The sequence below is a fragment of the Hylobates moloch genome, unplaced genomic scaffold (genome assembly GCF_009828535.3).
Source record: "Hylobates moloch isolate HMO894 unplaced genomic scaffold, HMol_V3 SCAFFOLD_18, whole genome shotgun sequence".
Lineage (NCBI taxonomy): Eukaryota > Metazoa > Chordata > Mammalia > Primates > Hylobatidae > Hylobates > Hylobates moloch.
Window position 1 is genome coordinate 47,928,997 of NW_026652293.1, and position 125,366 is coordinate 48,054,362.

At 42.0% G+C, this 125,366-nt stretch overlaps 1 protein-coding gene and 1 long non-coding RNA gene across 2 annotated transcripts; one reads left to right on the top strand and one right to left on the bottom strand.

The window, feature by feature from the left end:
- Nucleotides 1-44,782: 44,782 nt before the first annotated feature.
- Nucleotides 44,783-62,920, bottom strand: LOC131381816 (uncharacterized). The gene is made up of 4 exons (XR_009210765.1): nt 62,774-62,920; nt 55,224-55,468; nt 47,058-47,097; nt 44,783-45,080 (listed from the first exon to the last, which is right to left on the bottom strand). It is a non-coding gene; the product is annotated as an uncharacterized LOC131381816 (long non-coding RNA).
- A 125-nt stretch (nt 62,921-63,045) lies between these two features.
- SMYD2 (SET and MYND domain containing 2) lies at nt 63,046-121,470 on the top strand. Its single transcript, XM_032136420.2, has 12 exons — nt 63,046-63,562; nt 87,232-87,295; nt 96,809-96,919; nt 100,430-100,490; nt 101,210-101,334; nt 107,305-107,372; nt 110,276-110,378; nt 112,811-112,921; nt 113,604-113,724; nt 114,776-114,950; nt 116,952-117,060; nt 119,467-121,470. Exons 1-12 carry the CDS (start codon nt 63,390-63,392, stop codon nt 119,545-119,547), a joined length of 1,302 nt encoding a protein of 433 aa, XP_031992311.1. The 5' UTR covers nt 63,046-63,389; the 3' UTR covers nt 119,548-121,470.
- The last annotated feature ends 3,896 nt before the right edge of the window (nt 121,471-125,366 follow it).

Sequence of the window (125,366 nt, forward strand, 5' to 3'; positions counted from 1 at the left end):
AACCCAGGGAGAAAATAATGGGAAACCCATCCTTAGCTGTCTCTTTAGACATTAAAAAATATTTTAAAACAGAGCCTGCTGTTCATTTGCAGAAAAGCCTGCCCAGCTCCCAAAATTCTTCAGAAACACTTCTGTTCAGTTCCATCCGCATGTCTTACTTATTACTAATCTAAAATTAAGTGCAGTGTTTTGGAGGTGAGAATGACATTTTTGTTCATTTTTTAAAGAAGATATTTGAGTATACCTCTTCTCTATAACCATAAACCTTTCAAATATAAATCTTGAGTTAAAAGATAAACTATACCTAAAAAGCATTCCAAAGGATTTCCACTTAAATTCAACAATTTTTTCACTTAACCTTCATTCCTTTGGATTTTCCCAAGAGGTTTGCACATCTTTTCCGGCCCTACCCTCAGCCCCGACTCTCCCAGCCATCAGTATATGCCTTAGCAGGCAGTTCTTTCTAAAGGCAGGTCAAGCAGGAAACACTTCCATCAACTCAGCAGGAAACTGGTGGATATGTCTCCTCCTTCCTTCTTTGACCACTATTCCCTACCCCCACAACCCACCCCAGCCACGGAAAATCCAGCCTCATTGTGGCAAGAGATAGACAGTGATTAGTTGGCTATGGAGGAATAATTCAGGGAAAAGTTATGGGAAGATTGGGAGCACTCGTATTAACAGGTAGTCATTCTGAAATCTGGCTGGACTGAACCCTCAGATGGAATGAGGGGCCACCAGCAGAGCCAGTCACTCAGCACTCTGAGCATCTTGTGCCTTTGTTGAGAAATATGACAAATACAGTCATAAATTTAAATCCTAAAACTTCAACTTTGCAAGAAGCTTATCTCAATTCTGTTGAGTTTTACAATTGTTGAGCACCAAGTGCCCAGTGCTATTGCTAAATAATGTAAAGATAAATTTTTTAAATATATATATATATATAATTTTTTTCCCCTGTGGGAACTAAGAAATCCCAGCCCATTGTTCTAAGAAACATTCTCCCTCAGAGGATAACATCAGGGAAACAATTTCGAAAATTTCCCATATTGAGTTTCCTTGAGTTTTCCAGATGAAGAGCCCATAGGGTGCTCAGAACAGTGGAAGAAAATAAAACAACATGAAATGCATCCTGGTAAAATTTCAGAACACTGGGGACTAAGAGAAGATCCTTAACTTTTCTAGGGGTGGGGGAAAGCATGTCCCTTTAAAAGCATCAGGAATCAGTTTAGCATCGTAGGACATGTTGTAATCCATTGAAATACTGAGGAGAAAAATATTTCCAACACAGAATTCTCCACCCAGCAAAACTATCAAAGACACATGAAGGTAAAGATATATTTAGACATTCGAAGTTCCAAAATATTCATTTTCTGCACCTGTCTCAGGAAATTTCTAGATCAAGGAAAAGGAAGAAAATGGATCCATGAAAAGGAGGATCTAATTCAAGAGGGTCACAAAGGGAATCCCCAAAATGTTGAAGAAAAAAGAATCCAGGATGACCATTCTGTTGCAGCCCAGAATGGAGCAGGTCAGGAGGCTCTCGGAGAGCTGTCTCCCAGGAGAAGAAATGGACAGAATTCCTGCTGTGTGTGAGGGAGATTTGGACAATGGGAAGAGGGGTTGGAGGATGAATTAGTGATGAGTACATAGAAAAGCTAAGCAAAGCAAAGCATGAGATAATTACTAACTCCAGGAAAACAAACAGTTGCACAAGAAAAGAGACATAATCATGATGTACTACATGGCTCACATGCGATTAGCATTCATATAGGCAAAATCATGTAAATGCTGGGTTCAGAGCTAAGCGAAAGTATGATTTAACCACACTGTGAGGATGCAGGTGGGTGGGCAGAAAGCAACATGTGTGTTACAGTGGAGGTGGACAGTTAAAGAGAGATAAACCTTTGTCTTCCATGGTGAGAATTCATTGGATAATCCCTAAAACTGAAAAATTAAGAAATGAGAGCAGAAAAGCCAGATTAGTTGGAAATGTTTGTTGCTAGGGAATGGCAAATGGAGATATAAGTAGGCAAGGCATTGGTGGTTTTTGTAATAAGCCTTGCAGAACCACTTGACTTTTAAACTATGTGCATATATATGCTTGTTAAATTTTTTTAATGTAAAGACCCATCATCTTCTAAGAAATTTCCATCTTTCATGGCCTGGAACCACTGTTATGTTTTTAGAAAGACCATACAAAGTAGCAGTTAAAGCATGAGCTTTGAGTCAGACATATCTGGGCTCAAATCCTGGAGCTGCCATCCACTAATTATGACCTTAGGAAAGTTACTTAATATTTCTGAGCCACAATTTCTTCATCTGTAAAATGAGGATAGTAGTAATAATAGCACCTATCTTATCTGGTATGATCAAGATAAAATTATAACAAGCATATAAAAAGCAATGAATGTTAGGTATTATTATTGTCATCAACAGGTAAGTATGTAAATCAATAGAAGAGATCAGGTTAAGAGAAACAGATATAGCCCAAGCTGTGAATTTGTCTGCCTGTTACCCTTCGTAATTCAGCAGCTAGCATGTTGCCTGATACATAGAAAGGGCTCACTTTTAAATACTTGTAGAATGAATGAATGCATGCTCCAAGCTTCTCTGGATATTCTAGAACTAGTTCAACCATAGGAAGAGGAAACCCAATGAACCCTGAACTCAAAGACTTAGTAACTGGGGCAGAGGCTTTCATACTAAGAATGAAAGTGTGTCTTTCATTCCTTAGTATTTGAATTCCAGGTTTTAGCTGGGCACGTGGCTACCACACGGAGACTGCATTTCCCTCCTGGTTGTACTTCTGGCCATACTTTTTTTTTTTTTTTTTTTTGTGAGACAGAGTCTCACTCTGTCACCCAGGCTGGAGTTCAGTGGCACCATTTCAGCTCACTGCAACCTCCGCCTCCCAGGTTCAAGTGATTCTCCTGCCCCAGCCTCCCAAGTAGCTGGGACTACAGGCACCCGCCACCACGCCTGGCTAATTTTTAGTATTTTTAGTAGAGATGGGGTTTCACCGTGTTAGCCAGGATGGTCTCAATCTACTGACCTCGCACCCGCCTCGGCCTCCCAAAGTGCTGGGATTACAGGCGTGAGCCACCACGCTTGGCCTCATACTTCTTATCTACTGCTATTAGGATTTCCTCCAGTACTGCTTCTCCCCTAGCCACTTAATCTGCTTTTCCTGGCCCATCAAAGGTAAACTCATCTCACCACTGAGCAAGCCTGTTCTGACACACCATCTCTGGCTGTCAGAGCCAGTTGTGATGCAGTCAACATATTGGGAAGATGAGCAATTCCAGGGAAAGTGGGCATCAGACTGGTGCCACTTGAGGGACTTCCGGATGAGCCAAGGGCTGATACCTACCCCAAAAGATGTTAAACAAATGTCCTTTGGATGTTTTGGGCTGAATCAAATAATCCAGGGGCTTTTCCCCAAAGTATAACTAAATGATTTGATTCCTTGAATCTTGTACTAATTTATGTATCTATTGAAACATCTCCTCACACCTGTAATCCCTGCACTTTGAGAGGCCAAAGTGGGCAGATCACTTGAGGCTGGGAGTTCAAGACCAGCTTGGCCAACATGGCAAAACCCTGTCTCTACTAAAAATACAAAAATTAGCCAGGTGTGGTGGCGCACACCTGTAATCCCAGCTACTCAGGAGGCTGAGGCAGGAGAATCACTTGAACCTGGGAGGCAGAGGTTGTGGTGAGCTGAGATCATGCCCTTGCACTCCAGCCTGGGCAACGAGAGCAAAACTCTGTCTCAAAAAAAAAAAAGGATATAAATATTCCTTAGCAAAGGACTTCAACACATTAATTGGGAAAGAGATACAATTCCATAACACCTGTTTTTTCCCCACACAACTGAGACAAGCAACATATGAAGAAGGAAAGTCATTTCACTCCCAGGAAGCAGGGAGAAAACTTTAAGCATTATTGTGTGAAAATTTGGAGTCTGTGTAACAAATGGCAAGAAGTACCATGCCCAGTGGTTTGTAACCAGATCCTGGAAGATGAGGAATTGCAAAGTGAGTTTGTAGACCAGAAGTGGCAAGCTCAAATGTTGATGAGGTGCAGGCAGGCACTGTAAATGCAAAAGCTGGAAGGGTACTGTAGGTGCACATGTAGACATTGAGGATGTGATGGAGACACTGACAGGATGCTCAGCAAATGGAAAGGCAATGCCCTTTCTAAAGGGGGAAAGAGCTACTCAGCTCCAGACAGGCCAAATGTTGCCCATTATTACCAAATCTTGATATGCTTCCAAAGAAGCCAAAATCTAGACTTGTATGTAACCCTCGGATATTTAAACAATAGATTTTTAAAATTTTTAAATACTATCTAAGTCCATTAAAACTCATTTACTGACCAAGTTCGAATCACAAACCGTGATTTTTAATCTTGCTCCAGGTGTTTCTAGGCTAGAAAGTAACATGAGGGATGGCAACAAATATTCATATGGATTGATCATGCATACCCTGCCCTGTGTTAGGAACTGAACATATGTGTTTAAAATGCATTTATACCTAGTGTTCTATTATTGGAGTGCTAAGCATGTGGGAGTTATTGATATCCTACTGCTCAAGGTCATTGCCAAGGTCTGATTGCAAAAATTCAAAAAAGTGCAACCTCAGTCATAAACGGGCTAAGCCTCACGATCCGAAGAGGGAGGCAGTATTATCCCCTGTTCTTATGGATGAGAAAACTGAGGCTCATATAGTGGAGTGCACACCCAAGGTTACTTGGCCAGTCAAGGGCAGAGCCGGATTCAAACCAGGGTGAATCTGCTGCCACCACCATTCCACCCTCCTTCCACCCTCCATATCAGCTGTTCTCAACCCTGACTTACACATGTAAGTCACCTGGAGGGCTTGGAGAACTCTCGCACCCAGAGTTAAAGATCAGAATCTTTGGAGTGGGACACTGACTTCAGTTTAGTTTTTGTTTTTGTTTTTAAGACAAGGTCTCTCTCTGTCACTCAGGAGTGCAGTGGCACAATCACGGCTCACTGCTGCCTTGACCTCCCAGGCTCAATCAATCCTCCTGCCTCAATATCTTGAGTATGTGGGTCTACAGGTGTGCGTCATCATTCCAGGCTAATTTTCTTATTTTTTTGTAGACATAGGGTCTCACTACTTTGCCCAGGCTGGTCTCAAACTCTTAGGCTCAAGCGATCCTCCCACCTCTGCTTCCCAAAGTGCTGGGATTACCGGTGTGAGCCACCACATCGGGCAGCCATCATCAGTATTTTTAAACCTCCCCAGGAGATTCAAGGGGAACCAAGAACCATGATCCAAGAAGCACTGACATCACCTGGGAGCTTGTTAGAAATGGAGGGCTGGGCACCGTAGCTCATGCCTGTAATCCCAGCACTTTGGGAGGCTGAGGTGGGTGGATCACTTGAGGTCAGAAGTTCAAGATCAGCCCGACCAATATGGTGAACCTGTCTCTACTAAAAATATAAAAATTAGCCCAGTGTGATGGTGGGCATCTGTAATCCCAGCTACTCAGGAGGCTGAGGCAGGAGGATCACTTGATCCCAGGAGGCAGAGGCTGCAGTGGGCCCAGATTGCGCCACTGCACTCCAGCCTGGGCAACAAACAAGACTCCATCTCAAAAAAAAAAAAAAAAAAGAAAGAAACAAAAAGAGAAAAAGAAAGAAATGTAGAATCTAGGGCCCCATCCCAGACCTACTGCATCAAACTCCGCATTTAACAAGATCTCTGTGAGATCTGAATGCACATCAAAATTTGGAAAGCATTGGTCTAAGAGGGAAGTAATGAAGGCCTAACCACGGCTTCAGAAGTGTGGATTCTTCCAATTTTGCATTTACTAATTATCCCCCCAGCCGCCCACAAAGAAAAAAAAAAAAGGAGGAAAGAGAGAAACGGAATTTACAGTACCCTGATGAGTAAAACATGCCCTTAGATGTGAATGTTACGCTTTCACTTCTAGGGATTTGTGGGTTTTAGTTAATTTGCTTTTGCTTTCTCTTTAGATTATTAAAAGATAACTGGTGCTGTCTTCCCAGCTTCAGACTGTCTCAAGAATAAGGAAGCAGAGAAGTTACCATCAGCCAAGTCTCAACTAAACATGGACCTAACTTCGTACAAGCAAATGGCATTCCACATTCACCAATCACCCTCCTTGGGCCAGGCACTGCATCATATGGGAGGTGAGAGAAAGCGACAGCGGCTTGACCCAAGCAGGCCACGTGGCGCAATGCTGCAGGCTCTTCCCTTCCTCCATCCTTCCTGGTTTCCCACACTGATAGGGAGCAAAATTCGTCTCTCTAGTTCTCCCGTTTCTTCCTCCCTCCTCCTCACCCTCCTCGTTAGTTAGGAGCTGCTACACCTGGCTCTGGCGAGGCGCTGGCACTGTTTTACAGCTCTTTAATTCTGCCTTATTCTCCTCTGTTCCTACAACCAAGGTCTTTGACTGCTGCTTTCATTGTGTTGTCAGGTTTCTCTTTGATGCCTAAATTAATGCTAATGGGAAGCCCTCTCAGCTGTTTGCTTACTTTTCTTTCTGCTCAGTTTCTCCCAGTTGAATATTCCCCACTCTGTGCTGTGCACTGATCTGTCAGCCCTTTCTTGGATCCACTTTAACAGAAGCCTTGAGTATCTTACACACGGTTTGCCACTCCAGAGTGGGGTAATTCAGACGGTGAGTGGGGAAGCAGATTGTATGGAAATCTGCCTGTTTTCCCATCCGGTCGCCACCCACTTGAAACTGCAGAGCATTGGCTCAGCCTCTTCGTCACTTGAGCGGAATGATTCTGCCCCACACACTTGCTAGTGTTTCTTATTCGACAATTTTTCTAGGGGCCAATCCCTGCCATTTGAGGGGCTCATGAAAGTCTCTCCTGCCCCCACTTGCTTTCATGGCCTGTTAATATCTAATATTTCACCACTTCAGAAGTTGTTCCTACAGGTTTTTTCAGGGTTGAGCCAAAGGAAGAATCACAAACAACTTTGAGAGGTTTTGCATACTAAAGCAATGATTATTAGTACCCATTTGAACTGGGGACCCTGTGGATGGATAGCTGACAGCAAGACTGAGACAGAGAGTTCCGAGGCTGGGGTGGGTGGGTGAGGAACCACATACCTCTTCCCAACTTTGCCTAGGAGCTGCTGTGATTTTAAGGAAAAAAAATGTTAGCCACCTTCCCCTCCCAAGATCATTTATCCTGGTTTCTTTCCCACCCTAAGTAGCCAATATTCAACAAATATTTATCAAGAGCATAGGCCAGGTGGGGTGGCTTACGCCCGTAATCCCAGCACTTTGGGAGGCCGAGGTGGGCAGATCACCTGAGGTCGGGAGTTCGAGACCAGCCTGACCAACATGGAGAAACCCCGTCTCTATTAAAAATACAAAATTAGCTGGGTGTGGTGGCGCATGCCTGTAATCCCAGCTACTCAGGAGGCTGAGGCAGGAGAATCGCTTGAACCCAGGAGGCAGAAGTTGCAGTGAGCCAAGATGGTGCCATTGCACTCCAGCCTGGGCAACAAGAGTGAAACTCCGTCTAAACAAACAAAAACAAAACAAAACAAAAAAGGCTAAAGTTCTGGCCAGAGTACAAAGAGAAAGAAGTAGAACATAAAGATAAAAGTAAATTAGTCACCAATCTTAAATACCTTCAGGTTCAGAATACAAGCCACCACAGAGACCTACGAAGAACACAAACATACAGGTCTTGTCTTTAAAAACGTATAGTTTAGGGCCAGGCATGTTGACTCACACCTGTAGTCCCAGTACTTTGGGAAGCTAAGGTAGGAGGATTGCTTGAGCCCAGGAGTTCAAGACCAGCCTGGGCAACATAGTGAGATCCGGTCTCTACCAAAAATTAAAACATTAGCTGTGCATAGTTGCATGTACCTGCAGTCCCAACTACTCAGGAGGCTGAGGCAGGAAGATTTCTTGAGCCTAGAAGTTCAAGGCTACAGTGAGCCATGACTATACCACTACACTCTAGCCTGGGTGACAGAGTGAGACCCTATCTCTCAAAAAAAACACATAAAACAAAACAAAACAAAACTTACAATCTAAGGTACAAAGAGACACACACACAATTGGGGGGGCGGGATTTGCAAGCAATACCTTCATACGTGTAAACATATACAGCCATATATAGCAATACAAATTTTATATCTCTATTCTCCCCATATGTGTCTCTTCAACCCTTAGACTGTATAAACTTATACATATACATACACATAATGCTCAATTCATAGAAACAAGTAAAGCTGCTCCTCAACTTACAATGCGGTTACATCCTGATAAACCCAACATAGGTTGAAAATATCATAAGTCAAAAGTGCTTTTTCGATTTATATTTTCAATTTACAATGGATTTATCCAGACGTAACCCCATCATTAAGCCAAGATTGCATATGGCTTTTGAACCACTGCAAAGTTGAAAAATTGTAAGTTGAACCATGGTAAGTCAAGGACCATATGTACAAATTAATAACCTCTCATTGCTGAACAGGTAAAGTCTGAATCCCATGGGCTAGAGAAGCTAACTACCCCATTCCCCTCTTAGTTTTCTTTAATAGCCTCAACTCAGGAAATTTTTCTCCTTTTCTTTGTTTTGTTATTGCTTCTTCTCCATCTCTTCCATTGTTTCCTCTTATACTTCTCACAGTCTCATGTTAGCCATCCAGGATTTATTCACTAATGCTTTTTTCTTTTCTCCACTATTTTCTTCTCTTTTGTTGGTTGGTTGACTTTTTCTTTTTCCTTTAAGATTATTTTTTTCTACTTGGTCTTCCAAATATTAACTTGAATTTCTCAAATCATAGTCTTTAATTGCAAAGTCTTCTTTGAACTATCCTTGAATTCCCTTAAGTCATCTTATTTTCCTTAATTGAAGTTGACAAATATCTCCCAGGCTGCTCCACTTTATTCAGATTGGTATCTTTGATCTTCACTTATTTGACTGAAGGGTGTCCTTGTATGTGTTGTTATTGCTGCTTGCCTGCTCTTAGGGGCCTCACCCAGTTGTTGGGTCATGGAGTGCAAGTTTTTAATTGCTCTGAGCTGCCTGCCAGCCCCCCAGCTGCTGGGCTCAGGACAGACAACAAGTTTAGAGCTGGGAATGGAGGGGGAGTGGGATGGAGTCAGGTTGCCATCTGCCCCAAATCCCTGAGAAACCTTTGGGAATTGAGCATTTAAATCACACTCCACTGTATTTTCAAGAATCCCACATTTAGAGTCAATGACCTGGATTCCAGTGTGGTGTCTTATTCACCATCTGAGTGATCTTGAGCACTTATAATGTGAGGTTCCTCTTCCTCAAGCAAAAATTGAGGATTCGCCATATTGCCCTCCATGCCTCCCCAGGATTTGTTGTGAGGATCGAGTAAAACCATACCTCAGTGCCAAACACTGGTGTGTTTATGGTGGCTATGGTTCCTAATCCTAGCTTCTATTCTTTCTTTGGCTAAAGTAATAGAAATGGAAAAAGAATCTACACGAAAAAGAAATTGTGAAATATATACAGTTGCTAGAGCCCAACAGAGAAATGCCTACAAACAGAACGATTCTAGAAGATTTTCAAGAAAACTATACATTTATTGTTTAACCCAGACTATAGATAGGGAGAAGGAAGAAGGGCCACTGCAAACACACACCAGTGCCTGCTCCCTGGCTACCAAGCAGGAGTGGAGAGAGCAAGAGAGGAAGAGGAGTTAGGGGAGAGGAGAGGAAGTGATTAAGCACAGCAGTTTGAGATCAGAGAGAGAGAGAGAGAGACATGCTGGAGACCTCCCTCACCAGTCTCCAATGATAAAATGAAAACTTCAGTCAAAATTAATTTAACAAAGTGTATTTGTTAAGTTTTATTTGATCAAAGAGCGATTCATGAAGAGGCAGCACTCAGGACCAGAAGAGGTGCAGAGAACTCTACTCCAAACTGTGGGCATTGAGTACTCACAGGTGGGAAAAGGCTGAATAGAGCAGAAACAAAGACACCAAGTGGATCTGTCATTTCAAAGTTACTTTCCTGATAAGGGTTAAAGCAGAGGGACTTACTTATCATGCCTGCTAAAACTGACCTCTTTGGATATTTGGCTATTATCTCTTTCTCCTGATTTCTCGGAAGGTTAGATTAACCACTTAGGTGATATGGAACTTTAGCAGAAGTGATTCCATTTTGGTTTGGTTTATTGGAGCCTAGTGCATGGGGCTTAGCCAAATCAGTAGCCTCCTACAAATTGTATTTAACACCATTTATGTAACCTTGAGAAAGCCTTTTTATCTCTCTGAACCCATCCCCTCATCTGTAAAATGGGGAAATAATATAAGAGCTTTGCCAGGGAGTTTCTGTCAAGATAAAGTGGGATAATAACATATTATACACAAAATTCCTGACACATAAGAAGTTCTCAATAAAAGGGAGTGAATTGTATATGTATTTCCCTTTTCAGACTACTCACACTACATTTGTTTGACTTTACAGACAGACCTTTTTTCAATTTTCTAATTTAGACCCCCAACCCATTACTTGCAGTTCAAGGGAAAGAAAATCCCTTTCTTTAATTATAAAATAACAGCCCTTCTGTGATAGGCTTGAATGATGTTTCTCTTCTGCCAAGAATAAAAATAAAGTGAAATTAACATTCTCATCAGCTGAACACAGGCCTCAGAGAGACTGGCAACTGTCACTACGTCATTGTGGAGACACATTGACAAGCAGGAACACAGAGTGCCTGGTGGAACACTGTATGTCTAATTATAGAATATTTAATTCGCTGGCCTATTTTGGCAGGGATGGCCCCAGCACAGATTCATGAAGACAAATAAAGCTTCTGCATCTTAGCACTTGGCTTGACAGCCAACAAGCACTTACAAACACCTGCTCAGTGCTAAGCACCAAGCATTAGGGGGAATCAAAAGAAATTAAAGAGGTGGTCCCTGCCCTTGAAGAGCTTATGGTCTATGCTTACGGTCCACACGATCAAGTTGTTTCTACATTCTTGCTTTAAAATAGGTACATATATAACCACACAGTTGGGATTTGCAGAACCTTATTTTAAACACAGTTAATATTATGTTATTTAACTCCCTTTGTTTCATAGTTTAGTTAACTGTGAGGCCTGCAGAGTTTGTGTGACTTATTCGTACAAAAATGATATCACTTAAAGAGAAAGAGTATGTGAAAGGTGGTTTCCAAATACGGATCTAATGAAGTTCTTGAAACTCAGATAAAATTCCTGTGAGTGTATCAGGCAAGCTGCACGGTGTGTGTGACCCAGTTTGTTTTTTTTTTTTTATCGCATCTTTTTCTTCCTTTTCAGCAACACACAGATACATAAGAAAACTGGCTTAAATGAAAAAACGGACCACTCCAAGGGGGGAAAAGGATGGAGGTGAGAGTGTGTAAGTTGGCAGCCAGCCCTGGTGGCGGGGGTGATGCACAGACCAGGGGGTCTCAATCAGCAGCAACCTAGTGTCCATCTCCTTCACCTCTCACAACACAGGAGCCTCCAGGAGTGGCTTCACCTTTGACTCTGAAGGATCATCCCCGAAAGAGCCGGCAGAGGGGAAGCTCCCAGAATCGGGGCCTATCTTAGGAACTTTTCCGGCTGAGGAGTTTGAAAAAGATAATTTTCCTGCAGAAACTCATCCAAAGCATTCAAAACATTTTGTTTAATGTAATCCAAATGCCCATACCAACATTGACTTCTACCCCTCAGAACACTCCACACCACCTCTCACTCCAGTTAGACATAAATATAAGATGCAATGAATGATTCCTGCAGTTGGGTGGATGCAAATTCCCATCCAGGCTCCCACACGAACTGGTTCTGTAAATTAGACGTACAATTGACCCACTGCAAGCCAAAGTTTTCCTGTCTGCAAAGTTGGGATCAAGCATCCTCCTTGGGGGATGTGTGGGAGAAAAGGGCCAGGCACCCGGAGGCATTCAGGGAATGGCAGCTCCCCTCATCTTTCCACCTCATCTGCTTTTCCCAGGTGACCTTATCTGTGTGACCTCCTTTCAGCAAAGGGTCTGTTCTGAGCTCCTTAATGGAAATGTGCAGAGAAGCTCCAAAAAACGCCTGGAGAGAAAGGGCTACGGAAGCTACATGAGTAAAACCTTTCACTCTCATAGCTCCGGGTGAGCCTTCGCAATCAGCCGAACTTTTCCAGATGTAGAAACTTGGGCAGGTTGTGAACTCAACAATGCGTTAGTTTTCAAACGGGGATAATACTACTAAGCCTACCTGAGGAGACAATTATGAGAGTTTAAAAGAATTAAAACGTATGCAGTGTTTAGGACCGTGCCATGGCGTACTGTATGCACACAATGCAAGTGTTTGTTCTTAGTGCAAACTCAGTTTCTCAGGGTTCACCAAGGTAGCTGGTGGCAGAGCTATGGCTAAACCCACTCTCCAGACTCCTCACCTAGTGCTCTTTCCCAGATCCTGTGTCTTTACTTTCCTAAGCTGCATATTCCTAGCTTTTCCTCCTAACTTGGAGCAGAATTGGATTTATATTTACTGTTTCATGTACCAAGGTAACATTTCAGGTATACATTTCCCATTGTCCACAAATCTATGGAGAAATGTTAGCCTTGATTACTCTGAATTAGAATGTGATCCAATTACATAATTTTTTTTTCAAGACATGGTGCTTTAGAACATACATGTAGTAACAAGAATTAAAACAGTATACTGTGGAAGGAAGTGTGCTAGGATAAGCCTGGATTTTCTCTCAGTTTAACACCAGTACCTAATTCTTACTTCCTTTCTGCCCAACCCAGTGGAAGAGATATTCTCTTTCCCCTCAAGGACAAGCTCTCAATCCTTGCTTAAGATCCCTCAGCTACTCCCCTTTACCTTCTGGTGAAAATCCATACTGTTCAGCAGGGCACACAGGTTAGGAAGGCACCATGTGGCCCTATCCTGCCTCTCCAGCCTCTCCTTTTTTGAACATCATAACCACTCTGGGCTCCTGCCGTCCTGAACCACTGGAGTTCCCTAGACATACCAGGCCTTATCAAGCCACTGTAGCTTCGCACACACTGTTTCCTTTATCAGACGTGGTCTTTGCCCTGCTCCTTCTCCTAATTAATGTACTCGGGCATCAAAACTCCTATCAGGTACCTCCTCCTCCAGGAAGCCTTCCCATACCACCCCAGCCTGCCTCCTATGTGCTCTCATTGTACCTTAAGACCGTCTTCATCTCAGCATGCATAGTAATGCATCATCATGGTCTGTGTTTGGCTGACTCCTCTTCCACACCAAGAGCAAGCTCAATACCTAGCAGGATGCTTGCCAAGAGTAAAAACTCTGAAACTGTTTCACAGATAAATCCAGTCCCACAACTTACTGTGTGACCTTGAGCAATTCATTTGACTGGTTCAGGTCTCAGTTTCCTCTTTTAAGACAAGAAGTGTTAGATCAGATCATCTCTAAGAATTGTGTTAGGTCTATATATTATAACGTGCCGTGGTTCTTTCATTTTAAAAAAATAACAGCTTTTCCCACTCCAGTTATTGATAAAATGAGATTAGTAATTTGAAAGTACTTAAAAATGAATTTTTTAAGGGCCACAAATTCACATTATTTTATGTAATTGTAAAAATAAAAAATAAAAATGTTTTTGGTACTACCTAGCACATATTGGTAGATAATATACATCCATTAAGTGTTCCTTGAGAGCTAGATTCATTTTGTCACAGTCACAACTACTGCAAGAAGCAGAGATGTTGGCCGGGCACAGTGGCTCACGCCTGTAATCCCAGCACTTTAGGAGGACGAGGCAGTCAGATCATGAGGTCAGGAGAATGGAGACCATCCTACCTAACACAGTGAAACCCCATCTCTACTAAAAATACAAAAAATTAGCTGAGCATGGTGGCACGCACCTGTAATCCCAGCTACTCGAGAGGCTGAGGCAGAAGAATCGCTTGAACCTGGGAGGCAGAGGTTGCAATGAGCCGAGATCGTGCCATTGCACTCCAGCCTGGGTGACAGAGCGAGACTCCGTCTCAAAAAAAAAGTAGAGATGTTAATTTTTCAGCAGAGGTAGTTAAGCAAGTCACACAGGTAACTTGTCAAGTGACTAGCTGAGATGTAATTCCAATATCCATATTCCTTCCACTGCTTTCATTTTAAGTAAGCTTTTAAAAAAATCACCATGTATTACATTTTTCCCAATAATAAAAACAAAACCTCCCCTATTTCACCTCGTCAAATTGATCACAAACCATGAAATAGTGTACTTTTATTTAAAATAAACCTTTGACATACTTCAGATTTTATGCAAGTAGCCAGAAGGGAATAATAATATCAGAAAAGTACAATCAAGTTAATGCCCTGATGCCTTAAAACAGATTGGCTGATAACCACGAGCACCACACTCCCCAGGTCTTAAAGAAAAGATGATTGGGTTCAGCCGAAGTTCTTACACACCAAATGATGGGCGTAAATGCTTTTGCTTCTGCTTTGATTTGCAAGGACTTTGGCTGCCTGGCCCTGGGAGCCCCCATTTCACTGCATGAGGACATTGGTCCTCTCTACCACTTGTTTTGGCAGAAGGGAATTAGCAGTTCTTTAATTTCTGTTTTCCATACATAAAATTCCAAATAACTACTTGCTCTCAGCCACGTGTAACTACCATTTTTCTTTCCCTTTTTTTTCCCATCAGTGTAAGAAATCTACAAACTTTTTTTTGCATAATCATAAGATGTTATCAGAGACCTTGTTATGGACTGAATTGTGTCTCCCCAGAATTTATATATTATATTTGGAGATAATTGAGGAGGTAATTAAGGTTAAGGGAGGTCATAAGGGTACAGTCCTAATCCAATAGGATTTATGTCTTCATAATAGGACTTGTGTCTTCATAACAAAAGGAAGGGATACCAGGATCACAGGCACACAGAAGAAAGGCTATGTGACGACATAGCAAGAAGGTGGCCTTCTGCAAGCCAAGAAGAGAGCCCTCACCAGAAATCAACCCTGCCAGCACCTTGATCTTAGCCTTTTAGGCTCTAGGATTGTGAGAAAAGAAATTTCAGTTGTTTAAGCCACCCAGTATGTGGCATTCTGTTATGGCATCCCCAGCAGATTCATACAGACCCCTACCATGACCTGAACTCCCTCCTCATCTCTGTTGTTGAAAGTGAAAACATGAACATACATATCTATGGAACATGGAGGGGAAGCCATGAAAACAATTAATACTTCCAGCAAAACGGAAAGTGTTTAAAATCATTCACATTAGCAAAAAGGGAAAAAGGTACTGCAGGGTCTTCCAATTTTTGCGTAAAGAAAAAATAAGTCCTACTGAGTTTATCAGCATTTATTTTTTAAATTACTTAAAATAACAAGTGAAAAAGTTTATCTTGTCATTCCGTGGCAAAAAAAAATAAATTTTTGCATTATAGTTCCTGTTGTATTTTTAGTTAGGAGGTAAAATCTTGGGAATGATGTTTTGATTTTTCCAAGTGTTCATTTAATTTAAAGCAAATTAGTCAGAGAATCACAACCGGTATAAATCCATCATCGCAAGTGGCCCTGATCTCAGAACACTACTGTGCTGAATCCTGAGATAAATCTTTATGTCAGAAATCCTATTATTCAGAAGTACAATAAAAATAACAATCGGAGATGACATCAGAACAGGTGGAACATTGCATTTTTCTTCTTTGTGTGTCAGAAGAAATTAACTTCCGCTCATCACCAGCTGAAATGATCGTACTGGATCCTGCAAAATATCTGGGTAGCTCCAACATAAATAATCTTCTGTCCTCTGGGGAAAATTCTTTTTTCACTCTATGGCTTCAGAAAAACTGTTGGCATAGGTACCCAAACACCTTCTGGAGATGGCATGGAAATATCATTCAGTGAGTTGAGAAGAGATAAGGATGTGTTTTTACACTTGTGGATAAGTAGACATTGCTTGGAGAATTACGATCACTCTTGTCAACACGTCTTTTCTCAACTCTTAGTCTGTGACTTATTTAAAGACACTAAAGGGAGTATTGGTTAGTGTGTGGGGGGGTGCAGTTAGGTAGAAGAAATTGGCAAGAGTGCAATACAGATAAAATTGAAGAGATGAGGCAAGGCAAGAGGAAACATCTGGAGCACCTGGCAGGGGTCATTTTAGGCTTCTCGCCTGAAGTGGCTCATTATTGACTCTTCTTCATTGTTAGCCTATAATCTGGTTTTTACTGCCATTGCAGATTTCTCTAGAAACTAATAGGATAAAAGCAAACATTACCATTTGCTTTTAAGGTTCACAAGATGTCCTCTCAACTCTCACATGCAGATCCTATTTCAATAATTTCACAACTAATTGGAGTTTTTGCCATGACTGCTCCTCAAAACACCACTTAACTTGAAGAACACATCATAGAGAAACTACAGTCAGAATCTGCCTGAGTCACTCGTGCCTGATCACAAGTCGAAGAGAAAGCCCCGCAACTGTGTTTCTTGGGTCTGACTAGGTCGGTTTCCTTTTACTTTCATGAGACAGTACATTAACCAAGAATGTTCAGAGAAAATAGTTTGTTTTTTTAAAAAAATATATTGTTTTATTGTGGTAAGAACACTTACCATGAGATTTACCCTGTTAACAAATTAGGTGTATATAACACAGTCTTGTTGACTATAGGGACAATGTTGTACAGCAGATCTCTAGAATGTGTTCATTTTGCTTAACTGCATTTCTAAGCCCATTGATTAGTAACTCCCCATTTCCTCCTCTGCCCGGCCCTTGACAACCACCATTCCTCTCTTTGATTCTACGAGTCTATTTTAGATATATCATCTAAGTAGAATCATGCAATATTTACTCATCTGTGACTGTTGTTTCACTAAGCATGATGTCCTCAAGGTCCCTCTATGTGACTTGGAATATGGATGTTTAAAGCAATAGGATCAAGTAGGAGCCATTTGATCCTGAAGCCCTCTGAACTGAGGCAGCCCTCTTCATCCTCACCTAGAAAATGGTCCTGAGTCTTGCAGAGTGATGGGGCTCTGATGCTAACCCTCAGTTACTGTGGTGCACTTCTGAAGAAGCAGGAAGTTCAGCTGACATCCAATAGACATTACTTTGGGGAACAAATTTCAGATATCTTTTACTTTCTCAATTTTTTACTTTCTCAAAAATGAAAACTCTAGATACTTTTGTGACCCTTATTTTTTCCCTCTAATTCGGCTACAGATTTCTGTGGACATTTCAATCCTAACTTGTCCAAGTGTTAGCTCTTTGGTGACTAAGCAGCCTCTTTATTGATAGCAAGAATAAGAGAAAGAAGTTCATAGGGATTTTTATTTAAAATTATATTTCATTTACTTCATTATACATGGAGCCAAGATGAAATTTATATCTACACATTCTTTCCCATTATGTTTTCAGAGCATTTTTCTACAAAATACCCTACCCCATAAACAATTGCTATTCACAAATTATTCAGATCAAATCAAGTCTCAGCAAATTCCCAACTCTGCAATGTCATTGCAGTGTTACATATAAAAGAGATGCTGAAATAAGTAAGCTATTATCATATATTTAAAAATTTGGCCAGGCATGATAGCATGTGCCTGTTATCCCAGCTACTCAGGATGGGGAGGCTGAAGTGAGAGGACAACTTGAGCCCAGGAGTTGAAATCCAGCCTGGGCAATATAGAAAGTCCCTGTTTCAAAAAACTAATGATAATAAATCCAAGAATATCTGTTTTGGATATCAGAGATACTAACTTTAGTAATATTTGTTGTGATAGCTCCTCACTGCCTTTTTCCTTTGGACAAATACCATTTTTGTAGAATAGATCATTCTGTAAAAATAGATTTTATTTTTTAACAAAAATTTAATGATGTGAATAAAATACATAAATGTTCCTCTTTAATAGATCAAAATGCACAGAAATTATAAAAGTATTCAGTAACTATTACTTTATTTTCTTTCTCTGTCAGTCACATTCATTTTAGAAATACAGTTTTACTAATATACTTTACTCAGAAATGGAGGGAAACAGGCTGGGTGGGACCTCATTAGGATTGATGATATAATACTGCCTGGGTACAGACAATCCCTGCGCCCTTACCTATTCTGCTGGTGGGCTAAAATTTCTCAGTTAGATATACGACACATATTAATAACAGCTACTTCTTATTGAGGGCTTACCTGGAACTAAGCTATGGTATTTATACACATTATTTCATTGAATGAAGAGACATTACTATACACATCTTAAGATGAGGAAACTGAATCCTAGTGAGATTATGCAACTTGGCTAATTAGTAAGTGACAGAGCCAGAATTTGAACCTAAATTATAGCAGAGGTTCTCATTATAGAAATGGACATCTCCGAGGCCAAAACTATTTTTTTTTTTTTTTTTGAAACGGAGTCTTGCTCTGTCCCCCAGGCTGGAGTGCAGTGGTGCGATCTCGGCTCACTGCAAGCTCCGCCTCCCGGGTTCACGCCATTCTTCTGCCTCAGCCTCCCGAGTAGCTGGGACTACAGGCACCGCCACCACGCCCAGGTAATTTTTTGTATTTTTAGTAGAGACGGGGTTTCACCGTGTTAGCCAGGATGGTCTCGATCTCCTGACCTCGTGATCTGCCCGCCTCGGGCTCCCAAAGTGCTGGGATTACAGGCTTGAGCCACCGTGCCCGGCCAAAACTATTTTTATAATACTGAGTCATTTGCCTTTTTTCACTTTTGTTTTTTCATGAACGTACCCTTGAATTTTCCAGAAGCTACGTGATGTGGGCTGACAGCAACACTCTGACAGCTAATAGAAGGTGGGCTTATGTATTCTCATATTTTAAAAATTTATCAATTTTCATTTCCATCATGGTAAATATTTCTAGAAATTACCCACATATCGTCCGCCCACTTTTTAATGGGGTGGTTTTTGCTTATACATTTGTTTAAGTTCCTTGTAGATTCTGGATATTAGACCTTTGTCAGATGCATAGTTTGCAAATATTTTCTCCCATTCTGTAGGTTGTCTGTTTACTATATTGATAGTTTCTTTTGCTGTGCAGAAGCTCTTCAGTTTAGTTATTATAGGTCCCGTTTGTCAATTTTTGCTTTTGTTGCAATTGCTTTCGGTGTTTTCATCATGAAATCTTTGCCAGTTTCTATGACCAAAACGGTATTTCCTAGCTGATTTTCCAGGACTTTTATAGTTTTAAGTCTTACATTTAGGTCTTTAATCCATTTTGAGTTGATTTTGTATATTGTGTAAGGAAGGGGTCCAGTTTTCAGTCTGGGGAAAACATACATGTGACCAACAAGCATATGAAAAAATGCTCAATATCACTAATCATTAAAGAAATGCAAATGAAAACCACAATTAGATACTATCTCACAACAGTCGGAATGGCCATTATTAAAAAGTCAAAAAATAACAGATGCCAGCAAGGTTGCAGAGAAAAGGGAACGCTTATTCACTACTGGTGGGAGTGCAAATTAGTTCAACCATTGTGGAAATCAGTGTGACAATTCTTCAAAGAACTAAAAACAACTACCATTTGACCCAGCAATCCCACTACTGGGTATATACCCAAAGGAATATAAATGATTCTACCATAAAGATACATGCCTGTGTATGTTTATTGCAGCACTATTCACAATAGCAAAGACATGGAATCAACCTAAATGCCCATCAATGGTAGACTGGATAAAGAAAATGTGGTACGTATACACCACAGAATACTATGCAGTCATAAAAAAGAATGAGATCATGTTCTTTGCAGGAACATGGATGGAGCTGGAGGCCATTATCCTTAGCAAACTAATGCATGAAGAGAAAACCAAATACTGCATGTTCTCACTTATAAGTGGGAGCTAAATGATGAGAACACATGGACAGAAAGAGGGGAACAAAAGGCACTGGGGCCTACTTGAGGGTGGAGGGTGGGAGAATGGAGAAGTTCAGAAAAAAAAAAAAAAAAGAAAACCTATCGGGTACTATGTTTTAGTACCTGGGTGATGAAATAACTGTACACCAGACCCTCGAGTTACAAGTTTACTGTATAACAAACCTGCACTTGTACTCCTGAACCTAAAATAAAAGTTAAAATATATTTTGTTAAGTTTACCATCACACTGATTTTTTTAAAAAGATGTGCAGCATGTATACCTATGTAACAAACCTGCATGTTCTACACATGTATCCTAGAACTTAAAAAAAATGTGCAAAATAAAATTGCATTGAGGAAAAAAAGAGTCTATGGAAAATGTCTTCTTTTCCTTAAAATATATCTAAATTATCCAGGTCTCTATGAAGAAGATAAAAATAGGGTCATGCACTGGGTCACACCACTGGGTCATGCTGTGCTTCCTCACATCTGTGTTCTGTTGCTTTATCAATGTGTAAGAAAATAAGCTCTAGTTTATTAAATTTTTTAAATGGAAAAACGGGGAAAAAAGATAACCCACATAAACAAATGTTTTGTCTTGTTTTTTGAAGTCCTCAATAACTTTTTGTTGTTGTTTTGAGATAGGATCTCACTCCATCACTCAGGCTGGAGTCCAGTGGTGCAATGTTAATTCACTGCTACCTCTGCCTCCCGAGTTCAAGCGATTCTCCCACTACAGTTTCCCAAGTAGCTGGAACTACAGGCACGCTCCACCACACCCGTCTAATTTTGGTATTTTTTTGTAGAGACGGGGTTTCACCATGTTGGCCAGGCTGGTCTCGAACTCCTGGAGAATGATACATTTATGTTGATATTTTGCCTTTTAAATCTACTTGTAATTCTTGTTCTCCTGACCTCAAGTGATCCCCCGCCTCAGTCTCCCAAAGTGCTGGGATTACAGGTATGAGCCACCACGCCCAGCCAGTCCTCAATAATTTTTAAGAGTGTGTAATGCAGACCTGAGACCAGAGTTTGAGGAACACAGCATTACATTATCCTGGAGAACAATGCTACTCCAACCTCAGATTTCTAGTAGCCCAGTAAAATACATTTATCAAACAAAGAAAACCAGCTGGGCGCGGTGACTCATTCTTGTAATCCCAGCACTTTGGGAGGCCGAGGCAGGCGGATCACAAGGTCAGTTCGAGACCAGCCGGGCCAATGTGGTGAAACCCTATCTCTATTAAAAATACAAAAATTAGCCGGGCATGGTGGCGGGTGCCTGTAGTCCCAGCTACTCGGGAGGCTGAGGCAGGAGAATTGCTTGAACCCAGGAGGTAGAGGTTGCAGTGAGCCAAGATCGCAACACTGCACTCAGCCTGGGCAACAAGAGCGAGACTCCGTCTCACAAAAAAAGAAAGAAAACCTTGTTGATAAAGCATAAAACAAAGCAAGGGTTTTTGTTGTATTTTATGAGGTGGGAATTCTTTATTTCAAGGTTGGAGAGAAATGATAGGTTGATTCCCAGACCCAGTTTTAAGGGAGATTTCGTGTGAATCCTGGAGAAGTCCATCTGAACTGTCCACATGAGCACTCCCACCTGCAACATTCTCTTGAGGTTCAGTAGAAATATCCCTCCTTTATGGGATATAGTAGAAAGCTTACAAGCCTGGTTAAGGATTCAGAGTCAGACTGGTTTCAAATCCTAGCCTCCCAGCTATGAAACCATAGGCAAATTATACTTATCTTCTCTGAACCTAATAATAATGCAACTAATAACAATTATATTATAGGGTTATTGGGAAGATCAAACGAGATAATACCTCTCAAAAGTGAATGAAATAAAAATCATTTTGAATGCTTAGCACACAACCCTTGGGACATAGTCAACACTCAACACATTTTAACTGTTATTTAATGGTAACTAGACCCCTTGATGTGGTCTCATTTTTTTCCCCCTAAACTCCATTCAGATTTCAGGGAACAGTTGATTTTTTCTTTGGCAAGGAATTAATTCTTCCTCTTCTACCACATTTTTAGCCACAAAGTGACTTAAAATAATCAGGAAAAAATTCAAGAGGCAGCTCGGCTGGTTGCTTCTCCCTTTTGAGGAACCATCTGTCAAAGATGACAATTCTGGAGAAGATATAAATTGTGGACCTCACTCTTAGACCTGTCTCTCTTGAGAACTATGGGTGTGACCTAGAGCAGATCATGTCCCTTGAGGCTTGTTTTTCCCTCATGAGAAGGGAAAGGCTATCACCTTATAAAGATCTTTGTAGCCGTGTCATCCTATGACTATATATTTTTAGATATAAGCATTATTTTCTCCCTGAAAAAGCAACAAAATACCCAACATGTCCATGGCATTATTCTATGATATGATATTTAAATAAAATTGAGTAAATTTTGCAAACAAGAATTGCAAGTAGATTTAAATGGCAAAATATCAACATAAATGTATCATTCTTCATATTTTCCAGGTAAAACATAGATTTTAATGTGTGCATAGTGTTTTACCCATTTTCTTGAATATTTCTAATTTATTATAGCAACATAATCTAATCCTAGACTGATTTCCCTAAGGGATTAGTCAACATTTATTTTAATGCCTTTTAAATCTTTGAGTTCATAAAATCTTACATGTCTCAATTTAAATCAAATCTTGATTTCCTGGAAATCCTGGTTAATGTCAACAATCCCTGGAATCCTTAAAGGATAGCTGATAACTCATGGAAATATTTGAAGCAGATTAATTTTCAGTGATCACAGCTTTCCCACATGGAGAGCAATATATTTTTAACTTTGTTGATTCACACATTTTAATGAGGAAAACAAAACCAAACTTTTCAGTCAGTCATCATAATGAGCACTTTTTGTTTTATGATGCTACAATATTAATAGCTAATTTATTCATTTTGGTTAATCTCTCAAATCTAAATGGTGTTAATCATTCTTTTGTTTTTTCCTCCACATCATTGTTAAAGATTGCATTTATGCTCATTCATTCATAAATGCTCTTCAGCATTTCTGTATTCTAGTTTTCTATCATGCTGTCCAAAAATGCAAGGGCAAATAAGGATTAAAATATATATGTATTAAAGTATATATATTTAGTATACACATTGAATTATAGTATATATTTTATATATGAATATACATCGATTTAAATATGTGTGTATTATACATTCATATGTATGTACCTGCTTACCAGTTGTATTATAAGCCTAAAATCAGCAAGGACTATATTGTCTTACATTATTGAATCACTTCCTCTCTCCCGTCTCCAATAAAATAATGTTCTGCACATTAGGAAAGGAATAGCCAATGATGACTCATTGCTACCATTTCAGGTAGTAGAGTAGCAGTGCTAAAGAACTAAATCCAACCTATAACATTTAAAGAGAAGTTCCTGTGGCATTAGCTAAGGCACAATGAAGTAGTTAACATTTACCGCCATCACCATCATCGTCATCAACATTTTCATCAATCACCTATAATAATCTGGGAACTCCTGGGTGGACTGTTCCAAGGTGACCTTCATGTCTGTCTCACTCATTTGTGTTCCTCTATTCAGGGAGAACATGGGAGGAGAAGATCATGGGGAAGAAGATGGCTCCACAGGCTTTTCTCCATGGATTTTAGAAACACCCTCTAAAGCTCCTCCTTTGAGAACTGTCAGAAGCCTGGAAGATGAGGGAAAGGTAAGAAAACATATAAAGACATAGAAAAAAATTTGCAAATCAGAATGCAGTCCATTTGAACAAGAGAATCCTAAGAAAGAACCAAGTGGGGACTGCAAAGAAGAAAAGAGGAAAGGTCTAGAAGGGAACTTGGGACAGAGCCTGCCCTGGAGAGACTGATCAGCAGCTTCCTCAGGGGGACATGTGGTGACATAAGTAACACAGGTAAGCTTGCAGGCTTTCCTATAGTCTGTGAGTCCCCGTGTTGATTCATTTATTCAAAATGAGAATTCTGTGGCATGATGATAACACCACACCTTTAGAAATCTTATTTTAGACCTGTAACACTCCCATACAGACTTTTTTTTTTTTTTTGTGAGACGGAGTCTCGCTCTGTCACCCAGGCTGGAGTGCAGTGGCGCAATCTCGGCTCACTGCAAGCTCCGCCTCCCGGGTTCACGCCATTCTCCTGCCTCAGCCTCTCCGAGTAGCTGGGACTACAGGCGCCCGCCACCACGCCCGGCTAATTTTTTGTATTTTTAGTAGAGACGGGGTTTCACCGTGGTCTCGATCTCCTGACCTTGTGATCCGCCCGCCTCGGCCTCCCAAAGTGCTGGGATTACAAGCGTGAGCCACCGCGCCCGGCCCCATACAGACTTTTAAATAATTTTAAATAGAAGCTGGACCTAAAATTGTATAAGAAAATATCTGGAGATTTTGATTTGCTGCTCATAAAAGTGAAGTCACAGTTATGAAAAGCCCATTTAGTTAGGAATTGTTGATATGGCTAACCAGTTCAATCAGGCCGTATACCTCTGGTAGAGCTTGAATCTGTGTCCCCACCCAAATCTCATGCTGAAATGCAATCCCCAGTGCTAGAGGTAAGACTTGGTGGGAGGTGATTGGATCAGGGGAGCAGATTTCCCCCTTGGTGCTGTTTTCATGATAGTGAATGAGTTCTTGTGAGATCTGATCGTTTAAAAGTGTGTGGCTCCTCCCCCACCTTCTTCCTCCTGCTCTTGCTGTGTAAGACACCTGCTCCTGCTTTGCCTTCCGCCATGAGTGAAAGCTCCCTGAGGCCCCCCCCAGAAGCAGATGCTGCCACGTTTCCTGTACAGCCTGCAGAACCATGAGCCAATTAAATCTGTTTTCTTTATAAATTACCCAGTCTCAGAAATTCCTTTACATTAGTGCAAGAACAAACTAATACAACCTCCCAGCCTAAGTCAGATGACTGCACAGAGCAGTACAGACAAACTGTCAGGATGCAGACTTTCCTGAAGTTAACATTAGTCTTATTCACCCACAAGGAGTCAGGATGCCTTTGACCTTGAGACACTGCCAACCCTTGCCCCACCACCACCACCTCACAGATCAAGTTAACTGTGGTTTTCCAGAGGACAACACCATTGACGTCAAGGGCCAGCCAGTTTAAAGGCAGCACCAGAAGACGTCATGGTTCTTGGCTGATAAACTACACTTGCTCATTGGAAATAGAGGTATCAAAGCATTCTTGTTGCCTTCTCTAAAACACTAGATCACAAAATGTAGTGTGCATCGGAATTTCCCAGGCTGCTTGTTGATATTTAAAATTTTGTTTGGAATTCCCACCCTCTCATCTCCCCTTCCCCCCCAGCTACTGATTCCTCGGGTCTGGTGTAGGTCCAGGAATCTGCACTTTAATCAGTCCTTCCAGGTGATTTTAATGCAGGTGGTCTAAGCACTAGCAGAAATACTGCTGAGATAGACCCAGTGGTTTCTGTTTTGTTTTGTTTTGTTTTGTTTCTGAGATGGAGTCTCCCTCTGTCGTCCAGGCTGGAGTACAGTGGTGCAATCTCGACTGACTGCAACCTCTGCCTCCAGGGTTCAAGCGATTCTCCTGCCTCAGCCTCCCAGGTAGCTGGTGTGTGCTACCTCACCTAGCTAATTTTTGTATTTTTAGTAGAGACGGGGTTTTACCATGTTGGCCAGGCTGCTCTCGAACTCCTGACATCAAGTGATCCCTCCCTCAAGCCTCCCGAAGAGCTGGGATTACAGGCCCAGTGTATTTTTTTTAATGTCATGCTATCTCTTTAATGTTTGCCACATTTAAGTTTTCCAAGTATTAACCCTAGGAAATAGGAATCTTTACCATCAACACTAATGCCTCATATCAATTTCAAGGAAAGTGTGTGTGTGTGTGTGTGTGTGTGTGTGTAGACATTGGTATAGAGGATAACTATTCAGAAGGCCTTGAACTTGGGCCCTCTGTGACCACATAATTTGACTGGTCTCTGTCTACCCTGGTGTTACTGGATGAGAAGTACACTTGCAGAAGTGATGGCTCTGTATGAGGGAAATTAAAGTACTGCTGGGGCATGAAACTAGTTGATAGTTCAAAGTGACATCATGGCTATTTCTATTTCTATTTCCTGAAGGTGAACAAGTTGATAGTCATTTAAAAGGATGAGTTTTTCTGAGGACAGCCAGAAAAAAGAAAGGTATCTATAAAATCAACTTGTTGGTATTCTTTAAATGCATTCAGATTCACTCCTGTACGCTTTCAGGAATAGTGCAGGGAGGAGTCTGCACATAGCAGACTGCATTTCCTTGGGCTTCAGCTCCTTGATGCTCTGTGGTCAAGATTGAGGGCTTACCTTTGAGAAGCAGCTGCGGTTGCTAACCAGGTGAACCAAGAACGAGGGATTGGGTCCGTTGCTGTCTCCCAGAAGCTCAGACATGCCTAGAGCACAGTAGGTTCTTAATCAGCATTTGTTGAATGAATGAATGTCCCGATACATTGACTGTTAATGTTCTTTTAACATAAAGTATTTAAGCTTTTTAAATCTTTGCACAGAAAAAGAAAATGCGACTTTTTTTTTGAGATGGAGTCTCGCTCTGTCGCCAGGCCAGAATGCAGTGGAGAGATCTCGGCTCGCTTCAACCTCCGCCTTCTGAGTTCAAGCGATTCCCCTGCCTCAGCCGCCCAAGTAGCTGGGACTACAGGAGTGCACAACCACGTCCAGCTAATTTTTTATATTTTAGTAAAGACGGGGTTTCACCATGTTGGCCAGGACGGTCTCCATCTCCTGACCTCGTGATCCGCCCCCATCGGCCTCCCGAAGTACTGGGCTTCAAGGCTTGAGCCACCGTGACCAGCCGAAAATTTGACTTTTTAAATAGTATTCTAAATGTTCTCCTTATCTTTGTTGGCAAAGACATGGATGTTTTCATATTGTTATAATCGAACTCAAAAATCGTTTCATGAATCTGAATTTGTTCTCCAAAAATGTTCTCCGTGAGCTCCAGGCAACCCTTCATTTCTGTCTCCGCTCTGTGCTGCCTCTCCGTGCCGCCTCTCCCACCTCCAGCACTGCAAAACATTACTCTCCTTCAGACCTCCAACCGGCTCCTGCCCTCCTGCCCACAGTCGGGCTTTCCCAAGGCTTCTCAATTAAAACCACAGCTCCAGGGAATGAAGAGGAAAGAGATTATTCCAGTTGCTTTAGATCTGTCTGAATGAGAATTTTTCTGGGGTAAATTTAGCTAAAATGATTTTGTAGCCCTGTCCTCTTCCTTTGAAGATACTTGGGTTTTAAGAAAGACTGATAACTCGCACTCCTCAACTCACCTCCTGCCCCTCAAACACACACACACACACACATACGCATACACACACACACACCCCCTACCGTTATCTAAGACAAAGTCCAATTAATCGTCTGTGGGCGTGTCCCCAAATCTTTTCTTCTCAGAAACATTCTTACCCGACTTTGTCATCAGAGACATGAAAAGTAAGTTTCCTATCTTCTTGGCTACGGCTCTTTCTAGTCTTTTTTTTAATTTAATGTGTGTTTATTTGTTTTTTGTTTTCTGAGACACAGCCTCACTCTGTTTCCCAGGCTGGAGGGCAGTGGTGCGATCTCATGTCACTGCAACCTCTGCCTCCCGGATTCAAGCGATTCTCATGCCTCAGCCTCCAGAGTAGATGGTGTGTGCTACCATGCCTGGCTGATTTTTGTATTTTTAGTAGAGACAGGGTTTCACCATTTTGGCCAGGCTGGTCTCGAACTCCTGACCTCAAGTGATCTGCCCGCCTCGGCCTCCCAAAGTGCTGGGAGTACAGGCGTGAGACACTGCACCTGGCCTAATGTGGTTTTAAATTCAAAATGATCTACGCAATATTTCTTAAAAATGAGAAGAAAAACCAGCAGAGAAATATTTTTAGCCTGTATTTTTTAAATCTTCATTAATAGTTCTTCCATCTCAGGGGGCTTTAGCTCTTGTTTTGAATCTTGCCCCAGAGCTATCCTAACTGCCCAGAAGGTTCAGCAGTGTCCCTTTGCTGAAAACAATCTAATGTGGCTCCAAATTTGCCTATTTAAGAAGGACAGAAGTCACCATCTGATTATGAGCCCATGGCAAGAAAGCATCTGGGTAAATGGAGCTCATATAGGTAAGTGAGAAAACTAGGACTTTCCACATTTCGATTAGGTAGTTGACTAACAATGTGAACATCCCATAATAACCAGAAGGGTCAAGCATGCTGCCTCCTATTGTTCTTTGCTCTCTGTGCTTTTATTCTCTCTGTCCTCTCCTCTCCAACCTGTCAGTGTGGGTCTCTGGAGACACATACATAATGGGAGGGAAATTATTGTGGAATAAACACACAAGATAATGAGATGAAGTGGTTGACAACATGCTACACAAACACAAGAGGCTACAACAATAGTCATGGCTTTCTTCTAGAAAGTGTAAAAAACAGTATTATAAATAAAGCATTGTATTAGTCAGGGTTCCCTAGAGAGACAGAACTAATAGGAGATAGATAGATATACAGATATATAGATAATATATATTTCATTAAGTATTAACTTACACAATCACAAGTTCCCACAATAGGTCATCTGCAAGCTTGAGGAGCAAGGAGAGCCAGTCCGAGTCTCAAAACTGAAGAACTTGGAGTCCGATGTTCGAGGGCAGGAAGCATCCAGCACAGGAGAAAGATGTAGGCTGGGAGGCCTTTCTCCCAGAAAGATGTAGGCTGGGAGGCCATTCTCTCCTTTTCACATTTTTCTGCCTGCTTTATATTTGCTGGCAGCTGATTAGATTATGCCCACCAGATTAAGGGTGGGTCTGCCTTCCCCAGCCTACTGACTCAGATGTTAATCTCCTTTGGCAACACCTTCACAGACACAACCAGGATCAATACTTTGCATCCTTCGATCCAATTAAGTTGACACTCAGTATTAAACACCACAAGCATGCTTTTCTTCCCTTTTTCTTTTTTTTCTTTTTCTCTTTCTTTTTCTTTTCCCTTATGTGATAATTTCAAGATGTATCATCTTCATTTCTAATAGACAAAGGCCTGAATCAAAACTATCCCCCTTTCTTTATCTGTCAAGGAGTTAATGAGAAACAAACACTTAAAAAGCGTTATAGAACCTTCTCTATTTCAGAGAATCTTAAAGGAGAAAGGGACTTCAGAGCTTATCTATTGCACTGGTTCTTAAATGTGGTTTTATTGGATCCACAGCTAGAGATTCTGACTGTGTAGGCTGGGATGGAATCCGGGAATGTGTTCATTTAAGGAGCCCCAGAGTTGTCCTGCTATCCAATGTGGTCAAATCTAGTCCAAACATCTTGTTTTTTACAGGAGAAACTAGAGGACACAGAGACTAAGAAAATTATTAAAGAGTCACTTAAGTCTTTTTCGAAATAAAAATAATTTTTTTATTATTCAGCAATCTCTATCACATGCCTACTATGTGCTGTAATCTATATTAGGCAATAATAGTATAAAGATAAATAAGACAAAGAGCTTGTCCCCAATTATCTTATCTAGTCAAGGCAAATAATCATCAAATTATTAAATGAGTTACTGCATATTAAAGCACTTGCAAACCATAAAATGTTAGTTTTATATTATGTGTAATTATTGCTTCTTACATTTAAAACCTGGAATTTTATGTGAAGTAAATACTTCTGCATTTTTTTTTTCTTTTCAGGAAATAGTGGTAAATGTTTTGATATATGATGGAGCAACTCAAGGATTCCACATCATTAATTTGGGAAGACTGAAAAATAACTTCGGTGTTATTTTAGCTGAACTAACCAACCGGAAACCCCCATGGCCCTAGCTCAACTGACCCATGCACATATACACATGTATTCTCATGTATATCTACACAATCATCAATATGAGAAGAGAGCAAAGTAAGAGCCTCTGGACTTTTCCAGATTGTTCTGCTGCCCCTTTGCAGAAGACATAAGATGACAACAATTATTTTGGGGGTATTGAGATTCTGAACATCTATTTCATTTCCAAAAAGTCAATGTCTTTGCTGAGTGCTGTTCTCTCGATGGCCTCACTTCTACTAACCCTTGTGTCTGCTGTGATGCAGGCACCCCTCTGCAAACCCCACAGTGAAAACATATGGCACTGTGGGTATTGAGCTGGACAGGACTTAATTCCTTTTCCATTCCCTTAGCTAGTGCCGGTGCATTTACTCCCTGATAGAGTGCTCTAGAAGATTAGCAAGGGCATTCATTTTCCGCTAACTGCACACAAACACCGTGAGCCGACTCAGGGGCTTACTGATGCCTCAGACAATTCTGTTTTCCAAGTTTGCTTTTCATTCTTCTATGTCTTTTCTTGTGCCATTTGGCCCAGTGTTTCAACTCCATAGAAAACTAACTTTGGGATTCTTTTCATTTATATTCAGATTCTCTTGTCTCCCATTTTGGGTAGAATCTTACTAATAAATGCTTAAACAGCAACTCCATAATTATGAGTAGTTTTTCATTACCAGAATAAACACCAAGTAACTAGTTATATAAGTAGGTCCTTGACTGGCTTAGTAAAAATGTATTTTACTGTTAAGAACAAATAATAGAAGGGAAATTCTTTGTGGACAGAGCCATAATGCCAATAAGAAAGGATTAGGATATTATATTTTTGAGTGCATCAGTAACTTTTTGAGAACAGCATCCTAAAGGATGATGATCATCTCTTCTGCAAATTATCCTTCTGTCCTATTTTCTGGAAAAATTCCTGAGATGGATGGATCATAAGTCTCACTTCAAATGGCCTCTGATGTGATTGTTTTTAAGAAAAGAACACAGATACGTATATAGGCTTGATGTCCCCAAAGGAGAATTACTCATGGGTTTATAACGTTAGTTATCCTACAGTTGGCCTTACTCATTTCTTTATTCTCATCTATATCCAGGATGAATTAAATGAAATTACCCTAGACTAGAATGTGCTGGAGACTTTAGTCTCATGAAAAGGAATCCCTTCGTGGCACTTCAATCATACATTTCCTCTTGGAGTCTAATTCTGGAGGGAGATGATCCCCCCGGGTGACAAAGCCTCCAACCCACCACTTTCTCAGAGCCAAGTCTTATCTCAGGTTTGTTCTCAAACACTATGTATCATGCATCCGTGGCCATCTTTCAAGCTCTTTTCCTGTTGATTGCCTTAAAACTGGGAAATGGTTCACTGAACAAAGGCAGTCCCCCAAGGCCAAGCAGTGTGCAACACGCTAATAAATATTCAAGCCAATGTCTTTCAAATGTTATTGTGAATCATCTTTCCCTCCTTCCTTCCCATGGTTCAGTCATCTTGCTGGCTCCGAATTTTCACCTTTTGTCTCAGGCCTCAGCTGCCTCCAGTTTACTGCATATGACTGCAATTGTCTTTGTCTCCTTTATCCGCTTCACTGTGTCTCATTTTCCTAAAGTATCTGGCACCCACTTTTCCACAACATTGTTCCTTTGTTCCAGGAAAAAAAAAAAAATTGGAGGCAGCAGAAACACAGTTCCAAAGGCCACAGGGTGACATCCTCTCTCACCTGATCTTTATTCATATCTGGCTTTTAATTGCATTTTTTTCCCATTTCTCAAGCACCATACACCTCCCTTCCTCCCTGACAGGAAGGAGCATTTTATTTCTCATTCAAAACGCTTTCCTACTGATCTCTATTCTTCAGAAGCTCCAGAGGTCCCTTGTTACCTGTTGGTTTTTCTCATGTTGGTTGATCTGTTGGCCTTGCTGTAGTTTATTGCCTTTTCAACCTTTTTTTTTCCTCCTCTTTCCGAACTTAGACCAGAACTTACAACCTGCTGTCTTTTCTCATCTTCACTATCATTATCTTCAGACTGAATCTTCCCAAAATGGAATTTTTTACCAACCTCGTCCTCTTTAAAGAAACAAAGAGGAGAATTATGTGATGGTTTCCACTGTCGGAGCGTCTGTGGCTTTGTTTGAGCGAGAGCTTCAAATCCAAAGCTAAACCTTGACTTAACACACAAACTCAATTGACGAGAGGAGTATCCATGTTCAAGCCCACCAATTGGCCGAGGACACAATCAGAGGGTTATTGGCAGGTATCTTCTTATCTCCCTGGTGCACTGAAAAAACTCAATTCATTAAAATAATAAAAAAAAGATCTTGGTCCCTCATGTGAGCGGCATGTGATTTTCCATGAACGTTCGGCTCAGAAGGCATCGTGCCTATTATACATTCCATTTATAAATCAAACACCCCTCGTCCTGCGGCTGCACGCTGACATGTCAGCGAGGTTTGGGTCAGCCGCACACACTTCCACGTGAACAGCAGATGAAGGCAAAGAGACAGGGAAGCGGCTCTTTTTTCCCCCCCTTTTCCACCAGTAATAGGCAGCTTGAACGTTAAAATTGGGCTGAGACTCCAAAACCAAAGTCCCATGAACCATAGAAGCAAAGAGACTTGAGATAAAAGACAGGATCTGTCTGTTCTCTTGGATCCTTCACCTTTCTTTCTCTCCCCTTCATCATGTTCATTGGAAAGTAAAGTATGTGCATGTGTGTGTGAATTAAAGAATATATCTAGGAAAAGATGGGATAAAATCTAGCCCAAGAAAGACTTTGGTTTCTAAAACCTGTGAAGGTGGTGTGGGCCTGGGACTCTAGGGCTTTGTCCATGCCCAGAAGTGAAAACAGAGAGAGGACTTTCAGGTTCCCAATCAGAAGGCCATGGAGGGTCCCGCTGAGTAGCTCCACCATGAAGGCAACAGGTACCAAGTCAGCCCAGCCACATTTTAAAGGCACACTGCAGCTCCTTGCTGCATGTGGAACTAGTTTGATCTTGTAGCCTCCTATCCGTGTCAAAACATGCAATTTGCCAAGCTCTACTGAGAAGAAGATTTCATTAAGGAAATTAATTTTCTACAGAACAAGGTATGTCAAAATTTTCCAATCTTTGCTCCATTGCCCCCACTCCCATCACTCATAATCCTATTATCTAGTCATGAATAATAGGAAACAAAATTGAGGTGGGGTGGAGTGGGCAAAGGAGAACTCTGCCTGTAACTTGTATTTCCTTTGGACTTTTCTTTACCTACTGTACTAGATAAGAGCCAGAGAGGAAATGAGTTGAGGGGATCGAGAAAGATAAGAACCTACCAACAATGAGAGGTTCTGAAATTATACATTATCAGAAAATGGTCACGTGTCATGGGTATTGATCCTATATACAAACAAGGGAAAACTGAAGGGGGAAAGGAGATATTGAAAAGTGGTGGTAACATAATTTTGTACCTGCTTTTTTCATATGCCACGTCCTAAGACTTACAGGTCTCCCTGCTCCCCAGGCTTTGAGAAATATGGAATAAATAATTTAGTAAAACCTTATAAAAGGAAAAAAAGTAAAGACAAGGCAGAATACAACTAATTATTTCCATTCAGGCAATAAAATATTGTCAAAACAAATAGGCCATAACATGGTAAGCTAAGAGGACTTATCACTAACATTTCCCACCCAAAGTTCAAATCTAAAGTTATGGTCTAGAATTCAAATGAATTGTGGGAGAAATGGATTGTGTCAGATACGTCTGTCTCATTGAAGGGTTAATTGTCATACAGAACAATCTTTTTCAACCTTTGGTTGATATTTGAATTGGCATTTACTGTAGTTTTTCCAAAAAAAATAGATTATAGATAGATTGAGCAAAATATTGAGGGTCTAAGCACTTGAATTTGAAAAAAATAAAAATCTTCAGATAGTTCTAGTATGTATCACAAGTTGGAAACCATTGAAATAGTGGCTTGGCCCATATTTAAGGGCTTTAAATAACAAGTAATAAGTGATTATTTGAACAAAGACTTGTCATTCTATATTCCCTCTTCTAGTAACAAGAATGAATCTATGCTGTTTACTTGGCTCCCCTTTATGGCATGGCATTTGCCAGAGGGGGTAGAACTGAGAAAGAAAAGCTAATTGTCTTCGAACTGTAGGCCAACACTCCCCTAGCAGCAGAAAGACCATACTGCCTGTACTTACCAGTCACAAAATGAGCACACTGCAGCCTGCCTGGGTTTGGCATAATTATTATTATTAGAGGCAGTGTTTGTTTATTACTGTTTTCATTAAGTACCATAACTAAATTGAAGATATTTTTTCTTAGATGTACATAATGTATACCTATCGAGCATTTTTATGTTAGAGTCTGACATTTTTTAGGATAGTTTCTAATTCTTTAATGAACTGAGTACAGATGACTTACGTCTTCAATGTAGATATTCATCTGATTTTGCAAAGTCAGCTTCTGCCTTGGTTGGCAACATCACAGGATGCATAAAACAAGAAATGATAGTTGCAGCAGCATAAAATATAATGGATTAATATTTAAGGTAGTTAATTTGCTTAGAAGCAACATTTAGAAAATATATGCCCCATTTCCTTACAAATGTGCTGCAACCAGTTAAGGAGCATTTATCCCTAGAATATCATGCTATACATAAGTTACTAGCATAGAATGCAACATTAATAATGTTTCTTAAACTTAAGAAATTGTTTGTGCTCTACCCAGATTTTTTTTTTTGCCCAGTAACTTAAGTCTATGTAGTTTCTTCTGTTATTTGTCAACCTATTGCACATACCAATATCCAGAGCTTTATCAAAAAGTCGCAATAAATTTACACTGTGATGTAATCTAGTAATAAAGCATTTAAATAAATGCATATGCTTTCATACAATATTGTAACTGTAAATGCCTTAGAGAGCTCTTATACTAAACCTATCATTAACAAGTAAGAAAACTAAGGCACAAAGAGGTGAGATACAGATGGCCCAGCTGGGATAAAAATCAAGTTTCCTGACTCATGGTCCAGTACTTTTCTCCTTAAATCATGCTGCCCTGGTAGTCACTAATGAGCAGGGTTCAGATTAATTAAACAACAGGAGATACTGATTCTTGACAAAGAAATCTGACCCACCAGCTTACAACCAACCTAAGATGTGAGCAGAGGAAAGAGAAGCCACAAAAATGTAATAAATTGCAAGGGAAGCAGGTTTGTCTGTACACTATATAGAGGAGTGTGGGGGCTCCTTCTTTGGGGCTGGTTAGAAGCCCAGCCAGTCATGAGTACTAACATGCAAAAACATAAGAATTATTTTAGCTATAAATGCCTTCATTAATAAGATACTCAAAGAGAGAACTTTTTTGTTTCTATATATCTCAGGTAAGATTAAATCTGAACCAAAACACAAAAATTTACCTTCAGTAACAACGCAGGAGCTATCTTGCTCAGTTCAATATAACTCCATAAGAGCAAGAGATCTATAATGCCACACTTAGATCACATTTTGTGTATTATGTTTGCTATAAGAAAATTATTTCAGAAATGTTTTGAATGTCAACTAAGACTAGTAAATTTCAATATAGCTTACTAGGAACAGAAAATTATGCTAGCAATCTTTGTATTGCCACTGCTTTATTTTAAATTTAAATACTGTATTTATCCATGTTATATACGAATAGTCTATAGTTTCAACTAATTCAAAGACTTATAAGTCTCTGACCCCAAAAATACTGTCCAGAGACAATCTCTCTTAATTATTTTAGCTATTTAATTTGTTAATATTATCTTTCAATAACATGATTACTTGTATAAGTATTCAAAATTAGGCATGAACAATGGACTTCCTCACCTTAGAAATTAAAGATTTAGCTTTTCTTCACCACCACTGTACTCATCATCATCATATATGCATACGATTTTTGCATATAACTGGCCCTCTGCATCTGCAGATTCAACCAACCATGGATTGAAAATATTCAGAAAAAAAAAACTAAAAAATAACAAAACAAGAATAAAAATTACACAAATTTTTAAAAATACAATATAACAACTATTTACATAGCATTTACATTGCATTAGGGATTATAAGTAATTTAGAGATTATTTAAATTGTACAGGAGGATGTGGCTCGGTTATATGCAAATACTACATCATTTTATATAAGGGACTTCGTGGATTTTGGTATTCACAGGAATCCTGGAACCAATCCCCTGCAGACACCGAGACTATGTGTGTGTATAATCATACATATACTTGCTGAACTCATCACTATCATATATATGTATATTTTCTTTCCCTCTATCCTCTCAATATAATTACATCTTAACTTTTGGTTCATATTCAGTGTTTATAGTATTATTACTATGTCTATCCTAATAATAGATGAGCAACTTTATTAAGTTGATTCTAAGATTCTTTTTTCCCGCTATATTATATCAACTCTGAAAACTGGGTGTGTGGGTGTGTCTTTCAAACTGCTTTTGGCCAAAGATTCATTGTAATATAGTTGTCATTGCATATGCAAAAGTTTGGTCAAAGCTACTGATAATGTCATCACTTCAGGTGAGTTTGTGCACAGTTGGCATTACACATCAACTGAGTTTAACTACCACATAAAATATCTTCAAGAAGAATTGGCATTAAAACAAAAAGTTATTGTGTACATGGAAAGACAACAAAAAGAATAATAGAGCATAAATTTACTAGTAGTAAATGTTTTATATTGGAGGAATGACAGTAGCTCAATATTTTCTTGCAAAGCATAATCTAGTACTTTAAAAAATCTAAAACAAAAAGATATCCACGAATAGATGAAACTATATTATGTTAGTTAATGACAATATGAAAAGATTCCCTATCATAGCAAATGCAACTAAAGACAGGAAAATACACCAAAACCCTCAGTATAGATGCAATAAATTTCAAAGCCGCAGAGACAGATGTGACTGATTAATATGTTACACAGAACTAACATTGTCATTCTGTCATTATTTGATTGCAGAGATTTTTCTTTCTTAGTAATACATGAAACATTGGTGCATATATAATTGATGGCATCTTAGAGTCAACAAAATATGGAATATAACACAATTGATCTTAGCCAAAAGGCTGAGAAGCCATGGAATATAATATACTATGATTATTGTTTCAGACATTTTGTTTTCCTAGAGCTATTATTTTATATTTTTCATTTGTGGTGTTTTCTAAATGCTTATCAAACTCATCCACAAATTTTTCTCTAAAAGTATAAATATCTTCTGAAAGAAGGCAAGATCAGGAATATTCCCCCTTTTATCTCATTAGTTCCAATCTGCACTGGGAGCTCTGTAGTTCTACTGTGCAACTGATGTCCTAGGTTCCTCCTTCACTAGTATCCCAGGATACTTTTTTCTCCCAATCATATGCATCCGAGATACCATGTTATTCATCTTGACTTGTTTCCTTGTTTGCTATACCATATTCCTTAGTTGGTTCTGGGAAAAGGAGCCACAGATGTCTTATTTTTTGAGAACTTGCATGTCAGAAAATACATTTACTCTGAATAATACTTTTGAAGGATATAAAATTCCAAGTTGGAAGTCATTTACCTTCAGAATTTTTAAGCCATTATTCCATTGTCTTCTAACTTCCAGTGTTGCTGTGGCTAACTCAAATGCCATTCTGATATTCTATGTATGTGACTTAGTACCCACTCCCCTGCTCCCTCTGGAAACTTCATGATTTTCTCTTTCTCTCCAGTGTGCTAAAATTCTATGGTGATATCTTGTAATGTGTATCTATTTTCATCCATTATGCTAGGCTCTTGGTGGGCTCATTCAATAAGTAATGAGAAATTTTATAAATTGTTTCTCTGATTATTTCCACCTCTTCTGTTGGTCTATTTTCTTTCTCAGAAACTCCTATCATTTAAATATGGGAAATCCTGGACTGATCCTCTAAGATTTTTAATCTTTTCTATCTTCTATCCTTGTCAAATTGTTCTACTTTATTGGAAATTTCCACCATTTCTTCTTCCTCCTTTATGTTTTCATTTCTGCGATCATATATATTTTTTGAGATGGGGGTCTCACTCTGTTGCCCAGGCTGGAGTCCAGTGGCTCAATCACAGCTCACTGCAGCCTTGACCCCCCAGGCTCAAGCGATCCTCCTATCTCAGCCTCCCAAATAACTGGGTCTACAGGTGCATGCCACCATGCTCAGCTAATTTTTTAATTTTTTTGTAGAGATGGGGTCTTACTATGTTACCCAGTCTGGGGCAATCATAGTTTTAATTTCAAGGGTTCTTTAATATTCTCTGACTGTTCTTTTTTTTATAGCATCATGTTCTTGTTTCATAGATATAATGACTTCTCTTATATTTCTCAGGCTAGTTTTTCCCTCACAGTTTTCTCTCCACATGGTGTCTACTTTCTCCAAATTTCATTTTCTGTTGTTTGGTCTGTCTTTCCTGATAGAGGCTTCCCTCAAATGTATGGTAATCTGCTCTTATTTTATTTTATTGAGATGGAGTCTCGCTCTGTTGCCCAGGCTGGAGTGCAGTGGTGTGATCTCAGCTCACTGCAACCTCCACCTCCCAGGTTCAAGTGATTCTCTTACCTCAGCCTCCCGAGTAGCAGGAACTACAGGAACGTGCCACCACTCCTGGCTAATTTTTTTGTATTTTTAGTAGAGACAAGGTTTCACCACGTTAGCCAGGATGGTATCGATCTCCTGACCTCATGATCTGCCTGCTTTGTCCTCCCAAAGTGCCGCGATTACAGGCATGAGCCACTGCACCCAGCCCTGTTCATATTTTAAAATGGAGAACTAAAGAGCTGATTGGAAGTTGCAAGGGACTGAGTCTTCATGAGTTATGGACTTCACTCTAAGGTGATTTTGTTTGGTCTTTTCTTTCTTTTTTTTTTTTTTTTTTGAGATGGAGTCTCACACTGTCACCTGGGCTGGAGTGCAATGGCACGATCTCAGCTCACTGCAACCTCCGCCTCCGGGGTTCAAGCGATTCTCCTGCCTCAGCTTCCCTAGTAGCTGGGATTACAGGTGCCGGTCACCATGCCCAGCTAATTTTTTGTATTTTTAGTAGAGACGAGGTTTCATTATGTTGGCCAGGCTGGTCTTGAACTCATGACCTCAGTTGATCTACCAGCCTCGGCCTCCCAAAGTGCTGGGATTACAGGCATGAGCCCCCGCACCCAGCCTTGCTTGGTCTTTTCATTACTGGATCTTTGGCTTTCAATACTTTTAGGTCTATGCTCTTGGGTTAATTGGATTCCTCAAAGAAGGGACTTTCAATCTTCTGCATGGCTCCTGGAATTTTGGGAGTCTGGAGAGGCAATGAAATTGGCCTTCACCCCTCTTATTGTATAGAGTTCCACCTGATTACCCAATTATATCCTCAACCCTCAGCTGTGCTGGTGTCCCCCCGTCCAGAGATCCTCTGGTTCACCTCTCCAGAAAATAGATCTCCTCTCTTTATATTATGGAGTGGAGGAACGAGAAGGGGAGCAATTGCCCACCTTCACAGCAGCAGAAGAATACCGATGTGGGGCTTAACTGATTCTTTAACAATCTCATCAACAATTCTGTTTCCACCCTGTCTACACCTTCGTTTTCAAAGTTACCTCATATGGCCAGTTCCTGAGCCTTTGGTGGTTTAGAGGCTCAAATTGGAATTCTTCTGTACTTTTTCCACTGTAAGCTTTCAGTTTTCATGATCTGGAATTTGTCCATTGCCTTTCAACTTCCAACATTTTGTTGTTGTTGTCTCCCCTCACATTCTCTTTGTCCTTGAGAATGTGTGCCTTTAAAAACACCTTTACTTTCATTTTAGTAGGGTGTCAGTGAGGCAGCTGTGGTAATCATATATGTTCAATTCATCAACTTTAGTTGAAAAGCCCCCATTAAACTGTGACATAAATATAATGTCTCTCTTAGAGTCATCCATATGATGGAATTTGAAAGTGTTGGAAATAAGCTTCTATCATAAAAATTCATTCAAACAACATCAGTGGCAAGTGTTCAAATAAAAATGATATTTATGTATATGTTGTTCTATATCTGCTCTAAGTAACAGGAAAAAAAAGATATTCTCTATAGATGTAAAAAGGCGTTTGTTTATATTGACTAGTAGCTAAGGAAAAAGTGAAGGATCTTCCTCTTGTCCATGTCTACTGAGTTTTAGTTCAGATTTTTTCATAACTAGATAGTTGGTTTTCTATCACTACCAAATGGAGAAAGCCCCTGAGAGAGAGAAATATCAACTAAAGTTAGGAACCTGATTCTCCACACTAAATCCAAGGGTAATATTAATTGAGCTTGGATTATGTGGGTGATTAGGCCACATGGAGTGCCATGATGCTCATCTCCCCAACAGCCATGCCCCCCGACCCCTGCTGCACAGCAGCCTGTGCTTCAAAGGGTGTTGGCCCCACGACGTCTCCAAAAACGCAAGTCAAGGGAATCCCTTTGAGCTTGTCACAGGGCTCAGGTGACTGAGGCCATAAGACTGCCAACACATGGCATTCTACTAGCCACAAGAATTGGCACTAAACTCAGATCACTTGCCTGATAAATTGAAGAAGGGCATTTCTTCTCCTTGGACATTTTCAAGAAAGCAAATAGCCCAGCTTATTTTTGGCAGCCTCTCTAGACCTGCGAAGAAAGCCAGCTTTGGGTGGAAGACAACAATTTGGATGGCAGAGCAGAGAAGCAAGATAAAAACAAAGAAATAAATAAAACAACTAGATTATTGATCAAAAATACAGAGGCCTGGTCCACCTCTGTATTTTTCAACATGAATCAATAAGCTCCCGTGTTTCCAAAGTTAGATGACATTGGGTTTTTCCTCTACTGATAAACCTCATCACATGTCTGTATTATCTAGCTTATCTACTACCATTATACAGTTTATTGTGGTGGAAAAATATGTTCTGATGCTTGCCTACATTTACCCAGTTAACCAGTTATAACAGTTATCCAGTTATAAGAGTGTTAAATTGGGTCTGACACTAAAATTCAAAACTTACTAATACATTCACCACAAGGACTTATTTGCAGTTGAGTAAACTCCTCATTTTCAACAGTTATTTTTATTTTATGAAAATAACAAATATGTGTGTGTGTGTGTGTGTGTGTGTGTGTGTGTGTGTATTCCCCCCCACACCCCCCAGAGACAGCATTTCCTTTCTTCTGTCCTTGCTAATAGTAGCTATGCTTGGGCATAACCTTTAAAAGCCATTTACTATCACCAAAATGAGGACTGTCAAGTCATAAGCATCAGAAAAGAGGAAAGAATTCCCATATTCCAACAAAGCACACTTAACTTAAGAAAATAAACACAGATGCAGACTATTCCTCCACCCAGAGAATTGCTTGAAAGCATTTTTGAACTTTACTGTCCTAAAGATGAGTATGTTATTGATTAAATAACACTAGCAGCTCAAAATGTAGATGTCACAGTATCTGAATAATGCAGACATTTGTAGAAAATCAAACCAGATAATTAAGGAAAATTAATATACTTTGCAAATTTAATTATTTGATTGACTATCTTCAGTAATTTAAATAATTGTCAATTCTCCTTTTTATTTTACACAGCGTAATAATTTTCTAAACAAAATGAGAAACACAACGAGTATAAATGAACAATAAAACAGGATAATTCAAGGGCACATTCCTTAATACTCTTCTCTTCTCTATCCACACTCACTGTCTTGGTCATCCTATCCAGGCTCATGGCTATGAATACCATCAGTACACAATTTGTGATCAGTTTTAAATCTCTAGCCCCGATCTCTCTGCAATCTCAAAACTTCCATATCCAACTACCTTTATGACATCTCCATCTGGATGTCTGATAGACAGCTCTAACTCAGCATGTCCAAAGCTGACCTCTTAATCTTCTCCCTCAAAATCTGCTCTACTAGTCTTCCCTATCTGTGGGAATGACAGCTTCATTTTTCCAGTTGCTCCAGACAAAAATATCTAGTCACCCTTGTCTTTGTCTCTCAAACATCACATCTAATTTATCAGCAAATCCTTCCTGTTGGCTCTACCAACAAAATATCCAGAATCTGATCACATCTCTCCACCACCAATTCTACCAGCCTGTGCTGAGTCACTCTCCTCTCTTGCTTGGATGTTGCAATAGGCTCCTAACGGGAGATGTTGCTTCCACCTTTGTCCCCCTACGAGATTGATCCTTTTAAGTGTTAAGTCAGATCACCTCACTCCTCTGCTCAAAATCATCCAGTGGCTTCCTATTTTACTCAGCATGAAAACCAAAGCCTTCATGGTGACCTCTGTGAACTCATCCTCTATTTCCTCTCTGACTTCATATCCTTCTCCTCTTTCCCCCTTGCTCACTCAGCTCCAGCCATACTCTGGGCATGCTGTCACCTTAGGGTTGTTCTTCTCTGTTCTCTTCTACTTTCCTTCCAGGTGCCATGAGGTCATATTTGATGAAACCTACCCTGGGGATCCTCTTTAAAACCGAAACCCTCTTCTCTGCAACTGCCTGTCCCAATTTCCCACTATGCCGCTCTATTTTTCTGCTTTTCTTTGGCAATAATCACTTTCTAACATTCTCTGCAGTTTACTGAGCTATAATGTTTGTCTCTCTGTCCCATCAGAAGGCGAGTACCATGAGTTCAGAGATCTTGGTTTGCTCACTGGTGTATCCCCAGCACTAAATCGGTACCTGGAACACAGTGCTGAATAAATAGAGCAGGCACTCTCCTACAAATGCCTTATTTGTTGATGATAAAAACAGAATAATCCCAAGACTACAATTGGACCTTATTTAGTTTCATACAAGGCTTTATAATTTGCACTATTTATTTTCTATTGGATGGAAACGATCTTTTTTGAAAATACATAATGATGCATGTAATTCCTAGTACTAATGGAAAAACATGAATAAATAAGATGTAATATCTCATACACTTTCATATAACATATGTCTACAGATTTCAAAGCTTGCCTGTGGATTCCCAACTAACACACTTTGCTTATTTGTACCACTTGGGGTGGCCAGGCAGATACCTTGGGTGTAGTCATGGCTACCTCTTATTTTGAAATAAGTAATTATTTTGCCTCTACTTTTTATGATAAAAATGTCAAACCTAGAAAAAAGTTTTAAAAATAGCATAATGAACACCATATACCCTTTACCTAGTTTCCTAATTATTTTACATTTTGCCACATTTGCTTTCTCTTTCTTTCTCAGGTATATTTTTTTCCTGAATTGTTTGATAGTAATTTGCTGATATCATGATATTTTACCCCTAAATAGTTCAAGTATCACTTAAGAATAAGGACATACTGCTATATAACAATAATAAGAGATCATACTCAAGAAATGCAACATTAATATGATTATCCAAAATATAGCCCATATTCATATTTTCCTAATTTCCCAATAATATTGTTTATAGCTTTGTCTCTTTATATCCAGGGTCTAACCATGGACAATGAATTATATTTAGTTGTCATAGCTCTAAAATACTTCCCCCCTTCATCCTCCTCCTTCTTCTTCTTTATTTATTATGTCATTGACATTTTTAAAGGGTCCAGGCCAATTGTTTCCTCATTACAATATTAAGGTTAAAGATTTTTAACAAAACCTTTACCTAAAAATTGGACTTGCAATACATGCCTTGATAGCTATAAAAGAGGCTGTACGGTAAAGCGATTATAAGCCAAGTTCATGGAGCCAGAACTATCTGGGTTCAAAGCCAGTTCTACCACCCATGAACTGTGAGAAATACTTAGCAGTCCCTTGCCTCAGTTCCCCTATTTATAAGATAGAGATGCTCATACCACCCACCTCATTAAATAGGTCATCATATGCGAGGCGCTTAGAATAGTACCTGGCATGTGGCAAATGCTTTGTAAGTGTTAGCTCTATTTATAGTTTTAAAACAACCTTGATTCATTTCTCTTTGATGGTTGAGATGTAGGGGTTGAAAAACACAGGACTGAAGTGTTACATCTTCCCCAATATAAACAGCAACTCTCAATGGCTTAGCTTGGAATTCTAATTAAGTCTTATGATTGTTTTGGAAGCTCAGAGAGGTTTTGCCCCAACTCTTTTGACAAATGGTATTTAGTGGAGATTCAAAAGGGAGACAAAGGGTGGACTGGCGGTGCAATCCGCCGGTAAGGCTCAGAGATGAGCAGCCTTGGCCTGACACGCCTCTAGAGGGCAGCAGAGGCACGAGCGGCTCTCTGGCTCCCTTGCAAGTGAACCCGCCTGAGTCACTCCTGTCCACAATCCCGTAACCAGGAAAGGAGGTCAGCTTGACTCAATGGGCTAAACAGGTGTGGGACTGTTCACTTGAGCTGAACCAAATAACCAGGAGTAATACCAGCATACACTATCTTTTTGGTAATAAAGCTGATCTTAAATTTAACTGTTTCTGAAGACTGAATATATCACACTAACGTGCTCTCCACAAACAAGCCATGGTAACATGAGGCTCACCAGATCTGGTTCCAGCAATTTAATTCTTAGCAAGCAGCTGAGTATGGAGGGTGACTTAGTGATGTAATCGCTGCCAGTGCCAGCTCCCCAGGGCAGGGAGTACCATCAGCTCTGCACAGAACAGAGAGCTCATCTGCCTGGCTGCCACCTCTTCTCTAGAATTTCCAAACACATATAAGGGTTTTCGACTTCATATCAACTTTCAGACCATTTTGTAAATGTTTCTTACTATCAGAACTCAAGTTTTCTCCTATAGTTTAGTTATTACCAAGGGTTAGATACAGGCATCTTAAAAAAATTGGAGAGCAGTCAGAAATAAATGACAAATGATTATTAGCAATGTTATCAGCACTTTCTCCATATTCCAGATGGGTAGTACAGGGTAACGGGTAAGGGTATGAATCTGAAAGCAGACACCAGAGCTTGAATCCCAGCTCCACAACTGACTATTATAGCTGTGTGATCTTGGTCAAGTTATTTAATCTCTCTGTGTCTCAATTTCCTTTTCTGTAAAATGGAGATGATAATAATAGCACCTACCTCATAGGGTCATTAGAATCGAATCAAAGGAGTTACAACAGTTTCTTGCACTTAGTAAACACTGTAGAACGGTTAGCTTTAATTATATAGGCTCTCAAAATCTTTTGTAAGCATTCAAACCTTTCCCTCTCTTCTTCCCTCCTCCACAACAAACGATCCTGATCCACGGCAGAGATTAGGGCTAAATGCACCCACACAGCATCACCCTCCACAGGTATGCGCAAAAAAGGGGCCTTTCCCCCTTCACTATGTTCCTTCACATAGGAAGAAAACTGGAAAACTTCAACATTTCCTAAGCCTTTCATAAAAGTGTTCTCACTCTTCTTTGCGCCATCTTCTCTACACCAGCAAGGTTCTACTGAATTTTCTTCATGCAGGTTGGGTTACCACTTATTTCTCTTCTGGTCACTTGCTCTCCAGCACCGCCAATCTAAGAATTTGGAAGAGGTTACGAAATTGGTCACCCACTGCTATGCACAGACCTTCCCTCTTTTTATCTAGCAAAAGCGATAGACAAGTATTATACATACTCCTGTTTTTAGAACAGAAAAATAAACAGAATTCTTTTAGTGAAAATAAAGCAAATTCTTCTAAAGTTAAAACAAAGAAATTTTTAAAACTTTCAGAAATCAGATATCGCATTACACCAAAATTTAAAAAAAGGTGGGGGTGAAGTTTAAGAGGATGATGCGTATATAGAGAATCAGCGCAGCATTCTAAACTGTCATCTTAATGTAAAAATAGGCTCTGTATAAATATGTCTTGTTAAAAAAAGACTTATGGAATCACTTTTTACATAATTCTATAAGAACTGGGCTCATTCTGTCAGAGAGGGTTGGGACCACTACATTTTTCAACGTATACCAATTGTCTAATATTTTGTCTGTTCTCTGAACTTACCTTAGGCTTAGGGGCTTGGGTATCTGAAGCTTAGTTCAACAAAGTATTAATGGATTTCATCTCAGACACACTTTCAGCGTTTTTAAAAATCCAATAAAATCAAAATAGTTATATGTTACATAGTCCATTGTGAAAACCGTAGAAATTTGTTGATAATACCATAGCACATGGTAAAGATCAGATCTTATCCAAAATAGCATAGTGGTTAAGTTCATGGCTTTTGGAACCAAATGGCAGGTTTTCAAATCACAGTTCTTCCACTTGCAAGCTTTGAGATCTTGGGCAAGACTCAGTGGCCTGGTTGTCACATGGTGGGGTAGCGATAGTATCTACCTGTAGCAGATAAAGCAGGTGTTTCTGTTGCACTCCTCTCGGTGTGCACCTGACACATTCCTCCACAGATCACACATATACACCTTCTGTGCCATCCTTGGAGGTTGTCAACCAATGACTGTGCAGCAGGATTGGCGCCAGGCTCCCTTTCCTAGCCTGCACCCCAGAGTCATGCTATGGGACCAGGCTGAAGCCACCCTCCAAGGGACCCTGGCCTGAGGTAGAGCCTTGCTTGGCAGCCTCCTTTCCCTGTCTTATCTTCCCCAATCCATTACAGGTCCCTCCTGGAACCACCTCAGGGATACATCGCATGCATTTAAACCTCTCAGTGTCGGCTCCTGGGAACCTAGGGCTTAACACTTAGCCCTCATACAGTTTTTAAGTGATCAATTCTAATATATCTAAAGCCCCCTAAAACAGCACCTGGCATATAAGTGCTGTTTCAATATTAGTTATTGTTACAATCTGAGGCTGGACCTACAGTATCAAGGAGAACCGAGGGAGCTATACAGGGACTTCAAGCAAACATAAAACCACAAACACACAAACTCTTGAGAAATGTTGAGAGAACTGAATAATCCATCTAATTGCTTCCTTTCGCATCACTGGTTGCACCCTTGGCCTTAATTACAAGGGAATACATGCTTCTGGCTGAGTTGTAATACAAAGAGGCTGCTGCTGTGTGCTCCCAGGAGACCCACCACAGGCATTCAATTGAGTTAATAAGTATGGATACTGGAAGACTTGAATGTTCTCTCTCCCATGTGCCTTTTTTTTTTTTTAATAAGTGAAACTCTTTGGTTCGTCCTTTAACCGGGTTTCATAGAGCAGTTTCAAGGTTGCTTGTTTGAAGGTAAGCAGCAGGAGTCTTAAGAACTTAATTTTAAGAAATTCAAAGAGCAAAGAATGCACTTTGTTCTTTGAGTTTCTTAAACCTATATTTCACATCCTTTCATAATAATTTGTCTTTTATGGATAAAATATACACAAATCACTTAGGAAAAAAGGCATGTGAAATGACCTTGGGCGATCAAGTTCTTCTGTCTTTAAATGGCATGCACAGTGTAATATTAAGATTTCTATATGGGAGCATTTCTAGCACATAGAACAGCTCAGAAAAAGAATTTATTATTTCTTTATTTTTCAGTTCAAAAATAAGGGCAAAGAAACTTACTCATAGGATTTCTTTTTTTAAGGTTTTCATTTATCAGCGCCTGGAAAAAAAAAAAAAAAAACTGATACGGGCAAAATCCCAACATGATAAAACCAGAACGAAAGTAATAGTGGCTGGGGGGGAACCACTAAGTGAATTATTATGATCCTAGGTGCTAAAAAAATTATTCTTCCCTGGTTCTCTCATCTGACCCCACTACAGACTGGCTTTTGTCCACTTCACAGCACTTGAGCCATTAATGATCTCCTCCAAGCCAAACTGAATGTTCTCTCTTCTATCCTTATTCACTTTAATCCATTTGTTGCCTTTGTTCGACTCAACCACTCTCTTCCTCCTCCTCCATAAGCCTCTCTTCTCCTAATTTTGTCTGATCCTTTAGTATTTCTTTTCTTTACAATTTTATTGTATATTTTTAAAATAAAAATGAAAACGGTAATTAGAGAAGAGGGAAAAAAGGACTCAATCCAAACACTATTATTTTATTGTATTTTTCCTCCGATTTTTTTCTGATTGGTTTTTATACACTGTGAATAGGATTTTGTATCCTTCATTTTCTACCAGATTTTTAAGTTATTTCACATGTTGCTGTAAAAGTCCTCATAACCTCCCTCCTTAATTCCTCTTAATACTTTCCTATCTCTCTCTTTGACTTTCTCCTCCTAATCTATTCTGTTTCTCCATGGGAATTCACTTCTCTGCACTCTACCCCCACCACGCCAACTAATCCACTGATGAGCCAAAAACTTTATATCCCACATTCCCCTTTACTTTCAAGTATCCGTTTTGTTCTAATGATATGGATATCACTTAAAAAAAAAAAAAAAAAACAACTCCAGTGTGCTCATCAAAACATTCATACCAAAATACTACTTACTCTGGAAGTTAATCTGGAAATTTAGATGAAAGATATATTCTTCTGAAATGCCTAAAGCATCTTTCCTCCAAATAATTCTGAAGATTTTTTCAGAGTTCATAGAAAAGTAGCAGGTAGATACAGGTACTTATCTACCTGTTAGTAGTTTTCAACAAGATTGATACTGGGTTAGTGTTTTCCAAATTCTTTCCAGATAAGACCAGTGAAATATTAGTAGATATTCTATTTTTTAAAGGGGTGGTTCCGAGATCAAAAAAAGTTGGGAAACCTTAAATTACGTAAAACTAAAAAGGTTTCTTTACTATAAGAATTCTCAGAGTGGCCAGGCGTGGTGGCTCTCACCTGTAATCCTAGCACTTTGGGAGGCTGAGGCAGGAGGATCCCTTGAGCCCAGGAGTTCGAGAACAGCCTGGCAATATAGGGAGACCCTATCTCTATTTTAAAAGAAAGAAAAAAAGAATTCTCAGAGCCATTAAAATATTAATCTCAGCACCTAGCATAATTGGTAGATATTTAGTAAATATTTGCTTATGACATGAATGTGAATTGTAAATATCCAGGAAAAAATGCTACCTGTAACATTTCCCAAAAGAAAAGCAATTTATTTATTAAAGATATTTAAACAACTATTTAAAAGATTGTTGCAGTATTGTTCAACTAGTTAAAAACCTTCAACAATCCTGATGTCTATAAACTGAGGGTTGGTTAAAGAAACTACTACTGTACAATAAAAGAGCATGTAGCCGTTACATTATGATATAGGTCAATTATTTATTTTATTTTATTATTTTATTTTATTTATTATTTTTGAGACAGAGTCTCACTCTGTTACCAGGCTGGAGTGTAATGGTGCGATCTCGGCTCACTGCAACCTCCGACTCCCTGGTTCAAGTGATTCTCCTGCCTCAACCTCCCAAGTAGCTGGGATTACAGGCACACACCACCATGCCGAGTTAATTTTTGTATTTTTAGTAGAGACGGGGTTTCACCGTGTTGGCCAAGATGGTCTTGATCTCCTGACCTCGTGATCCACCCACTTCAGCCTTCCAAAGTGCTGGGATTACAGGCGTGAGCCACCCTGCCCCACCAGGTCAGTATTTATTAACAATTAGAGATGACAATGACATTTGAGAAAAAGTAGATTACAGAACAGTATGAAATTCTGTATGCTATCTCTCTATATAGAGAGATAGGTCACATAAAGAATATATATGTAAAAGATGGCATGGATATAACCAAAAAGTTAATAGTAATAATCTTTGGTTGGTGGGATTATATATCATTTTTACTCTGTATTTTATATTTTTATTATTGATTTCACAATGAATATGTCTTATTTAGTTAGAAAAAGCAATAAAGCTATTTCCGTTTTTAATAAATAAATAGGCTAGGTGCAGTGGCTCACACCTGTAATCCCAGCACTTTGGAAGGCCAAGGCAGGTGGATCACCTGAGGTCAGGAGTTCGAGACCAGCCTGGCCAACATCGTGAAACCCTGTCTCTACTAAAAATACAAAAATTAGCCCAGCACGGTGGCAGACTCCTGTAATTCCAGCTACCTGTGAGGCAGAGGCAGGAGAATGGCTTGAACCCAGAAGGTAGAGGCTGCAGTGAGCTGAGATCATGCCACTGTCCTCAAGCCTGGGCAATAGAGCGAGACTCTGTCTCAAAAAATAAATAGATAATAAATAGGTAAGAGCAGTCTTGACTAGACTTATACATTTGGTGGCCATTCCTATAAAACTACAGATAATAAATCAACGTTTTAGAAAGCTTTTCTGAGCTAAGCATTTTAATCACAAAATGATTTTTAAATATTCTATCTTGTTAATAACACCAACCACAAAATTAATGGTGAAACTTACATATCAGAGTCTATTTCACTTCTTTGCATTTAATTCTCAAGTGTTACTTGGATATCTAAAGAAGAACAACTTGAACTTCCCTGAGCATCTTGGAGCAAAAAGACAGCACCAGAGTCCACGATTGGATTGACACTTATCCTTCTTAGCTATATCTGTGAATAGGATATGTAATGACTTCAGCCTCAGTTTCCTTGACTCTAGTAAAGCTTTTGGACTAAATGATATATAGAATCTCTTATTCCACAGTTTGATGATTTCCTCTAAAATGTCTCATATAAGCTGTGATGAATTTATCGGAAATTAAATGAAATGCAGGGAGTGATACTCAATGAGTTAAATTACTTTTTCTATCCTCTCTATGGGCTGTAAACATTATAATAAGTATGCAAATAAATAAATATATACATTTTATATCAGTTCCATATAACATACTAGGTCTTATAAATTTGTATACACTTTACCCAGCAATTCTACTTTTAGGATTTAGCCTAACAAATTATTCAGGAATGTAAATAAAGATTTTACTTGACAAAGATGCTGATTTGAACATTATAATAGAAAAAAATGGACATCAAAGGTATTTAACAAGGAACTAGTTAAGTAGATGACAGAATTATTATAGAACATCACAATATAAAGCCACTAAAATGATACCGAAAACTATTTACTGTCCTGGAAAGAGATTTACAACCAGGTTATAAAACAGCACGTACAATATAATCCCCTTTTTGTTATAAAATATTTACATGTGCATAAAGAAATGTATAAAAAGATCTGTAACAAAAACTTCACACTAGTAATCACTGGGTTGATCTGTGTTTTCAAAACTTTATATAATTAATATAGAATGCTCATAAAGCAATAAAATCAGTGGCCTTGTAATTTTTCCATAGTTTGTTTCCTCAGTACTCTGGGTAACATAAATAAATCATTTATAGTCAAAGAAAAAATAGGATTCAATAAAACTATATCAGTAAATGCTTAATATGGTAGTGTTAATAACACTGGCCTCAAAGATGCTTAATCTGTCTTCCAAAAATAATGAAATTGTGATAAGGACAGAAATGAATTTTTAAAATGGCTTTAAATAAATGATAGTTCTCTATTCAATTACTTGTGGTCTTATACTTCTTGGTCCACAGCAGTCTTGTATATTAAATGGTGTAGACATGTACCAGTGTCCATGACCAAGACCTAAAATAAATCAAAGTGTCATGATTCTAAGCATTTAGCATAAATTTATTTGAAGACTCAACAATCTGGGTTAAGAAATAATTACAGAGTAGTCTCTGCAATGACACTGTAATAGTATTCATAACATTCGTGCTTCTACACTTTAGAGACGAGTATAATATTTTTTAAAAGAAGATGGGATCTGCAGAGTGTTGACAATTTTTATTTTGCCTAGAACATTAAAAAGAATACAGCTGGGCGCAGTGGCTCATGCCTGTAATCCCAGCAGTTTGGGAGAAGAGGCGGGTGGATCACCTGAGATCAGGAGTTCGAGACCAGCCTGGCCAACATGGTGAAACCCCATCTCTACTAAAAATAGAAAACTTAGCCATGCATGGTGGCACATGCCTGCAATCCTAGCTACTCAGGAGGCTGAGGCAGGAGAATCACTTGCACCCTGGAGGCAGAGGTTGCAATGAGCCGAGATTGCACCACTGCACTCCAGGCTGGGCAACAAGAGCAAAAGTCTGTCTCAAAAAATAAAAATAAAAAGAATACCATCTACAGCCTCCATTGTTCAAAAGCAAAAGATATTCTAACCTTGAAAATGTCCTGATCTCAGATATTTTTTAAAGTCCTTAAAAATGAGTCAGTTTAGCCTTAAAAGTAGCACACTGTGCTTTTCTCATTCTGCTGCAGACAGGCAAAACCGTAGCAGACGCTGGCACTGCCTCTTAGGAGGCACAATTATCTAGTAAAGAGGTCTCTGTAAGAAAATGCCCCAAGACAAACAGACACTGTGTATATTTAGTCAAACATCCAGAAAGTTGTTGAAAAACAATTCAGAGAATATAAGAAAGTAAGCTGGGTTTATTTAACATTATTTAGGCAAGACAAAGGCAATTTTTTGGTTGAAGTTAATTTAAATAATAAAACATTAAAACTCACATAACCTTAATGATCTTCCTTCCCAGGCTTCCCAAACTTCAGTCATTCATGTCTTGTCTTCACAATTTTTGGCATATTTGCATAACACCTCCATTATTATTTATTTAGTTCCTTTAGTCTCCCTCCAAGGCAATAACATCTATGAAATCAGGGGTTTAGTGGACTAGCTGTCCACATTTAATCATTCTGCCACCTAAAAGGACCCCACAAACACAAATCTACTCTAACTTCCTCATTTCAATGAAGAAATGTGTTAAGTATATTAAGCATTGTGCTTCTGATCTTACATGAAGAGGATGGCAGAGCAGTTGATTGATTTCAAAAACAATAGCAAAACACAGGAGATTTTGTTTATGGCCCGACTGTCAGATTAATTATCTATAAATTACACTTATAACTTCAAAGATGCTGGAACTTACCTGTCCCTCCTATCACTGATTTTTTTGTTTTATTTGTTTTCAATTCTTAACATGGCTCAATGCTCTGCCTTGTATTATCCATTCATCTAACCAATATTTACTGAGCACCTACTTTGTGTCAGGCTTTGCCTGGGGCTATAGCAGTGTGCAAAATAGACAAACATCCTTGACCTCATGGGGTTTTCATTCTAGTAGATTTTTAGAGCTTTCTAAGTATATGTCATGTTTCTTCTTGTAGAGTCTAAATTCTTGGAGGACAAGATCTGATTCCAATTTAATTTTGGCTCCTCCACAGCACCCAAGAGAGCATTTTGCAGTTAAATCAATAAATGACTAAATAAGGAAAGGATGCAAAAGTTCTGCAATTGGTTTATCCTTTGACCCTGAAAGCTATACTTATTAATCATTTTTTTAACTTTTATTTTAGGTTCAGGGGTACATGTGAAGGTTTGTTACATAGGCAAACTCGTGTCATGGGGGTTTGTCATACAGATTATTTCATCAGCCATGTATTAAGCCCAGTGCCCAATAGTGAGCTTTTCTGCTCCTCTCCCTCCTCCTGCCCTCCATTCTCAAGTAGACCCCAGTGTCTATTATTTCCTTCTTTGTGTTCATAAGTTATCATTTAGCTCCCACTTACAAGTGAGAACATATGGTATTTGGTTTTCTGCTAATTGTTTTCTTGTTTTTCCACATAATCTATTTTTCTCATCAGTATTCAATGTTTCTGATTTCAATTTACGAAATGTTGCAGATAAGAAAAGACAGAGACGTAGCCTCTAGTAAAGGGAAACTAACAACTGATGCAAGAAAAAAATAAAAATGTCATCTGCTGTATTCAAAGTGCTATATTTCGAAACACAAGCCAGTGAAACAAAAGCCTGAATTTTTAAAACTTCATAAAAAGTAGCATTTGAAATATATTCAGATATTTGCTTGACTTCTATGTACTTTCCAAAACATTTAAAATAATTATTAATACCTGAGCATTAAATTAGCTGTATTTAAAGATAAAGTTGCATAAATTAATTTGTTATCAAGAAAAGAAAAAATCCTGGTTTTTTTTTTTTTTTTGGTTTAAGAAAATGTTATATCTACCTTTAATCTTAATCATTTCCCAAATAACAAACATTTAATGTTACTGATTTTAACCCTTATTAGGAAAAAAACTAAGCCCCCCAATTTTTTTTGCAGTGTTGCAATACCTTCCAATTAAGATGACAGCATGTGACATGCTGTCATCTTTTTTCCTCCTGTATTTTTCTTCCCTCATATAGAAGAAAAACTAGACTGATATATTCAAACTCTATGTCAAGATTAAACCAATAAAACAAGTAGAATAAGATTTTAAATATCACCTCTCTCTTCTTTTTGTGGAATTTCCCTGCCCCTCACATCAAATCAGTGGGAATTTCACAGAAGCACTGAAAAATCTGGCTTCATGTGAGATGCTGAAGGAGCCTGTGGCAGTGAAGTCAAGTTCTGTGCCCAGCCCCCTCCTTCAGCCACTACGTGACACTGCCCCCCCATCCCCCGCAGTAAGGAAGTTGTTAGCAGTTCTCAATAAGACAGAAATATGCAAGACTTCTGAAATTTGTCACCTTTGGTACTTTTTGAGGTGGGCGGGGGTGGAGGGGGGAGATGGGGAAAAAAGTGTAATTAGACTTTCCAGAGATAAACATTTTAAAAGCTTACATGTCTAGTTCAGGACCAAACATGTTATAATGTAGTATTTTCTGGGCTCTTCTTTGCCTTTTTATTAAATTTTTAGTATCTGGCAGAGCTATTACATTACCAGAATCATGAATACAAAGTCAGCTTAAGCTTTTCTCCCCACCAACCCCCTCAAATACAAGAAGGCGTGGCTGGTAGTTTAAGAATTCATCAAATCTGACCTTCAAATAGTTAATTTAAGCATGATTTCTCTGGCTTTCTTACTCCTCCCACTGATAGAGTTTCTTCTTCTGGGGTAACTGCCTCTAGTAAAAATGCTGCAATGCAGTTGAGATGCTGGTGTGAGGACTGTAAATTATGCGTTAGGGGAATTTTGCTCTTGCTGCACTTCAGCCTGGAAGCAAAGGTTTTTTCTGTTCGAGTCCACAACCTTTGCTTGCCAGTGACATGGCAGAGCATTACGTGGGTGGCTTTTGGCCATCTGGATCCATAGGCACCCCAAGACAACACTAATTCCATGATTAGGAAACTCTCATCACTTCTACTAATATAATTGTTTTTTAACTACTTCAGAATAGATTCTGATGAATAAAGCTACTGATCTCTTTAAACACTTCATAGATTCACTACCTAGAATTATGTATTCATTCTTTGGATATGGTGTCATAAAGTCTAGGTACCAGTTCAAAAACATGCCCCGTGTAATATACTTGTTAAAATCCAAGTGTCACCTCCCATCAAAACCTGATTAGCAATTTCAGTACCTCGATCACTCAGAAAATATTTCCAAATTTAACACATAACAAGTATCAAGTTCTCCACTAAGAAGACTATGAAATAAATACAATATACAGTATTTCCCTTCGAAGACCTTTTAATTTACATGGGACTACACATAAGCGTGTGTGTGTGTGTGTGTTTATGGTTGATGATCATAAGCCAACAAGGTACAGATAAGACTTTAGGAAGTAGGGACTGTTACGGAAGAAATGTTTGGAGAAGGCTTCGCAGCATAGATAGAACTCGAGATGTGTACGACAGTTAAGGTTTGGGTTTTCAAACCCAAAAAGAGCTTGGCCTTGATGAGGCATATAATAAAGGGCAACTGGGAGTTTTTCAACGAAATGTCATTATTAATGCAGTTATTTTGACAATGTGTTTGACAGCAGTAACAAAGGCATATAGAATAGGGAGACCTGAATGATGAAGCTCACCTGTAAACTCGTGTATTTAAGAAACTGTGATAATTTTCATTATGAGTGTTCATTTTCCCTAGGTGGTAGAGATGTCATCTTGGTCAGTTTCCTGGAGTTGCTTCTTGCATTTGGCTGGCACAGTTATGCTAAGGCAGTGCGTGCTTGGCTGGGGTTGGAACACTTGGTCCTTGATCATCAGTCCACACAGATCTCTGGGTCATCACAGTGGTGCTCTTGGATGGTGTCTTGGTCCGTTCTGGTTGCTGTAACAAAATGCCACAGCTATTTCTCACAGTTTGGGGAAGAGAGATCAAGGCACCAGCAGATTCAGTGTCTGGTGAGGGCCTATTCCTAATACATAGTGCCTTTTTGCCTCACAATGTGAGAGGGCCAAACAAGCTCCCTTGGCCATTTTAATTCTTATTTTATTTATTTTTTTTGAGACGGAGTCTTGCTCTGTCACCCAGGCTGGAGTGCAGTGGCGGGATCTCAGCTCACTGCAACCTCCGCCTCCCAGCTTCAAGTACTTCTCCTGCCTCAGCCTCCTGAATAGCTGGAATTACAGGTGCCTGCCACCACACCCAGCTAATTTTTGTATTTTTAGTAGAGACAGGGTTTCACCATGTTGCAGTCTGGTCTTGAACTCCTGACCTCGTGATCCACCTGCCTTGGCCTCCCAAAGTGCTGGGATTACAGGCGTGAGCCACCGCACCCGGCCACCTTGGCCATTTTCATAAGGGCACTAATCCCATTCATGAGGCCCATGCCCTCACGGTCTAATCATCTCCCAAAGGCCCCAATTTTAGTATCACCATGTTGGAGGTTAGGATTTCAACATATGAATTTGGTGGGGAAGAGGGGTTGAGGGGGAGTGGCACAAACATTTCAGATCGCAGCAGATGGCTAACTTGTCTACTCTGGTGCTCCTCTTGGGTGCATTGGAAACCACTCTCCTATTTCCCATGAAGTATTTCAGTCATTTCTCCCACACACTGAATTTCTATTACACAGGGAGTCTGGGGGCAATTTAAGACTAGGACATAGGTCAGCTTTGTTCTGAATCCCCTCAAACCCATGGGCGGGGTGGGGTTTAGTTATGTTGTCTCACTCATCCAAGGTTCAGTCTGGAAGGAGACTATGGTGCATGGCTCTTTCTCAGAGAAGTACCCCCAACTTCTCTCTGGCTTTCCTTCCAATTCTCCCTTATCACAGCCCTGGAGAATCTTTTCTGGCAGAGGGAGTTGTGGCTCCTGCATCATCCTGAATTTGCTAGGACTGGAGACTTGAGTCCCCCAAGTCCTTAGGCTTTTGCAATACAAAACCCTAGGCTTTTGAATCTAAATTCAGGGTACTTTTTGCTCCTATTCTGCAATATCATTTCTTCTCTAAGTCAATGCCACTGACTAAGTGGGAAGTCAATGGTAAGGGGTAAAAGGAAACACAGAGTTGGAATGCATGATCCTGGGCTAATCTCTCAAAATTTGAACTCTCTCTGCTGTTGAGAGTCTACTGCACAAAACCAGACATAAAGCCTTAAGGGCTGAGTGGCATTAAGAATGGAAATAAAAGATTAGACAAGAGATACGGCAAAGAAAGAAATAACAAAATCTTGTTTGGGGAATAAACACAAGGCTGAAGTAGGGGGGGAAATGAACTGGAAGGACTGGATGGAGGTGATGATGTCAGTTGTCTTTGGACATATTTTTTATGGTTCATATTCCCTCTTCTCCTTTCTCTTCACTCACCCCAATTACCGTGTCCTGTTAATTAAAAGTTCTTCAAATCCATGTCCCTCCTTCCCACTGCCACCATCACTGCCCTTGTTCATGCCAGTAACATCTCTCCTCTGGACCCCTTATTGCATCAAGCACCTCAGTTCCCTCTGTCTCCTCAGCCTCTTCTAGTGTATTCTCTATTTAGCTAAGAAATGAACTTTCTACAGCAAAACTCTGATCATATCAGCCAAAATTCTTCTGACTCACAGTGCCGTCTAGCTCCTAGGCTCATGGGTTTCATGATGGGGCCCACTCCTGCCCATCCACCTTCATCCCAACTACTCTAATGAAAGCTGTAGCTCTGGCTGAACAGAGAGGCAACATGGTGGAGTGGTTCTGAGCCTGGACTCATTGCTAGACAGCTTGTTCATGCATGTCACTTCTGTGATTCTGTGTCTGGAATTTATTCCTTCTGGTGGGTTCTTGGTCTCGCTGACTTCAAGAACGAAGCCGCAGACCCTCACTGTGAGTGTTTCAGTTCTTAAAGATGGTGTGTCCGGAGTTTGTTCCTTCAGATGTTCAGATGTATCTGGAGTTTCTTCCTTCTCGTAGGTTCATGGTCTCGCTGACTTCGGGGTGAAGCCGCAGACCTTCGCAGTCAGTGTTACAGCTCTTAAAGGTGGCATGTCCGGAGTTGTTTGTTCCTCCTGGTGGGTTCGTGGTCTCGTTGACTTCAGGAATGAAGCTGCAGACCCTCACGGTGAGTGTTATAGCTTATAAAGGTAGTGCACACCCAGAGTGAGGAGCAGCAAGATTTATTGTGAAGAGCAAAAGAACAAAGCTTCCACAGCATGGAAGTGGACCCGAGTGGGTTGCCACTGCTGGCTGGGATGGCCAGCTTTTATTCCCTTATTTGGCACCACGCACATCCTGCTGATTGGTCCATTTTACAGTGAGCTGATTGGTCCATTTTATAGAGCGCTGATTGGTCCATTTTACAGAGTGCTGACTGGTATATTTACAATCCTTTAGCTAGACACAGAGTGCTGATTGGTGCATTTACAATCCTTTAGCTAGACACAGAGCGCTGATTGGTGCATTTACAATCCTCTAGCTAAACACAGAGCACTGATTGGTGCGTTTTTACAGAGTGCTGATTGGTGCATTTACAATCCTCTAGCTAGACAGAAAAGTTCTCCAAGTCCCCACTTGACCCAGGAAGTCTAGCTGGCTTCACCTCTCATTTTGGTATTCTCCTCTGTGGAATGTCATTAGGAGGATTATATGAGAATATGTTTTAAAGGTGCACCTGGTACATAGTGAGAGCTATGGAAACATTCGTTAAGTCCAAGAAAAATTGTCTCCTGGACTGTCAAAGTCTCTCCTACCCCAGTGAATTTCAACTATGGTCTTTATTATTTATTTATGTATTGAGACAGTCTCACTCTGTGGCTAGGCTGGAGTGCAATAGCACGATCTGGGCTCACTGCAACCTCCACCTCCTGGTTTCAAGGTAGTCTCCTGCCTCAGCCTCCCGAGTGGGTGGGATTACAGGCACATGCCACCACATCTGGCTAATTTTTTGCATTTTTAGTAGCAACAGGGTTTCACCGTGTTGGCCAGGATGGTCTCAATCTCCTGACCTTGTGATCCACCTGCCTCAGCCTCCCAAAGGGCTGAGATTACAGGCATGGGCCACCGTTCCCAGACTATTTTTTTTATTTTTGAGACAAGGCTTAGCTCCATTGCCCAGGCTGGAGTGCAGTGGCATGATCAAAGCTCACTGAAACCTCTGCCTTCCGGGCTCATGTGATCCTCCTTCCTCAGCCTCCTGATTAGCTGGGACTACGGGCGCATGCCACCACGCCCAGCTAATGTGTTGATGTTGTTGTAGAGATGGGGTTTCATCACATTGCCCAGGCTGGTCTCAAACTCTTGGGCTCGAGTGATCCACCTACCTCAGCCTCCTAAACTGCTGGGATTACAGGCATGAGCCACCATGCCCAGCCCTGCACTGTTAGTCTTAAGCCCATTTTGGGAGCCTTGCTTTCCCTTGGTCAATCTTTCCTCTTCCTTCTAGAAGCTAAAATGTCAGGTTCTCTGTGAAGCCTTCCTACTGCACTTTGTTCAGCCCCCTATAAAATTTTATTGGATTATAATTTTATTAGCTCCCTGTGGCTGCTATGACAAATTACCACAAAACAGGTGGCTTAAAACAACAGAAATTTATTCTCTCATAGTTCTAGAGACCAGAAGTCTGAAATTAGATTAACAGGCTGAAATGAGGGTTTTGGCAAGGCCACACTCCCTCCCGAGGCTCTAGGGGAAAGGTGTTCCTTGCCTCTTCCAGCTCTGGTGGCTGCCAGCATTCCTTGGCCCATCACTGTATCGCTCTCATTGCTGCCTCCATAGTCACATTGCTGCCTCCTCTCCTGTCTGCGTCAAATTTCCTTCTGTCTCTTTCATCAGAAAACTTGCGACTGCACAGAGGACCCACCTGGATATTCCAGGATACTCTCACTCCCTCAAGATCCTTAAAACACATTTGCAAGACCCTTTGAAGCCATCTATAGGTTCCAGGGATTGGAACCTAATATCTATGAGTGCCAACATTCAGCACTTCATAACTGTTTACACATATGTTGGTCTTCACACCTTGGTATGACTAGGGTCTATCACAATGTAAATACATAATATGTCCTCAATAAGTGACATGTAGATGTAGACGCAGAGCTATACAGCGTCTAGGCCCTTTGCTCACGTTCACTGGGATACCTTCTTTGCTAAGGCTTCATTTCCCTAGGCCAGAGCTATTTCTTTCACGTGCTAATCTGTGGTTGGAAGGATCTTTTACTCATAAATTAGATCAACTTCTAGGTTAGAGAAATTAAGCAAAGGAGTTTTCGTCCTTGTACCACTTCTCCTGAGTTTCAGTGAGGCAAAGTAACCAAAAAAACTCCTTTCAAATTCCATACCTCCTACGTTACGGAGCAGAGGGCGTAGGAAAAGTGGATGGGTCCGGCTGCTCAAAGACTTCTTTCACGGAATGTGAGACTACAGAGTGGCAGAGTGACAAGTATGGGCTTCAAGAAGAGCGCTGTCATCGGTCTCCCCGGGCTGGTTTATTGCCATTCTTTGGCTGTTTATTTTAAACACAGTTTTCTTCGTAATTTAAGCTCCTAAATTCATGGCTACCGCTTCAGTGACCATTTCCCCATCCCGAGTCATTTAAGTTCATCACAGGGATTTTTCTGAAATGAGGCGGTTTCTTTTCCAGTGTTCTCAAATCACAGTCACCTCTACCCTCAAGAATAAGCCAGCACTCATCTGGAAAGACAATTCGGTAGCTGTGTAATTGCTTTTTTCTCAGCTGTGGAAATCTTTCCCAATTAAAGTGGAAAAAGTTACTTGCAATAAAAAAAGTAAACAGGTAGATTACTTTGCACAATTAATCCTTGAAACAGTAAACTGTCTACTGTATTGTAATTGTTTACTTCTATGCCAGTCTTTTCATCTTTTTGCCGGTTAGAGCCCCCAGAAATCAGAATGAGAGTCCATGACATTTATTCAACCTTTAAGTATTTTTTCCATTCTCTCTGTGTTCCAGGAGTAGTGACAAGAGCTGGTGATGTAAGGGTAACAAAAATGGACTCATTCCCTGCCCTCACAGAGCTTGTACAGTCTGGTGGAGGATGTAAACACTGATCAGGTCATCACACAAGCAAATGCAAACCGTCAGTGGTCTCACGTGCCAAGGCTGTTTACATACTTGTAAACAGTTACGAAGTGCTTAATGTTGGCACCCCAGCCAACCCACAATGCTGCTGGCAGATCAGTCTAAAACACTGGACTCAATGTGCCACCCCTCACTCAAACGCTTTCACTGGCTCTCCTACGGCCTCTGGGGCAAAACTCACCTCTGGAGAAGATGCTCTTCAGCTGTTCCTGCCTCATTTCCTGTCCTCTCTTCCAGATGCTCAGGGGCCCCCAACTACAAGCTCTGTCCTTTCAGGGTCTTCTGTCTTTGTATGCAGTTCTCTCTGTCCAGAAAACTCTTCTTCCCACCTCCACTTGCAAAATCCTGTCCATCCTTCAGGCTCAGCTCTAATGTTACTTGAGTGTGATGCCTGTCTTGACTGTTTAGCAGGCTAAATCTATCATTCCCTGCCTGTACTACCACAGAACATTTTGTACAAGCCACCATAACTGCACTTATCCCAGTGAACTGTGTTTGTTTGCAGCAAAACACTGTGGTTAGGAGCATGGACCTTGAATTCAGACTGACTTGGAAACAAATTCTGCAGTTTATTGTGTGGCCTTGAAAATCATTCCTTCTGGGTCTTAGTTTCCTTCCTAATTTTGGCAATGAGGGGCATAATACCTAACTCATTAGGCTGTTGTAAAGATAAACGAGATAATGTGTTTAATGATGAGCACGATGCCCGGTCAACAGTACTCAATAACTAATGATGAGTATTATCAAACTTGAATGTACCAAATGCAAGGACCTAGGACTATATTATTTCATCCATCTTTCTTTTCTTTCTTTCTTTTTTTTTTTTGAGACAGCGTTTCGCTCTTGTTGCCCAGGCTGGAGAGCAATGGTGCGATTTTGGCTCACAGCAACCTCCACCTCCCAGGTTCAAGCGATTCTCCTGCCTCAGCCTCCCGAGTAGCTGGGATTACAGGCATGCACCACCACACCTGGATAATTCTGTATTTTTAGTAGAGACGAGGTTTCTCCATGTTGGTCAGGCTGGTCTTGAACTCTCGACCTCAGGTGATCTGCCTACCTCTGACTCCCAAAGTGCTGGGATTACAGGCGTGAGCCACCACAGCCGGCTGATTTCGTCCATCTTTCTATCCCAGTGGCTGGCCATAGTCCATCGATGTTTCTTAATAAAATGCACAAATGAAAATACTATCATAACGTCCTTTACTTGAAGAGGGCTTAGAGGCTTAGTTTGCCACGAATAAGGACTTTTTTGTTTTGTTTTGAGACAAGGTCTTGCTCTGTCACCCAGGCTGGAGTACAATGGAGTCATCACAGCTCACTGCAACCTTGACTTCCCAGGCTCAAGCTATCCTCCTACCTCAGCACCACTTGAGAGGTGGTTAATTTCCCATAGAGACGTGGTCTTTATGTTGCCCAAGCTGGTCTCCAACTCTCCAATTCCTGGGCTCAAGTGATCCTCCCACCTTGGCCTCCCACAGTGTTGGGATTACAGGGCTGAGCCACCACACCCAGCTGATAAAGGCATTTTACTGAAATGCCAAAAATTCCACTGATTTTACATCTCCAATCATATTAATCGTTTCCCTTTGCTCAACCAGTCCTGAACTTACAGAGGTAACTGTTTGAGGTCCTAGTTTGAAGTAGTGTTTTCTGATAAATGATCTCGTCACAATTTTAGTCTTTACTGCATGTACATCAATTCCAGTCTTTACATAATTATGTGGAACACGGATTATATTTTCCTATCTCATATGAAAAGTAATACCGTGCATGTGTATAGGATTTACGTTTCAGGCTTTGTGGGCTTTAAATCCTTTGACTCCTAACCCAAGTGACTTTTCTAAGATCACAGTTGGTGGGTGGTCAAGCATATTAAAACTACTGCAAACTCTAGCGCAGTGTCCTGGACACTGGCCACAGCATCGCATTATCCCCCAACAGCCTAAATTCCTTGAAGGCAAGGTTCTCTCTGGCTTCCTCTGCATCGTACGCAGCATGCAGAGACTCGGTGAGCTGGGCTGGCCAATGCATTTCCTCTTCCGTCCATGTAATTCCACTACAGGAGCAGAGGGCAAACTACGTTCCCATTAAAGCCACAAGGTTTAAAAACCTCTAACCTTGGAAAAGCACACTTCAACCCTCTGCACACCAAACTTCTCTACTGTGGTTTCCCCTCTGCCGCTTTCTCCTTGGCGTTCCCCGATCACTGCCTCTAGGGTCTTTACAAGCGAAAGCGAACGTAGGGTTTGGGAGCCGGCTTCGCCCCCTTCTATTTACCGGGGGCTGGTCATCCTTCGGGCCAGGCTGTCTAGGGGTGGCCCTCGGATACCTACTCCCCGCAGGTGACCCCCCCCTCCCTCCCACGGAGGAGGAGGGCGCGTCCCGCTCGCTCCGTGGAGACGCCGCGGAGGCGCACACGCCTCACGCCTCCTCGCAGAAGCCACAGGGGCTGCGGCTCTTTGTCGCGGCCACACCGGAAACGGTCCGGAGCGCGCGCGGGGCGGCCGCCGAGGGTCCTGGCGCGGGGCGGGGCCGCCGGGCCCGTCCCCCTCTCCGCGGGGGCGCGCGAGGCCCGGGCGGGGCCGCCGTCCCTTCCGGGGAGCGGGGAGCCGCCGCCGCGTCCGCCGGGCGGCTCCCACCCCGCCCCCCGCAGCTCTGGGTGACGCGTCTCCAATAACAGCTCGCCGGGAGCCGCAGCTCGGGCACAGCCGGCGGCCGCGCCCCGCCGCCACCATGAGGGCCGAGGGCCTCGGCGGCCTGGAGCGCTTCTGCAGCCCGGGCAAGGGCCGGGGGCTGCGGGCTCTGCAGCCCTTCCAGGTGGGGGACTTGCTGTTCTCCTGCCCGGCCTATGCCTACGTGCTCACGGTCAACGAGAGGGGCAACCATTGCGAGTACTGCTTCGCCAGGTAGGGCGGCGGCGGCGGGCGGGAGCCGGGGGCGCCGAGCGGGAGGCTTGGACCGCGGCGCCAGGAAGTGCGTGCGGCTCGCGGGGTCCTAGCGCCTGCCTCTGGGGCGGGGTGGGGGGCGGGGAGGGGAGGAGGCCCCGCGCTGCAGCCCCACGCCGGGCGCCACGTGCGAGAGGAAACAGGACCGGTGCCCGCTGCACGCCCTGACTGCACGTTTTCAGAGTTGCTCACGCAGGATGCGCAAACCCGGGAGTGCAGGTTCCTGCCCTCAAATGTGGGCTCTGAGCCAGGCTTGTTCCAAGCCTGGGCACTCACTGCCCTCCCGGTGCATTGGCAGCGGAGCCCCAAATTTGGGCAGCCACGGGCTGTCACCTTTAACTTATGCTTCCTGCGGTATGTTCTGTTCCCCACAGTCCAGCCCTGCCTCAGATTGGCCGTTTCTTCCAAGGAATTTAATGACTTAGTATATGTCTTGTAAAGTACACTTACATGTTAAAGTACGCTTACATGGGTGTTTGGAGGAACGCCAGTGGGCACTGACCACACCCCCTGGATTCTGAGGTGCTGCAACGATGAGTTACAGTGTCCAGTTTTGGTTTGGGATTAGGAAAACATGGTCGCAGGAAGGGATTGGGCAAGATGTGTGGTTGCTAATGGTATTTAATTGTAAGATACCATATGTATATATGTGTCTGTGTTTGTATATATGATGCATATACATTTGCACACACCAACACATAATTATATCCTCAACTCTTATGAGAGCTTCAGAGCTTAAAGGCACATTAGAAATCACCAATTCAATCCTGTCTTTCACTTAATGGATGAGAAAACTAAAGCCCAGAGAGAAAGTGGAGTTACCTTTATCCATTCACACCAGTAGTGAAGGGAGTGAAATCTGGCCTTATTCACTTCTTCCTATTTCTCACTGGTTAGGTGCTCAGTAAATTTACTAAGGCAGGAGGCATGGCATTGGGGTTAAGTTTATATCAGGCCTTCCAGTACTCTGAGTAGAGACCATGCTTTGCTTTCTTTGAACCTCAGTTTCTTCATCTTTGAAATGGAGATTCCTGGGCTGGATTAAGCTGACCTGCGGTCCTGCAGGGACCTTTTGAGTACAGGTCTCAAGTCCAGCATACTCAATCTCTCAGACCTGTGTGCCTTATTCTACAATAAGACGTAGCAAAAGAAGGGACAAAGGCTAAATATTATAGTAATCTTGCCCAGACTCCCTGCCAGAACTGTCTTCCGCTTGGGGGGACCTGGAAAGGAACTAGACACGGAATCATGCCGTGGGCAGCTTAAGGGCTGTATGTGATGTGGCTCTTTGAATTGGTGAGCCAAGAGCTAAAGGGTCATGGCACCACTTTGCAACGTTTGAGTGAAGTGAGCATTGGGTTTTCCCAAAGTTAAAAAGGCTGCTGTGACTGGTCCCTTGATCTTCTGAGCCTTGCTGTGGCTCGGAGTCTGCAGCAGCGTGGGTGTCTGCAGTGGCAGGAGCAAAGCAGGTCAGGCATCACAGAAGGAGCCTCCATCAGGGATCCTGGCAATTCCTGGAAGACATCGCCTAAGACCATGGATGCCAGGCACATAGTAGGTGCTTACTTTATATGGGTAGTTGCCAGCCCTGGCCCCCAGTGAGTGAAAGATCAAATCCCTCTGGGTTTAGAAGGGATGAGAAGAACTGAGAAATGCTTCTCTTTAGCTGTAAGTCTCCTAATTGTATCTACTACGCATACCCCCAACCTTAGAACATTAATGGATGGTCAGATGCAAGTTCACAAAGCATTCAGCCTGGATTATTCTGCCATATGTGACAGTTTGCTGCCTTTTTTGTTGTTGCATTTTTCTGACTGACATTTATTAGTGTTACTCACTGTTGCCTTGGGTTCCTCACCAGGGCTGCAACTTGCAATGGGGTGTTATTACGACTTGCAAACCCCTTCTCTGTTTGATTTCCCTGAACTTATGTCAATACCCATAGTTTATTTCCTCTCTCTCCCCAAAGAATTATTTGAAATCAATTAAAATAATACAAAAGAAATAATATCCATGATACTTATGCAATTAGAAATATCTTTGTACCCTACTTCATGATTTCTATTAAATCTGAATCGTTTATTATCAGTGGTTAGGTCATCTGATAGATTCAGCATCAGTTCCTCTGTCAGCAATTTGTATATGACCTAGGACAAATCAGTCTGTTCAGATGTATGAGGGGAACGTGTATTTTCCTCCATAGGGCCTCAAAGTATAGGAGTAGAATTCTGGAAATGTTCATACTTACAGGTCAAAATCTGCTGTATGCCCCAGCCCCACACACCCAAAAGCAAGCTACCCCTTATCCTTTCTTTTGCCAGAAGTTTAACGTAAACAATATTGCTTAAGATAAATGAACGACCCAAGAATTTCCATGTCATATTAATTGTATCAGGATCTAACTTTTTTTGAAGGAAAGAAAAGTGATTTCTTTAGGTAGGAATAAGTGTATTCTATAAATTGAGAAATAATGGAAAATGTCTTAAGTCTCAACAGAATGGGATTCTTATGGTCAGGGCAATTCAGACAAAGGTTTGCTTTGGGGAGTTTTTAATTTGTATCACATTGCTCAGTCTGGTGGGTGCCACTGGAGAAGATGCGTATCTTGCCTGAGCTGCTAGAAGGCAGCTCCTAATAATATTATATAAAGTTTTTCCACTTGGAAGCTGTCCCTATCAGACTTCTCAGATACACTTTATACACACATACACACATAAATGCACACATACACATTTTGGCCATTTATCACCGTTTTCTGGTGGTGTTTTTGTTTTTTTTTTTTTTTGAGACAGTTTCACTCTTGTTGCCCAGGTTGGAGTGCAATGGTGTGATCTCAGCCCACCACAACCTCCACCTCCCCGGTTCAAGCAATTCCTCTGCCTCAGCTTCCTAAGTAGCTGGGATTACAGGCATGCATCACCATGCCTGACTAATTTTGTATTTTTAGTAGAGACGGGGTTTCTCCATGTTGGCCAGGCTGGTCTCAAACTCCCGGCCTCCCAAAGTGCTGGAATTACAGGCATGAGCCACCGCACCCGGCCAAGTATGTATTTTAAACTAAGTTTTAGACTTTTTTTTTTTTTTGAGACAGAGTCTCGTCTCGCTCTGTTGCCCAGGCTGGAGTGCAGTGGCACGATCTTGGCTCACTGCAACCTCCGCCTCCTGGGTTCAAGCGATTTCCGGCTAATTTTTGTATTTTTAGTAGAGACAGGGTTTCATCATGTTGGCCAGGCTGGTCTCGAACCCCTGACCTCAAGTGATCCACCCGCCTCAGCCTCCCAAAGTGCTAGGATTACAGGCGTGAGCCACTGTGCCCAGCCTAGACATATTTTAACCCCCAATGTGATTTGTCTCAGAAGGAGAGAAATCTGCTTTAACCCAGTGTTCCATCTAAATATTCATTCTATGTGCCATTCTTCAGGTAGGCAGATGTCTCCCTTTTGATCTTTTGTTCTCTTGGCTCATAGGTTATTTAAGGATAAGATTATTGTCATTTCTTTGTTTGTTCTGAGTGTAGGGGGGAACCAGGAAAGCCCATTTACCCTCCTTGGAATAGAGCTATTAGAACCCAGTTTCAGTGAATTTCGGTCATGTCTGGCTTAGATTAGCAGTTTTAAAAATTAAGTTGTTTGCTTGAGCCAAACCCTGTGATTAAGGTGTCCTATTTCAGCAGTTATAAAGACTTTTTTCCTCATGTCCCTCAGATTTATTCTCTAGCGTATTCATCTCAGCTTTCTTCTTGTTTTATCAAACCGGCAGAATAATTTTTACTTGATCTTAATCTGTATTAAGGGCCATGAAATCCTGATGCTGTTTTCCTGAAGTTCTCTGAACTAGCCCTGGTTCTGGCTGCCTGAAGCTGTGCATGAGAAGGGGACCTTGTCCCCAGGGCTGCTGTGACTCTGGCTCTCCTGAGAATGCTTTGAGAGTTGTTTTGGGGGAGAAATGGCTTCAGATGTATTTAAATCATCATGTTTTCTGAATAAAACAATGGAATACATGCTCTAATAAGGGGGTTCCCCTTCTTTTTTAGATGTATTTTTGTAAAATAGGTAGTAAGACTAAAACATACATACAACAGATTTCCTGTAAAAAGTGCCATTAAAGAATACAAAATTCAGCTATCTGTATGTTAGGTAAGGAAATGGCTGTTTTCACTTTCTGCCTTTCAGTATTTCAAGGTTTCCATGTACATTAATGCATAACTTAATGACAGGGATATGTTCCAAGAACTGCCTTAGTAAAGCAGTTTGGTCCTTGTGCCAGCATGCTGGAGTGTACTTACACAAAGCTACGTGGGAGAGTCTACTACTCACCTAGACTGTATGGTATACTGTTGCTCCTAGGTTACAAACCTGTACAGCATGTTACTGTACTGAATACTGTAGGCAGTTGTACCACAATGGTAAGTATTTGTGTATCCAAACATATCTAAACATAGAAAAGGCACAGTGAGAATATGGTATCACAGTCTTATGGGACCACCTTTGTTCATGTGGTCTGTCATTGACTAAAATGTCGTTAGTGCATGACCTTATTTCAGTAGAAACCGCAAAGCAGGGACTTTGTGGCAGGTGGACTGGGTTTGAATTCTGGTTTCATTCTTTCCTGATGGTTTGTCTTTAGGCCAGTTATCACTTAACCTCTCTGAACTCCCAGGTTCCCTTATTTGTAAAATGTGTGTACTAACGCCAGTGCCGTTAATCCCAGGAGTTGGTAGGCTGAGGTGGGAGGATTGCTTGAAGCCAGGATTTTGAGACCTGCCTGGGCAACATAGCAAGACCCCATTCTCTACAAAAAAAATTTTATTTAGTTTAGCCAGCTGTGGTAGCCCGGGCCTGTAGTCCTAGCTACACTTGGGTAGGCTGAGGTGGGAAGATCCCTTGAGTCAGGAGGTTGATGCTGCAGGGAGCCATATCACTTACTCCAGCCTGGGAGACAAAGTGAGACCCTGTCTCTTAAAAAAATAAACATAAAAAAGTGCGGCCTGGGCATGGTGGCTCACGCCTGTAATCCCAACACTCTGGGAGGCTGAGGCAGATGGATCACTCGAGGTCAGGAGTTTGAGACCAGCCTGGCCAACACAGTGAAACCCTGTCTCCACTGAAGATACAAAAATTAGCCAAGTGTGGTATAGTCCCAACTACCTGGGAGGCTGAGGCAGGAGAATGGCTTGAACCTAGGAACCCAGGAGGCAGAGGTTGCAGTGAGCTGAGATCACGCCACTGCACTCTAGCCTCCATCTCAAAAAAAAAAAAAAAGCTTACGAATACCCACCCTATCAACCAAGCTAAGTCCGTACAACCCTAGCACATAGTGAGCCATCAAAATCACTCTGATCTCTCTTCTTTTTTTTTTTTGAGATGGAGTCTCACTCTGTCACCCAGGCTAGAGTGCAGTGGCACAATCTCCGCCACCCAGGTTCAAGTGATTCTCCTGCCTCAGCCTCGCGAGTAGCTGGGATTACAGGCATGCATCACCATGCCTGGCTAATTTTTGTATTTTTAGTAGAAACAATATTTCACCATGTTGACCAGGCTGGTCTTGAACTCCTGATCTCAGGTAATCCACCTGCCTTGGCCTCCCAAAGTGCTGGGATTACAGGCATGAGCCACCACGCCTGGCTTGATCTCATACTTGTTTGATGAACTCTGCTGGCTAAATGTTTCTAACTTAATTAAATTTTGTGATAAAATATTATAATTTTAGGGGCGTTTTTATGGAGTTGTGGGGAGGGGTGAATACTGGGAAGGAAATACTGGAAATTGTTGACCAGTGGAGTCACCATTAAGCTGGCCTCTTGGCTGGGTGTGGTGGCTCACGCCTGTAATCCCAGCACTTTGGGAAGCTGAGGGGGGCGGATTACCTGAGGTCAGGAGTTTGAGACCAGCCTGACCAACATGGTGAAACCTCATCTCTATTAAAAATTCAAGAATTAGCTGGGTATAGTGGCGGGTGCCTGTAATCCCAGCTACTTGGGAGGCTGAGGCAGGAGAATCGCTTGAACCCGGTAGGTGGAGGTTGTGGCGAGCTGAGACTGCGCCACTGTACTCCAGCCTGGGAGACAGAGTTAGACTATGTCTTCAAAAAAAAAAAAAAAAAAAAAAAAGAAAGAAAAGATGGCCTGTTGACCCATAGCCACAACCAGCAGTTCTCAACCTTGGGTTCCCCAGAATTAATGATGGGTGTCTGGGATCAGTTTTTGGTATTTTTCAAAACCTAATGGAAATAATATACCTACACAGGTAAACCTTCTTCAAAAAAAGAGCCTTTTCTCACTCCAAAGTGCTTAGGCACTTTAATATTCTTTTAATAAGATTAAACAAATATTTTTAGAGAGAAATGGAAGAAAACAGGATTTTCCACATTGCAAGGCTATCAGGGCTCCTTTCTGCCTTTTACTTTCAGCACAGTTGTTTCAGCTGCAGCAAGGAGCTGTCCTTTAAGACTTCAAATGTGCCAGGTGCTGTAACTCACGTTATTTTTCATATGCGGGGAATATAATTTCTGTTATAGCTTATAGGGGCTCAGTGACCAAGCTGCACGTTTGGAACCGATTTCAGATGAAAGAGACAGAATAACAGCAGGATATCCTGAAGTGAAATTCAAACCCTGGTGAGTTAAAACCACCATCTAACACCTTTCCCTCCCAAAGCAATTGCACAGAATCCTCTCAATCAAAAAAAATTCGAAGAACCTGTATAAAATGGCATTTCTTTAAATCATATTTAAAGAAATAAAGAAATAAAGACTCTTTGCAGCCCATAAAGCATTTCCAGATACATTCTTATTTTGATCCTTCCAAGGATGGCTGGTATACACAGGGCCTTATTCCGTTTTACATAGAAAGAAACTGAGTGTTAGAGAAGTTAAGCGGTTTCTCTGAATTTCACACCTTTTTTGTCAAATTATTTATTGAGTGCCTCTTAAAGGCCGGACTCCATGACCTTCAAGGATGGAGCCAAATCTCCGTGTTCCTCGTGTGATCTTCCTGTGCCCCCTTTGGCCTGAACCTACTGTGTGGTTCACCCAGGCACTTAACCCGACTTTACTACTGTGTGGTTCCTGGAGACTGGGGCCTTCATCCGTCTCTGATATCTCCTTGTTTGAATAGAATTTATAATTGGCCAAAAATTTAACAAACGAATGCATTGTTTAAAGAATTGTTTAAAGTCTTAATTTGATTCAGCCGTCTTAGATCTATATCTTATGCTGATATGGACTTAGACATGTTGTTTTTATTATAATGCTTTGAAATTTACATAAGAGCTACACATATTCTTTTATATGTATGAATTATTATGTAATAAAACATAAAAAGAACATGAGGCTTTGGTCCTTTTGTGGGCTCGGAATATTTTTAATATTATGCTAGGACTAAACCAGAGTGAGTCATCTCAGCCTTTATACCTACATATAAAGAGTTTGTTTCTGTGCCGTGTGATAGGGCAGCATCAGCCCATAGTCTTTTTTTTTTTTTTTCCTTAAGCAAATCCGTTCTTCAGGATCTCTCTCTGCAGAAGTTAAATCTCTGAGTTGTGGAAGTGGAATTTATGGTGCAGCTCTAGGAAGAGGCCCCTGGTTGGTATTCCTGTAGAACAGGCAAGTCGCACACCACCTGTCAGAAGGTTCTTGTAAAAATATGTTAAATTTCTTTGAGAAGATCCAGGGCTCACTGCTATAGTTTGGAAGGAACCTGGTCTTTGGGAGAACTCAGAATTGTTGAGAATTCAGGACAGCAAAATTGTCTCTTTTAGGATTTGATATAGTGAGAGAATTGCAAAGGAATTTCTACTGTATTGGGGTGTTTTAGGCTTACTGCTTTGAACTTAGGTTAATATTCCCTCCTCTTTTCCCTGGCAGTATAAAAATATGAAATAATTACTGTTTTATGCCACTTTATTTCTGTCCTCGAAGGAAGCAATCAATAATTACAAGCATGCTTTATCTTCCTGGAGTCATGAATAATTAAATTCACTCCCCCCATCCACACACATCTTTTTTTGGACCTCAGATGTACAGTTGAGGTAATCATACTTCTGAGTTCGAGGCATGCCTTTATCTAGTATATGCGAGACAAATTTGATTTTTCAGAATGTTCCCTCTCATTTCCTGCTCTTCTCACAGACAGCTCCTCTATGGGGTTGGTTACATATCTTTGAATACATGTGTATGTGTGTCCTGATGATCACTAGGGAACTAGACACACCTAGAACAAGGCACCCTGATTTTACTTTGCAGATTCAGACCTTGAGCTCTCTTCTGATCCTCCTGTTCACTCAGCATTTTTCTGTAGCTGTGTCAGGGCAGGGGCCCCTGCATTGGCCCCTTCCTCCTGATGAGTGGCCTATTCTGACACTTGAGGGAGGCAGGGCATTTTGAGGTCTCCTTTGCCTCTCAGGAACTTGCATTGTTAGCCCACCCACATCCCCAACCTTCACTTCTTTGGATTTCTAGGAAATCTGCAGTAGTTTAGGGGTGCAGTCCTTTGGCAGGGAATTAACTGAAGTACCTGCCTTTTCAGGGGTTGAACGCATGACCTTGGCCTCATTAGAGCTCTAACCAGTCACAAAGCACACACCTCACTTTGTGTAACTTCTGCTGACTTGTTCCTGCCACCCTCCGCGGCTTCCTATTCAATTGCAAAGGCGTTCACACCAACACAATAGAACAGAAGGAAATCAGATCTCTTCAAGACTTCTCTGAAGGATAGAAATATGCAATTTAGCAGGAAAATAATACAAAAAAGTCTTGAAGGTTCAGGAAACAACTTATCTTTCTAGTCCATACATTCACTGAGAATCCAGCTGTGTCTCTCCGATTCTTTTTCAATCAAAAATTTAAAAATAGCATGGGACTCCTTGTGTCAATTTATTAACATAAAATCTAGCGACTCTTGTACATGAAGTGGAAGGTTTCGGATGACTAAGTAGAAATATTGTATGTATATTATTAAAATGGATTGGGTTAGCTTTTATAGAAAAAGTGGATCTGAGAATTCATAAGTGCTTATCTTTGGCAAGTTTATAGTCCCTAGAAATAAAAATGAATGTGTGCTATAATAACAGAGACACAGTTGTGTCTTAGCGAGTGCTCAGGGTGTGTTGGTGCCCAGGGGACGCGGAGTCACCATGGAGGAGACGAGAAACAAGGACAACTCCCTAGAGAAGTGAAATTCACACAGGGCTTGAAGACCTGAATATATCTTGGTGGAGGGACATGGTAAGATAATCTGGCTGTCCAAAAAGATACAGGTTTTTATTAGAGCCAAATAAAAATCTCAAGGATTTTATGTCTTGGCACCTGGAAGGAGTTATGTTGAAATCTGTGTTCTCTTTAATCTATGAGTACCAAGAAAGACTCTTCAGGGATGTAGGTACTGGCTCATATTTTTGATGAGATGGGGATTTTTCTTACTCTGGTGATGTTTGGATAGGAAACACTTGCTCATTTGCCACCTGAGAAATCTCTTCTCTGTCAATTCCATGAATCTGTGGTACAGTGACAGTTGCTGTTCACAGTGATAGCCTCATATGCTCTTAGAACCTCACCAATAAGACACATTTAATTATGAGCCAATAGTATACTCCCTAAGGGTAGGAATTCTACTTTTTAACTCAATCAAAAACATTTGTATTTGTGGACACTTAGTGTGTTCTATGGTTCTGGAAAACAACTCCAAAGAAAAGGAACAAAAATCCCTACCACCACGGAGCTTATTTTCCAGCTTTTATTTATCTTTATTTTACCCCCAGTTCCTTGAACTTTGTAAGGCTTCAGCAGATGCTGTATAAAAGGCAGGAAGGTTTGTTCTTTTTCTTTCTTCTGGTCATCCATGGTATGTCATGAAGAACATTCTGTTAACCAGAATGTTTAACCATGTTGGGACTCAGAAAATGATACCTCAAAGTCTGGTCCTTTGGCATACAGAGCACTTTCCACTGAAGGGGGTTGGAAGGGCCTCAGAAGCGAAGACTCTGTGACCTTCCCTGCCCCTCAGTCTATTACTATTATTAGCTCATACCCTTTTGTCCATTCTTCATTGAACTTAAGCATAAAAATAGGCAGTTTTCCTTGAGTTCTTGAGTTATTGGGCTCTCATTTTGAAGGCTCTTGTTTTACATAAAAACTTTGACTAAATAAATTTGTTATGTTTTTATCTTGCTAATCTATCTTTTCTTCCAGGGGTGTTGGCCATGACCCTTATGATGGATGAGGAAAGACATCACATCTTTCCACTCCTACAACTGCAACACCCTGTCTCATGACTGACACAAACAGAGAGAGAGCTTTGATCAGATAATACTTAGGTCCAATGAATTGGCAACATCCCTATGTTGGTTAAAATAGCAGCAGCTCTGGGTAGATATATTTTAGAAGTTAATGAAATATGACCTACCCATACACCTGAGTAAATATTTTAAACAGCACTCTAAAAAAACCTTTAGGGTTTTTGTTTGTTTGTTTGTTTGTTTGTTTTTTAACTTTAAAACATTCAGGTTAACAAGGAAGTAGGGATTTAGGAACAATCTATTTATTTCATCCAATATTTAATTGATTTCTGCACATGTTCCAGCTTTACGAGGCACTCAGCTACTAAATATTTTCTAGGTGCAGAGAGAGAGAGAGAGAGAGAGAGAGAAGCCCACCTCTCTTGATCTTCTCTGTCTGTGAATCTGAGGATGCCCCTGATAGAACTCCATGGTAGAGTCGGGGCTTCCTGATGGACACCCTCAGGCCAAGCCTCAGGAGCCATATCTGAGTCTAGCTTGCTCTGCTGTGTTATTTTCACTCTGGTCATCCTAAATTGCTTATAGTAATGAATGCACACATAGACACATATGCACACACATATATGCACCTTGCTGATTCTCCACTCTATGTCCCTCTTTGCCTGGCTCACTCCTTTGGTTCTGAGAAATCTGTCCTGATTTCTGCAGGCTGGATTAGTTCCCTTCGTCTTTGCTCCCACAGCACCTCATACAAACTTCCTTTATCACACTTGCTCCTTGAATGCATGAACTAGGTCTTACTCATCTTTGTAACCCCAGCATTTAGCAAGAAGACTAACCTCTGTTACTGCAGTAAATATTTGTGAAATATATTAGTCTCATTTCTTCATCTTATCTTACCAGTGGCCCTTTGCATAGGCCTCATCACCTCTCTTAATATGCAACTATTCATTCTTGGAAATGAATCCTTGTAAATACTCTCAGAACTCTTCATTGACTCCCTGCTTTCTTCAGGACAAATTCCCTACTAAGTGCCCCTCCCATTGTATCCAGCATTATCCCTCACTGCATTTTGACTTAGACTCTAAGTTCAATTTGGGTGGTCTTTGCAAAGCTGAAGAATGTCATTCTTCATTCTTCCTATTGTCCATTTGTCATCTAGAGTACTTTTCTCTGTAATATTTCCTTCCTTATCCTCTGCCTCCTTCCTAGGTAAGGCCTTAGAGCCTCAGTTTGTTTATACTCAAGAAAGATCCAGTTCAAATTGCATCTTTGTGTGTGTGTGTGTATGTGTTTTTGAGACAGTCTCTCTTTGTCACCCAGGCTGGAGTGCAATAGCACGATCTCTGCTCATTGCAACCTCCACCTCCCAGGTCCAAGCGATTCTCCCGCCTCAGCCTCCTGAGTAGCTGGGATTACAGGCGCGTGCCACCACGCCTGGCTAATTTTTGTATTTTTTCATAGAGATGGGGTTTCACCGTGTTGGCCAGGCTGGTCTTGAACTCCCGACCTCAGGTGATCCACCCACCTTGGCCTCCCAAAGTGCTGGGATTATAGGCATGAGCCACCGCACCCGGTCCAAAGCTTTTTCTTAACTGCTTCAGCCCACACGTCTCTCATTTTATTTATCGACTTGTTTGTATTTATTTTACAATAATTTACTATTTACATTTTTTGAACATCCTACTATTCCAAGCATTGTGCTCTCACTGTGGAGTTTCAGCGATGAATAAGACAACATGCTCAGTAAGTTATTTCCCTAACTTCTGTATCTTCAAAGAGCTCAGTCCTAGGGGTAGCTTTCTGCTCTCAATTCCGGGTCATGTGGGCCATTTGCATGCTGAATCATTTTGCCTGATATTTATATTTACCACTCTCATGTAGGCAGGGCAGATTTCCCCAAATAGCTCTTTTTTTGAGATGGAGTTTTGCTCTTGTTGCCCAGGCTGGAGTGCAATGGCACGATCTCAGTTCACTGCGACCTCTGCCTCCCAGGTTCAAGCAATTCTCCTGCCTCAGCCTCCCAAGTAGCTAGGATTACAGGCACCCACCACCACGCCTGGCTAATTTTGTATTTTTACTAGTGACGGGGTTTCTCCATGTTGGGCAGGCTGGTCTTGAACTCCTGACCTCAGGTGATCCACCTGCCCCGGTCTCCCAAAGTGCTGGGATTACAGGCATGAGCCACTGCACCCAGCCACTCATTTTTTTTTTTTAACAAAAATATTATTTCCCAGTATGGCCATAGCACAGTACTTTTGTACCTAGAAAATAACACTTTTGAATAGAAATTACTTAGCTATGATAGATTAACATGTCTTCTTACTGCCTCATGTGCAGTGTTTTATAGTATAAAAAATGTTATTCAGAAAAATACAAATGGAATCAATAAGGATTGAAAGAAAAATGTCTGCTAAATCTGTTCAAATGGTATCTGATCAGTTTAAGTTTTCAAGGTAAAGTCCACAGTTTGGCGTAATTCGCCTGAACAAATTGGTAATTCAATTTTTTATATTTTGTTTGCAGGAAAATAAAACTGAGGGAATGAGAGAATCTCAACTCTTAAAATTCTTCTGTAGGCAATTAAAAAGATAACATTTTCTAGGCCAGGCACGGTGGCTTACACCTGTAATCCCAGCACTTTGGGAGACCAAGATGGGCTGATGGCTTGAGGACAGGAGTTCAAGCCCATCCTGGCCAACATAGTGAAACCCTGTCTCTACTAAAAATACAAAAATTAGCTGGGCGTGGTGGTTCATGTCTGTAATTAATCCCAGCTACTTGGAGGCTGAGGCAGGAGAATCTCTTGAACCCGGGAGGCAGAGGTTGTAGTGATCCAAGATTGTGCCACTGCACTCCAGCCCAGGCGACAGAGCAAGACCCTCTCTCAAACAAACAAACAAAAAACACACATTTGCCTGTAAGATTCAGAACAGTTCTGTCTGGACAGGTAGTTAACACATGTTTTGCTGCAGCAGACCTGACCATGTTCTGGGAACTCACAATTAGCATTAGACTATAAAGGAATTTTTACCATGGTTTATTTCTGTTTTATGGACAGAATGTTGAAGTGAAGAATACTGTTAGGAGTATTTTAAGTTTTCAAGCAGTTAAATTTATATTACTTTGGTTTTGTCGTTTTCCTTGATATTTAATCACGTGAGTTTTATGCAACAGCAAGCATAGGGGAATCTAATAATATTGGTATTCATTACAAAGTACTAATAGTAACATCTGTCATTTAACTGGAAGAAGCAGTGGATATTATTTTATTGTCAGTTACTTTATGAGAGAACTGAATTAGAAAGGCATTCGTTGTTTCTTTGCTTTTGACTTTTCAATCAGAAGGCATTAGAGAAATAAAGATAAAAGTAGCAAGGAAGTGTTATTCTAACCTTGCACAAAAGTTAAGACAGAGCATTTCCAGAGGAAAACGTGAAATTTTAAAAGTGTGTACATTCATTCTTTGGACGAGCTTTAACTGTTAGAGATTGTGCAGGGCCTACAAGAGGAGCTTCGGATGTAGGTGTTGTCCAGGGGCTGAAAAGAAAATGTAATGTTCACTGTTTCACAGGCTAATATTTCTCTCCTATATTCATAAGCTTCGTGAATTTTTTTTTTCTAAGACAAAGGTAAATTTTGTCTGGGCCAGAGCGTGCATGAAAACAAATCTGTGTTATTTTATAACTAGGTCAGCCATTACCCTGACCACCAAGCCCAGCTTCCTCCTTGTAAATTACAGCTCCAGTTCCAATAGTTGGGAAAACCTATTAGTTGCTGCCTTACTGCCCTAAATATTTCCTGCCTCCCCAAGAGGATGCAGGCTCTAACTTTTAACAAGCCTCAGAACAAAGCCTGGTGCTGAGCGAAGGTTCAGCACAGCCCTGGGAAGAAGCCCCCCGCTGCACGTGGGTCCCGTTCACTGTTACATTGTGGATTAAAGTGATGTATGGAGCACCTTTCACTATTACACAAAAACCTGTAGCCTGAGTATTATCCTTGTCCCTTGACCAGGGTTATAATAGGGTTCTGCCACAATTCCTCCAATTTTTATTTCTCTTAAACAAGATTGGAAGCCTTGCTAGTATAACCACCCTCGCTGGGTGGGAGGCTAACTTTGTTTCTGATTGTCTTATTTCAACCTATGGTGAAGTTATATTGCGCTGCTGGGGCTTTTTTCCCGTTCTCTTTTTCATTTGGCTGGGGCTGCCTCTGTTCAACAGAGCATACTTGTCACTTCTTCTGTCACCATTAGTTAAAAGTAATTGTTATTGCAAACGCCCTCTATGCCAGTATCATTTTCTTTCATGGTGAAACCCACTAAGCATTCATTTCAGTAGCAGAAAGTAGGGAGCTTACAGAATCAAATCCTTTTTATCTAGACCAACAGCACCTGCAGCAACGCATTAACTAGCAGGAGTTGTTAATTACATTTCTAACTTGTTGATCTTCATGGTTTCCGATTTTTAAAAGCAAGGAAATTAATCACTGTGTGTGTCTCCTCCAGTAGGAAATGACAGGAGCATGTCTTCTAAGTTCTGTTCCAGTCAGTAATAATCAAATACTTGCATTTTCCTGTAACATTTCTTTTCTTCCTTTGTGGATAGAGCTATTTCTTAAGTTCAAAGAGCCCTTCTGTTCACAGTAGGGTAGATATTTGCCCATAAAACAAAGGCTTTAGAAACATAGATCCTCTAGCTATGAGTCTGAGTGAGACTGTGCTGATGGTATTTCAATAGTTGACATCACTTTAAAAAAAAGCACAAAGACTAATTAAAAGTGTAGTAGTATCCAGCATTTATTGAACATTTACAGTGTTCTAAGCAATGTATTAAATGTTTTGCGTGCATTTTCTCATTTAACTTTCATAGCAAACCTGTGAGGTGGAAATGATATCTTTATTTGACAGTGAAGGAAACTGAGGTTCAGAAAGGACTAATAACTTGCCCAAGATCACATAGCACATCAAGTACCAGAAAGGAAAAAGGATTTGAGAGAGGGAAGTGGGAAGAGTAACTCACCATATTCATCCTAAATTGTGAGACAGGAATCAAGAAGCAGCAGGACGAAAGCTGAGGTTTTCTTTCTTAAAACTTGCACCTGCTTCTAGGATACTTCATCATAGGTTAGAAAAAGACAGGGTCAGCCACTTTATTCTTATGTAAATGTTCATCATCAAGGTAGTTAAACAACCTGATCCATCCTGTGATTCATTCTTAAGAATCTCAGAAAAACCTAAACAATCTGCCTTGCCGAGTGCTTCAACTGTATACAGCAATTTCCACACGAAAAAGCCACTCCACCCAAGTGTGTTACCATAGGCCTGTGGCTCCGCATTCTAGAATCACACTGGAATCTCCTGGGAGCATTCTAAAAGTCTTAGTGCCTGGGCCCAACACATACCAATTGAATGAGAACTGATGAGTCCTGCCCCAGACAACCAAGGTTGAGAACCACTGTGAGAGATTATTAGTGATTCACTCTACACTTTCCTTTTCGTTCCATTCCTTTGGGGTTATTTCAGTTCGTTGTTTTTTTTTGTTTTTTTTTTTTTTGGGAGGGGGGGAGTTTTGTTTTCTTTATTTTGCTCAGTCTCTTTTCCCAAACTTCCTGAACAATTCAGATCAGATTACGTTGCAAATGAAAAATTTATGACTGTGTCTTTTGTAGGAACGGAGTTTGTTCCAAATGTTTTGTATATTCCTGCAGCGAAAATAGATAGCCCATATGAAGTTTCTCTCTGGCTGTAACTCCTCAGTCAGCAATAGTCAAACACTCAGAATCTCTCTCCTCTCTCAAGCACATACACTACACACACACAGTGCAGGTACCAGCTCAGCAAGTTTTAGTTTGAATTTCAGCCATGAGACTTATGAAGAGTTTAAATCTCTCGCTAGCTATGGAAAGAACTGCAGCCCATATCTGAATAATTTAAACAGGGCTTCATCCCCGCCCCCACCCCACCACCTCATCTAGAATTGCTTAAACCAAAATAGATCAAAGGCGATTTTTATGTTATTCACTATCAGTAACAGTAGCTATCAAAAACTGTTAGCTTTTCTTCTCTGCTCTGAAGGCAAGCTGGCCCAAGAAGAGTTACGTTAAGAAAATTCACACTGCTGAAAGAAATTAGAGATGACACAAACAAATGGAAGAACACTCCATTCTCATGGATTGGAAGAACCAATATTGTTAAAATGTCCATACTGCCCAAAGCAATCTACAGATTTCAACACTATAACTACCAAACTACCAAAGTCATTTTTCACAGAATAAGAAAAAAACTTTTCTAAAATTCATGGGGAACCCAAAGAGAGCCCAAACAGCCAAAGCTATCCTAAGCAAAAAGAACAAAGCCAGAGGCATCACATTACCCAACTTCAAATAATACTGTAAGGCTATGGTAACCAAAGCAGCATGGTATGGGTACAAAACAGAGACATAGACCAGCAGAACAGAATAGAGAACCCAGAAACAAAGTCAACAGAAATAAGCAATGGGGAAAGGACTCCCTATTCAATAAATGGTGCTGGGATGACTGGCTAGCCATATGCAGAAGAATGAAACTGGACCCCTACATTTTACCATATACAAAAATTAACTCAAGATGGATTAAATATTTAAATGTAAGACCTCAAACTATAAAAATCCTAGAACACCTAGGAAATACCATTCTGGACATTGGCTTTGGCAAAGGACTATGACTAAGTCCTCAAAAGCAGTTGAAACAATAATTGAAAGTGGGACCTAATTCAGCTAAAGAGCTTCTGCACAGCAAAAGAAATTATCAACAGAGTAAACAGACACCCTACAGAGTAGAAGAAAATATTCACAAACTGTGCATCTGACAAAGGTCTAATATCCAGAACCTGTGAAGAAGTTAATTCAACAAGCAAAAAACAAGTAACCCCGTTAAAAAGTGGGCAAAGACATACAAGTGGCCAATAAACATGAAAAAATGTTCTTCAGAATCACTAATCATCAGAAAAATCCACATCAAAACCACAATGAGAAACCATCTCACATCAGTTAAAATGGCTATTATTAAACAGTCAAAAAATAACATGTGGCTGTGCATACTGGCTCACACCTGTAATCGCAGCACTTTGGGAGGCTGAGGCAGGAGGATCACTTGAGACTAGGAGTTTGAGACCAGCCTGGGCAACATAGCGAGACCCCCATCTCTACAAAATAGACAACAAATTAGCCGGACATGGTGGTGTGTCCCTGTAGTCCCAGCTACTTGGGAGGCTGAGGTGAGAGGATTGCTTGAGCACAAGAGTTTGAAGCTGCAGCCATAATTACAAGCCATGATCATGCCACTGCACTCCAGCCTGGGCAACAGCTTGAGACCCTGTCTCCAGAAAAATTAAAAAATAACAGATGCTGGTGAGGCTGTGGAGAAAAAGGAATGCTTATACACTGTTGGTGAGAATGTAAATTAGTTCAGCCACTGTAGAAAGCAGTTTGGAGATTTCTCAAAGGACTTAAAACAGAACTACCATTCGACCCAGCAATCCCTTTACTGGGTATATACCCAAAGGAAAATAAATCGTTCTACTGGAAAGACACATGCACTCAAATGTTCATTGCAACACTGTTCACACTAGCAAAGACACAGAATCAACCTACGTGCCCATCAACAGTGAACTGGATAAAGAAAACATGATATATATATATGTCATAGAATACTATGCAGTCATAAAAAAGAATGAAATTATGTCTTTTGCAGCAACATAGTTGCAGCTGGAGGCCCTTATCCTAAGCAAATGCAGAAACAGAAAACCAAATACCCATGTTCTCACTTCTTTGTTGTTGTTGTTGAGACAGAGTCTCTGTTGCCCAGGCTGGAGTGCAGTGGTGCTGTCCCGGCTCACTGCAACCTCCGCCTCCTGAGTTCAAGTAATTCTCCTGCCTCAGCCTCCCAAGGAGCTGGGACTACAGGCGCCCGCCACCACACCCAGCTAATTTTTTGTGTTTTTAGTAGAGACAGGGTTTCACCGTGTTAGCCAGGATGGTCTTGATCTCCTGACCTCGTGATCTGCCCGCCTTGGCCTCCCAAAGTGCTGGGATTACAGGCGTGAGCCACCACACCCAGCCATGTTCTCACTTTGAAGTGGGAGCTAAACATTGGGTGTTCATGGATGTAAAGATGGCAACATTAGACCCTGGGATTACTAGGAAGGAGAGAGGGGGGGGGAGCAAGGGCTGAAAAACTGTGTATTGGGCACTATGCTCACTACCTGGGTGATGGGATCATTTATATTCCAAACCTCAGCATCATGCAAAATCCCTATGCAGCAAACCTGAATCTAAAATAAAAGTTGAAATTATTATTTTAGAAAAGGAAAATTTACATATAACCAGGTATTTGGTTCACTGAGCATACATGTAGTAAAATCTTCCCTAGAGCCAGGCAAAGCTTTTCAGTTTTTAGTGAGGAGTGCAGTGTTCTCTCACCAGGTTCCTAGAAGACATGATCCAGCTTGGACTCTCCCAGGATCTGTTGGAGAAACACGTAGGCTCATGATACTGAATGAGAGGAGGGACCTTCTATGTACACAATAAATACATGAATCCTTGTTTTCTTACAAACTGTTTCAAGTGGAATGGGTTCCTGGAGCACAATGGGTTGAGAGATGCTCTTTTGTGCGGATGTTCCCTCCCCATGTCTCATTTTGAAAAATGATCCTGGATCCCCTCCCCATTGCATCTTTAAAGCAAAGTGACATTAATGAGAAACCACTGGAGCTGTGGCATTATGCAGACCAGAGTAAAGCATGCCTCTCCTATGCTTTGTTGTTACTATTAGCTTATCCACTCACGTGGAAAGACTATTTTTGCCACGTGGAGTCTACCCTCCTGAACCATTGTCACAGCACTCAAGGAAGGATGCTCCGGCATGATGGAAACAAAATGTGTGAATTCCAATTCTGCCACCTACTTGCAGAATGACCATGTTAGTTTAGTTGTTTCATGTCTAAGATCTTCATTATCTTCATTTGAAAAATAGGAATAATAATAGCTTCTTCTTAGACCTGATGAGATTACTAAAATAGATCAGCAGTTTTCAAACTTTCTGGTTTCAGGGTCCCTCTGTACTCTTAAAAATTATTAAGAATCACAGAGAGCTTTTGTTTATATGAGTTATAGCAATCATGTATCATATGTCAAGTTAAACAAAATTATGAAGGTTTATTCATTTTAAAATGACAACTATTATGCTAACATTTTTCTGTGAGAAATATCTTCCAAAATAAAAGAATTACTGAGAACAGTGATTTTGTTTTAAATTTTTGTAAGTCTCTTTAATGTCTGGATTTATAGAAGACAACTGGATTCTCAAATATGCTTCTGAATTCAGTCTGTCATGTTATGTTTTAGTTGGATTATGTAGCAAAAATAAAGCTTCACATAGCTATGTAATTGGTAAGAGAAGGGTATTTCGATATCCTTCTCAGTTAAATGTGGATGTTCTTATTTGATTAATCACTAAACTTTGATAATTGATGTTGTCTTAAAAGTTGTGATGTGCAATCAGAAGCCATATTGTGAACTTTACATACTCAGTGACATAAAATCCATTGGTTTACCTTACACTTGGAATGACTTTTTTGCCATGCATAACTTTTAAAACAGTGTCATTGGCCATTTGGAAAATATTAGTTACCTAGATTGTACAGATCTCCTGAAAATTGACTCATTTTATCAAACCATATCAAAAAATCATAATTCTTAATATTACCACTAGTCTCATCAGATAAGTCTTCAGTATTGAGAAGCTGTCAAGCTCAGGATGGCAGATCTGTGTTTTCTAAAATGTTAATTTTTACTTGAAAACTCAAATTTTATCATTGGCAACAAGTGTTGTTTTCCTGGAAGTGACAGGCTCACTTCTTTCATTTCAGTAATATATCTGCCAGATGCTCAAGTCTGAATAACCACAGTTTATCTAAAACTGTTCTTTCAAGTTAAAAAGAAAAAAAAAAGCCAGGAATTTTTCCAAGAAGAAAGTGGCTAGTTCAGTTTACAACGCCAGTGATCACACCAGTGCTCTTCCATGAGATACCCACTGGACTTCAATATGAAGCAGAAATACTTTTTGCATTCTTCCCACTTCACTGTACAATGCCAAAGACATAGATACTTAAGAATCGAGATTTAGTAAAGTTAATATTCATTACTGCGTCATCAGGGACATTCGTGAGACTGGCTTTCCCCATCTTACTGCCAGTGTGGCAGTAAAGAATACAGCGTTTCCAGCAAGGCACGGTGTCTCACGCCTGTAATCCCAGAGATTTGGAAGGCTGAGGTGGGCGGATCACCTGAGGTCAGGAGTTCGAGACCATCCTGGCCAACATGGTGAAACCCTGTCTCTACTAATACAAAAATTAGCTGGGTATCATCACGCATGCCTGTCATCCCAGCTACTCAGGAGGCTGAGGGAGGAGAATTGCCTAAACCCAGGAGGTAGAGGCTGCAGTGAGCCAAGATCGTGCCATTGCACTCAAGCCTGGGCAACAGAGCAAGACTCTGTCTCAAAAAAAAAAAAAAAAAAAAAAATACAGTGTTTCCTGGGCTTTGATTTACGCTCAGGCATCTGAAGGTTTACTACCCTTCGGGAACCTTTACGCCTTAGGCCTTACACCTTCTGCATTGCAAATGTTAAAACAGTGAGAAAAAAAGCAAATAATCTGAATTCTGTCTCTCACCAACTCCCTGAAAGGGTCTCCAGGACCCCAGCAGTCTGCAGACCTTCTTGAGAATCACTGAGATAGATAGTAGAAATGACATATCATATTGCCAATACTGAAAAGTTAGCCTTTACTTCCTGCTCTTTATTATTTGTGGCTGTGGACTTGGTGACGAGCTGGTTCGAATGAAGGCCAGCCTTTGGGAGAGGTCTTATTTTGATGAAATCTCACTAGAGTTCTTTCTTAGTTCCCTAGAGCCTGGTTGCCTACTTTCTCTTTGGGATGTTACGTGGAGGCTGCAAACAAGTATTGGTTTCAGATTAACTTTACTACTGGTTTCTGTGCAATAAAACCTGTATTAATCCTTGCTTTTTTTGTATGTTGTGGGGCTAATAAATATCTTTTTAACCATGATAATTTTCTAATCTCTTATATCAGGGGGTCTTAACGCTGGTGTCAGAGGCTCTTTGCTAGTCCTACATATGGGCTTTTAGGTGGCCCCTGAGCCTTTAATTTTTTTGTTGTTGTTCAGCATTTAACAGCTCAGCAAAGCCCTTCAAATTTTACAGACTTCTTTTGTTTCATTAGGGTTGGGGGAGAAGGTGGGTTATTAGAGTAAGTTAAAAGCTTCAACCAAACTCTCAGAGGTCTCTAACCTGCCCCCTATAAAAACAAACATTTAAGATGACTTTTCGGATAGACATTTTTAAAGGGTAGCATCTCCCACCGTTATCTATTTCCTGACACACCTCTCTGTGGAAAGAAGTTTGCAAGCTTCCTCCCTGGCTCTGCTGTCTTTGCTTTTCCTCCCCTGGGCATTTCTGCACAGTGCACGTCACCCAGCGCTTGCTGACGAGTCACTTCACTGTGATTTTTTAGTGCATTTCCCGAGAGAGCAAGGGTCTGTGCATCTTGTTTCTTCTATATTCCAAAATGCAAAGTCAGAGTTCAGTCCCTTCAGATATACCCTGGGGGGTAGGGGGAGTATTTTAGGCCAGAGAATACATCATCTAAATTAGCGGGTTCCTTTTTGAACTATTGAGGTGTGCAAACTTGGAATATTTATTTATGCCTCAACCCCAAGACGCGTTTTTCTCCCACATTCTTCAGTCTGCTTCTTGGAATCCAAGTGCTGTCATGAAAGCTGCAAGGCAGTCTGTTTAGTTCCAACAGTAGAATTTTTGGAAGACTTCCTTGATTCTGTAGGAGGAGTGTGGTGACTACCACTTGCTGACGAGAAGCAGCGGAGGATTCTGCAGCGTGACAATATGTATATCCGTATTATAAGATGTCAGCCCCCACCGCGCACGCCCCCGCCCCCATCAGCTCTGCTGGGCTGCAGAGGAGGGGGGACGAGGTGGCACAGGGTGGCTCTGCGGCGGCGTAGCCGCTTCGTGGTGTCGGTATCTCCGCAAGTCCAGAAGCTGGCTTCACCGGGGTGGGCAAGAGTTTGACAGCAGGTTTTACCGATTGCGCTCTGACTTAGACAATGTAATTGTTCCCTACTTCGGAAAAAAAGTAAAGAGTTTTGTAGTATGTGGCTTAATTCAGTGGCTTTTCAGCTTTTGAAAAAGCTTTGGTTCATCTCACACAATACACATGCGAGCACCTAACAGTTGGGAAGCAACAATGTCCCTGTCCTTTCTGGGAAGCAGGAAAATAATATAACAATGAATAAGTTGAATTGACCCCATTATGAAGAGGCAGAAGAATAGCTAAATAGTACACTGACAAAATGGGTATGTATAGCAATCAGATCCCATAATACCGTATTCAAGAATCTTATCTCTTGGCGGGGGCACGGTGGCTCATGCCTATAATACCAGCACTTTGGGAGGCTGAGGCAGGTGGATGGCTTGAGCCCAGGAGTTGGGGATCAGCCTGGGCAACATGGTGAAACCCCATCTCTACAAAAAATACAAAAATTAGCCAGGCATGGTGGCACATGCCCTGTAGTCCCAGTTACTTGGGAGCTGATGTGGGAGAACGGCCTATGCCTGAGAAGTCAAGGCTATAGTGAGCCAGAATCATGCCACTGCACTCCAGCCTGGGTGACAGAGTGAGACCCTGTCCCAAAAAAAAATAAATAAAAAGAATCTATCTCCAGTTGCTAGGTTGCACTTTTAAACTTAGCTTTCTGGACAACATTCGAATAGTCCTAGCATACTAAATTCCATCTTTGCATTGCTTGCAATTTCTAAATAATGAGAGTTGTTGCTCACATGGGATTTTCACCAGAGTAGGTGTACCCCAACACTCCATCTTCATGGGGTCAAACCTTCAACATGGTTTTGTTTATTTCTGTGCCTCTTTAGCAGGTGAGAAAATCGGGGCATAAGAACCTTGACTTGCCTTGAACTACTGACCTGTACAGTAGTTCTGTGCAGATGATGTTCATAGCCTTGGTGTCTTTGGCCAGGTCACCAGTCAGTCAGAGCCGTTGTCCCTCATCTCTTTGGACAGCGCTCTTCATACTGGTGGGTTTGGTAAATGTGAGTGCGTGCGCTGTTTGACTCACTCACTCCTCAAGGGCTGAATCTGGTCAAACTCTCGTTAAGGAGCGTGCGCCTTCTCGGTGGGAGAGTAAGGTAAGGTGAACCTTGGCTCTGCTTTCCAACCAGGTGGCTTTTGTTATTGCATGATAAAATGTACAGCGTCACGTTTCTGTGCCTCTCACCACTACAGTGCCCTTTCTGTTTTTAAGGAAAGAAGGATTGTCCAAATGTGGAAGATGCAAGCAGGCATTTTACTGCAATGTGGAGTGTCAGGTAGGTGCTGGGCCATCGGCAGGGAGGGCCTAATTTCCTCTGAAGTCCTCCTCTTCCTTGTCATGGCATTCCTCAGCGCCCTCCTGTAGCCAGAGCTGGAAAGCATAGGATGTGGCTGGATATCCTTGGATGTGTGCTGACCCCGACCTCACAGGCAGCCAGTGATAGGCAGTAGCAGTTCGAGGCCACATGCAGCACCAGAATTGAGGTGCAGGAGAAGACCATGTTAGATACAGGCAGCTGTGCTAGCAAGTCCGCCCCAAGGACTGCAGCCACAGACGGAAAATGCAGAGATGACAAATAAACAATGTTAAAATGCCATCTTTAAGTTTTTAAAGTTTTTATTGTTGCATTTTTATAAATCCCTCCATAGCAGGCTACATCTTACCCTTGGGCTGTTTGAACCCAACATGCTTGCAGTGAGACTCAGATGAGCCCCTAGTCCAGCCTCTGTATAGCCAGAGAGGGGCTATTCTGAACTCATAATTGGGGCAGTGCCTCAGGAGCAGCCAGGGCTGAGGGGTTCAGCATGGAATAGTCTCAAATGAATCCTGAAATGTAGGGATGGGAAGGTTAATAAGGAGGATGTTGGAGGAATTCTTGGTAGACTCTTGAGGGCCTAAGAGTGGTATTTCCCAAACTGTTACAGTAAACACTTGTTCCACAGAATGTTTGTAGGCATCCCACAGAAAATGCATTTCATGTTCAAACAATTTAGGGGAACGTAGTCTCTTTACTTCAGAACCTGTTATAGTGTTCAATATACTAGTGTGGCATTGTGAATTTCTAAGCCTTCTTGTTCGATCTCTCTGTACTCCCCCTGGCATTTATTTTTAAAGGGAACCTATTAATACACCTTGGGAAATGGTGATGCTGTTAAAGGGTGGCTCTACAGGACAGGGAAGATTTTCTCCGTATCTGCATCTCTTTTTGTTGTTCCATACCTTGTGTTGTCCTTCCCCCCTCCCCACCCTCCAGCCCCATCCCCGGTCTACTTTGGATTACCCACTATTTCATTTTTTTTTCTTTCTCACCTCCCTACACTGTTGGCCTCTGAAAGGCCTCAAAGAGCATTATTTAGCAGTGGGAGAGATTGCTAAGCCCTGGTGTCTCATCTGACTGTAGCGCCCCAGGGACAGTGGCCCCTCCCCAGAATGAAGCACAGTCTGAGACCTTGGCTTGGGAAGCTCAGACTCTGCCTTGGCTCTGAAGACCATATGCACCGTCCCCTTCCCTGTGTTTCCCACAGCAGGCTCCCGGAGGCTGTCAGCCTGTGTGGCAGTGAGAATATAAATGGAGCTCGTAGTTGAGTTTTCGGGGAGGGTGCCTTCTTTTGAAGAGGAAAGATCATACTTTGCTCTTACCAATTGTAGATAGAGTAGTGCAATGGCATTGTAGAGATCAGCAGGCCCTGCGACATATACGGTTTGATTCTAGGCCTGCCAGATGAGTTAGCTGTTTCTATATGTAAGTTAAACACTTCTAGAAAAATTAACTCATTCCATTCTGTAGCAAAGCAAGCATAGGGAGTCACACGTAGTTCGGATCATACAGCATGGAGTAGCAGGAGGCCATGGTCCCAGGAGCAGGTCCTGGCTCTGCTACTTACTATCTCTATGAAATTGGCAAGTTATGGCCGGGCGCGGTGGCTCACGCCTGTAATCCCAGTACTCTGGGAGGCCAAGGCGGACGGATCACCTGAGGTCAGGAGTTTGAGACCAGCCTGACTAACATGGTAAAACCCTGTCTCTACTAAAAATAGAAAAAAATTGGCCAGGCGTGGTGGCAGGTGCCTGTAATCCCAGCTACTCTAGAGGCTGAGGCCAGAGAATCGCTTGAACCCGGGAGGCGGAGGTAGCAGTGAGCTGAGATCGCACCTTTGCACTCCAGCCTGGGCAACAAGAGCGAAATTCTGTCTCAAAAGAAAGAAATCGGCAAGTTACAAAACATCCCTGAGGCTCAGTTTCTTTAAATGTGAACTGAGCACAATGGTGCCCACCTTGATGAGTTAGGGACCACGTGATGTGATAGATATTAAAGTTTTATATAAGCTGTAACCCTATATACAGGTGTGAGGAGTTAGTATAAACATATTACAGTCCACAGGAAGATCGAATTTGTGTAATTCAGGCTAGACTAAAGCTTAGCTTTATGCAAAGAAGTAAACAGCATAGTTTTGATTTAAGGGGCTTGGTTTTTCAGCCTGAGAGAATGACTGGATTCTAAGAACTTGAGGGTGCTGATGGTGTACATTGTGTGAATAAGGCTTATTACAAAATGAGTCTTAACTCCTTTAAGTAGCTGTGAACAGTGTATTAATGAGTACCATCAGAGTGTGTGGCATGTGGAGTTAGCTCCGAGTCTGAGTCTCCTGAGCACGCTGCTAAACTATCTTCTGTTAGGCCTCATGAGGTGGCAGTATTTCGACGAATCGTCATGGCCCACGTTGGGATTTGAGATGCCCTTTATGGTTTCCCTGCCCCCAGGACCTAGAATCCCAGATTTGCAGACCCAGAGACCTCATTTGTAAGCATGCAATGAGGGGTGTCCTCCCTTGGGGGAGGCTCACATTAACCAATATCCCAACCTGTATGCGCCACAATGCCGGTTTATTACTCTACAACAAGAAGTTGAACAGTCTAGATTTCCTGCCCTTGAAGACAAAACTGTACAGGTGGTCGCTTCATAATGAGACAATTGCTTGGGGAGCAAGGAACCCCAGGATGGAGGAAACAGTTACAGGATTCTACTGTTGCAAGGCCGCAGGCCAAGAGAGCCTTCTGTGTCCAGCCTCATGATGGAGTTTCCCCTGCTGTTCGCTGAGTTCCCGGGCAGGGGCACCCTGAGCACTGGGGATTACTTCTGCAATTCTGCTTTCCTGTGCTTCTGTTAAGTGTCTGGTGACCAAAGTACCCTCCTAGGAGGTGAGTGGTACCGCAGCTCCTGAAGCCTCTTGTTTCTAGAGGTGGCAGGCTGGATCTGACCTGTAAGTTTCATTTGTGTTTCATCTGTCTCCCACTGCTGAAGGAAGAGGCTAATGACCATTAAGGTTTTTCATCCTTTAGTACGGAAGAACTAAATAAGTGTGGGCAGCATATTATAAAGAGATAGAGCAGGCATAAAGGTTTAATAAAAGTAAGTGCCTAGAAATAAAGGGTAGTGCAAGGGCTTCGTAAAGGAAATCATTAGGGAGGAATCTGGGGCATTTGCTCCAGATAAAAATGTGTTCAGGGTTCGGCTTAAGGGAGTGCTTGCATGGGATCAAAGTAGAGGCTCTGCTTAAAGGATAAAACGTGGCACAAAACAAGAGCAGCGATGAGGAAGGTAATTGAGTGATTCTCCACCTAAGAAAGCATGGCCCTCAGCTGCTAGTAATTAACTGGTTCTTCCTCAAAGGTAGGCCCTACCCCCCTGGAGTCATCAGGTGGTCAGTGCCACACAGCAGATGGTAGAGTTGGGTTGGAGGTTATCGAGTTCAACGTGTCAGTAGGTAAGAAAGCGTAGTCTCAAGTGGTTGGGTGACCCAAGATCATCCAAGGTCAAACAGTGGCAGAACAGAGATGAGACTTTACACACTACTTGGGGAGGGCTTTCACCCCTTTACAGTAGTGTGCTTGGGAGAACTGAGGGCCCTCTAGGAAAGGAGGTGCTGTGGGAATGTCAGAGAAAGAGAAGTGGCCTTCAGTGAATGTGAAAGGGGAGAGCTGTGTCCATTGTTGCCTTGGCCAGACACCTCTCCAAGAGTGCTGAAGGCTCACATTGCTTTCTGGGGGTTTCCTCTTTACATGGAGTAAGGCTTCTTAGGGGATCCTAGCCATGGTGTATGTTCTCCCCAAGCCCTCTTCTGTCTACAGTGCTTTCGGATTTTGCTTTATTTGATACAGTTTGGCTCTGTCTTGTCCTGTTACTTTCCTCTTAGTTCACTTGACTCAGTGTGATGGTGCCAGAGGAAAGATTTTAATTGCTAATGCATGAAAGGATAATGGGAGGAAATACAAAAGAAACAGAAATTCCTTTTTAGTTGGGTGCATTATTTTGTAACCTGTGTGTTTTAATGAACTGTATTTATTTTTCTAAATACGCCTGGGAAGCAAAGTATATTACTCATTCACCCACTCACCCATAAATTGTACCAGGATATTTTCAAGAGAAGAGTTTTAGAAAGTTGTTATATAGAATAATCATTGTGCAGTAGGACTTTCTAGGGTATATTTCTTAACTATAATGAATATGAAGAAGAAAACCTTTATGTTTTGCAGCTGAGGGGGTTATGAGTAAGCTTTGAAAGTAGGAAGGGATTTTTTAAAGTGTGTATGAGGAGCATGTGAGAAAATAGTAGGCCCTTATCATTGACTAGAAAATAACTGAAGTATAGAACATGTCTAATAAATGCCGTTGTTATGGGTGATTAGTGTAATGCGGCCAGAGTCATAGGTTCAATCCTGGTTCAGTTCACTCCTGTTAGCCATAGGAAGCATCTTAAATTTGGGCCACTCTTTTTTTCTAAATCTTTAACATCACCAGTAGGAAGAAATGTGTGTGAATGACTGAGTATGTCTCATCACTTATATTGGGAAAACGCAAAGCATATGTCCTAGTAATGGTAGCTCAGCAGCACGGGCCATCTTTGTATAAGGTGGTCAGGTGTCCACCTGATTGCTTTTGCACTCTTCTTCTCAAGGATCATGCTAGTGGAAGGCAGAAATCCTGTGACATTTTTTCCCTGTTCCACATTTTAAGAAATAACATGTGGATGTGTACAGGTAGGCTGTGTTTGTTGTTAGAAGAATAGAAACACCAGATGCTAGAGGCAGAAAAGGGACTTCATGATGAAAATCCAGTCTCCTTACCGAGGAAGGCAACATATTTGCTCAGCAGAAAACTGGATGCCATAATAATCACTCTTTTCTTCCAGTGCTGGAAATGCTGGTGCACCATGAGATAATTTTGCAACTCTTTTATGCATCTTTAAGCAGTTTTGACTATGCATGAAAGTGAAAGTCATGCATAGTAGTTATTATCTTAGTTGAAAATGAATTAGAAGTTTTAAAAGAGGACCATCAGTATGAAAAATTCCATATCTCACCTTGTTTATGGATTTGATTAAGTTACACAGTCTGTCCTCATTATGGGAAAATCAGAAAGTGCAGACAAAGACAGAACAAGTATTCATAATCTTATTCCTTGAGAGAATACTTCGGTATATATCTTCCTGAATCCCTTCTGTGCTTATATGTGTATTTTATTAATTTTTTTTTGGAAAATGAGATCCTGGTTTACAGAAAATTTTATAAGTATTGCAGTCAGGGCAGGAGCACTAACTCGAATTTTGAAGAATAGTGGGAAAAGTTTTAGAAAAATTGATAACATTTTAAAAAGCATAAAGAGTTGCAAAATCACTCTGTATACAGCGGTACTGCCAGTATTCAAAAAAAAAGTAATTTATCACATTCATTCTTACTTATCAGGTTAGCCTAATTTTTTTTTCAATTTTGTCCAGTCTGGTTGCTTATAATTTCTTATGGGCAAAACTAGGGTAGTTGCCACTGTCAGGTTCTTTAAAATATGTGGACCATCTCTATGATAGAAGAGAATGTATCAAAATATGCTTCAAAACCTGACATTTTTACTAGATACTATCACATCTTCCTTTTTTAAGAATTAAAGCTGTGCAGTGCCATCGTGTTGTATCTCTGCCCTTCCTCCGTTAATCCACCTTTAAAAAAGAAAGTGAAACATTATTGCTATGGTAAATTTCCTTTGATAAAATTTAACCTGATTCTGCATTTTCTTGAATTTATCCAGCTACCTGATTTTAACTGCTGTGAGTGGGACTGTATCTAATTGTAAGTGCTCTTACTTTTATCTTGGTTCTGACATTGCCGTAAACTGCTTGAAGTCAAAGACTTCATCTCCCATCCCTGCCTCTAGGGTCAGTTGCAGCACTTGTTGAATGAATGAATGAATGAATGAATGAACAATTACCAACGTTTCAGAACGCAGCCTGTGCCAGGCACTGTTCTGAGTGCTTGTTGTGGATCCGCTGATGGGATCCTTTGTGCCTGATGAATGCCTGATGATCCCTATTTGGCCCACATTTGTTGGTAGTCTTCAAGCTTGATATCTGATTATCACTGTTGGAAGGTGTAAACTCACAGACTCAGAATTCTGGACTTGCTAAGTAACTTAGGGATCATGTTATTTACAGCCAAGGAGACAGGCGCAAAGGGATTAAGAGACCTGCATTGTCACACAGCTGCTTCGCTGTGAGTGGGAATAAAATGCAGGTTTCTTGAGTCCCAGGTCAGCAGCCCTCCTGCTTGACAGCACTCTGCTTTCCTCCCAGAGCTTTCCTTGTGTTTGATTCCCTTCCTTTTGAGGACATTTATATCAATAAATGTCACCATTACGTAATATTTACAGTAACATTAATTTTAAATCAACTACATTAATAAATTGATTATATTTTATAAATAATAATTATATTAATAAATGTTCATATTTAACTTCCCAGGTATTCATTGTAGTTGCTAAACACCAAAGCACCACCTGCAGTTCAGAAAACAACAGCTTGCAGGCCCATTAGGGACAGAGATTATGTCTTGGAGTTTTCTTAGAGTTACTGGAGTCAGTGGGCATTTGTCTATAGTTGTTAATGATCCATCTGTCCCCAGCTGGTACATCCCCATATCCCCTCAGGTATCCCAAGGGTCATCTCTGTCTTTTCGTCTTTGCTCTGCAGCTGAGGAGGGAGCTGATTAGTCTGCAGGGAACCAGACCCACCTGTTCCCACCTCTTCGCCTCATCACCATGCTCTCATTTTAGGCTTTGGCTAAAAACAGATTCTCTTCTCCCTTGTGCATATCTTGTCATTTCTTTTCCTCCCTGCTCTTAGTTATATTTGGCGTGGCGTTATTTAACTCTGCAGAACATCTTGGCCCAGAACTTGAGCTAAAGGGCTGTACCATAGACTGCATTAAATCATTAAGTGACATTATGTGCTTCCTTCTTGAGGGATCAGGGTGGAGGGAAGAGGGTAGGGAGACATCTTCATTCCTTCAACAACTATACTGAGTGCCTAGTAAATGCCAGGCACTGTTGTCAGTTCTGGGGTTACAGCTATGAGCAAAACAAAGTTTCTTTATTTTCCTGGGGAGAGACAGATACTAAACCAAGCAACTAATAAATATGTAATATGCTCAGGTGGTGAGAAGTACTAAGAAGCAGCAGAAAGCAAGGAAAGGGTGAATGATGGGGAAGTGCTGTTTCTGACAGGGTGATTGTGGCAGGTATCTTGAGAAGGTGACATTCCAGCAGTGGCTGGAGAGGAGGGAGGGAGTCACATGGATATCCAGGGGAGGAGAGTGCTAGCCACAAAACAGAGCAAGTGCAAAGGGCCTTGAGGCAGGTACATGGCTCCAGGCGCATCCAGGACACTGCTGTGGCTAAGTGCAGTGAGGCAGGCGAGAGTGCAGTGGGAGATGATGGGCTGGGGGTGGTGCAGGGGCGCTCCCATCACGTGTGGCCTCTTAGGTCACCTTTAGCGCTTGGCCTTTTGCCTGGATGAGAAAAGCCATTAGGTTTTGAGCTGAGGACTGGCCTGATCTGAGTTTTGTCAACAGAATCCCTCAGGCTGCTCTCTGGAACCTAGTCCATGGGAGCAAGGACAGAAGCAGGCATCTACTTAGAAGGCAGTGGCAGGACATTAGTCATAAGAGATGTTGGGGCTGCAGCCGGGTAGAAAGGTTGGGGAGCTAAGAAGTGATCAGATTCCAGGCAGAGACAGGATTTGCCAGAACTGACTGAATGTGGAGTGTGAATGAGAGAGCAGCGTCAAGGATGACTCTAGCTTTCTGGCCTGAGCATTTATTTTTATTTTTGAGACAGAATCTCACTGTTGCCCAGGCTGGAGCATAGCGGTGCAATCTCGGCCCACTGCAACCTCTGCCTCCTGGGTTCAAGCGATTCTTCTGCCTCAGCCTCCCGAGTAGCTGGGACTACAGGCACACGCCACCACACTTGGCTCATTTTTTTTATTTTTAGTAGAGATGGGGTTTTATCACGTTGGCCAGGCCAATCATAAACTCCTGACCTCAGATGATCCGCCCACATCAGCCTCCCTGTCCTGAGCATTTATGGCCATTTTCTGAGCTAGGGAAGGCCAAGGACAGAGCAGGACAGTACCCAATTCCATCGTGAAAGAGACAGTGTGTAAGGGCTTCCATCAGTATACAACGTGCTCTGATATTTCCCATCTAAAAAAAAAAAAATCTCCCCCAACTTTTCACTACTCTAAGCTGTGTCTCCTTTCATTCTTTCTTGAATCTGCTGCCAGTCATTTCTTACCTCATCATCCCACCAAAACTGGTTTTTATGAAAATCATCAAGCTTGCATGATTCCAGATCACATTGTCCATCCTCTCACACTAAGCCTATCTCCAGCACTGGCATCATCATTTACTCCCTAGTCCTCAAAGTACTTTCTTCCCTCGGCCTCCAAAACACCATGGTGTCCTTCTCTCAGTGCCTTCCCCATCTCAAGTGATGGCGCCTCCACCCTTCCAGCAGCAAATATCCTTCATCCCTCTACCTGGGGCAGGGAAACTTCAGGGCGTATGATAGAAAGAATACTACTGTTAGGCCAGGTGCAGTGGCTCACGCCTGTAATCCTTGCACTTTGGGAGGCCGAAGCGGGCGGATCATGAGGTCAAGAGATCAAGACTATCCTGGCCAACATGGTGAAACCCCATCTCTACTAAAAATACAAAAATTAGCCGGGCGTGGTGGTGGGCGCCTGTAATCCCAGCTACTCAGGAGGCTGAGGCAGGAGCATCGCTTGAACCTGGGAGGCAGAGGTTGCAGTGAGCCGAGATCATGCCACTGCACTACAGCCTGGCGACAGAGTGAGACTCCGTCTCAACAAAAAAAAAAAAAAAAAAAAAAAAAAAGGAAAGAAAGAATACTACTGTTTCATCCCGTGCATCTTTGGGAAGTCCTAACTATTCCTAAGTCTTTCCAGTGGTTGCCCTTCATGAAACCCTCATTTGTGCTTTTTAAAAAGTCGCCTGTAAAAGGGACTCATTGCTGTGTAAGTCAACTCTCCATTATTTGCCCTGACATGAGAACAAAGCCAGAGCGGAACTGTGAGGCAACAGAGCCAAATCAATGGCTGATACTCAAATTGCTCCCTCTGCAATTTGACAGCTTGCACAGATGATGGAAAGATGTATGTGTTGTTTGGAATAATGAGGCGCTGCAGAAAGCCATGAGGTGCTTGAAGAAAAAACACAAAGTAGGTCCCAACAACCTTGACCAGGCCTGAGTGAAGGTCATACCATCCTGCCTATCTTAAAGGATGTTTTTATCTCTAGCTTTTGTGAGCATCCTTGTGTTTTCCAAAAGGAAACATATTTTACTTGACCTTAACTAGGGGGACTCACTGCATCCTCTCCTCTCACACTTTATTCCAGTGTATGTGCTGTTTTTTAATAATGTTTTTTTCAATCTTCCCAGAAAGAAGATTGGCCCATGCACAAGCTGGAATGTTCTCCCATGGTTGTTTTTGGGGAAAACTGGAATCCCTCGGAGACTGTAAGACTAACAGCAAGGATTCTGGCCAAACAGGTGAGGAAATGGGACAATGTTCAAGTGCATTTTATTTTATTTTTCTTTTAAAGGTCAGAAAGATGAGTAACTGACCTTTGGTAACCATCTCTCGTTAAACATCCTTAGACTACATTTCCTATCATATCCATATGGACAAGGGTGGGGAAAATACTCCAGGCATAATCTGGTTAGTTGTGTGCCCTGTGCAATTAGGATGTTGCTTACCCTAGACCAGGAGCATAGCCACAGCTCTGAAATTCTGAGCTGTTTTCATGACAGGTTTACATGGAAATACATGACATGAAAAGCCTGACCTCAAATAATTAGAGCTTCCTAGGGAACCAGATTGGTCTGAGCAGCTTTGAGATTTTCTCCTCTTTTCATTCTGACATAAAGAGTGTGCTCTGTTCCCCTTTCCTGTGTAATATTCTGCTCTTTCTTGGCCCCTTTCTTGCCTGTGCATAGGCAGGCAAAGAATTGGATGGAACAGCCTTGACTATGACATGTGCAAAGAAGAGAAAGAGTGGAGAAGTAGAAATAGAGGCAAGGGAGAGGGGAAGAGAGTTAAAAAAAAAAAAGTGAAGAAGAAGGAAAGAAAGAGGTGCCCTTGATGGAAACAGATGATAGTCATCAATGGCTTTCTCCAGAAGTGATGCCAACTCTGACTATTCCGTGGTGGGCAGGCCTACGCAAACTTACCCTCAAAGACTAAGGAAGCTGAGAAACAGAAGAAAGAAGCTGACAAATCCAGTTTATTGGAAACATTTACTAGGACTTATGAACTGAAGCCATGTCTATGTCTTGGGTGGCAGCAAGACAAGATGGTGGATCCCTGCACCATTACCCACCAGACCCAGGGCTTATATACCATGGGGAAGAAATGTGTACAACAGTTACAAGGAAAGGCAAGGATGCTATGCAAATCTGCCTGAGAGCAAGATTTGTGCTCAAGACTGTATTGACCTAAGGCAGGATTTAAGGTAGCCATAGATAAAGTAGAAATCTTAGAAGCATTCCCAGAGCAGGAGTTAACCAGAAATCAACATGGCACATCAGCATCCAAGATGAAATTTCTTTAGCCGCTACACTGACTGTTCTCCCCCAGTCTGGTTCGTTCTTGCTGATTGCATGATAATTAGACACCCAAACTAAAAAGAGGACAGGAAAATGCCACAGAACTTGTCCTTGTGATCCAGTGAAATAGGCAATGTGGGGCTTAGAAGGCATATGTCCAGGCTGTGGAGGTCTTGCTCCTCAGTGCTGTCAGAGAAGTTGGTGGCAGGGCCTCTGGACTATAAATCTTTTAAAGCTGAAATTTTGGCCAGGCATAGTGGCTCATACCTGTAATCTTAGCACTTTGGGAGGCCAAGGCAGAAGGATTGTTTGAATCCGGGAGTTGGAGACCAGCCTTGGCAACAAAGTGAGACCCATTTTCTTTCTTTTTTTTTTTTTTTTTGAGACAGAGTCTCGCTCTGTCGCCCAGGCTAGAGTGCAGTGGTGCAATCTCAGCTCACTGCAAGCTCCGCCTCCCGGGTTCACACCATTCTCCTGCCTCAGCCTCTCCGAGTAGCTGGGACTACAGGCGCCCGCCACCACGCCCGGCTAATTTTTTTTTGTATTTTTAGCAGAGACGGGGTTTCACCGTGGTCTCGATCTCCTGACCTCGTGATCTGCCCGCCTCGGCCTCCCAAAGTGCTAGGATTACAAGCGTGAGCCACCGCGCCTGGCTGTGAGACCGGTTTTCTATAATAAATTTTTAAAATTAAAAAAATTTCCCAGGTGTGGTGGTATACACCTGTGGTCCCAGCTATTCTGGAGGCTGAGGCAGGAGAATTGCTTGAACCCGGAACTTCAAGGCTGCAGTGAGCTGTGATTGTGCCACCGTACTCCAGCCTGAGCAACAAAGTAAATGAGACTCTGTCTCTAAAAATGAAAAAAAAAAAAAAAAAAAAAAAAAAAAAAGCTGAAATTTCATCCACTTCTGCTATATACCTCCCAGTCCTCCTCCACCCTTAAAATTTTTCTATTTTTTAATCTAAGCCAAATGTGATGGAAATGATTAGCATGTATCTGTCCCCAGACCAAGTTAGGATCCTGGGCTGTGTAAACAGAAGTAGAACATTTCAAAACTCTGAGGTCATCCTTCAGCTATGTTCAGCTTGGGTCAGGTGCTTGCTGAAATGCTACCTCGCCAGCCAGCCGAGAGTAACAAAAGCCATTCATGGGTTGCCTGTAGAGTGAGACCAAAACATCAGAATTGTTTCCCTGCAGGAGGTTAACTTTCGGATCCTTAATAACAGTTATTTTTAAATTTATGCAGAGTATTTGGGCTGAATGAGTCAGAGGGAATAGGATGACTGGGTGAGGTATCAGAGTCAGTAAGTCATCAGATGGGATCTCTGCACATCTTGGGAGGATTGGGTGGCCAAGCTGGTGTTTTATTATTTTGTTCCCCTGAATTATTGATGATATTTATAGTGATCTGTTAAGAATTCAGAAGGGGCTGGTAGACTTTCCTGAATAAAAAGCTTTCCCAAGCGAGATGACTTATAAATCTTATAAAAATGCATCCCGTGAATGGAAGATTTCTGCTCTAAAAAAGAACTATTGAAATATTTCGGCACCAGGAGGGTAGTCTGAATGCAAAGATGAGTTTATACAAGCTTCATTCAAGTTTTATTATAATTACTACTACTACTAATAGTGTATTAAATGAAAGTTACCTGCCCATCTTTTCATCTCTATAGGACTTGATGATTAAAAAAACAGACCATTTGTATTCTAGTGGCTTGCAAAGGATTAGGGGAGACAGGCTACCAAACTACCAAGGGGAGGCTTAACATGTTAACTAGGGAGGTGAGCGTGCCCTGCTAGACCACCTGTATCCCCAAATTGAATAGCCAGATTACAAAGACACGGCCTTGGGCCAGCTCCTGAGCTCTGCCTTTGAACTCTTGTCAACACCAAGTTTATTCATGTTCTCAAAGCCTAGCGGGTTTACTATTGTTAGCTCCTCTTGGGGTGTCTAGAACAAAGCCAGCAACACGTTTAAAGTGAATCTGGGCTCACAGATACAACCAAAAGTGTTCTTTTTGAAACACAGAATTTGAGATCATTTTAGCCTATGCTTAAAGAAAGTGTAAAATGGATGGGGGGTTTGATTTTGTTCCTTTTTAGAAGGAGAAATAATAAATAGGATGGTTTGTCTGTAGACCCAGTCCTTTTAAGTAAGGACCCTAAAAAGTTGTTTTCCGGCCCTGTTCTTTCCCGTAACAGGCATTTCTGAGCCTACTGTGTGCATAGTATTATCAGGGTGTTAGGTACACGGTAGACATTTAAAAAAGCACTTTAGAAGAGTCTTTGGATTTGGCTGGTGGAGAGCCCTAGTGGTGGAGTCCTTGAGTAGCTTGTTTTACTTCCTTAAGAATTGTTACTTTTTCTTTATGTTGATGTAAAAGTGAAAATGCCACTTTATTATACTGGTTGTTAAAAAAATTGTATCTGTGTGATTTCTTCCCCAATTGCTAGAAAATCCACCCAGAGAGAACACCTTCAGAAAAATTGTTAGCTGTGAAGGAGTTTGAATCACGTAAGTCTTTCTGTGACCAGCCGCACAGCTCTCTCAGCCACAGATTTCACATGGGTTAGGCAGGATTGAAGCGAGGACGGGCTAGCTTGTGCTCAGAGGAGTAGTGATTTCTTTAATTACTAGTTTTTATTTTGACTTTTGTACTGCTTCGAAAAGCACTTTTAGCTTTTTTCTTCTAAGTTGACAGGATTGTTAGGAAATAATTAAAGGACGTAGGAGCTCCCAAGATGAATTATTGCACCCTGAGCTACCTCCTGCTGGCCCTCTTGGCATGCTGAATATTTTTGGATCTTTGCTGAATTGCAGTCCTCTAAATAGCTGATGTTCTTACTGAAAGCCATGAAATCAGGGGTTGTCCAGTTGTTTGACCATGGCCCAGATTCCCGGGCCAATTGGGGGGCCCTTGACTAGGCTGAGGCTGGTTATGAGTCCTTGCTACCCATCCCTGACCTCGTTGCTAACAGTCAGTCGAAATCTCGTGTCCCAAGTGACTTCTAGTCATCAGAGGGAGAGAAGGAAGAAATGGCTTGCTTTCTTTCCCTAGGGTTTGTCAGTTAAACCAAGTGATGGGGAAGAATGTTCTCTGGGGGTTCAACATGTTAGTTTTGGGGTTTTTTTTTTCACCCCTTCCTTTCCTCTATATCATTTACAGCAAAAATAGGATGTAGCTAGAAATCCCATGCTTTCTACCGGGTGAATAATGGATTATTTATCCACAGATCTGGATAAGTTAGACAATGAGAAGAAGGATTTGATTCAGAGTGACATAGCTGCTCTCCATCACTTTTACTCCAAGCATCTCGAATTCCCTGACAATGATAGCCTCGTAGTACTCTTTGCACAGGTAAGGATGCCGGCAGCAGGTAACACTCAGTCTGGCCTTTCCCTCTCCAAGGCCCTCTCCCCAGCACGCACTCAGTGAAGATGAATGCAAATAGAACCATGGCATCTTCCTGACAACGAAGCTCTGAGCCAATTGGACCCTGTGTTGCCATAGCCTTGCTCGGTGACCTTGAGCAGATCAAGGTCCCCTCTGCCGGCCCTCATTGATGGGTGGAGTGTAGGAAATTCGCCTCTGCCTCTGCCTCACAAAGAGTTCATGAAAACAAAGGAGTTGTCAGTGCCCTGGTACTCTGGCATACTTTAAGCTCTTTGCAAAGAAAAGACCATTTGAAGTTCCTACATTAAATTTTACTTTTACTCTCTTAAACCTTCTGTTCTATCTGTAGTGTTTTTTCACTGTAACCAAGGCTGCACTGATAGGAGGGCCCTCTGTGATGGCCCGAGGAAGGGCAGTCACTGCTGAGAGGAGCCCAAGTGGGTCTAGATGCGGGAAGTTTTTCCTGACAGTGGCTAAGAAATCTTGTTTAGAGAAGCCTAGGTTTACGGAAATCAGATGTGAGGAAAACTTAGGCTTCTAAGCAAGAGCAATTTGAAAGTGATTACAGCTTTGGAAACTAGGCCACTGGCAAGGCAAGGCCAGGGTCGGGCATTGTTAGGAGAGAACAAAGGGTGCCGCGGCCATGCCTGGGGGAACGCACAGCCTTCCTGTTATCGTGAGAGTGGCTCTTCCTGGCCTGACTTACTAGATTGGATTTCTCTCTCGTGCGCCTTTGCGATTCCCTCTACAAACTGGGCATCTAGTTGAAAGTGACCTTCCCAGAGAGAGAAATACTAGAATTCTGCTCCACGGGAGCAAGAAGCTACATCAGTCTCCGGATGTGTAAAAGAGATGAAGTGGACACCTCTCTGGTTTTGTCTTAGAATAGAATAAGCATTATCTAATGTACCCTTTGCCCAGTAACTCTGTTTGCAGGAATCTGTCCTAAGGATATAATCAGAAATCATGGACAGAGATTTACATACAAATTGTTTATTGTAGGATTATTTTAAAAGCCAAAGGCAGAAAAGAAAGAAGGAAGGAGGAAAGAAGGGGAGGAAGGGAAAAAGAAAAGAGGAAAAGGAAATACTGTAAATGGCCAGTAGTGGGAGTTTGGTTACATAAATTATGGCATCTCCATGTGATGGAAGGTTACATAACTTTATAAGTTACGTTTCACAGACTGTCTAAACATGGGAAATGCTGATGACATAACATTAAGTATCAAAGCAGTATGAAAAGTACGAAAAAAGGGTATAATATGAAAAGACACATACATAACTTAAAGATTAAGTGAAAGTTCACAGTTGTCTTCCGAGTTGTGGAAAAATTTAGGCTTTTTACTGGGTGACTTTCTGGATTTTCTACAGTGAGCATGTATAACTTACAAAAAGCATGCTAAGAAGGAGAAAAAGGCAAAAAGCACATACTTTAAAAATTACACACATAAAGAAAGTGGCCAAGGACCATGGCATGTGTCTGTAGTCCCAGCTACTCAGGAAGCTGAGGTAGGAGGATCACTTGAGCCCAAGAGTTCGAGGCTGCACTGAGCTGTGATCACACCACTGTACTTCAGCCTGGGCAACAGAGACCCTGTCTATAAAGAAAAAAAAAAAAGTGAGTCATTCATCACTTCTGCCCACTTCAGCTTCCCCCCAGCTGTGAACAACTATTAACAATTTATTGAATTCTTTTATAAACTGTATTTAGATATATTTCAGTTATGTGACTGTCATAATCAGAAAAATATGCGATTCCTTGTAGGTGAAAAGGTGGCTTCAAGTTTTGAGTGTTAGGGTAGAAGGAATAAAAGACTTTTCTAATTTTCATATTATCCTGGGTTTAAATTGTATTTTCCTAAGTATCCTGAGACAATAGATTTGGCTGACAATGGGAAGTGAGGAATCGACTTCTCTTACATTTTCTGAAAAAGTGAATACATACTTTTTCTGGATAGTTTATATATGAGAAAGCAGAGAGATGAAATAAACAAAGTGTCTACTTTTCTGGCTATGGAAAAAGATAGCTTTTCCTCTAACGCAGTGATGCATGCTGATAGGATTTCTCAATGTTGATGCCGTAGTTAAAGGACCATATTTTCATAACCAAAAATCAAGTCACTCCATCTCACAAGTAGAAGTATATTTGTGGTGAAAGTGACTGACTCTTTGAAATATGGACTGACTCAGAAAATTCAGAACATTTATATACCTTAAAAATGTATATATATATACACACATATGCATACACACATACACGTAACTATAGAGAATTCCTTTATTGACTTTATCAAATAAGTATACATTTTGAGATTTTATGTGAATACAAATAAGTATACATTTTGAGATTATTTGTGTTCACACAAATACACACACATATAATTTTTTCATATGTAAATTTGAAAGGGGACATTTACTATCCCCAAAGAAAACTCCAAAGCAGAAATGCAAGGTGCTGCTGCAGCCACATGCCACCGGTCCCACCTCTCAGCCAGCAGCTACGTGTCTGCTGTTCCAGCCCCTGAGCCCTTTCCACCATCTGGTCCATGGGAGGCTGTTGTGGGTTACCTCGAGACCTGGCAGCAGCTGGCAGCAGAAGGTGACCGCACATCTTTGACAGCATCGAGGTGTGTTCTAAACACTGGGAACATATGCATGATTGGGAAGTGTATTTTTGGTGTGCAGCCTACATCCAGTCTAAATGCTAATTATGAGAATAGCTTTTGCAAGGTTCTTACGCCTGATTTGACTTCAGAAAAAGGACTGTGGACCATGCATGTTTCTTAACATGCAAGTTCACTTTCCTTCTCTAGGGATATTTCAGAAGGGAGGGAAAGCTGGCAGGAAAACTGCTACGTAAGTAGGCTTAAACACCATCACGAAAGGAACAGTAATGACTCTTAGGCTCATGGGAGCCTTAGCTCATGAAGAAACACACGCAGTCTTCCACAGTAAGAGGAGTTGGGGAGGAAATAAAGGGACTGATGGTCATAAAGTGATCGATTCTGAAGGAATCTGGAGTCATCGACTGGTCTAAGTGGGCTGGCTGCAGAGGAGGGACTGAAAAATCAAAGAAACAAGACTCTCATCCCCAAAGTAGTCAGAAGCTGTCTGTCCCTAGATCAGTTTTGAAAATTGTTGCAAACTTTTCTGATTCATTGTTTCATTCTGAAAACATTTGTACCAGAAACTGCTGAGGCGTGGTAGTATTCAGTCTGAGATGATACATAGATCATTTAGAACCCAGTATAATACCAGATACAGGTCATGCTCCGGTAATTTTGTTGAATGAATGAAAACTTTAATTTACTCTTACCTAATGTTGGTTGATGGTCATTGGTTAATGGTTGTTAGTCAATGTCTGTATGACAGAATTGGTCAGGGTACTTAGAGTTGGCACAAGAAATAGTATGCCAAGTCTTCTACTTACAAATGCCCAACTCCCAGGATTTCAAAGGCTGTGTATTATTTTACTAATCCACTGTACCCTCCCATTTTCTGCTTTTTGTGTTGAATTGTAAATACTTTAAGTCAAACCCATCATATAGCTCTTATTGCTTTGTATACCAAGATTTTCAAGCCCCTGCGTTTGGCACTTTAATGTTAAGCAAAATAACCACATTAGCATTTAGTAGATCTGACCAATTTTAGAAGGAACATGGTATAGTGTGAAGAAACCAGCGTTGCTGTTCAGAATGCCTAGTCTGAATTCTGACTCCTTTTCTGCCACTTATTATTTACATGTCCTTGAGCAAGTCACTTAATCATTGAATCTTCCTGAGCCTCAATTTTCACATCTGTAAAATGAGTTGCTGTAGTAATGCAATAGTGATACTGCAGATTTATGGGATGGTAAATCTGGAGTACCTAGCACAGTGCCTGGCCCAGAGTGAGTGCTCAGAGGATGCTAGTTTTACAAAGCCCATCTGTTGGCCTGAATTGTAACAGTGCAGTGTCTCCAAGTGCAGAAGAGAGTGGGGTGGAATCGTTCAATGTGAGTGCCTCACGGACAGAGACTTCATAGCAGCGTGGGACAAGCAGGGGTCTCAGCCTTTGTCACCAAGTAGCTTTGTGACTGTGGACAAATCATTGTTCCTCTCTGACTTCAGTTTCGTCCTCTAAAAAGTAGAGTCTGAGTTTTCTTCCAGTGCTGAAATTTTAGAGACGTATGAAGATCACCTAACGAATTGTCTCCTAATAGTCTGATTTTCTTTGAGGCCACAAATTTTCAGCCTGTTTGTCTTTCTGTGCACAGTGCCCAGCATGTAAGGGCTCCCAGTACATATCTGTGGAAAGAATGAGTTTATAAAACAGTACATAAGTTAGGCATGTATAGTCCTCATTTTCAGCCTGCTTGTTCTAAGTTAGGCTTCCAGAATGGTGAAAGTTGCCCTTGGTATTTTTCTATGCAACATTTCTTTTTTCTTTTTTTTTTTTTTTGAGATGGAGTCTCACACTGTCGTCCAGGCTGGAGTGCAGTGGTGCAATCTCGGCTCACTGCAACCTCCACCTCCCAGGTTCAAGTGATCTTCCTGCCTCAGCCTCCCGAGTAGTTGGAGCAGCTGGGATTACAGGTGCATGCTACCAGGCCTGGCTAATTTTTGTATTTTTAGTAGAGACAGGGTTTCACCATGTTGGCCAGGCTGATCTTGAACTCCTGACCTCAGGTGATCTGCCCACCTTGGCCTCCCAAAGTGCTGGGATTACAGGCGTGAGCCAGCGGGCCCGTACAACGTTTCTTTTAAAGGGTGAGAAGATGGCCTGTAGCTGATTTGGCTGAGACTTGAAAGGCAAGGTCTCAGTGCCTCAGCTTTAAGCCCTCAATCCCTCTGCCTCCCTAACAGAGAGAGGGATAGCAATTAGATTAGATGAATAAGGGCTTCATATTTACCACCTCATCTTATGAGATGAGCATTGGATTGATTCCTTTTTTTTTTGAGACAGAGTTTCACTGTTGTTGCCCAGGCTGGAGTGCAATGGCGCAATCTCGGCTTACTGCAGCCTCCGCCTCCTGGGTTCAAATGATTCTCCTGCCTCAGCCTCCCGAGTAGCTGGGATTACAGGCATGTGCCACCACACCTGGATAATTTTGTATTTTTTTTAGTAGAGATGGGGTTTCTCCATGTTGGTCAGCCTGGTTTTGAACTCCCAACCTCAGATGATCCGCCCACCTCAGCTTCCCAAAGTGCTGAGATTACAGGCGTGAGCTACCATGCCCAGCTGGATTGATTCTTTTCTTTTCTTTTTTCTTTTCTTTTTTTTTTTTGAGATGGAGTCTCACTCTGTCGCCCAGGCTGGAGTGCAGTGGCGCAATCTCGGCTCACTGCAAGCTCCGCCTCCGGGTTCACGCCATTCTCCAGCCTCAGCCTCTCTGAGTAGCTGGGACTACAGGCGCCCCCCACCACACCCGACTAATTTTTTTGTATTTTTAGTAGAGACGGGGTTTCACCGTGGTCTCGATCTCCTGACCTTGTGATCCGCCCGCCTCGGCCTCACAAAGTGCTGGAATTACAAGCGTGAGCCACCGTGCCCGGCTGATTCTTTTCTTTAAAGACACAGTGATTCAGTGATAGGCTCACGATCATATAACAAAGCTGTAGCAGAATTGAGATTAGACTCCAGGTATCTTAACTCCCATGCAAATGTGCAAATGTCAGTCCTCAGAGTCTTGGGGGTCTTTGGCATGCCTGGGCCACTGTATTTAGATGGTAGGTAGGCTACACTAAGGGATGCATCACAATTCTGCTTGTTTGTTTATGCATGGAACTGATAAGTAAATTTTGTTTGAACGATAACATGGGCAAAAGAAAGGTTTTAAAACCACCACACCAAAACATCTTCCTTATCTGTTAAAGGTCAAAATTTTTAATAATGATCTCTACCCAGAGAGAAGCTCCAGCTCATTTTTTTCCTTTCTCCCTTTTTCTTGCTGCAGGTTAACTGTAATGGCTTCACAATTGAAGATGAAGAACTTTCTCATTTGGGATCAGCGATATTTCCTGAGTAGGCTGAGTTTGACTTCATTTCTTTCCTTTTTACTTACTTAACACTAATTTGATTTTTTTTTTCATTTTTAAATAACCCACCTAACTGCATGTGGCAGACATGAAACTCCAAGTGAATTAAAACAGCTTTTTAATCTGCCAGGTTTCAAAATATTTCCCCTACACTTAAGGATCCAAAGGTAGTAGTTAAGAGAACAGTTGCTTGTTAAGTCCTGCTAGGCAGAGAGCTGTTATTAAAGAATATTTTATAGTGTGCATAGAAGGAACAGCTCATGCCCTGCTGAGAAATTTGCTTTCTGCCTATCTGTGGTTCTGGAAATCTTTCCATTTCTTATGCTCAAAGTGAAACATTAATTGCCAACCAAGAATTGGCCACAAGCTTGAGTACAGAATACATGAGCTTCTTCTCCATCTGTCCTTTTTGATAAATACCAGTACAGAAACAGCACAATTTGGAGGGAGAATATGCTGAAGTAGTGGGCCAGATAAAAGTTTCAAAGAACTATAGGATTTTCTCTGGACTTGAAGAATACTTGAGTAATTCAGCAAGGCTAGCCAGTTGACAAATGGAGATCTTTATAGATCTGACTTTAATGGATTGCCAAGAATGATTTTGCCTTTGTCTGTCTCATGGAATGAGTATTTCCAAAATGCTTCAGTCCCTGAAATCAAACCCTTGCTTCAGGGATAGAGCCAAGGAATTCATCATGCATCCCCCCACCCTCCAAATTAATCCACATTGTAGATAAGTTCTATCTAGAGGGAGGTTGCTTAACATATACTGCAGGGGCCTTTGCCTGTAGGTTGCCACATAGGTAAGAAACCCTTAACACTCATGCATTTGCCCTGAGTGATGTGCCTTCCCTTAGCCATGTGCGTCTCTGCTAGACGCTGTGCATTGTGTAGTTCAGAAAGAGAAGAATCTGTACGGTCTGTGTCTCGTGAGCAGCTGTCATGGGCTTACTTGAACCAGAGAGACTAAAAAGTTTGTTCATGTAATATTTGTCCTTGGGGCCAAAATGGCATCATCTGCAGTTGGAATTCTGGTAGTGAGGAAAGGAAAGAAGCTTTTTTTTTTTTTTTTTTTTTTTTTTTTTTTAACTTTGGCCCCTGGGAAAAGGCAGGAGAAAAAGAAGGCATTGGACCCACTGAAGAAGGTGTGTATTGACACCTTTATAACTGAAATGAACTATGGAATGTCTCTGTTCTCAGTATCTTAAAAGACTAAAAGATTAAGAGGTGCTGCTGGGCGTGGTGGCTCACACCTATAATCCCAGCACTTTGGGAGGCCGAAGCGGGCAGATCACGAAGTCAGGAGTTGGAGACCAGCCTGACCAACATGGTGAAACCCTGTCTCTACTAAAAATACAAAAATTAGCTGGGCATGGTGGCGCACACCTGTAATCCCAGCTACTCAGGAGGCTGAGGCAGCAGAATCACTTGAACCTGGGAGGTGGAGGTTGCAGTGAGCTGAGATCACGCCACTGCACTCCAGCCTGGACAACAGAGCAAGACTCCATCTCAAAAAAAAAAAAAAAAAAAGAGTGAGGTGCTTTGAGGATTCACACCTGTCAGTGGTTGCCAACAGAATTATGATACCAAGAACATGCGTTGTTTCAGGGTCTTTGCCTTAGTGCATTTCCCCCACCTTCATTAAAGAGATAATCGAGTCTGCCTTGAACTATTTAATACTTCCACAAGATGGTTTAGAAATGTGCTTTTATTTTAATACAACTGCCTTTCGATGCATTTGTTTATTTGATTTCCTAGGGCCTGATTCCTTGGGCATCACTTTCCAGGAAGCCAAGTGGGCCTTGGTGCAGTGCAGAGGTGGCCCTCCCCAAGGTCAAGACCAGGAAGTTGCTACCTGTTTATCTCAGGCACCAGGCCAACCACATACTTTGCTTAGGCCTTTAGCAACCAGGAGGTGGGGGAGTGCACTTGGCCATAGCCAGCCTGGGGCAGTTCATCCTCATCAGGCTTCGAAACCCCTTTCCCTTTTTGTATTCTCGGAGCAAGCAGGAGAGGGGCTGTGGTCTCTGGAGGGTCAGGGAGGTGACATTGGCCACCAGAGCAATGACACACATGGCTGTGAGTGCCCGTAGAAGCATGAGCCCCAGTTTCTGGGCAGTTTTAATTGGGGGAAAAAATCCCTTTGGGCTGAAATCATATCGGCATTGTGATTTCAAAGGCAGCATTTTCAGAGATCAAGCACTTTTTCCCTGTAGTTTAGAAATTTCTGTTCTCAGAACTTTGACCTTGATATAATCAGAAAGCTCAAAGCACCTCGCATAGGCGAATCTCTCTCTCTCCTTCTCGCTGTCCCTGAAAAGCAGACAGTGAGCAGCAGGAGCAGTAATGTCCCAATTTTCCAGATGAGGAAATTGAGGTGCAGAGAAACTCAGACGGGTGTCTCCGGGTCTCTCAGGGGATCACACACCCTTCCTCCCTTAGGAAGCTGGCATTTCTCAACATCTGAAAAAAACATGTGAGAAATAATCCACTAATACAAAAAGCTGCTTGAAAACGACAACGCACCTGTCTTTGACAGTGTATAGTGGAGTAGCAATTAGCTGTGGGTATTGGGTTCTGAGAGCTGCATTCTATCAGGAAGGAGTATTTGTGGCATTTGTTGTTTTTGCTGTTGTGTGTTTTTTGGTTTTGGCTTAGATAGTACTTGAATTATGGATTTCAGTTTTTAATATGGTGAAAGTCGTAGATGGTAGATAGGATTATCAATGCATGCAGAACAACCTCTTAGAATATGATAGCCAACTATTAGATTTTTTAAAAATGTCTTGCAAAGATTCAGCTCCTCTGACTTAGCAAATAAGTAGTGAAGGAGACTAAACAGTCTGCCTATCTCATTTTAAAAACTGGGTTTTCTCTTCTGACTGACAGCGTTGCATTGATGAATCATAGCTGTTGCCCCAATGTCATTGTGACCTACAAAGGGACCCTGGCAGAAGTCAGAGCTGTACAGGAAATCAAGACGGGAGAGGAGGTGAGTTCATGGCTATGGGTGGCTGCAGCAGGGGGCTTGAGACTGCTCTTTTAAAAGGCAATGTGAACAGATCCCTGCAGTGTCACTTGACAGTATGAGCTGTGAATGCCTCCAGCAGTTTAGTTGAGTCTGCCCCCAGGCTCTCCAGGAGTCGGTGATCAGATTTGTGACCTGTAGCTTAGATTCCCACACTTTGGGGCTTCTGTTTTGTGCTTACCATTTCCATCTCTGGTCAAGAAAAACAGGAAGTAATAAATTTGAGTCAAATTTCTCATAAAGCTTTATAGAGATTTAGAGAGGAAGAAGACATTTACTACCAAAATGACCACAGTCAAACTTTTGATTATCTTTAGAGTCTCTGTATCCCTATTGCCAAACAACTGAGCTTTATTTTATTTTATTGTTTTGGTGAATTCTTGCTTGTTCCCCACCATCCCGCAAAGGTCCAAAGCAAAAGAAAGCAAGCGACGCAGCAATAGCTAAAGAGCTGGCACTCCAAGATACACATCAGAATTTCGTGTTCGAGCAGTTCCACATCTGAACTTCAGGTCGCAGTTCACTTTTTAGGAATCTAAATCAAAGGTCCAGGTATATGCAGTAACAGGAGAAGTCAAGGCAGTCTGTGGCCAAGGGGCACCTTAGTTTCCCTCCTCAGCTTCAGGATGTGGAGAGAACCAGCTTTCTCATCACCTGCTCCACGATTCCCTGTTCCCTTCCTGTGTGTGATTCCTGACTACTTCATGAGACGTCTCACCTAGGAAGGGCTGGCCTGGTGGATTGCTGTAGTATGCTCTGTGTTCTTAAGTAAATTCCCAGCAAGACACATGAGTTTGTAGGAACTTGTAATCACACACTTAGGTTAAATTTCAGTTTAGCAATTTGTAATGCTATTTTACGTTGCATGCCTGGATATTTGAAGTGTAAAGTGTAACTGTCGGTGTGCTGAATGAGAAGTGCTTTGCTTTCTCTGGAAGGCGCTCACTAATCCACAGCTGCACTGGGAGCTGAAGCCCAAGGTGCAGGCAGGTTGGCCCTTCTACCTTCAGCTAAATCCATTATGATGAGGGTGTGTCCCCTTTCGGCTGGGGTATCTGAGTTTCCAGAGGTCTTGTGGAGACTGCCCTGAAGCCTTTCTTGCAACAGATAATTGCAGCCAGTCAGAATGCAGTCAGTCACCCAGGCTCCAGTGCGCCTGTGGGCTGACTGCAGAGGTGAGCGGGTTGTCACCTAGGCTGGCTCAGTCTGGCTGTGAGCAGTGGTACTGGAGTGGCCTTTGTCGCCATCTTCTGGAAGCTTCCGTATGTTGCACTGTGTGTCAGTCATTACAGAGATCGTCGGCAGGCTCTTGCGGTGTGAGGCAGGGCAGGGGTGGCTGCGGTTTCCTTTTGCCCTCATGTTCTCCCGGATCTGAAACGCAGTAACCTCATTTTTGGGAAGTCAGTGCTTTGGGGATTACTTACCCTTCAGAGAAGGAGAAACCCCATTCCCCAGGGTTTCGGGGTAAGCTGCAACGTGTCCAGTACCTCCCCATGGGCTGGGGAGAGCTTAGCACCCAGCCCTGTGCGTGTCCTCCCCTGCCTGCCTGGTGGTGCCCGCGGTCACTGGCACGCTAGCGGCTTCGTGAAATCCATCTGTTCAGTCAGACATTTGCCTGATTGTGTGGGATGAGCAGCCAGTGCTGTCCCAGTGAGTAGATAATGGACATCTAAATGCTGGTCTCCTCCATATGCTCCAAGTCTTAGTTACAGACCCCATTAGGAAAAGGCAAGGACGGTGGAGCCCCATGAACCAAAGGTAAGGACTTTCCAAGCTCCCTGCCCTGCAGGATCAGGAGCTGCCTGCTGGGCCAGGCCGCAGCATTCTGGTGTCCTAGAAGTTGTGTTTACCCTCCGCTGGCCCCCCAGAGCTGTGGGTCCCAGCCCACCGAGTGGAGCCTCTTGCCCATTGCCAGTTGATGTGAGGAGAAGGAGAACTTAGCTGCATGTGTGTGGCGTATGCGTGCTCATGCCCTCCCCTGCACGCAGCATCCAGTGATGACGGCAATGAAGCATTTGTGCCGTCTCAGGTAGTGAAATATGAAACTACATGAAGGCCAGGCAGAGGCAGCTGAGGGAGGCAGGGATCCTCTGAACCCTCCAGGACACTGTTTTAAGGACTCCTTGATTCTAGACTCTTTCCACTAACCTGCACCTTGGCTTCAGCTCCCAGTTCAGCTGTGGACTAGTGAACGCTTTCCAGAGAAAGCCAATGTCAGGTGGCTGCTCAGTTCAGGAATTCGGTGCCTTAAAGCAAACAGCACATTCCTCCGCTGCAGCCCACCTTATCCTCCGCCCCTGCATGGATACCACCGCAGGTGACTGCAAAGGCACGGGAATGACGAGGATTGAGTTTACCTGTAGCAGACTGAAGCTTTATCTTTTTGGACCCTGTAGGTTTTTACCAGCTATATTGATCTCCTGTACCCAACGGAAGATAGAAATGACCGGTTAAGAGATTCTTATTTCTTTACCTGTGAGTGCCAGGAGTGCACCACCAAGGACAAGGTAAGGTTGTTCATTGGGCAAGAGCGGTGACTGCACTCTGATCTCAGGACCTCTCTGCTGAAGAGCTTGTCTGACTTGGCGGATCTCCTCTAGGATCTTTTTGACCCTTTAAACCCTCCATTCAAAGACAGCCAGAGGGAATCCAGTTAGACCAGGTCTCTGTTCAGACCTGCTCCTAGTAGCTAAAGAAAACATTTCCATTACACTGTACAAACAGGAGAAGGGTCTGCCAAACTGCTCTTTCTTGAAAAGAAACTGAAAAGAAACAACTGCTCAAAGGAGGAGGGGGGGAAAGCACATGAGTATAATCTTTAGGCTTTCCAACCTGTTCACCAGAATACGTGGAAATTTCCCTAGCATTTTCCAAATTGTTCTGTCAATGCCATCCTTCCTTATTCTAGTGTCTTGATTCATAGATGTGTAAACACGTATATCTGCCCATAGCCAACACATTTTAGATAAGGAGTATCTAGAAAATTAATCTTTTTGTTTTGTTTCTGTAAAAAGGTAATGGAGTACTGAATTTCTTTAGATGCATTGCCTGATTTCCTTTCATTCTTTTGTAACCTTGGAAGGGGTCAGTGTCGACCGCTGTGTGGGAATGTGTATTCGATGAGAGGTTTCCCTATCAGTGTGGTTTCCATGGGCGGTAACACCTTGCCCTTGTGGACATTTCCTTCAGGATAAGGCCAAGGTGGAAATCCGGAAGCTCAGTGATCCCCCAAAGGCAGAAGCCATCCGAGACATGGTCAGATATGCACGCAACGTCATTGAAGAGTTCCGGAGGGCCAAGCACTATAAATATATCCTTTACAACTGCCCTGACAGCTTATTATCCCTCGCCAACAAGACAAGTTGGGAAGTTGGAAAGAGGGAGCAGGAGAAGGATGGATTTAAGATTCTGAAAACCAAAGGAGGAATGTCTCTTAGGAAATGTGTAAAGGCGTACTGACCACCCACGATGTGGTGTCCAGCCCATTGGAGTTGTATAATCTTATTTCCCCTTATTTGGCTAGTTTGGCTGGGAGCCCCATGTGGTGGAGGACCGTGAAGGACAGAGCCTTCATGGCCTTGTGCATTGGGTATTTTACTTTGGGCAGGCCACAGTGCCAAGGGCCTTGCTTATTTCAGCTCTCCTCACTGGCACACTCTGGGCAGGGACTTTGCTCACTGCCATGCAGCAGATGAGGAAACAGCCTGATAGATATTAAGTAGTTTGCCCAAAGGACACAGCTGATGGTGGTAGGATCTAGGATGTTGTCCCAGCTCTAACTATCAGAATCCATGTTCTTAACCATTGTATTGTAGCATTTTCTTGGGAGTTGAAAAGGGATTCGATTTGTACTACCCTTCAGAGGGTAGAATTTAAAACCAGTGAGAGGAAATGAGAGAAAGTCACATTGTTTCTCAGCATAAGAAAGAACTTTGCCACAGTGAGAGTCGTGCTCAGGGTTCCAACTTGGGTGAGGATTTGAATTTGATGAACCCGGGAGGCGGAGCTTGCAGTGAGCCGAGATTGTGCCACTGCACTCCAGCCTGGGCGACAGAGCGAGACTCCGTCTCAAAAAAAAAAAAAAAAAAAAGAATCGTGATTTTAATCAACACTGTTTACATCAGAACTAGGGGTCTGGACCCTGCGGCTAAAATTCTTGAGTTGAGCGGTTCCAATCTTCAGGTTTTCATTTGTTTTTTCTGGAGAAATGTAATTCCTTTCACTTTTGCTTGGCTTTCTGTAAGTTACTTTTTCATGGGGTAAGGGTGAGAGTGGAGTGGACTAAAGAACTCCTTGAACCCAGCCTGGGGAAGCCTCCAGGCAGCTTGGGCCCGGTGGCTGTTTCCTTGACTCCACAGCACCCCCTAGTGAACTGCTGGAGATCTGCGAGCTCAGCCAGGAGAAGATGAGCTCTGTGTTTGAGGACAGTAACGTGTACATGTTGCACATGATGTACCAGGCCATGGGTGTCTGCTTGTACATGCAGGACTGGGAAGGAGCTCTGCAATACGGACAGAAAATCATTAAGCCCTACAGGTGATTGCAGAGGCTGTTCTAATCATCCACAGAGTGGAATTTGGTTGTTTAGAATGTATACGATAGTGTCATCTTCCTGCCCTTTGCTGAGACTTGCCTAGCGCAGCTGCCTGTTCGCTGCATCCACATCTGGAGGTGCTGGTGCAGGGCACTGCTCCCGAGTCAGGCCTGTTCTCACCACCATCCCGAGGAGACAGGTTGAGGTTATGCAGCGGATACTGGGGCAAGATCCCTCCCAGGTCCATCCAGGGCCATATCCATAGCAGTTAACTCAAGCTAATTTTGAGAAGCCACTAGTTTGCTTCTTTTCCCATCCACCACTTCCAAGTTTAATTACTAAGTGGTGTCTCAGAAACCCTGCTTTTCATTGTTACTCACACCATCCCCTTCTTTTGCTTTTTCAAATTACAGCCCCAGTTTGCAAATGGGGAAGCTCTGAGACCAGTGGGTTGACCATGGCTATCTAACCTCCCCACCCCAGGTTTGAAAAAAAGAAAAAAAAAATCGCTTTTTAATTTGTAGTAATAATGAATATTAGCCATGGAGAGATTTCCTGCCTGAGAGGGTTACTAAACCTAAAAGTGGGTGACAGACGGAAGTTGTGGCTTTGCCATCTGACTCGGACTAGACACTTCAGGGCTGAGGTGGCCTAGATGGGATCACTGGAGCTCTTTTTAAAGGCATTGATGTTATACATTTACAGGGTACGTCCAACACCAAGTGGGCCAAGTGAATCAGGGTCGCTGGGCATTAGACCCAGAAATCTGTGTTCCAGAAGCATCCCAGGTGTTTCTCAGGAGTTTGAGAAGCCCTCAGTCTCCTTCCACTTCCGAGATTAGGGTTTGTGAAGGTTGTGTCTGGTCTGAATGTCCATTGCCCACTCCACCCTCTACCTACCCCACTGTGCCCTGATTAGCCAGCAGGGGGAGCCCAAAGGAAGCCAGCTCTTAAAATCTGCTCTTGGAAACAATTTGTTAAATTGGGGATAAACTCAAACCTTCCCTTTCTCTGGAGTGTGTGAGGAAGTCCACTGGCCTCATGCACAGTTCTCTGTGTGAGATCTGTAGGGAGAGAGGAGCAGACAGACAGCATCCCAGCCCTATGGTTCTCCCAGCAGGGCCTTGCTGTGCTAGACCCATCTTTATCTGCGTGAGCCCCTCCCGGAAGCCCAGCTCCGGTCTTCTGTGGGGCCATGGGTCCCAGGGCTACCTCCTGCCCAGGAATACGGCTAGAACATGTCTTTTTGGACTGACTTTCAGGAGACACAGGGTGGAACAGCCTAGCCTTTAAATAAACACCTCTTACACACACGTAAACACACACACTGGCTCGTACCAGCTGCCTGTGGGCCCTGTTCCTAGGGAAGTGGCTGTTTCCCAGGCAGACCCCATCAGTCAGCCTTCAGGTACAGCCAGAGAGAACACTTGCTGTATCTAAAGCCCCTGCTGGACAATGGGGAAAGAACATCCAGAAGACACAGGAAGTGTTCTGACTTCAGAGCACTTACAGTTTTGCTAAACCAACCCATATCATAGTGTGACAGAAAGCTGGGGTCTTAAGACACATTGGGGTGTGTGGGGGTTTGGTGGGTGGGTGTGTGTCTGAGTACCTAAGGTGATAGGCCCAATTGCTGCCTTCATAAATGGGACATTTACTTCACAAGCTGTTTTCCCAGGGTCTTCCTCTGGGTATATCTGAAATATAAAAATCTGGACTGGGATTGAAGGTTGTATTTACAAATGCTTTTGAATAGGATTTCTCCTGCAGTTGTTATGTAGCTTTTCAGAAACACACAAACTACAAATAATGAACAACGTCTGCAATGATTCGGCAGGGTGGCAGCATCCACACTCTCCACCCAAACCCTGGTGGGATTTGGAGAGGCCACTGGTGGGCAGAGGTTGGCCCTAAGCATGGCAGCCTCCGGCTTACTGCGCCCAGCCTGTGGGGTGGCTCAGTAGCCGCTGACATGGTGGCCTGTTGTCTCTTCTCTTGTTCTAGTAAGCACTATCCTTTGTACTCCCTCAACGTGGCCTCCATGTGGTTGAAGCTAGGGAGACTCTACATGGGCCTGGAACACAAAGCCGCAGGGGAGAAAGCCCTGAAGAAGGTATGTCTGTAACTCGGCCTTAGGATTCCCAGTGGCCAGACGGACTCCTTAGCACACCTCCTTCATGCCTCACCAGGCTGAATGGCTGAAGCAGTGGAGGGTGAGCAGTTCTCACCCACCCTCTTGCCGTGGGAGCAGCGGGGGTGGGTCCTGCAGGTGAGGGTGGAGTGAGAGAGTGCACCTCTGCTGTGCTTGTGTCCAGGCCTTCCTCGAAGGGAATGGGTACACACATCCAGAGGGCTGACCGTGATCACAGGTCCAGCCTGTACCTGGAGGAATTCTCCATTCGTTTGCCCTTTAGGATTTTCAGAATGTTGACCCCCAATTGTGGTGAAATCAAGGAGGTCGGATATGGAGAGTTAGGGTTAGGATGTTAGAATTGCGCATTTGCTGTTTCTAAAATGCCCTTAATCATCCTCTTGGTTCATTGAGGACCAGTTACATATCAAGACCCTCGTGTGCTTTTCCTTTGAATTCTTACAAAAATGAGAGGCTTTCCTGATGAAGAAAGTGAGGTTCAAGCAGGTTAAGTGAGTAATAGCCTAGGGTACATGGTGGGGCCTTCATTCAAATGAGGGTCTAGGTTGAAAGCTTCAGCTCCTCCCACTCAAGCTGTGATGAAACTGGTGGTGAGCCAGGCCCCTGGGCAGCATTCGCCTTCAGTTTGATGACTGCCCTGTGCTGCCCAGGAGCCAGGCCCCGACCCTCACATCACGGGAGGTCAGAGTCATCATCCTAAGTATTGATTCTCATTGTTTGTGATGTGGAATTCGCAGTCAATATAGTGTAATTTAGGGGATAGTCCATTTACTCCTGTAAGAGACTTTATAAAATGCTGGGGCCATGGACAGGGCCTGCAGGCCTAATCTTTCACCTTCTCCAAAGTTTCCCAATAGACTATTTGGGAAGATGGGATAAGGCCCACATCCCAAATAGAAGGGTCAGGGCACAACTAGGCTGGAAGGGAGCACAAAACAAAATTTTCTGTTTTAAACCATGGAATTTGTCTTCTGAGAATTAGCCATTTAGGTCACAGCTGCGAAGTGTGTCAGGTGATTAAGTAATAGATCAATGAAGGCTGGAGCAGATCTGAGCAAGGAACATGAGTCTTGAAATGAATGCCTGGGCAGGGTCAGCACCTGAAACAGGTGATTTCCGAAGGCTTGCACTGTTACTTGGCCTGCCTCCTCTTGGCTTGAGATCTAGGAGGAGAATATATAATAGATAGGAATGCCTGTCATAGTCACAGGCCATTAAAAATTCTCCGGGGGAATACTTTTTTCTCTGAGTAATTTGGCTGAATACAAAAGAGCAAATACATTCTTAGAGATGACATTTGATATAAACTTCCTGTATGCCAGGTGCTGTTCGAAAAACTGTATCTGAATTAACAACCCCGAGAGGTAGGTATTATTCCAGTTTTACAGTTCAGGAAAATGAGGCACAGAGTAATTAAGTAAATTACCCAAGGCCGCACAGCTAGGAAATGATTAAACCACTGGAAACTTGACCATTTTACATTGCCTCACTATAAAGAAACCTTAAGTACATTCTCTAGCATCCCTCAATGAAACCTGCTACCTTTCTTTAAGTTTTTAGAATATGTATTAAAAGGAAAGAGTATGCTTTTCAAAAGGGAAAAATAGTTTAACCACATCTTGCAGGTTAGTAATGTCAACTAAAAATCAAAATAGCTTTGATATAAAATTCACTATGGACTTTACCAGCATCACCTATTTTCTGGGTTGAACATAATCAACAACATTAGTCCTTAAAGCATGTTTTACTGAAAAGATCTAGAATCTTGGGGCAAGAGAATGTCATGAAATCGGTTTCATGACATCGTTTCTCCAGCTGGATATTTTTGCAGAATGTTTTACCCAGCAGTAGACACTGGATGAGTTGGCTACCAGATAGTCTTGTCCCCTTTTTTAAAAAAAAAAAGGTCGGGCACAGTGGCTCACGCCTGTAATCCCAGCACTTTGAGAGGCCAAGGCAGGCGTATCACGAGGTCAGGAGATCGAGACCATCCTGGCTAACACGGTGAAACCCCTTCTCTACTAAAAATACAAAAAATTAGCCAGGCGTGGTGGTGGGCGCCTGTGGTCCCAGCTACTCGGGAGGCTGAGGCAGGAGAATGGCGTGAACCCGGGAGGCGGAGCTTGCAGTGAGCCGAGATCGCACCACTGCACTCCAGCCTGGGCGACAGAGTGAGACTCCGTCTCAAAATAAATAAATAAATTAAAAAAAAAAAAAAAAAAACAGGTCCTGGCGGAAAACATAGGCTCTAATGGCCAGTTTGCATCCTGTGCCTTAAAGCAGAGAGATCCAACTTAAAGTTACCCTGGGTGGAGGTGTGAGGAGATTGGCTTCTAGGCTCTCATTGTTTGTCTTGCTCTTTCCTAGGCCATTGCAATCATGGAAGTAGCTCACGGCAAAGATCATCCATATATTTCTGAGATCAAACAGGAAATTGAAAGCCATTGAAACTATGCAGCATTTCAGTTTTCACTTAAACACTTAGTTCAGAAACCTTAAAGGATTTGAATATTCCAAATTGCACACGTCACTCCAGTATCTCTGTAAAATAATTGGAATGAAAATACTTCTTGCACTTAAACATTGCACATGCCATACTTTGAGGTTAGTCTGAATCTTGAACTTTAATACCAAATTAATTTTGAATGCTTTTGTTTCCTAAGAGATAATGGCATGGTTTCATATGTTATACTTTGGACAGACAGAGTTTTAAAAATGGAATTATTTTTTCTTTCATGCCTCTTGTAATGTTCTGAACAAACTTGAATGATGAAAGAAAATAAAAGAGATATCAGCATTTGAGGTTTGTGTTATCTTCTGTCTCTGGGGAGGATTTCTCAGTGGTGGTGGGAGCCCAGTCTTGGAGTGGAAGTGACACCTGCTGTCCATAATTCAGCAAGCTCAAGTCTTCTCCCTGGGACTGGGGTCGGGCAGCCTCTTTATTCTGCAGTTGCTTTCGTGGTGCTGTGCCTGTGGAGGAAGAAAATGGGAAGAAAGAGAAAAAGGTACAAGAAGGAAAGAAAAGTGTATGTGGTGGAGGAACAGTCCAGTGACCCGAGTGCCCTTCAGCAGGCGAGGTTTTGAATCTGTTCTCTGGTGCCTGGTATTCCTTCAGTGTATAAAGGGGCTTAGTGCGTGCTTTGCTTTCTTGGCTTTTCTGTCCCCATCTGTCTGAAAGCAGACTTGCCATCTCTCATTCTGTTGATTCTTCTGTGCAGTACTCTCCTTTTTTGGAAAGACTCCAGGGTATGCTTGGGAAGGAAAAAAATTTTTTTCCTTCCCAACCAACCCTGTGTTGTTGAGTAAACACTGATCTCTACCCACACAGACAACAGGAATCCAGCTTTCTGCAGCCCCACAGCCTAGAAGCAGCAACCTGGGGAGTTGTTTGTTAGCAACCATTGCACAGAAGGACCCAGCACACGTTCCTGAGTGCAGGGGTGTTACTCTTAGAAAAGTGTCTTGTAGTCCAAAGAGAGGAACTTCCCCACTGGTTAATTAGTAAAGCCTGTTGAAATTTACATGTCAATTACCTTTCATAGTCATGGTCTGAAAACAGCTAGAACAGCTGTAAATCTGGTACATTTTCCTTCCCTCCTCATCTACACGCACCCGCATCTTCACACACACTCATGCCCCTCTTTCACACGCAGTTTACTGCAGACAGTGGGATTTAGCAGATAGAATGCATTCTCTTGTCCTGTGTAGTCCAATAAGACATTTATTGAACACCTGGTACTATCTATGCTAAATGCTCTGAATAGCTCTCGGTGCAAAGAGAAGAGTAAGGCATGGTAAAATAAACTTAGCCTACCATCTCTAAAGGTTTTATAAAATTTGCAAAAGTAATCCTTTCTCAGTAAATTCAAGTAATTGAAATGTATATGAAAAAAGTAAACTTCTTGGTTCCTCACCAGTCCCACTGCGTGGAGCTAACTGCCATAAACAGTTTGCTTTATATGGTCCCAGCTTTTTCCACTCCTGGAGGATGTATCTATATAAATAGATTTAGAAGAACAAAGACAGGATGGTACTGACATAGGATTTTGTAACCTGCTTCTCCAAACGAACAAAATGGATCTCTTTGCATTTCAGCACTTACAGATTTGCCTCATTCTATTTAGAAGCAGAATACTGCATTGGATGCATGTCATCGTGGACTCAGTACTTCTCCTATTTGTGGACAGGAGGTTTTTTCCCAGTTTGCTGCTATTACAAACAATGCCACAGTGAATGATCTGAAACATAAAACTTTGTGTTGTGTGGTAGTATTTTGGGGAATAGATTCCTGGAAGTGCAATTTCAAGATCCAATAGTGGGAATGTTTTTAAAATTTGAATAAATATAGCCACATTTCCTTTTGTTAAAAAAAAAAAACTGCATCAGATACAAATAAGATATAATAGTATTTGCTTTCCTCTCCCTCATAACATTGTATTATCATTAAAATGTTTTTGGCAATGTAATGTGTGAAATATTTTGTTTTATATGCATTTATTAGTGAGATTGGACTGTTTTTCATATATTCAGGATTTATTTTATTTCTTCAGCGAATTGACATTCATGGCTGAGCTGTTTTTAGCACAACACTTTCTGACACCGAATGTTTGAGGTTTTATCTCACACCAGCTATTCTCTAACTCTTTCTTTGGACACCAACTGTGTGTCCTACAATTCAGTTCTATTCTGATACTACCCTGGAGTTAGCGTCAGACTCCATAGGTTTAAAGACTCCATCCCACAAGACTTCCCTCACTTCAGATGCCAGTTGGAAGGATCTCACTCGGTCACCCAGGCTGGAGTGCAGTGGCGTTATTTTTTTGTTTGTTTTTAGAGGTGGGGTCTTGCTGTCTTGCCCAGGCTGGTCTCAAACTCCTGGCCTAAAGGGATCCTCCCACCTCAGCTTCCCTAAGTGCTGGAATTATAGGCATGAACCACCTTGCCTGGCCCCCAGGTTACCCAGTTTCTATCTGACTTGGCCACAAAGTCAGGGGGTTGCCACAATCCCCTCACCTTCATGTTCGGTAATTTGCCAGAATGGCTTATCAGAGTCCGGAAAACATTTTATTTCCTATTATTGGCTTACTATAAAGGATACGAATGAACAGGCAAATGAAGGGTACATAGGGTAAGGTCTGGAAGGGTCCCGGGTACAGGAACTTCCATCCTCATGGAGCTGGGATGTGACATCTTCCTGGCACATGGACGTGTACACCAACTTGGAAGCCCTCCAAACCCCATTGTAGGGGGTTTAAATCATTGATCATTTAATGACTTAAATGATCATTAGTCATTTAATAAAATCATTAGCCGTTGATGATTAACTCAGTCTGCAGCCCTTCTATCTTCCCCACAGGTTGGGGAGTTGAGGCTGAACATTCCAAGCTTCTAATTAAGGCTTGGTCTTTCTGGAGGTCACCCTTCATCTAGACGCTACCTAGAGGCCCACCAAGAGTTGCTGTATTAGAACAAAAGAGACTCCTGTCACTTAGGAAATGCCAAGGGTCTTAGGAGGAGCTGTGTCCCAGGAACTGAGGACAATGACCAAATAATCTATGACACTAAAGGACACCCTTGGTCTCTGACCACAGATTCCTCATTAAAAAGGATGATATTTACTGGCACATTTCTAGCTTCCCGTGTAGTCACTGACAATCCAGTCTATCATCCTACTGCATGAAAATGTCTCCCTAACTGAGGCCACTCAGGTGTACAGGCTTCCATTTGATCTTGTCAGGTTCCACAGGCGAGAGTGATCTTGGCAATATGTCTTTACCCTTTCAGGCCTCTGGTATAATTGAGCTAAGAGACGACAATATCATCTCTTGTTCTGAGCCTTTTTCAAGATGTCAGCACGATACTGGATTTCCCCTATTACATAACTCATTTAATCATTCCTTTGCCCTCAGCTGCTATTTCTCCTCTCCATTTATCCCCTAACTTTGTTCATTCACCTTTGGAAGAGACATTAGGTTCCACCTCTGTGCTCGTCTAGGTTGCAGACAGCAATACTAGTCTAACAAAAATGACTCCCCTTCAGTCCACTCCCTTCAGGTAGGGTAGGATTCCGTAGCTACAGAACTAATGGGCTATTTCTGACACTAGGCAATAGAGCTACATTCACTGGTAACCCTGATTTTGCCAGATAGGATGAAGGCCTGACCTGCCCCATAAGGCCCTTAAGAATTCTGACATAAAAATTTAGAAACATAGTCCCAGTTTCTTGCTTAGAAATCATCCCTGCTTCCAGCACTGGTAGTTGCAGCCCTGGTCCTGGGACCACTGCATCAGGAAAAAGAAAGTTGAGATAATGTAGGGAAGGAAAAAAAAAAAAGTATGGTTATACCAGTATCTTTTCCTTGGGAAGAATGGTGGTCATACCAGCACCCTTTCCCAACCCTTCTGCCCCAGGTTCACCAGGACACAGGACTCTCTCCAGTGGGGACACTCCCTTAGGCCCCCCTTATTTTATGTGAGCACACACTTGTGAAGGCATGGAAGCCAGCCCTTGCTGCCTTTATCTCCCCCCATTTTAGACAGTAAATATTTCAACTGCCTGTTCCAACTCTCTATTAAGCCATTTATCTGAGGGTAATATGCAACACAAAGCCCCCATTTGCTGAGATATCTCTTCCCCCTGGAGGACACGGTGGGCTGCAAAGTGTGTCCCTTGGTCTGGAATGGGTGCGATATCTTCTGGTTCTTTTGTAGCACTCTGAGCACACTTGCATCTACCACTGGGTAAGCAAATCCTGGTCCAGAGTCAGTGGTGATTTCTCTCAGGACCCAGTTGTAGCCTCCTGGGCCTACTGGCATTAGCCTGACTTGTGAGCTATGTTCAGGGCCCCCCACCCCACCCAAAACAGCCCTTACTGGCATTTTGTTTCTCAGAGGGTGCAACAGGAATATGTCTCGATTGAGTCCATCTCTGCATTATTGCAGCCTGTCCCTGCCATGTCCACTCATTTCATGGGCCTAGGTGGCCACCTGGGTGAGCACATGAGGGTATCTGCTGTTGATTCCATTTACCTTCGATGCCAGAAGGGTTTTCTTTTGATGGGCATCGATACGTCCTACTTTAATGCACTCTTCAAATTCCCATGGTGGTTCCCATCTGTGTGGCCCATCCCTTTAATGGGCCAGTTTTCCATTCCCCTTCTGCCTGGCCATATTCACTGGCACCAGTGAGCTGGTAAAAACCAAAACGTGGTGACAAACAGCAAGCAGTTCAGTCCACCAAGCTGACTTTTACCCTTCTCTGATCAGAGTAGTGCCCTTCCAGTCCATTCACTTTGCAACTGTAATCCATAAACCAAGCAGTTCTTTGTTGGTTAGTGAAGGGCTGTTTCTGGGCACCGTCCAAGTGACAATAGATCCTACAGCTTCTCATGCAGTACCAGTCAGTCCTAGGACAAAACAGCTTCCTGTTTGTGAATATGTCCTTGCATTCCTCAGGTAACAAGATCCTGTATAAACCATTTCATTCTATGATGGAACTCTTCTGGGCACTGCCATCCACATTAGAGTGCTTCTCCAACATCATCTAAGGCATTCTGGGTATTTCAGGTTTCAAGATTATTTTATGCCCTTCAGTCATAGGAGTATTTTCAATTAATGTCTGATGAGATGAATTGCTTCTCAAATGGAAATTTTCTAGCCCACAGTCCCAGTAGTCATCGCTGGGAGGTGCTCACAGGCTTTTGCCATAAGTCCCAGCCTGTGCTCCACGGAAAACTATCCCACAAAGATTTTGTGTATATCAGCCTCCAGCTTTTATTCTACACTGTGTGGGCTTGGGCAATCTTACTGGTTCCCATTTAGCATGTCCAATTAATATTGCTTGAAGATGACTTATACATCTTCTTTGCAGACACAGTTCCTCAGTTAAACCTAATGTCCATCCGCATAATACATTCAGATGCAACTTTTTGTACAAATTTTCACCTTAATCTCATCAACCCTTATAGTCCTAACTGTAGCCACCATCGGACATCATCAACAAGTTTTAGTTTTACAATATTAGGTAAAGAAAATGTTCCCCAAGATGACATAATATCCATTTCCACAAAACATTCAAGTAAAGGAGACACTGGTTTACAAAAAGCCTGTTTAAACATTCTAACTTGCATAATCCTGTCAACTCTTCTGTATTCCCGCAACCTAATTCTAGCTTATGTTAGAGCTTCACCAGTGGGTTTGGATACCACAGTCCATGGAGCCCCCATTTAAAGGAGTTCCAGAAATTTCTCCACCCCCTGATCACTTAA

What these genes read in the sequence shown, in the direction of transcription:
- SMYD2 (XM_032136420.2), top strand. Translation starts at nt 63,390, where the DNA reads ATGAGGGCCGAGGGCCTCGGCGGCCTGGAGCGCTTCTGCAGCCCGGGC. An exon ending in AGTGCACCACCAAGGACAAG is followed by an intron (nt 112,922 to 113,603) that starts GTAAGGTTGTTC and finishes CATTTCCTTCAG; the next exon opens with GATAAGGCCAAGGTGGAAAT. An exon ending in GGGAGAAAGCCCTGAAGAAG is followed by an intron (nt 117,061 to 119,466) that starts GTATGTCTGTAA and finishes GCTCTTTCCTAG; the next exon opens with GCCATTGCAATCATGGAAGT.